This window comes from Borostomias antarcticus (genome assembly GCF_949987555.1).
Source record: "Borostomias antarcticus genome assembly, chromosome: 1".
NCBI lineage: Eukaryota > Metazoa > Chordata > Actinopteri > Stomiiformes > Stomiidae > Borostomias > Borostomias antarcticus.
Genome location: NC_140234.1, coordinates 56,403,568 through 56,547,746, shown reverse-complemented (window position 1 = coordinate 56,547,746; position 144,179 = coordinate 56,403,568). Strand labels below are relative to the sequence as shown.

General features: G+C 44.8%; 11 protein-coding genes and 1 pseudogene across 14 annotated transcripts; 8 read left to right on the top strand and 4 right to left on the bottom strand.

Annotated features, from left to right (window-relative positions):
* Window positions 1-3,205: 3,205 nt before the first annotated feature.
* On the top strand, window positions 3,206-6,511 carry lim2.1 (lens intrinsic membrane protein 2.1; the record flags this gene model as incomplete). The annotated part of the gene is made up of 4 exons (XM_084438818.1): window positions 3,206-3,380; window positions 3,945-4,094; window positions 5,442-5,576; window positions 6,450-6,511. The coding sequence occupies 4 exons, from the start codon at window positions 3,206-3,208 to the stop codon at window positions 6,509-6,511; spliced, it is 522 nt and encodes a 173-aa protein (XP_084294944.1).
* A 5,059-nt stretch (window positions 6,512-11,570) lies between these two features.
* Window positions 11,571-13,118, top strand: bsx (brain-specific homeobox; the record flags this gene model as incomplete). The annotated part of the gene is made up of 3 exons (XM_084442264.1): window positions 11,571-11,823; window positions 12,259-12,449; window positions 12,867-13,118. 3 exons carry the CDS (start codon window positions 11,571-11,573, stop codon window positions 13,116-13,118), a joined length of 696 nt encoding a protein of 231 aa, XP_084298390.1.
* Window positions 13,119-39,702: 26,584 nt separating this feature from the next.
* LOC311312569 (heat shock cognate 70 kDa protein-like) lies at window positions 39,703-43,918 on the bottom strand (annotated as a pseudogene). The gene is made up of 9 exons (XR_014631342.1): window positions 43,797-43,918; window positions 42,904-43,113; window positions 42,432-42,637; window positions 42,170-42,322; window positions 41,405-41,960; window positions 41,004-41,206; window positions 40,599-40,797; window positions 40,284-40,516; window positions 39,703-40,182 (listed from the first exon to the last, which is right to left on the bottom strand). The product of XR_014631342.1 is annotated as a heat shock cognate 70 kDa protein-like (transcript).
* Window positions 43,919-44,672: 754 nt separating this feature from the next.
* On the bottom strand, window positions 44,673-50,777 carry crtam (cytotoxic and regulatory T cell molecule; the record flags this gene model as incomplete). Its single annotated transcript, XM_084436912.1, has 8 exons — window positions 44,673-44,785; window positions 44,904-44,990; window positions 45,883-46,005; window positions 48,248-48,356; window positions 49,225-49,313; window positions 49,518-49,637; window positions 49,981-50,145; window positions 50,666-50,777. 8 exons carry the CDS (start codon window positions 50,775-50,777, stop codon window positions 44,673-44,675), a joined length of 918 nt encoding a protein of 305 aa, XP_084293038.1.
* A 4,542-nt stretch (window positions 50,778-55,319) lies between these two features.
* Window positions 55,320-59,806, top strand: LOC311312775 (heat shock cognate 70 kDa protein; the record flags this gene model as incomplete). Its single annotated transcript, XM_084442775.1, has 8 exons — window positions 55,320-55,524; window positions 56,526-56,731; window positions 56,839-56,991; window positions 57,476-58,031; window positions 58,229-58,431; window positions 58,640-58,838; window positions 58,921-59,153; window positions 59,570-59,806. 8 exons carry the CDS (start codon window positions 55,320-55,322, stop codon window positions 59,789-59,791), a joined length of 1,977 nt encoding a protein of 658 aa, XP_084298901.1. The 3' UTR covers window positions 59,792-59,806.
* A 6,683-nt stretch (window positions 59,807-66,489) lies between these two features.
* On the top strand, window positions 66,490-74,485 carry zpr1 (ZPR1 zinc finger). 2 transcript variants are annotated; one of them, XM_084444540.1, is made up of 14 exons: window positions 66,490-66,714; window positions 66,890-67,051; window positions 67,457-67,547; window positions 68,415-68,485; window positions 69,173-69,259; window positions 70,174-70,296; window positions 70,667-70,726; window positions 70,850-70,916; window positions 71,348-71,418; window positions 71,670-71,759; window positions 72,748-72,858; window positions 73,327-73,416; window positions 73,574-73,639; window positions 73,889-74,485. In XM_084444540.1, exons 1-14 carry the CDS (start codon window positions 66,595-66,597, stop codon window positions 74,006-74,008), a joined length of 1,329 nt encoding a protein of 442 aa, XP_084300666.1. In that variant the 5' UTR covers window positions 66,490-66,594; the 3' UTR covers window positions 74,009-74,485. The 2 variants fall into 2 exon arrangements, with proteins under 2 accessions (XP_084300666.1, XP_084300667.1); XM_084444541.1 differs by having other exon boundaries at window positions 73,579-73,639; window positions 73,889-74,015.
* A 630-nt stretch (window positions 74,486-75,115) lies between these two features.
* On the bottom strand, window positions 75,116-76,039 carry h2ax1 (H2A.X variant histone family member 1). The gene has a single exon (XM_084440907.1). The coding sequence runs from the start codon at window positions 75,975-75,977 to the stop codon at window positions 75,591-75,593; it is 387 nt and encodes a 128-aa protein (XP_084297033.1). The 5' UTR covers window positions 75,978-76,039; the 3' UTR covers window positions 75,116-75,590.
* A 23-nt stretch (window positions 76,040-76,062) lies between these two features.
* hist2h2l (histone 2, H2, like) lies at window positions 76,063-76,696 on the top strand (the record flags this gene model as incomplete). The annotated part of the gene is given in 3 exon segments (XM_084436902.1): window positions 76,063-76,083; window positions 76,312-76,431; window positions 76,433-76,696. Coding segments are annotated over 3 exon segments (405 nt in total).
* Window positions 76,697-83,352: 6,656 nt separating this feature from the next.
* Window positions 83,353-93,463, top strand: LOC311307985 (zona pellucida-like domain-containing protein 1; the record flags this gene model as incomplete). Its single annotated transcript, XM_084436890.1, has 10 exons — window positions 83,353-83,446; window positions 87,749-87,975; window positions 88,686-88,870; window positions 89,864-89,936; window positions 90,305-90,402; window positions 90,712-90,798; window positions 91,197-91,368; window positions 91,994-92,099; window positions 92,281-92,301; window positions 93,303-93,463. 10 exons carry the CDS (start codon window positions 83,353-83,355, stop codon window positions 93,461-93,463), a joined length of 1,224 nt encoding a protein of 407 aa, XP_084293016.1.
* A 1,297-nt stretch (window positions 93,464-94,760) lies between these two features.
* Window positions 94,761-112,885, bottom strand: hyou1 (hypoxia up-regulated 1). Its single transcript, XM_084440135.1, has 24 exons — window positions 112,672-112,885; window positions 111,129-111,201; window positions 110,775-110,868; window positions 110,257-110,335; window positions 109,597-109,751; window positions 109,214-109,290; window positions 108,937-109,118; window positions 108,127-108,242; window positions 107,098-107,284; window positions 106,213-106,347; window positions 105,967-106,049; window positions 105,176-105,308; window positions 104,487-104,674; window positions 103,798-103,936; window positions 103,639-103,696; window positions 103,453-103,529; window positions 103,079-103,249; window positions 102,259-102,440; window positions 102,066-102,153; window positions 100,648-100,904; window positions 100,321-100,405; window positions 99,916-100,177; window positions 96,480-96,593; window positions 94,761-96,224 (listed from the first exon to the last, which is right to left on the bottom strand). Exons 2-24 carry the CDS (start codon window positions 111,193-111,195, stop codon window positions 96,178-96,180), a joined length of 2,976 nt encoding a protein of 991 aa, XP_084296261.1. The 5' UTR covers window positions 111,196-111,201; window positions 112,672-112,885; the 3' UTR covers window positions 94,761-96,177.
* A 3,617-nt stretch (window positions 112,886-116,502) lies between these two features.
* On the top strand, window positions 116,503-129,223 carry vps11 (VPS11 core subunit of CORVET and HOPS complexes; the record flags this gene model as incomplete). Its single annotated transcript, XM_084439580.1, has 16 exons — window positions 116,503-116,665; window positions 117,407-117,558; window positions 118,264-118,399; window positions 118,507-118,670; window positions 118,880-119,127; window positions 120,115-120,316; window positions 120,681-120,832; window positions 121,724-121,910; window positions 122,081-122,224; window positions 122,592-122,789; window positions 123,290-123,451; window positions 123,880-124,013; window positions 124,749-124,951; window positions 125,153-125,324; window positions 126,691-126,913; window positions 128,570-129,223. 16 exons carry the CDS (start codon window positions 116,503-116,505, stop codon window positions 128,735-128,737), a joined length of 2,808 nt encoding a protein of 935 aa, XP_084295706.1. The 3' UTR covers window positions 128,738-129,223.
* Window positions 129,224-129,860: 637 nt separating this feature from the next.
* Window positions 129,861-140,375, top strand: ift46 (intraflagellar transport 46 homolog (Chlamydomonas)). 2 transcript variants are annotated; one of them, XM_084439745.1, is made up of 13 exons: window positions 129,861-129,909; window positions 130,201-130,297; window positions 130,929-130,996; window positions 131,157-131,296; window positions 134,408-134,452; window positions 134,883-134,957; window positions 136,301-136,394; window positions 136,792-136,920; window positions 137,315-137,433; window positions 138,004-138,070; window positions 138,218-138,278; window positions 139,489-139,574; window positions 139,996-140,375. In XM_084439745.1, the coding sequence occupies exons 1-13, from the start codon at window positions 129,886-129,888 to the stop codon at window positions 140,092-140,094; spliced, it is 1,104 nt and encodes a 367-aa protein (XP_084295871.1). In that variant the 5' UTR covers window positions 129,861-129,885; the 3' UTR covers window positions 140,095-140,375. The 2 variants fall into 2 exon arrangements, with proteins under 2 accessions (XP_084295871.1, XP_084295872.1); XM_084439746.1 differs by lacking the exon at window positions 134,408-134,452.
* Window positions 140,376-144,179: the final 3,804 nt, after the last annotated feature.

The following is a 144,179-nucleotide window of genomic DNA, read 5'->3' as shown; positions in this document are numbered from 1 at the left end:
ACCACTGTATATATGTATATGTGTGTGTTTGTGTGTGTGTACACAGTATGTACACACGCACAGACACTCACACATACTACTGTATATATGTAGGTGTGTGTGTTTGTGTGTTTACAGTATGTACATACTGTAGGCTACACACATAAACACACACACATACATACATACATACATACATACTGTACATACACCCATACAGTAGTGTGTGTGTGTGTGTGTGTGTTTGTGTGTGTGCTAGTGAGACGGGTGAAAACAAACCTATATTCAAATGATCAAATATAGCGTCCTACCCAACATCTCCACTGTAGAAGCTGCCTGTGTGTGTGTGTGTGTGTGTGTTTATGTAATATATCGGGACTTTGATAGTTAATGCAGTTTGTGTGCTTCTGGTTATGGAGACATTTGTCATTTAAAAAAAAAATGTGGAAAACCAGTGTTAGTGTACAGTAATGTGTGTTTTACTGCAATTTAAACGTTAAACACATTTTAATATATTATATTTTAAGATATAGGTATGTTTCAATGCCGCCTTCAATTATTTATGATAACAGTAGCCTACATCTAATACTTTAGTGTTTTTTTTATCTCATCTGTGTTTAGATTGGGGAGTATTGCAGGCCTGCTGTTAATTAACACACTATTGTTGAATAAATAAACTGTGAGCTAGTTCAGAACAGCAGCCGGTCGTGAAGCATAATAGCAAACGGGATAATCAGTTCCTTCAGCCTCCTCCTCTATCAGCACGGCATTCACAGTTGAAGGTTTAATTCAACACAGCTTGACCCTGTGACACTAAAGCTGTGTTCAGAATCTCTCCCTCGTTCCCTCACTCCCTATTCCCTATATAGGGTTCACCATGTAGTGAACTACCTAGGGAACGGAGAAAATGTAGGGTACATGCGCTGTTCCCTGCAAATCAAGGTGAATTGTGGGTAATAAATAGTGGACTATATAGGGAACAAAAATTCCGTGGAGAATTCGGACACTACAAACAAAATGGCTGACGCCCTATATAGTGCACTATATAGTGAATAGGGAGCGATTCCGAACACAGCTTAAATCTGGTTGTGAAAAAAGATGTCAGACATTACCAGATAGTGAGAAGGTTTCGACCCCTAGGTCTTCCTCAGGCAACTTCAAAAGGCAACTTTTCATGTGCTCCAAGATCCAGCACCTGGCCTACTAAGGTTGGATGTGCGCACAGCTCTTTTGCCTTTTAGACATTACCAGATATACAGGGGGGACAGACATACAATAGAACAGAACAGTATAACAAAACATCTAACAGAATAATGACTTGAAACGATGCGCAAAACCTGCTTCTAAAATCAAACAAATGGACTGGATTCATAAAACACTACAACAACCCCAATTTTCAGAGCCGACAAACTCCACAATATACACACGCATTTGTTGCATTATCTAAATAACCAAGAACATATCTCTTCGTTGCCTGTCTTGTTTTGAAATGGGGATAAGCAGTAGCTAGTGGTTGAGCTGGAGCTGATTTAGCGCCTGGCCTGCTCTCTACTATCGTCCTTTCAGCCCTCGCTTTCAATCAAAACCATCCAGTCATCAGTATCGCTTCAGACGAGCAGCTTTAGACATTTCTGTTTTTTCAGCAGATTCCCAACTGACAAAACTAGCCTCTGCTGATTGGCTGGGCCCCCCTCGACCGCCTTTGTCTCCGTGCCGTGTTTGTTCTGCCCCGGTTTCTCTATTGACGGGTCAAACGCTAGCGTCGCTAGCCTGCTGGAGATTTGCCTGGCTTGGCATTATAGGGGCCTTGCGTTTGGTCAGGCAGCTCAACTTTAATACAGAGTCACTTAGTCTTCATAAAAAGGGGATTGATTTGATCAAGGTAAGGCTGTGAGGTGTTTTTGGATTTGTGCAACAATTTGGGCAGGGATCTTTGTGTTGTTGTTTATTGGTGTGTCAAGTAAAGGTCAAAGCTCAAAATAGTTCCAAATGTAGTGAAAGAGAGGAAAGTGTCTAATTGTTAGTTAGTCATCACTGTGTTTAAAAAGCCTATCCATCCAACACCAGCCATAGCAATCCAGTTTCTTAACTTAAATGAGTCTTTAAATACCACTGAAACTGAATCACTACCATTGAATCTAAGGCTTTGAATGGTTCCAATAGCCAGTCAACTGTGTCACTGATGTCTAATTGAATTAGAACCTTCTGGCACTTGTATTAGAACACTTTTTTTTTGGGAGAGTGGATAAAATCGAAATGTTTTTACAGAATTAATCTATTCTGTAGCCTCTAGCTTCAGTTCTTGAGTGATTCTTTGTCTATGTCCTTACACAGTGGATTGTATGAGTGTCAAGACTTTGTGTGGCCAAATTTATTATGAACCAAGAACATCGCCCTCTTCTGGCCTGTGATTATGGATATGAAGTATATAGGGCCCTTCCTAAGTAACATGTATTGATGTATGTACCCACTGTAGAAACAGGGAACAAGGCATATATATCACTTATGTTTCATGCAAATGTTATAAGACAGTATTGGCCCTAATTTTGTTGTAATTCTAGCGTTAGAAAAGGGATTCCTGACTGATCATCCTTTCTGTAATGGAACAACAATGTGTGTACACTAACAGAATTTGGGGCAACACAATTTCTTCACAATCGAGCTTGACGCTTTGACAGCATAGATATGCCCCCCCCCCTTCCCCCCCACACACACACACTCACACACACACAAACAACTACTACAACAACAACAACATGAAAGCCCATGAGATGAGAGACAGGTTGGTTCTAGGGCATTGCTTTCAGGCAGAACAACGGCCAATACATGCGTTTCAAATATCAAAGTTGCCCCCGAGCCCGAGCCTGGGGGGGCAGCTCTGTCTCAGGAGAGAGGTGGGTGCGCTGGGCTCGTCAGCTCTGACTGACCTCCCAGAGAACAAAGTAGGAAATCATGTCTTCATTGCAATGTAATTACCAACACTTAGGCCCTCTCTCCCTGAAGAGTGTGTGTGTTGAGAGGGGGGTAGGTACTGACCCTCTGACGCTAGGTGACCTTGTGTGTGTGTGTGTGTGTGTCTTTGTGTGTGCGTGTGTGTGTGTGCGTGTGTGTGCGTGTGTGTGTGTTTGTGTGGGTATGTGTGTGTGTGTGTGTATATATCTATGTGTGTGTGTGTGTGTGTGTGCGCGTGCGTGCGTGTTCGTGTGTGTGTGTTGCAGGTGCCAGGATGTACAGCTTCATGGGCGGAGGGCTGTTCTGTGCGGGCGTGGGGAACGTCCTCCTCATCGTTTCCACAGCAACCGATTACTGGATGCAATACCGGCACTCCAACAATTACATGCACCAGGGGCTGTGGCGCTACTGCATGCCTGGGAAATGCTTCACGCACAACGACAGCATCGGTGAGGACCGGACAGACGCGCGCACGCCGTCCCCAAACGCCACTCTGACCGCCGTTCAACCCATCAGGACGGCGAGATCTTTTATCATGAAGTCAGAGCACTGCAGGGTATAACGCGTGACTAGCGTTGGGAATCGGGATTTTTTGAGACCGGTGCTAGGATTTCCTCTGGCAAATATTCTGAATTTTACCTCACATTTAGATTGCCATTTGAGTTGATGATTTCAGTGAGGGTCACACAGTAGCCATGACGTCCCATATCATCATGGAATCACCCATAACAGATATCAGATTTAAAACTCAAACTTTATTTATAAAGCACATTTAAAAGCAACCGTGGTTGACCAAAGTGCTGTACAGGGTAGGCACTACACAACAAAATACAACATAATAAATAGCAAATAACAAGACAATAAAAGAAAGAAAAAAGAAAAACCCATACATAAACTATCGGGGTGCTAAGCTCGTGATAAACGCCCCCTTTCCTCGTCTTGATTCATGTAATACTGGTTAATAGTCAGCCTTTGAATGACCCCTGGTGACCTTTGACCCCCCTCCCCCGTAGCCCACATGGACGCCACCCGCGCCCTCATGATCCTGTCCCTGCTGGCCTGTTTCATGGGAATCATCATGGGAATCATGGCCTTCATCCACTACTCATCCTTCGACAGGTTTGATAAAACCTTTGCTGCAGGCATATTCTTCTTCATCTCATGTAAGTTGGACCCCACATCGACCACTTCCTGTTTTTGTCATCTACACCTGTCCGTACGTTATCGATTGAAAACGACACGCAGGTGAATCTGCGTATAATCTTCGAATAATATTAATATCAAGGCAGAAGTCGATTTGTCTAGAGAACGTGAGACTTCAGGGTGAACATCTCTTCATTAGGCAATTGTGTGCATCTTAAAAACAGAAGCTGTAAACAGAAGCCTAACCCATCTTTATGTTGACAGAAGCCTAACAAATCTTTATGTTGATATCCGTGATGAGGTTCTTTATATTGATATCCGTGATGAGGTTCTTTATGTTGATATCCGTGATGAGGTTCTTTATGTTGATATCCGTGATGAGGTTCTTTATGTTGATATCCGTGATGAGGTTCATGTTGATATCCGTGATGAGGTTCTTTATGTTGATATCCGTGATGAGGTTCATGTTGATATCCGTGATGAGGTTCTTTATGTTGATATCTGTGGTGAGGTTCTTTATGTTGATATCCGTGATGAGGTTCTTTATGTTGATATCTGTGGTGAGGTTCATGTTGATATCCGTGATGAGGTTCTTTATGTTGATATCTGTGGTGAGGTACTATCACCTGATAACAGGAACTGAACACAAGGCTTCTATACTTCCTAATTGTTCTTCCATCTACTGTTACAGTAGTTAGTCCACTGCTCTCGGAATGTACCGGCGTTCACCAGGACTAATCAAAATATAACTGTGATTTACAATGACCCATTTCCACAACACCTGACGATCGGACCGCAGTAGAGGGAGTTTGGAGGTCACCGTGCCTAATAATCTCACTTTACTTTACATCTAAGACTCCGAGATTAGCTGCAGCTTCCCAAAGCAATGTTTAGGCATTAGATGCACTGGCTTTAACTCTTTCGTTACGACCACGTCACCGGAAACATTTAAAAAATATGTAACAAATATTTAATAATATTAAAAAAATATCTAACAAATCTAAAAAATTCCTCACTCCAACACTTGCTGAAAGCTGAGAAACTGCGCTTCCAAGTATTATAGGGAAAATCCAATTAATATTCGAAATCACTGTACTTTCAGGGTGAAAAGGGTTAATGGCCATGTGAGATGTGGCCAAGACATCCAGGTTTAAACCCTGTTGCTAGATTGGAAAAGTGTCGATAGATGCATTTTAGCTACAGTATGAGGCCATCGTCAGATGAAGCACACACACACACACACACACACACACAGACACACAGACTAATGTGTATAAATGACATGAATAACATTTAATTTTAGCAAGGAGCATCGCCGTGAAGGTCAAAGGTCGTGACGCTGAGCGATCTCTCCCTTCTGTCCGCAGGCTTCTTTGTGTTTCTAGCCATGGCGGTGTACACAGGTGTGACGATTAACTACTACGGCAAACGCTACGGGAACTGGCGTTTCTCCTGGTCGTACATCATCGGCTGGGTGTCGGTGGTGCTAACATTCTTTTCAGGTAAAAAACGGACGAAGCCGAGACGACGCGTCTCTCTTCCACCGCACCGCGGTCTCTATACTGACAGCTAGATCCCGCCTTCTCAGGGTCCCCGTCTAAAACCTCCCATGAAACCTTCAGAACTGCCGATAAGGCCCAGTAGACGCATCATGCGCTACTTGCGTGTCCTGTTAAGACTGACAAAGACATTATGAGTCCATGGACAATCAGAAAACTGCATTTGCTGGGGAGCCCTGGGTAAGGCGCGTCCCATATGAAGGCTAGTCCTTCGTGCGGCGGACCCGGGTTCGATTCCCGGCTCGGGTCCTGTGCTGCATGTCCTCCCCTCTCTCTCTCCCACGTTTCCTGTCTCTCTAAACTGTCCTGTCCCATTGAAAAGCCCCCCAAAAATATATCTTTAGAAAACTGCATTTGCTAATACACTGCATAAAGAATTGGCGTTTGTTGATAGACCTGTAGTGAAAATGTTATGCCCAAAAGAGCAAACTCACTAGAGCTCACACGCCAAACGTGCTCACACGCTTACAGCACAACGGTGACGACCAATGGACCCTTGCTCGTCTTTCACCATGCTCTTAAATAGGGTTTACACCACCGCCTACACCATAACACTAAAACAGTGGTGTTAATGAGTAAAGGCTGAATGTTCACCACTCACTCAACACCACACACGTATCTTTAAGGATGGTCTCTACAATACAGATCATAGTAGTAAACAGGATAATAGAAGTAAACTGTTGATTTATATTTGCCATATTGCTTTATGCTGAAGGGTGTGAGTGAATGACTATAACATGATTTATCTCTCTCTCTCTTTCTTTCTCTCTCTCTCTCTCTCTCTCTCTCTCCCTCTCTCTCTCTCTCTCTCTCCAGGTATATTCTATATGTGTGCCTATCGGATGCACGAATGTCCCAGAAACTCAAACTCTCACTAGAAGGCTTAAGTGTCACCATCATAAGAAATGCATCGTGATGTTGAGAGACAAGCAGAGTTGTTCCCTGAATATGAGAGTCAATATGGACCCACTGTATACTTCTGGAACAAAGACTATAGAATTTACAGTGATTCGAATTAAATCTGTTGGGGGAGAAATATGCCTTTTGGTTTTGTGATTTTATGAAATGCACACTCCCTATAGAACATTGTTTATTCACATATCCACATAACACCATACTCTAAATCGCTAGCTCTGGAATGGGGTTTTCCCAGTTGGAATAACGGTTGACAATCCACTTGGAATAATGGTTGATAATCCAGTTGGAATAATGGTTAATAATCCAGTTGGAATAATGGTTGATAATCCAGTTGGAATAATGGTTAATAATCCAGTTGGAATAATGGTTGATAATCCAGCTATTCATTTTCAGATGTTTGAGGTAAATGTGGACTATACCAGCAGAACCAGGATATTTGTTGAAATATCAAGTGGAATTTGTTTCAGTGTGATTAGAACATGTCATGGAATTTTAAGGTGACTATAATCACCTTAATAAAAATAAAAGTAATTTTTAATCGATTAAAGGACAATGCTCGTTTTTGACAACCTGGACCTTATTTACGACATATTATAAGATGTTTGACTCACCGAGATCACTTTGGTGTAGTTCGGAGGCCTGTAGAAGAAATTTAAAATCCAGCGCGAGCCAGTATATCCATGTAATGGCGGTGGTGGGGGCACTGAGAATGCAGTTTCTAAAAATCTATTTTCTGCCGCGAAACGGTTGTTTTCATCAATCTGTCTTGATGAATCGCTAGTTGTGCTTACATAGAGCATAACTGTTGTGGTTTTCACATGCCATGATCTTTAGAAACGTCTTTTGAAACGAAATAGCTTCCTCACTTGCTCCAGCACGCATTCGCACAGCGCGCAATCGTTGCTCCAGCACGCTGTGTGCATGCATGCTGGAGCAAGTGAGGAAGCTATTTCGTGTCTAAAGACGTTTCTAAAGATCATATTACAGAGGCATGTGAAATACCACAACAGGCCTATGCTCTCTATGTAAGCACAACTAGCGATTCATCAAGACAGATTGATGAAAACAACCGTTTCGCGGCATAAAATAGATTTTTAGAAAACTGCATTCTCAGTGCCCCCACCACCGCCATTACATGGATATACTGGCTCGCGCTGGATTTAAAATTTCTTCTACAGGCCTCCGAACTACACAAAAGTGATCTCGGTGAGTCAAACATCTTATAATATGTCGTAAATAAGGTCCAGGTTGTCAAAAACGAGCATTGTCCTTTAAATAGTTTGTCTTCAGTCACAAGATCAGTATATAGTATGCACAGTACTGTGCAAACGTTTTTAGACGGGGGTGAAAAAATGCTGTAAAGTAAAAATGCTTCCAAAAATAGTTTCTTTTTATCAATTAACAAAATGCAAAGTGAATGAAGAGAATTTTAAATCTAATCAATATTTGAAGTGACCACCCATTGCCTTCTAAACAGCATCAATACTTCTAGGTACACTTGCAGACAGTTTTTGAAGGAACTCAGCAGGTAGGTTATTCCAAACATCTTGGAGAACTAGCTACAGATCTTCTGTGGATGTAGGCTGCCTCAAATCCTTTCTCTTCATAATCTGTAATCTGTAATCCCAGACCCGATGATGTTGAGATCTGTGGAGGCCATTGCATCACTTCCAGGACTCCTTGTTCTTCTTCACGCTGACGATATTTCTTAATGACACTGGCTGTATGTTTGGGGTTGTTGTCCTGCTGCAGAATAGATTTGGGGCCAATCAGATGCCACCCTGATGGTGTTGCATGATGGATAAGTATCTGCCTGTATTTCCCAGTATTGAGGACATTATTAATCCTGATCAAATCCCCAACTCCATTTTTAGAAATGCAGCCCCAAACTTGCGAGGAACCTCCACCATGCTTCACTGTGGCCTGCAGACACTCATCTCTTCTCTCCAGCCCTTCGGCGAACAAACTTCCTTCTGCATCAGCTAGATATTTCACATGTTGACTCATCAGTCCAGATCACATGCTGCCATTTTTCCTCGCCCCAGTTCCTGTGTTTTCGTGCATAGTTGAGTCGCTTGGCCTTGTTTCCAAGTTGGATGTATGGCTTTTTGGGCGCAATTCTTCCATGAAGACCACTTCCAGCCAGACGTCTCCGTCCAGTAGATGGGTGTACTTGGTGCCCACTGGTCTCGGCCAGTTCTGAGCCGATGGCACTGCTGGACATGTTCTGATTTCGAAGGCAAGTAAACATGATGTGTCTTTCATTTGGTGCATTACGTTTCCTTGGCTGACCACTGCGTCTACGGTCCTCAGCATTACCCGTTTCTTTGGGCTTCTTCAAAAAGAGCTTGAACGGCACACCTTGAAACCCCAGTCTGCTTTGAGAGACCTTGCTGATGCAGTATGTCAACAAGACCAAGACCTATGTCTTGTTGTTATATAGTGCACTATATAGGGCGTCAGCCATTTTGTTTGTAGTATCCGAATTCTCCACGGAATTTTCGTTCCCTATATAGTCCACTATTTATTACCCACAATTCACCTTGATTTGCAGGGAACAGTGCATGTACCCTACATTTTCTCCGTTCCCTAGGTAGTCCACTACATGGTGAACCCTATATAGGGAATAGGAAGTGAGGGAACGAGGGAGCGATTCCAAACACATCTTATGTGTCTTGTTGCTGTGCTCAGACTTGGTGTATGACCTGTGACATCAAATCAAATCAAACTTTATTTATATAGCGCATTTCATACAGAGGCAACACAATGCGCTTTACAGAGAGCAATGGGAGGGTGGGCATAGGTCCCACCCCTACATATTCCAGAGGGAAGCAAAAAAAAAACAGTTTCCCCCGGGGGCCAGAAAAGTGAGCTGTAAAAATTCTTCCCTGACATCTCAAGACATGAAACTCTTCCACAACCTTACCTTGAAGTTTGTCTGTCCTTCACCAAGTTTTAAGCCTCCTACACAGCTATTTCTGTTTCAGTTAATGACTGTTTTTCAACCTACATATGAAATTGATTACCATCAGCACCTGTTTGGGTTAATTGGTTAATCATACACCTGACTATAATCCTACACAATCCCAAACTTTGTGCAAGTGTACCTTTAAGAATTTAAAGTGGTTTGAGGGCAAAGGGTAGTCACACCAAATATTGATTTGATTTAGATTTTTCTTCTGTTCACTCACTTTGCATTTTGTAAACTGATAAAAAAGAAACAATTATTATTTTATTTTTTTTAATCATTCTTACTTTACAGCATTTCTTCACACATGCCTAAAACTTTTGCTCAGTACTGTATCACCCAAACATGCCGGCTGCCTTGTTAGACGCTGTACCAAATACAATGCCGCGAGCCTCTTACAGAAATGTCCCTCTTAAGATTAACGCACTGTCCCCATGGCTCGCAATGTTACTTGATGAAATGGCTGTTAAAAGCCGCTTAACCCCACCTTAAGAAAGGATCCTATTGACTATCCACGCAAAGACGATTTCATCACCATTTGTTCATTTACTTTCTAATTTACCTCTAAAAGAAACTATTATCTCGATGCTCGCTGTAAGAGGGATTGGGTCGCAGGTGGATGCGACTCGAGGTCGTCTCAATTTAGCAAGTCAATCTTCCTGAGAAGACGGTTGCTTGACACGTTTTAAGCATTCTTATTTGCCCCTAGATAAAAGCAGCGTCCTTTATCACAAAATAGAAGATTAGCAGTGACTGCGTAGGCAAGGTATTGTGATCAAGCATCGTCCTGTCGTGTGCACAGATGCCCCAGGAATGGTGGATTCGGTGGAGAAAGTGAGGTGTGAGTGACAATACAGTCGCACTGTGCCGAGGCTGGAGCTGTCACGTTTCCAAGTTCATTAAACTAGTGATGAATTTCTCGGGGAGTCATTGCAAGGTGCACATTCATTTAACTTATACAAGCTCATGCGTATGGAGGACGCGGTTTAGATTTGGCGCAGTAATGTACTTTCGTGTATAATTTAATCTTGTAATTAATCTGTCCTGCCCACCTGATCAAATGGAAATCATGTCCTCGCGCCTAAGGATTACTACTTCCGCTCTAACATCTTCCCTAATTGCCTAATAGCATTGCAGCGAGAATGCTGCCTACATTAAGACACTTCCACGTTATCTGGAGTGATTGGAAATGTGATGACAACACGATATCAACAAATTACTTCTTCCGTCGCCTAAATGGAGCAGGAGTTGCCACTTGGACTCTCCCGGATTTTAATACCTACAATTACAGCCAATTTAGGGCGGAATTAGCAGATAGACGTGTCCGCGGCACAGCGATCCGTCCAAAATCTCAAACTAGGAAAAGACAGTCGAGGAAAACTGTCATTAAAGAAAAGGAAACTGTCCTATTCTAAGCAAACTTTCGAATGAAACAAAGGAGTATTTATTTGAGCAAAGGTGGTCATTGCAATTCAGTATTTTATTTTGTATTTATGAAGGTTCATATTTTTTGCAATATAGACTATTCCAAAATCATGCCAAAGCAACCAGTATGAGGTCATTGCTGCAGCACATTATGTAAACTGAGTGAGACATTATGTAGAATAGATGGTATTAGTAGAATAGATGGTATTAGTAGAATAGATAGTATTTCAAGGCAGCATCTGCTTCCATCCTCTCAACACCAAGGAGGGAATGGAGCAAGTTTGACGGAGGCGCAGTCTTGTGGGGACAGGCTTTGGGAAGGGCTTTTCAGCACCCTCCCTCACCCACCCTCCGTCACTCCAAATTCATCCTGACAACACTCATACTATTCCCCGCCCTGCTTTCCCGCTATTGGCTGATTACAAATCAATTTGACAACCTGCCAATGTCGCTCCCCTTGGATAAATAGTAATCTACCTCCCACTGAATTAATAGTAGCCTAATCTACCTGGCACTACACTGGCTGTCACAAGAATACCTTTTTTGTTTGAGAGCGAGACGGAGACATCACATTTGCTGACTTATATCAAAAACATTACGAACCCAAGTTGTTTCAGAAAGAGAACATGAATCTCAACTACACGTCTCCGGTGCCACAGGTACCAGCACAGAGGTCAACGTCGTTCTTCATCGAAGACATCTTACTACACAAGCCCAAGCCTCTGAGAGATGTGTTCCACTCGCCCTTCTCCGCCTCGCTCGCGTCCCGGATGCCCCTGCTAGAATACGGATACCCCCTGATGCCCACGCCGATGCTCGCACCTCACCACCACCACCCTCTACACAAGCCCGAGCATCACCAGTACTTCTTCACGTCTGGTAAGCAACGAGCGCTGAGCGTGCAGTGAATACAGTTCTGTGGTATTTTCAGGTCAGTATTATAAATCCAGCTCAGAAAAGTGTTAAACGCGTTTGTTCGGGCAGTTTGCAACAGGTGGATGGGCCTTGGAAAGTTGAAGCAAAGTAGCCTATAACAAAATGTTTACAACTAGACATCAAAATTATGTTAAGTAGACAACTTAATAATGAAACACTGGCAATCAAATCTGACCATAAACTAGTCTATATAATATAAACGAATTATTATTGCCATAGCCTACATTTCATGCGTAAAATAGCCTACTAGCGCAAAATGTATCAAGAATTGTTTTAGTTTAGGGCACTAGCAGTGACAACAATTAAAACAAAAAGCATGCTTTTCCGCGTTGTCATTAATGTTTTAAAATTCTGTGATTTTATTGTATTTTTTCATAGGAATGCAGATGCCAGCATTATTCCAGCATCATCCGGAGTTACCGGGAAAACACTGCAGACGCAGGAAGGCGAGAACTGTTTTCTCTGACTCCCAATTATCTGGCCTGGAAAAGAGATTTGAAATCCAACGGTACCTCTCTACACCCGAGCGCGTGGAGCTGGCAACAGCACTGAGTCTTTCAGAAACACAGGTAAGAAAGAATACTCGGTAGGCCTATCCGGTTTATCACTGTTTGGTTCCATTGATGGATCAAAAAAACGATGTGAAATGGTTCCTCTTAAAACCAACAAGCCGTCGACACAAACGGGTGCTATAGAACCACGTGTAACAATAGAAGAACCATCTGAAAAAGCTCCATAAAGAACCTTAAGGTTCCAGATTTGGAACCCTAAATTGGTCATTCTGAAATAAAAAGGGTTCTATGTGGAACCTTCCTGACCCGAGCAGGGTTATATGGAACCCTTTTTTTCTGAGGGTTCTTCTATTGTTACAAATAGTTCCACAGAAGCTATTTTGAGTGTAACTTGGTGACAATGACAAAACATTCCCAAATATTGCCCGCTATGTTTCGCACTGTGTCTGAAATATTCCACATTTTTTCACGCAGGTGAAAACATGGTTTCAAAACAGACGGATGAAGCATAAAAAACAGCTTAGGAAAACACAGGACGACCAGAAGAATTCGAATGATTTAGATTTAGACAGAACCGCGGGAAACTCAAGCGAGAGTGAGATCAACGATAAAAACACTGATGACATTAGCAAACGAGGAATCGAGCCGGACTCATACATGTTGGACGAAAACGAGGATGATGTTGATATTGAAGATGACATCTGTTCACCTGAGCATTTATTATAGTGCAAGAAAGGCACCCACTGTAAATGTAGATAATTAATTTTGTCTTTACCATATGAAATGTAAGTATATATAGCCTACTGTATATTGCCTTTTTAAACAGAACAATGACAATATTGCAAATATTTATTCAAGCGCATGTTATGCTTAGCCTGCTCATTTAAAGGCTTCGCCTGTTTGGATAGTTTCAAATCCATGTCCAACACAGAAAAGAAAAAACCTAGGCCTATTATTATTGTTATTCTTATTATTGTTATTCTTATTATTGTTATTATTATTATTATTATTACTACTAGCCTATCTAAATTAAGCTACCATATGAAGATATTAATCATACCGTGGTCTTGTCTATTTTTAACAACGAAGTTGTTTATTTTGACAATCTGTAAATTGGAGGCTATAGCATCAACAATTCTTCATAAATGTCTGATCCTTCGTTTTGCACTTTCGTTCAGGTAATGAAATATGTTGATATGCAGCCTACTTTGTGCATACTCTCCATTTGTAATGCAAAATTATTTACTATTAAAACTGCATGATATCCGTGGTGTTTTTTGCTTTTTATTAGCCTGTCCTACCGCTTAACTAAAGTGCCTGTCTGATTATTTTGATAATGTTATAATTAGCCCACCTATCCTGCTGTTTGACACGAGGCTTTGCAAATAATTTCCTTAACTTAGATGATTTTATTTCCTGTTAGTCGTCGTATTCTTCTCCCGTGCTGGAGGACAGCCCAATGGCTCGATCACATCACACATCAAAGCCACATTTCAAACATATTAAACCGGCCTAGAAATACTAATAATTATAATAAAAAATATTTATTTGCCTATAATACCAAATGATAGCTTAATACTATTAGCCTAATAGGCTACTACTACCATAGGCCTTCTACTAGTTATGATGACTAATAATAGGCCTAATTGATATTAATAACAGGCTATTTGAAAAAAAGAGACATTAATAGCCTAATAGGCTAACAATGACATGCTAATATATTGTTTTTCTTAGCCATGTTTCTGTATGGATTGTGGAGCTGTAGCCACCTTATATAGTCTTCAAAGGGTGCACTTAACCCAGATTTGTAACCTAAATATAGAAACTTAATGCTAAACATATCTTACGCTGTTGCAGATTTAGGTAAACAGGCCCTAACAGCGTGGGATGGAGATTTCAATAGCAGGCTGTCTGTTAACAAGCTGGTCATGCGGCGGTAGCTGGTCCCTGCTAGCGAGGAGGGATAAAAGGAGAAAGGAGACGATACAATACGTCCTGTTGTTTTAAATAAGCCCCTGGTAAATACACACTTCAACACACGACATGTGAATTCATAAATATGAATCAAAAATCTATGGGGAGATTGAAGGCCACTATTGTTAGATTATTATTAGTGTTCTAGGCCTACAATACAATACAAATTCGAGGGTCTGTTTATATGAAGATAAATCGACATGGCTATTACAAATCACAAATTGAACGACACTGGAATAGTCCACACTGCTCGTCTGCAACTGCAATTTCAGAAATGGATTATCTAAGCCGACTTGGAAGAGCTGAGCCTCACCTAGCCTACACAGAGGCCCATGTGGTCACTGTTCCCACAGTGTTTATGCAGCCTAGGCCTACTACGATACATACTAGGGTCAGGTTAGGTCTAGGTTAGGGTACCTTTATGACCTCTGACTCCTCTGCTTCAACCTTCTCCAGCCACACAGTGAGCAGGCCTATGGGCCTTAAAGGGACTCGTTTGGGCCTTAAAGGGACTCGTTTGGTAAGATAAGAAGATATACTTTAATAATACCCGCGGGGGAAATTTGTAGTTTCAGCAGTGGGAAGAGGTACAGCAGCAGTGGGAAAAGTCGAGCGGAATAGAGAGATACATATACATAGATCGATAATATACATAATAGATCAAATTAAATTACAATGAAAAAGAAAAATTACAAGAAAAGTAAGAAAAATATAAATTGTATAGCCTATATATAGGGTGTGTGTGTGTACAGTATGCCTATATGTAGGATACCTACATACACACATACAGTATAGTACAGTAGGCCTACATAGAGTCTGTATAGATATATGTATATTGTATTACAGCCTAATTTAGTATGCCGATAGATCCATTGTGTAGGCCTACTCAGCTGTGATATGAGCAATGAGCACTACTTGTCAACATTTTTATATAGACCGTTGTATATTACCGTAAATACCCTTATAACAGGGCTTGTTATCCTTAGAGCCCGGTTTCTTTAGCGAATCATTCCACACGAAAGACAGACTAGTGAACGTTCCCAAACCAGCACGTATAGGCTAGAGAATAAAAAAGATTATACGTAGGCTAGGCTAGGTTTAGGCTGCATTAGGCTACATCACGGTAGCTGTATTTCGCAAGCTGCTGAAAATGGCATGGAAATCGTAGCTGGAATCTAGATATTTAAACAATGTAGCCTATAGATTGTGTTAATCTAATATGTTTACAGGCTAAATGCTATAAGTCCCACAGAGAAAGTGATGAAAACAGGCCACGTGGGTATCCATGTAGGCATAGTGGGATCGACGAGTTGAGTGTCATCATCACCATCATCATCATTATTATTATTATTATTAGCCTATTATAATTATCATAAGGTCTAGGTTTGGGGGGGTTATTCTTTCATAGTGCCCGCAAGCGGCGCTCCTGTTCAGCTATTAGAAAACCAAGTTCAAAAACAGCCCCTTTGGCTGCTTTGACCATTTCGACTGTCCTAATGGACTTATAATGCCTCTCTGTACGCATCACACTGTGCGCGCTCAGTAGGGCCTCGTGACGTCATCGAGCTCAGGCAAATAAAAATGTTGAAAAACAGTTGAGGCTACCGGTTTAATTTAACAATCTCGTAATTCACTTGACTATTGCGCATCGCCGACAATACATAAGGCCTGCAACTATTAAATTTGCAGTCTAAAAAGGAGGAAATGGCGATTACAAGTTTCAGCCCTAAACGTCAAACCAGCTACTGTATATTGAACGGTGTGTTTCCATTCATTTGGAAGGTTTAGCCTACATTAACAGGCGAGCCCTTTCCAGTGCCAAACCGGATGTGTAGCTCTCCCTAGTCCAGCCCTTTGAAAGGCAATTCATGCAATTTTCAAAAAAGCGTGATTCTGATTTACTATGGGAAATGGAATGAAAAGCGTGGCGAGAGGTGATCAATTAAAAGATTAAGCGTTTCGCAACACACGGACGCATCTGCATTTGGGTCTAATAGCGGGCCGATCAGCTCATTTCCAGGGGCCTGCCGCCTACTGCCGCATCAAAGCGTGCGCGTCTGCCCCGGCTTTCCAATCTGCAGAAAGGGATGCTAATTCAGCCTCCTTCATGTGTGGTAGTGGGAGACCCCTTCAATTAACTGGATTTCTATGGCAAGAGAGGAGGGCGTAGATGCAAAGAGACTTGGTCATGATAGGCGTTCCTCATTAAATCAAAAGGTCCAGTATTCATTACCGTCCGCATCTGAGGCAGTAACACTAACCACGGGGTATCCAAGATGCCACGATGGGTTAAATAGACTATAATTTAATTAAAATATTAGATAGGAGTAAATAGCTCTTTGATAATGATCTGAGGGTTATATTAAAGAGCGTGAGGTTGTGCAAATTACCACTTTAGAATACAGACAGAAAACAAGTGCGCGAGGACCAAACCAGGCGATGTTCAACTTTAATTGACCCGTTTGTGTCTCTGAGGTGATGCGAATACAGAAAGGAAACAAACGCTCATTCTCCATTAACAGCCGCACCGCAGGCCGTTAACAGACATGGCGTCCACAGGTCATTGACAGCCATACCAGGTGTGTCAGCGGGTGAGCGGCCACAAATGGAAAATGTGAATCAAATGCCCACGTGTAAATTACACATAAAATAACACAAAAAGACAACATATTTACCCTGGAGAAGGCCTATCATAGGTTCATGGTTTAATTATGTTTTGCTGAAACCACAAGAAAGTTTAAATAGCCTATTGGGTATCAAAACATTAAAAGTTTCAAAGGGTAGCCTATCATATCATTTTAACGAATATTTAACCATTAGCTCTTCAGTGATTTAGTTTACAGGTACTGTATAAGGGGTGTGGCCAAGTTGGATAGGTTAAACTCTTTCCTCAGTCTAGATACCGTCTATCTCCCCTACTGAATAGCTAGTTTTTCGGTGGCGTCGCTAAAGCGGCGTTTATGAGAGGTGGTCATGTGCATTAAGTCAGAGGAAACAAGATCAAAGCCAGCGTGGGCAAGTGACACTGACGAGCAACGCAGTGACACCTGTTACAGGTGCATATAGCAGTGACACCTGTTACAGGTGCATAGAGCAGTGCCACAGTGACACCTGTTACATGTGCATAGAGCAGTGACACAGTGACACCTGTTACATGTGCATAGAGCAGTGACACAGTGACACCTGTTACAGGTGCATAGAGCAGTGACACAGTGACACCTATTACATGTGCATAGAGCAGTGACACAGTGACACCTGTTACAGGTGCATATAGCAGTGACACAGTGACACCTGTTACAGGTGCATAGATCAGTGACACAGTGACACCTGTTACATGTGCATAGAGCAGTGACACAGTGACACCTGTTACAGGTGCAGAGCAGTGACACAGTGACACCTGTTACATGTACATATAACACAGTGACACTTGTTACAGGTGAATAAATCAGTGACACCTGTTACAGGTGCATCGAGAAGTCAAATCAAATCAAATCAAACTTTATTTGTATAGCACATTTCATACACAGAGGCAACACAATGCACTTTACAGAGAGCCGTGACAGTGTCACCTGTTACATGTGCATAGAGCAGTGACACAGTGACACCTGTTACATGTGCATAGAGCAGTGACACAGTGACACCTGTTACAGGTGCATGGAGCCATGACAAAGTGACACCTGTTACAGGTGCATAGAGCAGTGACACAGTCTACCTGTATGCTGTCTCATGTTGCATTTGGCTTTTCCAGAATAGCTGTGCCCTGATTAAACAACATCTATAATATTGAAAAGGTCCACAAGATAAAGGTAAATCCTAGGCTATGCACAGCTGGGGTTGGAAGACTTCTCCATCCAGCCAGACCCCCACGGCAGAGTTCACACTGGTCACTCTTTCTCTGTGGTCGATAGACCAGGCTTTGGGTTCTGTAATAGCGTGGATTCGTCCCGTTTTCAGAAGATTAAACCGAGATACTGCTTGAGGCAGGTCTGACTGAATACCAGCGGCAAAGAAATCCAACAACATGAGGAATCATTACCACAAGGCCCACTTGTATTTGAGAGATTCACCCACAGTACAAATCATTACTAAACATTTGATACATTCGTATTTATTAATCAAGTGCAAGTTCAAACATCTATGAGAGTACAATGTTTACCTACAGTGAGAGTGCATTGTATAAATAAACATGTAAGCGCTACTTAACATGTTAATTTGCTGGAGAAAAGCATGAGAACAACGTGACAAATCCCTGTCAACAGCTTCAGACAGACCCAGGCGTCGCAGTGACGTTAACAGGCTAATCTGCAGAAATTGACACAAATTAACAAATGGAACGAGAAGGTCAAAGGGCACTGTTAACTCCTTCGGCCTATTGGAGATCCTCTGTACGACTGTGAGTGTTTGCATCGTCAGGTGGGGTCGTTTGGCTCTATTCTATTGGTCTATTGGCCCACAGTGGGTTCTAACAGGCATGATCAACCAATCACAGATAAAGTATTTCAAAGGATATCAAATATTTGATTCTGTGTGTACTGAGAATGAAGTCGGTTATATTGTGCTTTGCAATGCCTTGGAAGGCCTATAGCTGAGTGCCAGTTCTCTGGGGAGGGGGTGCTGTTGTTGTGTTGTCAACGATCCTAAAACTAACAGCGCTGTTTCAGACGGCGTGTAGCGCTTTGAAGCTAGCCACGGCCTGTTTTTCCTCCTCGTGGCGTTTCCTCAGGAACTCCAGCGTGGCGAGCTGGGAGAGGTCGAGGCCGTCTAGGTAGCCCGCTGGCTGGCTGACGACCCCCTCGGACCCCTGGTGACCCCGGGGTTTGGGCGGCGGCTTGGCTGGTGCCACGGGCCGGGCGATGGTCCTGGCGTACTCCAGCGCCTTCGAACAACAAACAATCACTTTGGTTTCATTTGTTGGAAAATAGTTTATTTTATTTTACTGTAGAATAAAGAGTGCTTTCAAGGGGCTGAGTGCTTTTGGTAGTCCAACTCGGTGCCATGTTCAGTGGTATATCTGGTGACACTTTTGATCAAGTGAATGGGGACGAATGGGGATCCAAAACATTTCTATAAATCATCATTAAATAAAAACACAGCAATCGGCACCTGGATTTTTGATCAATCTTGGCACAAAATGTCCTACACTTGGGTACGGTAGAGCTAATGGCTTTGCTATCCGACGCACAGAGAAACGTTCTCAGAGTGTGTGAGAAGAAGACGTCACATTGATCGTGTGACGGATCGGCCAGACGATGGACAAATCGAGAGAGGACATGGGTAGGAGTGGCTGTAGCTCAGTTGGTAGAGCGGGTCGTTCAATGATCGAAGGGTCACTGGATCGAATCCCAGCTCCGAGAGGCGCTGCGGTCTGTGAGGTGAATCATCCCTGTCTCTCAATCCTAATCACGCCCCCCCCCTCTCACAGTCTCTCTTACACTTTCCTCCTTGCTACTCTCTTCTTATGCTAATGCTAACTCTGTTGCTAACTTATGCTAAGGCTAACTCTGTTGCTAACTTATGCTAATGCTGACTCTGTTGATAACTTATGCTAATGCTAACTCTGTTGCTAACTTATGCTAAGGCTAACTCTGTTGCGAACTTATGCTAATGCTAACTCTGTTGCTAACTTATGCTAATGCTAACTAATGCTACTCTGTCTCTCTCTCTCTCTCTCTCTCACACACACACACACAATATCTCTCCCTGTGTGTCTCACCTTCTCTCTGGAAACCTGGTCCTTCCTGTCATCCCCTGCTGGGTTGCTTGCCGGCAGGACGGGCGTCCTCTTCTTGTTCTGCTGGCGAATCACATCTGAATACAGCCTCCGTCTCCTCATCTTCTCAACCTGGCGGCCGTGAACGACAGCGAGGGGGGGGGTTAATTAACTCAGACATTTCTCCCTTAGGGCCTTGTCTCTTTGTGCATCCCACACTGCAGCCTCTCCACGCGGCTCTGACAAAAACCAAATACAACAAACCATTCAGCGGCCCCATCAACGTTTACACATATCATTCACCGAACGGGGGCCCGGCCCTAGACGCAGACGGGCCCCCCAATCTCCGTGCAAATTGGCCATACATGCTCACCTTTTACTCTGGGGGATTAACAAAAGATACATCGGAGCCAAATAACACTCAAATTCCCGGGGCAGCTCTCATTTGCTTTGTAATTCCAATTTAATCTGTTCAGAATGTTGCAAGGCTTTAATGAGAGGGAGGAGGGAGGAGGGAGGAGGGAGGAGGGAGGAGGGGGGAGTAATGGAAGCACAAAGAGAGCGTTGAAGGGCTTCAGCGGGACGGGATGGACTTGGACGAGGCTTCTAATCACAGCTTATCGTGCTCTGAAGAAGAGTACTTACACGATGTGAAATACGACTGCATCACATAGTGTGTTGTTTCCATATTTTTGTACGGGAGGCCGGCCCTCGTCACGAGCAGAGAGAGACTTCGTAGATGCCGAGTTACTTACTGTTATATCGCTGGCCGTGTTATCAGGACCCAGGCCTCCAAGATTCACATCCTGCTTCAGGCGCTTATAGTCTTTCAGAGTGTAGGCCTGGGACAAAACACACACACACACACACACACACACACACACGGTAATAATAAATAACAATTACTAATTAATTATTAAACAATAACTCTTGTTCATGATATCACGTAAATAAAATAACTGCAACACATATCACAGATGAGATCACCGCTCTTTCGCTCTATCACTTAACAAAACACTACATCATAACATTCCCATCACTTAACAAAACGCTACGTCATAATATTCCCATCACATAACAAAACGCTACGTCATAATATTCCCATCACATAACAAAACACTACATCATAACATTCACATCACATAACAAAACGCTACGTCATAATATTCCCATCACATAACAAAACACTACGTCATAACATTCACATCACTTAACAAAACGCTACGTCATAACATTCACATCACTTAACAAAACGCTACGTCATAATATTCACATCACATAACAAAACGCTACGTCATAACATTCCCATCACTTAACAAAATGCTACGTCATAACATTCCCATCACATAACAATACGCTACGTCATAATATTCCCATCACAAAACAAAACGCTACGTCATAACATTCCCATCACATAACAAAACGCTACGTCATAATATTCCCATCACATAACAAAACGCTACGTCATAACATTCCCATCACATAACAAACCGCTACGTCATAATATTCCCATCACATAACAAAACGCTACGTCATAACATTCCCATCACATAACAAAACGCTACGTCATAACATTCCCATCACATAACAAAACGCTATGTCATAACATTCCCATCACATAACAAAACGCTACGTCATAATATTCCCATCACATAACAAAACGCTACGTCATAATATTCCCATCACATAACAAAACGCTACGTCATAACATTCCCATCACATAACAAAACGCTACGTCATAATATTCCCATCACATAACAAAACGCTACGTCATAATATTCCCATCACATAACAAAACACTACGTCATAACATTCCCATCACATAACAAAACGCTACGTCATAACATTCCCATCACATAACAAAACGCTACGTCATAATATTCCCATCACATAACAAAACACTACGTCATAACATTCCCATGACATAACAAAATGCTACATCATAACATTCCCATCACATAACGAAACGCTACGCCGCTGAACTCGTCTCCGAAGACGCTTGTTTGTTGCCGCGGCAGAGGGCATGTGGGGGCGTCGCCCCCAGGGGGAGGAGGATCCCAGCGGTCGAGACGTAGCCCCGCCCTCCCGCTCAGAGCTCTGATCCCCGCTGGCACATCTGAGGGCCACTCAGGGAGCAATCCACAAGCTGCCCTCGGACAAAAGACCGCTAATCATTCCAGATCGGACTGGCTCCTTTTAAAGAGCTCAGGTCACTTCAGAATTAGCCATTGGGCATGGACACTACAGGGAAGCCTTTTGGACAGGGTTTTTTTGGCCGCTAACCCCCCCCCACCCCCCCCGCCCCCCCCGCCCCCCCCGCCCCCCCCACTGGGCTCATCCCTTGTCCGTCACTCTCATCCGCCTTCATGGCCAGGCCGCCGGGCTCGCCAGACGCTTTTGACTAATCTTAGTTTCGGTAATCTTGTCAGACGTGACGGCTAACATGGCGACGCCGGGGAGACTGGGGAGGATGTGTGGCCACTTTGTCCTTAACTGATGTTGGGACAAACACAGGAAGAAAGGCATGCTGGGAAATGGCTCGGCGTCCTGGTCGGAAATACACTGGGAGTTTAGATTTCTAGAGCTAATTGGATCTCAGTTCCGTTATTATGTGACTTTCTCATTAAACTCTCTTCCCCTCCTTATTCCCCCCATAAATTAAGATAATTAATTTTTAATTAATTAATTAACAGTACTTTTGTGCGTAAAGACTATAAACATCGGTTTCAGTCGTCTCAGTCTGTACATTGCCATTGGCAGAATTTAAACGGAATAAGTAAATAACCCAAATGAATAAGTTAATAAATGGTCTGCTTTTGGTTTATATTCTGACCTAAATCGTCCGTCCGGTGTCGTGACGTTGACGTCCGACCCTCTCTACTCCTCGCTGGGGCACACCTGCGGGGCCCGGGCTGGCGAATCACAAAAGAGGCCAAATCATTAAATGCAAATTGGCATCTTAAGCAGCGTCCGCACCTCACAGATGGGCTTCTCTCTCTCCTCTGCTTTAATCACATGATCCTCTAACATGTCTCAAAATGGCTGTCGGGGGCCCTGTTTCACATCGCCGACTCATTGCAATTAAGTGTATCTTAAAGGAGTTAGACAATTAACCTGATGTCTTGCGCCTTATCCGGGGAGGAGCCCTGTCTCTCGGTCTCTTTGTAAAGGACCGTATAAAGAGATTATGTCTGACATCAAAGGACGGCCTGTTTGCGTAACGTGTGCCCCCCCCCGGCCCACCCCCCCCCCCCCCCCCACCACCCCCGCGGACTTACCGATTAAGCGGAATGGCTGTGTAATTATCAAAGTAGCATCGGACAGCCTGGTCGAGCTAGTTAAGAGTGGTTAGTTAGCATTCAGGATATCAAAATAACACACACACACACACACACACCTTGTAAGAGATCTTCTCCTTCAGCTGCTTCTGTTTCTCCAGCTGCGCCAGGTATCCGTCCGAGCTGCTTCTCTGCATGGGGTTCCTCTCCCGGGTGCTGCTTGTCCCCTGGCTCCGCCCGTGGCGTCCCGTCATGGACGTCCCTATAGGGGGCAGCGTCACGTAGGAGCCCGGGCGCGGAGGCCGGGGCGTGGCGGCGGCGGCGGGCATGTAGCTGCGGCTCTCCTCGTCGCTGCGTTCCTCCTCCTCCTCACGGGAACGCTGGTCGTGGCGGCTGGGGTCGGGCGAGCGCTGTCGGGTAGCGGCGAGCCTGGCGCAGAAATGAAACCGACGCTTCTTATTCCCGGTTCAGAATTTGAACGTCGGTACGATGAGATGTGATTTGTTTATTTCGCGGGTGAAAGCCGCGCTGCTAGTCGTTAACGGGTGTTCGTTAACGGCACGGCGTGAGCCGGGAGATCACCTGACACGGAGAACGCCACGGGGGGCGCGGGGTGCGAGGACGCGCCCGACTCACCTGGGGCTTGTGTGGTTCTGCCAGCTCGCCGGTGTGCTCTGATGCCAGACGAGCGGCAGGGGGTCCGTCACCCCCCGGCGTCCCTGGGACGGACCGGGCCTCCCCGGACCCCCTAGCCTGGAGAGGTCAGAGGTCAGCGCAGGCTGCCGGGCGACCAGCACCACCGTCTGGCCCTGACGGCCGTAGGGGATGGGGACGCGGGGGTCGTCGGCGAAGAGCGAGTCGGAGTAGTCGGGTGGCCCGGGTTCGAGCGTCGGAGGGCCCCGTGGCGAGGTCAGGGTGATGACGGCGTCCTGTCTGCTCAGGAAGGCCTGGGGGTCGGACGCGGCGTTGAGGTTGATGTTGAGGTGGATGGTGGAGGGAGCGGGGTGCGTTGTGGCGCCGCGTTGGGGGGTACCGGAGGAGCGAGAGTCGCCGTCTCCGAGCGGCACAGGGGGCGGGGGCGGAGGGTGGCGTGGAGGTCGGGGGTCAGGCTGGGGGTCAGGATGGGGCCCGGCCGCGGGTCTGGGGGCCAGGGGGCTCAGACAGGCTCTCTGCCCGGCTTTGGGCCTTTTCTCCGGGGGATTCCCTCTGTGCCGGCCTCTCTTCTCCCTGGAGGACTGGGTGACCTGGAGTCGGGGTGGGATTAAGACAATAACACACCTGTCTTTACATCTGGGATGACCAATCAGCAGCTAAACCAAACGAGACGATGCATTTTCCATCGCAGTGACTTGGTGGAAGAGGACACCATTTCGGCAGGTAGGTCAACCAAAATAGTATCAGTAGGAAAAAAGGCATTAGGTGATTTTTTTTTCTTGACGGTGTAAAATTCTTCATCCCATAATTTGCTTTCTATGGTAATCTGTTTCCCGGGTATTTCACCAGGCAGAATACAGCAGCCTAACTCTGATGAACCCAGATCAAATACGGAGGTAACCTTGGCTGTTCGGCCCCTCCCTCCAGAACTGTTTCCGAGTGCTCGCCCACTGCAGCACATGGCGTTGGGGCGGTCAGGATCTCATCAGCAGCAGGTGCTTCTGGGTAATGACATACCTGAAGAGCCGGACCGTCGGCGCGCAGGTTAGCGGCTACTCTTTGATGTCCCTCACTTTAGGAGTCGATTGACAACCTGACATTTTATATCGCGCGGTTGGGAAACGCACAATTTTCGCCCTTCAAAGGAAAGACATTTCAGGGGAGAGGATAGAGAGAGGGGGGCGAGCAAGGTTAGCTTTGTCCTCGACGGGTAAAGTTATTTGTTATTCTACTGATGTTATTGTTTTGATGTTTGTTGCTCTATATATTACTTGCTGTTTAATATTCTCCGCCGTTTGTAGTCTGTGATGAGTGAATCCCAAGTATTCAGTATATTGACCGTTGGTTTGCTCCTCTGATCGTGTGGATTCTCATTTTGGAGATTCAATTGCACTGGACAGGCGCATCCAAAGCTTTTCAAAAAGATTTTGGCCAAATACTAGACGTTATATATTTGTATAATTGCTTTGTGTTGGAGATGAGGTCACATTAATGCAAGGTTAAGAATATTCCAATAACCATGTCATCTGTAGGAAATTGACAAAAGATATTTGGAAACGGGTAACCTCAAGATGCACTTCACATGCATAAGAGACAATCACACAGGGACACTTAAAAATGTCAAATGCTACATCTAAGAGAGCGTCATCTGTTCCTGCTTCGACAGACCAGAGAACGGAGGCTGATGAGTCCATCCCCATGATGAGAGATCTAACTATGCAAGTGCTGTTTTAAGGCTGTAGTCATGGCTGGGCTCAGTGCAGGGAGGGCCTTCATGTGACCCCTGCACCATGCCCCTCTTCCCCTCACCCCTCTCCCCCACACTCCCCCATGCCCCTCTTCCCCTCACCTCTCTCCCCCTCACCCCTCTCCCCCACACCCCCCCTCACCCCTCTCCTCCAGCCATCGCCGGCGGTTAAGGCGACACAACAAACACACACACGCACACACACACACAACACACACACGCAAACACAAAGGACTGGTGTGGGGTGAGTGAGGTCAATAAAGTGTAAAGGAGTGGAGGGGTGGTCCCACCTTCAGTTGTTGTGTTTTTTGAAGCCACCTCATCTCCGGGTCTGAGTGGTCCTCTAAGCTCTCGTCATGGCCGCCGTCAGCGGTGATCTCCTCTGTTGCGTCTGTCACCTTTAGGGGGGGGGGGGGGAGAGAGAGCAGATTACAGATAAAAGATGTGTGACAGAGAAACAGAGGGGTGGGGACGAAGTGTCGTTGAATAAGTGAAAGCAAGCGCTCTTCACAGGATTGATTGATTGATTGATTTTATTGATTTTTAAGACAGGGACAATGTACAGTAGACATTTACCCTATAGAATAGGGAGAGATGCACTGTACAAGGTTATAGCTAAACAGCTCATTTCCACCCACAGTCCCTGGGCAAATAAATATACAGTCGAATTCAAAACTGTTGACCGATTCGTACACGTTTTGATGGCCAAAATTGTCGATTCAAAATCACGCAAGAGTAATTGTACGCCGGGCGGGAAAGAGAGCAAATTAGGGGTAAACAAATGTTTAAACCAGTCCGTGATTATTCAACCGGGTGCACAAGTAGCACTGCTCTCAAAATGGTTCTGCGCATAATGACAACACATCCAAGTAAACAAGTAAACAAGTCTGTAGGCTTCTCTGTGAACACAACAGTCAATTCCCCTTCCGCTTGGTGGGTTAACTTTCACACTCCCCCTCGGCTTCCATCAATTCCTCCTTTCAATTTTTCCTAATGCACTCGTAGTTGTCGAGAAAATATCTTCGGCTAATGCCATAATGAAAATCCTTTTGTTAACTTCGGTCTACCCCCCTTAGCTGCTGAGGACAATCTGAGGGGATCGATGATATTGACGCCCTGAGGACTTCCTCGCTGAATGTGGCTAATTCTGCGAGCGTGAATAGGCGAAGGTCACGTAGAGGGAGTGGATGGAGTTGTAATATATCCATCAATAAGCGTTCGGCCGCGCTGTTCTCTGTCTGATGAAAGGCCTGGCATGGGGGAGGCGGAGAGCGCTCGGTGTCCTCTCGGTCTACACTAGAGGGCGCACACACACGCGCGCACACACATACACACACACACACACACACACACAGACAGACACAGACACACACACACACAAACACACACACACACAGACAGACACAGACAGACAGACAGACAGACAGACAGACAGACAGACAGACAGACACACACACATACACACACATACACACACAGACACAAACACACACACACAAACATACACACACACACATATGATAATATCAGTGCAGCAAATTCTTGGAATCTCTTACAACGTGACATAAATCGGAATACTTTTGTACCTCTTGGACATTTTAGGAGCGTAAAATGCTGGAGATTGCCTGCCTGTAATTGTTTTAACTGATTTTATCAGTTGATCTGTATGATTTGAAGCTATTTTAATTACTGACCTATTCTAGTTACTGTTTTTGATTTTGTTGTTTGGTCTGATTTTATTTACAATGCTAGTTATTTTAACTTATTTTTGTTTGTTGATATCTCTGCATCATTTTAAATGAAGGTCACCTTTAATGATTCTCTGAGAATCCGAGGCTAAATAAAGGTTGAATGAATGAATGGTACTGTAAATGGACTGCACTTATACAGCGCTTTTATCCAAAGCACTTTACAATGGCCTCTCATTCACCCGTTCACACACACATACACACACCGATGGCGGCCAGCTGCCATGCAAGGCGCTAGCCTGCTCGTTGGGAGCAATTTGGGGTTCAGTGTCTTTGCCCAAGTCATGTCATTCATTCATACCTAAATGGACACAAAAGCAGATACTTCTCATGTTAAAAAGAACATGGAAAATGTGAGACTCTTGAGTCCTGGGTCATGTTAAAAGGAAGATGGAAAATGTAACTACATAAAATGCAATTTTGACCTGAAATCGTGCGCCAGCAATGTTCCGTACAAATAGGGATAAGGAGCAGATGTTTCAATGCGAATATCATGATCAGATTACTCGCATGCGGAATTTAATATATTGTACTGGTAAAGGTCTTTCATCCACAAAAACAACGTAATGAAAAAGGAATTTCTCGAAGCTCTGAAAATTGATAATAGCTGTTACAAGCTCCATGGTTTGTGACGTCAGGAAACTCAGGAGACCGAGAGAGGGCTCAGTATGAGAATATGGGCTCCTACTAAATAACAAAACGGTCTCTAAAACTAATTCCGCAAGCGGTATCAACAAGAAACGGTATCTGAAAAAAGGCGCTATTCACAGCGAGGTGGGGTTCATATTGCATGATCTCTCCTGCTGATGGGTTTTGAACAGGCAGCTGGCTTTACTCACCTCCATCTACCGTCAATATGTCCAATTAATATTAAAAATAAATAAATAAATAAATAAATAAAACTATTCCAGAAGTGAAGGGGAGTGCGTTCAATCACATCGCTAACTAAGCCAGCCATTGTTGGGTTTGTCTCACAGTATGACTGGTCCGGGCCTCCAGGTGCAGTCCTCCAGGTAGGTAGTCAGGCCTGGCCGTGTTGGGGCAGCTGTGTTCAGCGCAGCAACAGGTGTCGGTGACTCTGCCGCGGTCAACACACACTTCCCTCCCGCTACCAGGGGCAGGACCTTGCTGCCGGCTGCGCCCGTGCCCCCCCCCCACCCCCCACCCCCCCCGGCGTCGCCTTTTGTCACCCGTTCTAAAAAATCCCAATCAATCGGAGCAAATGATCAAGCATTTGGAGCATCGTAAGCTGTGTAATATCTATTCTGTTAAATTGGGGCCCGTAATTGCCTTTCGCTGGAGACTTTGCCACAACAAAGTCGGAGCGATCGCGGCGAAGCAAACCCCCCCCCCCCCCCCCCCCGCCCCCCACCCCCCGGGAAACATCAGCTTTTCACAATGAGGACTTCAAAGGGCCCGCGGATGTTGAATTGCATTTGGTTGCTATTGTGGCCAGCCCAGGCAATCTTGATTAGGTGTTTACACTGAGGTAGGGTATACAGTGGCAGAGAGGCTCCAGGGGGCTTTGGTCTAAAGCTATTAAGAGATTGTACATGATGTCCCCCGGCTTTGAAGTGAGGGGCTGAGAGATGAGCTGGGACTCGGCCTGAGTGCAATGACAGAAGATTGCGGCGCTACTCCTGTCTTTATCAAAGGGGGGTCCTGCTTCCGCACACCGTCTCTGACACCACTGTGCCGCTACACGAGGGCTCGAAAGTCGCCGTGTTAGGAGATTGTGTACATTTAATAGCACGGCTAATTATCACAAGTCTGTTTCGAAACGACTTAGCTGGGGTTTGGATAATGATGGTAAAAACCGGCGGAAAATTGTTCTCTTTTTTAAAGGGGCGTTGTGGACAAAGAAGAAAGCCAGGAAAGCACAATGCCGAACTGGAGCATTCAAACGTGAAATGTGATCAGGAAAATGTGTGGTTATTATGTGGGCTGCCGAGGGTGCCCACATCCTAATATCGACACTATTTTTTTAGGTAACACTTTATATGAAGAGCTCCTACTAAGCATTAGTCAATAGGTAATAAGGTCCTCATAAGATGCCTATTAACAGTAATGTGTTTTAATAAGACATTTATAAGTCTTAATAATAGCTGTTTGTTAGATTATAAGACATTTATAAGAAACTTAAGTTTAGAAACTGCTTAAAAACGTTAATAAAAGCTTTATTAGTTTCTTATACATACTTATTAGCCATTAATTCTACACGTATTGATATTCATAAGAAACTTCTTAACAGTTTATAAACTGCTTACGAACATTAATAAAAGGCGTATTACTTTCTTATACATACTTATTAGCCGTTAATTCTCCACTTATTATGCATGTTACTATGCATTTTGCAGCTACTGGAACTAGTGAGAGCAGTTAATAAGGTTAATAATTATTATGCAATTAGGGATGAGACGGTATGGGTTTTTGCATTACGGTACAGTACGGTATCTAGTTACACGGTACGGTTTACGGTATTTCACGGTATACGGCATTTCACCTCCCCAACACACATTAAAAAAAAAATTATTTTAATTTGAAGGAAATTACGCCCTGCAAAACCACGCCCACCCCCCCTGCTACGCCCTGCAAAACCACGCCCACCCCCCCTGCTACGCCCTGCTAAACCACGCCCATCCCCCCTGCTACGCCCTGCAAAACCACGCCCACCCCCCCTGCTACGCCCTGCTAAACCACGCCCATCCCCCCTGCTACGCCCTGCAAAACCACGCCCACCCCCCCTGCTACGCCCTGCAAAACCACGCCTGTCCCCTCCACCACGCCCTGCAAAACCACGCCCACCCCCCCTGCTACGCCCTGCAAAACCACACCCTTCTGGGTGATCTACATAAAGGGGTGAAAATTAACTTTTTGGCTCACAGTGAGTCACCTGTACTGTAGATGAAAAAATCTACCGGCCAAGTTTTTTTTTTTTTCAGATAACCTTCCCAAATCTAGTCGCCAAATGGATATTTTACTCTCATTTGGCCGGTGGCACGTGTTTATTTTCAGCCCTGCCTACATAGTTGTGATTACATGTATGCGTGATCTGTGGAGCTGCTCCTTTAAGAATGTACAGATCCCCACTCTTCAACAACATCCCATCCTTCGCTACAAAGACCCTAAATATACTGTAGCTACACACAAATATGGTGTGTAAGACCTCGGAAAGATTTCAGGTTCGATGGATAAATTCTTACTCCCAACATCCAGGCCTTCTGTGCAGATAACGAGGCAACGCTACAAGCACACAAGCGCTCTCAGACAGGACTCCGTGCGACCGGACCGGTGGGTTAATGCATGTCTTTAAGTACGACGTGTGTGTGTGAGGAAGACGGCGGCGTTGACGGGAGGCTGATACGCCGGGTCGGGGGGGTAACAGGAAACAGAAGGTCGTAGGGGAGGGGGAGGAAGGCCTGGCGCTGTTTACTACCCCACAATACTAACGGCCCTTGACTATGCAAATCTGAATGACATGGGACACTGAGGCCGGCCCTGGGCTCAGATGGACTGTGTGTGTGTGTGTGGGGGGGGGGGGGGGGGGGGGGGGGGGTATTATACCTACCAACCAGAAAACAGATATGCCCCAGAGACAGAGAGAAGGAGAATACAGGCTACCTCGGCCAATTATGCCCCTGTGCCAGGTGCAGGGATCTATAAGAGGCTATTGGTAACCATGCCCCTCTGATGTTCTTAATAGCTGCTGTTGTACAGATCAACTCATAATAGGCTCTACATAGCCAGACATGGCTGTCTTTCACTTCTTGGAGGGGACGGCCAATTGAAAATGAGATTGCTCCTCTGCCAAATTAATTTGCCAGACTGGGTCTGCGCGCTGTGGATGTATTCTGTTGTCACGGTCACAGTCAACAGGAAAGAGAAATATTTCCTGCTAAAAGCACATGGGTGAGGTCGTGTCGATATTAATGTTGAAGCACATGATCTCATGTTTTCCATTGAGAATGACCTTTTAGTTTATGGGCCTGCTACCTCGGTGTGGACGGATATTTGAAAACTATCTGAAAAAAGACTTTGAATGATACTTAAACAAATATAAGAAAAACATCTTTAATAATCTAGTCGGAGAAGATAAATATGAATGTCAATACAGTGGCCTGTCAAAAATAGCCACTTCTGTGAATCATTATCATGGATGTAGGGTACGGTAGCAGCAGCTCAGAATTTACTTTTAGAATTTGCATCGTGGTCTTGACTCTGCTTTCTCGTGTCTGTAGTGTCTAAAACAGATTTCTAAACTTCAACGTGGAAAATATAGAAATGTCATTACGCTAGCCTAGCCCTGAAACACTACAACACTTCCTACGCTAGCCTAGGAACACCACAACACTTCCTACGCTAGCCTAGCCCTGAAACACTACAACACTTCCTACGCTAGCCTAGTCCTGAAACACCACAACACTTCCTACGCTAGCCTAGGAACACCACAACACTTCCTACGCTAGCCTAGTCCTGAAACACCACAACACTTCCTACGCTAGCCTAGGAACACCACAACACTTCCTACGCTAGCCTAGGAACACCACAACACTTCCTACGCTAGCCTAGGAACACCACAACACTTCCTACGCTAGCCTAGGCCTGAAACACCACAACACTTCCTACGCTAGCCTAGGAACACCACAACACTTCCTACGCTAGCCTAGGCCTGAAACAACACAACACTTCCTACGCTAGCCTAGTCCTGAAACACCACAACACTTCCTACGCTAGCCTAGGCCTGAAACACCACAACACTTCCTACGCTAGCCTAGGAACACCACAACACTTCCTACGCTAGCCTAGGCCTGAAACAACACAACACTTCCTACGCTAGCCTAGTCCTGAAACACCACAACACTTCCTACGCTAGCCTAGGCCTGAAACACCACAACACTTCCTACGCTAGCCTAGCCCTGAAACACCACAACACTTCCTACGCTAGCCTAGACCTGAAACACCACAACACTTCCTACGCTAGCCTAGGAACACCACAACACTTCCTACGCTAGCCTAGTCCTGAAACACTACAACACTTCCTACGCTAGCCTAGGAACACCACAACACTTCCTACGCTAGCCTAGGAACACCACAACACTTCCTACGCTAGCCTAGACCTGAAACACTACAACACTTCCTACGCTAGCCTAGTCCTGAAACACTACAACACTTCCTACGCTAGCCTAGACCTGAAACACCACAACACTTCCTACGCTAGCCTAGGAACACCACAACACTTCCTACGCTAGCCTAGTCCTGAAACAACACAACACTTCCTACGCTAGCCTAGTCCTGAAACACCACAACACTTCCTACGCTAGCCTAGTCCTGAAACACCACAACACTTCCTACGCTAGCCTAGGAACACCACAACACTTCCTACGCTAGCCTAGGAACACCACAACACTTCCTACGCTAGCCTAGTCCTGAAACAACACAACACTTCCTACGCTAGCCTAGTCCTGAAACAACACAACACTTCCTACGCTAGCCTAGACCTGAAACACTACAACACTTCCTACGCTAGCCTAGGAACACCACAACACTTCCTACGCTAGCCTAGACCTGAAACACTACAACACTTCCTACGCTAGCCTAGGAACACCACAACACTTCCTACGCTAGCCTAGGAACACCACAACACTTCCTACGCTAGCCTAGTCCTGAAACACCACAACACTTCCTACGCTAGCCTAGTCCTGAAACACCACAACACTTCCTACGCTAGCCTAGTCCTGAAACACCACAACACTTCCTACGCTAGCCTAGGAACACCACAACACTTCCTACGCTAGCCTAGTCCTGAAACACTACAACACTTCCTACGCTAGCCTAGACCTGAAACAACACAACACTTCCTACGCTAGCCTAGGAACACCACAACACTTCCTACGCTAGCCTAGCCCTGAAACACTACAACACTTCCTACGCTAGCCTAGCCCTGAAACACTACAACACTTCCTACGCTAGCCTAGGAACACCACAACACTTCCTACGCTAGCCTAGGAACACCACAACACTTCCTACGCTAGCCTAGGAACACCACAACACTTCCTACGCTAGCCTAGGAACACCACAACACTTCCTACGCTAGCCTAGTCCTGAAACACCACAACACTTCCTACGCTAGCCTAGTCCTGAAACACCACAACACTTCCTACGCTAGCCTAGACCTGAAACACCACAACACTTCCTACGCTAGCCTAGGAACACCACAACACTTCCTACGCTAGCCTAGCCCTGAAACACTACAACACTTCCTACGCTAGCCTAGGAACACCACAACACTTCCTACGCTAGCCTAGGAACACCACAACACTTCCTACGCTAGCCTAGTCCTGAAACAACACAACACTTCCTACGCTAGCCTAGACCTGAAACAACACAACACTTCCTACGCTAGCCTAGGAACACCACAACACTTCCTACGCTAGCCTAGGAACACCACAACACTTCCTACGCTAGCCTAGGAACACCACAACACTTCCTACGCTAGCCTAGGAACACCACAACACTTCCTACGCTAGCCTAGGAACACCACAACACTTCCTACGCTAGCCTAGGCCTGAAACACGACCATACTCCAGCAAAACTGGATTATTAAAGATATGCTACATTTTTGACTCCAAACCTCAATACACAGAACAAATCTTTCAATGCGATGAACACCTTTTTTTATAGGTCTTTGTGCAAATATTAAACTGTTCTTAACGGATCTCGCTGATTATGCTCTTGTTGCCAAGTCTTTGTTGGACAAGAGATGAATATAATATAATACTCAAATTAATCACGGAAAGTCCCCCACTGTCTGAACCTGAGCAGAAGTAGTCGTTAAATCTTATCTTATATAAAAAATAAAAACATAATCCGATAGACAGCGTAAACCTCCTATATTCTATCATCCCTAGGCCCAGTTCAAATAACAATCTCTCAAAAGACCATGGAAGGTATAGCAGTGAAGATAAAGGATTTGAGTTTATACTATGTTTGTGCAGCCCCTAGTGGCTCATTCTTAAACTGCAACCTGTTGGACTTTGGGAAAACGGATGGACTAGTAGAGGAGTTGAATGGACAGCAGGAGCGTTTGAATCAATGTAAACTGCAAAGGCGTGTAAACGTGGGAAACGGTTGATAAAACACATACCTGGTGTGAGGTTTCAGAGGTTTCCCCTTTGTGTGAGTGTGTCTTCAAATAAGACCCTCCTTGCTTGACCGAATTGATTCCGAGCGTCATTCTGTTGCGTTCTATAATGTCCTCTCTGGGTTTCTCTGACTTTCTCCTGGACCGGCTCTTAGCTTTAGAGGAACCCTCTGACCGTCTCTCGTTCGCGCTCTCACAAGTCTGTCCCTCCTCGTCCTCACAGACGGTCCGACCCTCTCTGACCCGTCGGTCGCGTGTCTCTCCGTAACTGTCGTCCGCCTCGGACGAACTGCTTGGGTTTTGGTCGGCGTACGTCAGGTTTGGTTCAACTCGCTCTGCTTGGACTTTCCTGTGTGAAGTCACGGCCGGGCCTCTTTCTGAGGGCGCGTTGGTTCTCGGGGGCGTGGCCTCTGCCGGCCCGCGTCCGGCGGCGAGGTCATGAAGACGCCGGGGAGATACCAGCGACACGTCTCTGCGCTGCTGGTCCTCTTCTATGTGCAGGTGGTAAGACTCTAACGGGTGTGGAGACTCAAACCGGTCACCCTCCGTATCCGGCAGCGTGTTCTCGGCGAGCGCCGGACTCTTGGTGAGGACGTATCCGTATCGTCCTCTGGAGGAATCCGCCTCTCTCTCGCCGCCGCGCCCCCCGGACGTCTCATCCGCCTCCTCCACGCCACGGGGGCCTTCCTCGGGGGAGAGGGGCGCACGCCGCCCGGCCGACCGCCAGCCTCCCGTCAGGTTGGTCCTCCAGTCGGGGTCGTAGCGCAGGTCGGCGTAGGAGTCGTCGGAGGTCGCCACTCTGCGAGGGCGACAAAGGATACGAGTCGTAAGATGAACCGTGTGAGTCACACAACCACATGAAGCTCCGCCCAATAGGCAGGCTAAAAAAATATGGAAATGGTGATGTATAGTTGTTGTGTTAGTAAATTAATAACACAATACTAACAATAAAAAGGCTCTGCTGAACTAAAGAACCAGGCCATACATTCAGGAAAAAACGGTGTACAACATACTAAGACACGTCCAACCAGTGTCCAGCACACTCAAGACAGGTAAGTAAGTAAGCTAGTAAGTAAGCTTTATTTATAGCGCTCTTCACAGCACGGATGCATAGAGTGCTTTACAGTAATAAATTAAAATGTCAATACAACACGAGACAAAATTAAAACGACACAGAACAGAAAAAAACAGGTCAAACCAGTGTCCAACACACTCAAGACAGGTCAAACCAGTGTCCAACATACTCCGACAGGTCAAAAGGACAAGAGGCATCATTCCACCTGACTGAAACTGATGATGTCCTCCAACAATAAAGAGCTACAACCTTATTTGGACACCACAAGCCGTCCTTCAAAACCGAGTCGGGCAACGCGCGTTACGAGTCCCGCATTTACCTATAATCTCGCTATTTTCGCCTCCTCATTCGCTAATGAGGGGTGTCAGAGGACTACTACTGGAGAATGGTTCACAAATGGCAATTTTCGGCTTATAAAATGACCCGAAATTGCCGTCTAATGTGCTCCTTCTGAGAGTGATGAAAAGATCTCATTAAAATAATTATCCCGGCGCTTCTTTGTTGAGGCTGTGAGGAGGATGCGGGGAGCGTACTTCTCCTGTCCTGATGCCTACTAGGAGCAGGGTACTTCACTCAATGAGGGCAGGAGGGTAAGGGATGGCTCTGTAATGACTGGAGCTGAAACAAGCTGTAGGACGCATTATGGTCGCACAGCTGGCCTCAGGAGCCTGGTAGGCAAAACCCCCGGTGGGCTGTTCGACCGAGCCGGGAGGGACACAGACGCACACACTCGAGATGAGGTGTTTTCACGGAAATGTGCCTGAAAACAAAATAAAGAAGTTGCAAACTGGATTTATGGAGAATGCTCAATACTTCACGTACAATTCATCAGCAGGGTTTTTTGCGAATTAAGCGGGGGGGGGGCAGAAATGTTGCACAGAGTGATGAATAGAAATGTAGGCTATTCTTCTGTGTGAATGAGGGGTGTCCGTGAGGGTGAGTTGTGAAATAACCCACTGTTGTGAAAGGGACATGTCCAGCTTTGTAGGGTGTTGTCAATAGTAAGGGCTACTATGAAAATAGATGCTGGGAAAGGACTGTTTTCACAACGGACTCTGAAATAGAGCCCTTTGTGAAGATGTGCAATGGTCATTTTCACTGAAACAATGTGGGTGTGAAGTGGACGCTCACTCTGAGCGTATCAATCTGGCCGGGGCGGCGACAATAGGAGAACGGCCCTCTCTTTTTCGGGGGGAGATGGGTATCGGGGACTGGTGAGGACCCACGACGCTGGGAGTAGAGAGAACGCTCACACAGATGTGGGGCAAGCCGCTCTTCAGATTCCTACCTTTGCCTCTCCAGAGATAAAGAGAGGCCTCTGTTGCATCGGCCATCACGGCGGGTTAATGGACTTCGGAGTGACCGCTTATTGTGATAAGCCCAAACAAAACAAAAAATCTAATTTCCCTGAAATGAGAGCAGTTATTCTGGAAGTACCAAAATTATACACCCTCTCCTCCACTGTGAATAGCCTGCATCATATTCAATGACTGGCATTGTTCCTTTGTTGAGCGATGGATGAAAGCTATTAATCTTTTATCTTTCACGGACGGGGAAAAAGGCTTGATTGTTGCAGGAGTTTATCATATTATGCTCCACATTAGCTTAATTTTAGCCTAATTAATTCAGCAATAAAACACGGTGATATCTAAATGCAAGGGGTAGATAACCAGTGAGACACTTGTTAGACTATTGTAAATGATGCAATAATGGTACAATTGAACATCTAGCACTATTCTATACTTCCTCTACATTTACAGATAATATTTTTCGGATAATCATTGACGATAACAGTGTAAACTAGTTGTGAAATATCTATATTTTCACATAACAGAGTTCAGGTTATGTACTAAGCAGAAAAGCCGAAGCAGATGCCTATTGACTTAGTGTGATCTTGCTGCCATCTACTGGCCAAACTAAATATCAACACGATGTTTGTTGCTGCTGATCACATTAGGAGGGACGGGTATACAAAGGAGGCATCTAAAAGGCACTTAGAACTGGCTATGAAAAGGACCCACAAGGATTCATAAAGGGTAGGGTTTCAGAATAATAAATGTAAGTAAAAAGTAGCCTTTACGGCACCTAAGGGGATTTTCACCTAATGGTTCCACTTAATTTATAAAAATGTAGTCCTGTGAGAGTGCACTGTATGTATGGAGGCAACTGAAAACAAATCATCTTTGTTTAACTTTCATGTGATGCTTGAAAGGAAAATAATCGATTAGTTTGACATTTGCTTGGGAGGTTAATTACTCTGTGTGTGTGTGTGTGTGTGTGTGTGTGTGTGTGTGTGTGTGTGTGTGTGTGTGTGTGTGTGTGTGTGTGTGTGTGTTCTTCAGTGCAAGGGGACAAGGCCATTTATGTTGCTCTAGCCTACATTCGCATTCGGTTAATTTACCTGCACACTTTGTTGCCATTCATCTGGTGTGCATGGTGGACTTCCATGGAGGACTGGCTAGAGTTCCTCTGGCCTAATCTGTGTGCCGCCGTCACCTCGAGACTATCATAGACACACAGACCTTCCTCGTCCTGCTCATCCTCCTCTTCATCCTGCTGTAAGCTATACATGTCCTCCTCTTTAGGCTGTACTATCATGGTGTCTGTGTTGCAGTCAAGTCGGTCCTGGAGATCTTGTTGGTAGGCCCTTTCCTGGGCCAAGCTCTCGGTGTCGGACTCAGGGGAGTCCCACAGGGTGTGGCTGGAATCCAGTTTGAAGGAAGAGGCCTTCCTTTGTTTTTCCTTCAAACTCACACAGATCTTCCTGTGCCCAAGCCCTTCATCTCTGGCCATCCAGGTGCTGTTGAGTTGACAAAGGACAAAAAAAAAAACACAACAGAAAGGACATGTCGTATTTATTTATCTGTGGTGTTCTGCCTCTTCTGAACACAAACAGGGAGAGATACAATTATCTGTTAAAGATCGGGAGGAGCAACATAGGTTTTGTCTCTTGAGAAGTGGTTGCTTTCGTTATCTGAACCGTTACAGTTCTTACATGCATTTCTATTCCAACTTGAACACTTCTTCACACCTATCCATTTGCTTCAACAAACACAATGCGTGGTGGGCTGTGCCAGAGGTCCAGGGGCTGGCCACCTGCCATCCTCTCTGAGGTCCAGGGGCTGGCCACCTGCCATCCTCTCTGAACACAAGCAAGGAAAACAGGATTGCATTCTAGCCAACGTTGGCTTGCTAACGATAGCAGCCATATATGGTACCGTCATGCCAAATAGTGTCCAAGCTGCCAAAATGTGTCCGGGGTAAGAAGTCTGATAACTAATAACATTGTGACTTTTGCTAGCTCGCTTGTCTGGTGTCAGTAAACTGTGAACTCTTAAAAGACATAGCGCTCAACTCTTTCCTGTTAGTGCCAGCTAGCCACCTGCTAGCTAAACCAAGCTTTCGCATTGAATGCTTTCAAAAACTAACGAATTCACTTGAACCGACATTTACCTGTTAGCCACGGTATCGTAATCACGGTAAACCATGTAAAAAACAATAAATACCCAAGTGTAGTATAGCAATAGCTGGTTTAGCGATATTACCTGCTATTAAAGATATTCGGCCATGTCTCGAGGAACGCTAGTGTGGACCACTTTCCTGCAACCATGGAAACTAGAACGCACACATGCGCAGTCGGGTTTCCTCCAGGCGGTGACATGCGCAGTCGGGTTTCCTCCAGGCTGTGACATGGGACATTCGGGCTGGTGGGAAACCGTTACGAGGAATAGTGTCTATAAAGTTAGAATAAGACTGTTTGCTTAGCCATTTTAATTACTTTCAAGCCCCGACATTTGACCTATAGGATACAAATGCACGCACGCCATTAATCAAAGTCAAAGTTCGCAGGTGACCTACATGCCCCGTTTGTAACTTAAATTACACCTACATTTGTCTTAGGCATTCTTGATACACTTAAGCAGAATGGCACTTAAGCAGAATGGCTAAGACTTATAGCAAACAAACAATGAACCAGTCAACTGTGTAGGGATGTAAGGACAGATTTTTATTTTGCCGTCAAGGCATTGTGACAAAGGCAAGTCTGTCAAACTTTGAAAATATAAAATATTCCAAACATGTGAACAGCTTAGTTGTGCAAACAATGTTCCCCCTCCTGTAACAAAGTGCCAGTTAACGCATGTGATCCCTTGAACCCTTTTTTTAAACATTTTCTATCACTCTGCAGACTGCAAGAGGGTAAAACTTCAGACGTTTCAGGGTAGAGGTAGTCGCTGATGCAATGGAATGGCTTAGTCAACCTCCTCGATGGTTGGTCCAGATGAACCGCCGCCGCTGGGCGCCGCACCTCCGGCTCCAGGGAAGCCGCCAGGCATGCCGCCAGGCATGCCTTCTGGCATCCCCCCTGGCATGCCACCCGCACTCTGGTACAGCTTGGTGATGATGGGGTTGCACACCTTCTCCAGCTCCTTCTGCTGGTGCTCGTACTCCTCCTTCTCCGCGGTCTGCAAAGGTAGAGAAATGTTAAGCTCTGGACAGTTAAGTCCTTTGGCTCCCGTGGGAAGTCATTGGGGTTAAGGCATCGTGTGACCAGTTAGTAACATACCTGGTTCTTATCCAGCCAGCTGATGACTTCGTTGCACTTCTCCAGGATCTTGGTCTTGTCATCGTCGCTGATCTTTCCGGCCAGCTTCTCGTCCTCCACAGTGGACTTCATGTTGAAAGCGTAGGACTCCAGGGAGTTCTTGGAGGAGACCTTGTCACGCTGGACGTCGTCCTCAGCCTTGTACTTCTCAGCTTCCTGGACCATGCGCTCAATGTCCTCCTTGGAGAGACGACCTGGTGGAAAGAAGCGCCAGTCAAGTCTTCTGCCGAACAGTTTCAAATCTTGAAATATTACACGAGCAAGTGTAGAACTTACCCTTGTCGTTGGTGATGGTGATCTTGTTCTCCTTGCCAGTGCTCTTGTCAACAGCAGACACATTCATGATGCCGTTGGCATCGATGTCAAACGTGACTTCGATCTGAGGAACGCCACGAGGAGCAGGGGGGATACCGGTCAGCTCAAACTTGCCCAGCAGGTTGTTGTCCTTGGTCATGGCTCGCTCCCCCTCATACACCTGTAGACAGATGGTCAACATTAGCAAAACATACAAGGCTCACATGGAAAACACTCATTGGTCTGAATCTCGCTCAGACATCCAAGGAAGGTTTGGGCCATCTTCGGTTTTTCAACCTCTGGTGGAAACTACGAATGGCAGGATAACAACTTCATCACAGCGAAGGGCCAAGGGGTTGATGTGACGCTACCCAAGCCCCTTCTCACCTGGATGAGCACACCGGGCTGGTTGTCCGAGTACGTGGTGAAGGTCTGTGTCTGCTTGGTTGGAATGGTGGTGTTACGCTTGATCAGGACAGTCATGACGCCTCCGGCGGTCTCGATACCCAGGGACAGGGGGGTGACATCCAGCAGTAGCAGGTCCTGGACGTTCTCAGATTTGTCACCAGACAGGATGGCAGCCTGGACAGCTGTGAACATCAACAGAATTGGTTACAATCCACATCAGCCAAGAACGGTAATATACCTTGGTTATCGTCGCTCAGACATCCAAGGAAGGTTTGGGCCATCTTTGGTCTTTCAACCTCTGGTGGAAACTACGAATGGCAGGATAAAACTTCATCACAGCGGATTCTGAGAAAACTGAGCTCAGGTCATCAGTGACTCACCTGCTCCGTAGGCCACTGCCTCGTCAGGGTTGATGCTCTTGTTGAGCTCTTTGCCGTTGAAGAAATCTTGCAGCAGCTTCTGGATCTTGGGGATACGAGTGGAGCCGCCCACCAGCACGATGTCATGGACCTGCCCCTTGTCCATCTTGGCGTCACGGAGCGATTTCTCGACGGGGTCCAGGGTTCCACGGAAGAGGTCGGCGTTGAGCTCCTCGAAGCGGGCCCTGGTGATGGAGGTGTAGAAGTCGACGCCCTCGTACAGGGAGTCGATCTCAATGCTGGCCTGAGTGCTGGAAGACAGGGTGCGCTTCGCCCTCTCACAGGCGGTGCGGAGGCGGCGGACGGCCCTCTTGTTGTCGCTGATGTCCTTCTTGTACTTGCGCTTGAACTCCGCGATGAAGTGGTTGACCATGCGGTTGTCAAAGTCTTCTCCGCCCAGATGAGTGTCTCCAGCGGTGGACTTAACTTCAAAGATTCCATCCTCGATGGTCAGGATCGAGACGTCAAAAGTACCACCGCCAAGGTCGAAGATGAGGACGTTCCTTTCAGCGCCGACCTGTAACAAAGGATGGGGCTCACTGTTAAAAACAAGTTTCTCATCAAGGAGACGGCATGAGCCTCAGCTACTAGTCGCTCAGACATCCAAGGAAGGTGTTGGGCCATCTTCGGTTTTTCAACCTCTGGTGGAAACTACGAATGGCAGGAATAAACTTCATCACAGCGAATGGGAACCCAGTATTAAAACATTCAGGGTAAGCATCTTGCCTTCTTGTCCAAGCCGTACGCGATGGCTGCAGCAGTAGGCTCATTGATGATTCGCAGAACGTTCAGACCCGAGATGGTTCCGGCATCCTTGGTGGCCTGGCGCTGCGAGTCGTTGAAGTAGGCAGGTACTGTGACGACGGCATTGTTAACCGTCTAGGGAACAGAGACAGAAAGACAGTCAGCACATCAACTGGAAAAAGTCACAACTCTTCAGAAATCGTTTAAATCTTAAAATCCCAACTGAAATCAGACATAATCTCACCTTGCCGAGGTAGGCTTCAGCGATCTCCTTCATCTTTACCAAAACCATAGAGGAGATCTCTTCAGGGTAGAAGGACTTGGTTTCGCCTTTGTACTCAACCTGGACCTTGATGCGGGTGTTGTCATTGATGACATCGAACGGCCAGTGCTTCATGTCCGACTGAACAACTGAGTCATCAAACCTACGGCCAATCAGTCTTTTTGCATCTATAAAGTAAGGGAAAAAATAGTTATGACATTCTGCAATCACAGACTCAAAAGCAGGTACGATTTCACTGGTCACTCAGACATCCAAGGAAGGTTTGGGCCATCTTCGGTTTTTCAACCTCTGGTGGAAACTACGAATGGCAGGATAACAACTTCATCACAGTGAACCAGGATAAGGGTTTAGCACTATTCTATTGCAATGTATACTAACCACACAGTGTAGTTGTGTTAGGGTTAGTTTGTGTGTGTGAATAGAGCATACTTACCAAATACAGTGTTGGTTGGGTTCATGGCCACTTGATTCTTGGCTGCGTCTCCTATAAGCCTCTCAGAATCAGTGAAGGCAACATAGCTTGGAGTGGTCCTGTTGCCCTGGTCGTTGGCAATGATTTCAACTTTGCCATGCTGGAACACACCTACACAGGAGTAGGTGGTGCCCAGGTCGATGCCAACTGCTGGTCCCTTAGACATTGTGTCTGAAAGAAAAAAAAATACACAATCCGTTAAATGTAATTAAAATTAAAGTAAATTACTAAGAGTTAAAATAACCTAAAGAAGCCGAACTCTAACGAATTAAGCCATTGACTGCATTCCCACTTCCTTTACAATGAGTCAGACCACGTGGGCGGCAGGAGGCTTCTAGAACATTCTACCGCCAGGCCGGAAATAACGAGCATGCGCATCGAATGCGGGTAGGCCGTCTGTTACGAAACACCAAATAACCGTCAATAATTATACATTTTAACATGTAGCTATAAGCAATAAACGACCAACACTTATGTAGTCAAATTAACGTTGATAACTACGTGGATAGTCCCAAGTAATTAACCATCTTAATGTATTTAAAGTGAGATAGCCAATTTCACTAGCTAGCCTTGGCTAACTAACAAAAGGTAATACTAGCGTTTGCTAACGTTAGCACTAGCGCCCAGGACGGTCTCAGGCACGATTAGACACGAACGAACCAAAGCACTGCTTCTGTTACATCACCGAATGTCTAAAGAATTTTCTAGAACAATTCAACATGACCGCGTTGGCTAGGGTAACGTAAAGTAGACCGATGCTGATACGATGGACTCGGATAAATGTGATCCTAGCTGACTGACATTCACGTTACAACGGATGCTTGGTTATATTTAACTAAACAAGATACACTTACCGATTTGACCGAAGTTTGATGACGATGGTAGTTCAAGTTGTACAGCGGCGAAGGCTGATTATCTTCGCCTTTGTGAGAGAAAGAAAGGAGAGACGAGCCGGACCGGTTTTATCGTCGGCAAGCCAACCAATGAGAAGTCAGCCTGTCCGGAGGGACCAATGAGAAGTCAGCCTGTCCGGAGGGACCAATGAGCACTCAGGACCTCCCACTGAATTAGCTTGTGGTTTCACGATAGGCCCTTTTAACATTTACGTCAGTTCTGCAACTTTTTTTTTTTTGTCTTTACATTACATTACATTCATTTAGCAGACGCTTTTATCCAAAGCGACTAACAATAATTGCATTTAACGTAGGAAAAGCCAATGTACTACTACTTGCCAGAACTCACAAGTGCATCTTCTCTCTAAAACAAGTGACTAAGAGCATAATCTAGTGCTGAATGCAAAGTGCAAGAATAGCAATCTAATATTTTTATCTACAAAGAGTAGCCTTATGGAATATGGATTACAGTAGCCAAAGAGTATAAGCTTTGAACATTATTTTTATTTTGACTTATCACACAGAACATTTTTCAGTCTATATTGTCCTCAAACAAACCACTTCTGTTTTTAAAGATATGTACAAAGTTGTCTTTTGGAGCTATATAAAATCATTGACATCAGACTGAGAAACACTTAACAGTGGACCTGTGTGGGATACTGCAAAGTCTCTGTAACTGACAATATCAAAACAACAAAAAGTAAGCATATTTGTTGCATAGCAACAACAGTAGGCTACATTTAATGCATCAAAACATTATTTAGATACAGTACCATATAAAAATAAGCTAATAAAAAGTATTATATCAAAAAAATATACAATAGTGCCAGCTTCTGTCTATAACTCAGTCTCTCTGGCCTGAAAAGCTTTTCTTGTTTCAGGTGCTTCTTCTGTTTTGGTGTCTTTGGGGTCCTCGATGACATACTTTGTGAATCCAAAGTTGAAAGGTCCTTGAAAGATGGAACAATACCAGAGTTTTAACACATTACTTTATTTGTTCATTTGCTCTTGTGTAGTTTTATGTTTGCATTATGCATCATTTATTTCATTGTTTCATAAGAGTTTTACCTCTGCGTAATCGTTCTTGGGCGTGCGTGTCTTCATGGTTGGATTTTGATCTGCTGCTCTCTACAGATTGATCTGAGTCTTCATTTTCTGTAATGAAGAAAACTATTTTAATTTTCTCATATTTTATTATCACTGAACAACAACGCTAAACCGCCTGAGAACAGGAACAGGGCGATCCAAAGCTGCCATGGCCAGATGGGGCTATGAAACTGGCCAAACCACCTGTGAATGTGGACAAGAGGAGCAGACAATGCAGCACTGCCTCGTCTGCCCTCTACTACCCAACCAGTGCAGCTCAAAGGACCTCGCAGTGTTCAATAAAAATGCAAAGGACTGTGTAAAGACATGGGAAACTGTCATATAACCAACCAGCTTCAAAGACACGAAAGAAATAGAGAGACTGAACAACAAGAATACCATAAGCCCCAAAGAGCCCCAAAAGGTGTGATTATAAATACACTATACTATATGCTACACACTATACACTACACACTATACAATATACACTACACACTGCACGCTATACACTACACTATACACTACATAAATATAATATACAATGCAATATACAGACATGTAAATATATACAGATGATCTATACAATTATGGAGTGCATACAATATACAAGAAATGCAAATATACAGATGAACGGTACAATCATCCTACAGAAAAACAGGTGTTTAACAAGGGGAGGAGATTAATTGGGATGTTTAGGTTGCGCAAACAATGTGCAAGATTGAAGATACAAGATTCCAGTGTCAAGTATTGCTTCACTTGGGATTCTCAGTCAGCTAGTAAGTAGCTTGGGTGCTGATGCTCCTGGAATGGACACTACCTACTAACTGGCAGATGTCAAAATCAAAAAACTTTTATTTTTTTTAAGAATGTCAAAATCTAAGAATAAGACGTGACTTGAACAAGCTTGAACAAACAAGCAACCAAGACCCACGAAGTGAGAAGGGATGAGGTCTGTATTCACCTTTCTTCCAGATGATGTGTGCTCTTCTGAGTTTGATTGCAAAGAAAACCACCACCACCAGCAGACCGAAGATCAGACATGTGACCAGGAAGACCAGCAATGGTGCGTTCCTCTCCTCCCTTCCTGTAAATGACACAATTCACTTAAACATCTTCTTCTCTATATCATCATTAGCATTCAAATCAGTCTGGCCACAGATCTGTGTGTGATTCAGGCCATTCAAATCAGTCTGGCCACAGATCTGTGTGTGATGCAGGTTATTCAAATCAGTCTGGCCACAGATCTGTGTGTGATTCAAGCCATTCAAATCAGTCTGGCCACAGATCTGTGTGTGATTCAAGCCATTCCAATCAGTCTGGCCATAGATCTGAGTGTGATTCAGGCCATTCAAATCAGCCCGTTCACAGATGACCTGCATGTGATTCGGGCTGTGTTGAAACTTTTTACAACAACATCGTTTCTCAATCCCTTCCCTGAAGAAATCACTTACTGTATCTATCATTACGTAACATGCTGTAACATGCGGAGTCATATCAGTGACCTTTCAAGGAAGGAGAGAGTAGCCTATACCCAAACAGGACTCCTTCACCACTGCTTATCACTGGCTGTCAGACAGTCAGAACGGCTTGCTACAGTGTTAGAGACCAATCGTGACGCCTGAACAGGGTCAATATGGGTCTTATGTTGATCAAAATGATGTTGGTTTTACCTTCCGTATGGGTTGAGTTCCCTGCTGTCTCATTGTGAAATGTGTTTTCTATCGTCTCTGAGGCTGGCAACCAATCTGCAAGGAATTAGACAGATTTAATACCTCATATCGATCTGTTTTTCACCCACAATATTACTATGACTACTATTACTACTACTACTACTACTATTACTACTGCTACTACTACTACTACTACTACTACTACTACTACTACTACTACTACTATTACTACTACTACTACTGCTGCTGCTACTACTGCTACAACTACTACTACTATTACTACTACTACTACTACTACTACTACTACTACTACTACTACTACTACTACTAGCCTACTACTACTACTAGCCTACTACTACTACTACTACTATTACTACTACTACTACTACTACTACTACTACTACTACTGCTGCTGCTGCTGCTGCTGCTGCTGCTACTGCTGCTGCTGTTCAACTATGTATAGGCAGTATACATTCACTGCATGGAGGTAGATCAATCTGTTGTGCCTTTGCTGATGTTGGGAACAAGGTGGAAACATTTTGACCTCTCCCTACCTCCTCTCTTCAATAATTACTACCAGGATCCTCCCTCTTAAGCACCTATTATATTTATATTTTACTGCTCTTGAACTTTGGCTTTAACACTAGATTATGCTCTTAGTTACTTGTTTAGAAAGTGTGCGTTCTGGCGAGTAGAAGCACACTGACTACCTATGTTAAATGCAACTATTGTAAGTTGCTTTGGATAAAAGCATCTGCTAAATGACTGTAATATAATGCAATGTTTCCAAATTGCCAGGACATGACATTTGAATGAATGTTAGCGTAAACTTGTTTGAATCGCCACTAGATGGAGAAGCAGTTCAACTTATTTCCAGGAAATGGGAGTTGTTGCAAAGATAGAGTAAAGATAGTGAAACAACCACCAACCCTATCTCTCTGGTTTTCAGGTCACGTATGTGTTTGTCTGTGTATGGTGGTCATGTTTGTTGAACTCGTTGGGTTTGAATGTTAGAATACTGTGTCCACAGAAAACGTACCGCTAGTGGTTGTAGAATTGCTGATATCATTCTGAGATGTATTCTCTGTTGGGTCAGACGCTGTGGTATCTGGATGATCTGAAACATATGAAGCCAAAATTAAACTCCAGTGGTGTATTCCACCCTATTTTAAAAGACAAACAATTGTTTAGATTTGACAATGTTTTGATATTAAAACATTTGAACACATTGAGGACATTTGATTGAGGATGTTTATATGATAGAAATGTAAACTTAGACTATGAACTCAACTCAACTTCAAGCTGCTGTCAGAAAGGTTTGTCTCGACAAGCCTACTCTGTGCTAATTTTGCTAACCACTTCCGCTTCGGGACATAGATGAGTGGTATGAGAACAGTACTGTGGTTAAGCACCTGAGCGACTGCCTGCGAACTAACTGAAAGGCAGCCTACACACAAAATATCAGTACATTCAGCCCCCTTTGCCACGGACATGAAATCCTCCTGGATCTCGTCTTGCTATGCCTACAGAGCCTAGTGTTGTCTGTCACATCGTTTTCATATGTCAGGAAATGAATAGCACAACTTACTTAGTGTGGTCAGATATGAGCCTGTAGTTGTGGGAGACTCTTCGGTTCTAGGCCGGTCTCTCTCTGACCTCTGTGTACTAGGCGGTACGAGGTATGGAGCTGTTGATGTTTCTGTTGATCTCTGCGTTGTGGGCCTTGGTATCTCTGTTGGTGTCTCTGCTGGTGGGTCTCCATTGGCTGTAGGATAGGGGGGAGTTTTGGTTAGATCATCCAAAAGGTGCAGCGGTTCACACTGTATGAGGAACAAATGTTTTGTCATGATTACACTCCATCGATCACATGCTGTGACATCTTATTTCACACTATGATAGAATCTCATGATAGAATCTAAACACACCGTTTGATGGCTGCTACACTTAGTCAGTTGTGTGTCTCAATGTGATCACCTCTATAAATAACAGACAAAGGACAACTTCACTACATAGAGAGCATTTTAATTAGCCTCTGTGCCAGCTTCAGAAAAGCAATGATTTAGTGTTTTTGACTTATTGTAAAAAGAAGAAGTCACAGTTCTGTTGTGAGGAAAATCTGTATGTCAAGTCTGAGACATTTGATCTGTGGGAAAATCACAGCTTGACCGGACTTTCCCTTTCCAATGACGCTACAGAACTTTCTCCATGACCAGGCTGACAAAATTGTTTTTGAAAACACTGTCAACTAAACAATGAATGACTCTGCGTTATCACTCACTGCAGTGTAATTGTGTATAGGTCACACTTTACAATAAGATTAGTTAACTGTTAACTAATGCTTATTTAGGGTTAGGTTAGGTTACTAATGTTAATTAATACCTTAGTTAGGGTTAGGGTTAGGTGAGTTAACCTTAGTTAACATAAATAACATTAGTAAATGGTTAATAGAGACATTAGTTAACTGTTACTTGCATTAACTAACGCTTATTAATGTACCCTTATTGTAAAGTGTTACCTGTCTATATCTGTAATTTCAACAGAGTGCTGATGAATTAATACTCACGATCCAGTCGGATTTCAACCCCTGAGTCCATGGGGCCATCCAGAGCTGGGTGGTGGACAAGGCATCTCACCGTCACCGTCTCCTTCCAGGACTGGATATGAAGAGCGCTCTCTGACGAGTATTTACTTGTTTCTTTGTCGAATGTGAAATTGGTTGGAGCTGAAAAAAATGAAAAAGAGTTTAGGTAAATGATTCGACGGAAAAAGAGACACAACATCAACAACAACAGATTCAGCTCCTTTGACCTTTTTGCAATTTTCAGTTCTCAGCTGAGATTGAATGTAGGGGGAGAATCTTTAGGGAAGTGGTGTTAAAAAAAGATTTCAGGACTCTCCCTACTTTCTGGTTTCATATACATCATACCTGTGATTTCTAACCCATTTCCCAAGTGCCAGGAGAGTTTGGGAGCGTGGCCGTTTCCCTCAGCAGAACACTTGATAGCAGGTCTTCCATTGTATTTTGTTACTTCAAGTTTAGGAGTGCCTGAAAAAAATATTTTGTGTTTAATTTGTGTAATTTTTTAAATTTTTGTAATTTCTCTCCAACTACCTTTAATGAGTGGCAAAACAGGACACTGGTTCTGATACCAATAGAATGTTATGTAATATTATAATGGAGTTAGATAGAAATGTCTCAAACCTGTATTACTTGAGAGACAAGCACATTGCCAGCACTATGCCAAAAGTATAAAACTTACTCAACAGAATAGGCTTATATTTGGCACGATTACTCATATAACAAATACATAACATATTATTCACAATAAAACCATCATAACACCATTATAGGACAATGTCATGAACAGAGCTTGGCAGCTTGCACTTACCTAATACTGTCACTTTAACCCTCTTGGTTGTGACGCTGTTGTGTCTGTGATGGTAATGTAAGCACGTGTAGATGCCTCCATCTTTGAAGTTGACATCAGACACCTGGACAGTAAATTCTCTTTTGGCCAACTTCACGATGCTGTAACGCCTGTCCTTAACGACCGCTAGGCAAGAGGATGGAGGGGAAAGACAGTTTCACACACATACTCGGACGATTCTGGGCCATATATGGGCCGGAACTAAGCCACAAGGGCCAGATCTGGTCTGTATATGGCCCAGATCCGCTTGCTATCTGGGAGTAGACCATGACACTACAGAGTAAGCGTAATTAGAGCAGGTTTGCTTGTCTCATCATAATTAATACAAGTGTCCTATACCAAGTAACTAGTTTAGTAACCAATCACATTTCACACACAATTCAATCAGATAATGACTCAAGAGGCAAGTGGCGATCTAACATCCAGTCCCAACCACGGATAGTCTCTAGAGCTCTTCCATATGTACAGTAGTACCTGTACACACACTCGACAAAAACTAGACAATTTGTTGTGTGTGTGTGTGTGTGTACTATGTGCTTATATATACTATATGCTTATACATTATATCAAAATGTAATGCTTATATGTAAAGTTATCTGAAGACTTGAGGTTAGACCATGAACGGTTCATGTTGTAATATCCTCACCTTGATGGTTGAAGAACATCACGTATTCGCTGGGATTCTTCCACTCCACATCACTCCTGTGGCCGTTCCTGATTGGACAGTTTAATGTCAGCGTGTCCCCCTCTATCACCATCTTATTCTGCCACATTCCCAAGGACTCTGCAATGCCTAAAAACAAAGAGCCATTATGGTACATTTATTTAAAAAAACTAACAAACAAAAAACAACAACAACAACATTTTGACAGAGGACACAGACAAGATTAAATAAATGCATGTTTACTTGTGTATACATGATAACGGCACCACGTACAATGAAATGCTCAGCTGTGCCCAATCCTCAAACCTTCAATCCTAAGATTTAGTCTCTTTTCAACCCTTATCTCTTTAACTGTCCCTTCTGATGTCAGTCTAACACGGCGTTCATCACGAAGCCAGAGAGGAACGGACTGACGGGCCCACAATTCCCCCCAATGGGGAAGGTTAAAGGTCACTGGGGAAGGTTAAAGGTCACTGATGATGGGAACCTTAAGTTGGTTTAGCTGTACCCTCACCTACACGGGTCTTTCTCAGAGATCATCTGAGTCATTGCTGTGCTTTTTCTGCCCCCTCCTAACTGCGCCCCCCCGCCCCCCCTGCAGGAGAAACTGAAGGCGGGTTGAGCCAGCATGTTGGGGGGGATCGAGGTTAGGTTAAGGTTAAGGGGGGGGGGTGTCGTAACGTGATAAGTGGGGGCTGCGTTAGTCACTAGACTATGAGTGTAAGCTTGTTCCAACACCTTGCTTCCCCCCCAACCTCCCATGCTTTCACACATCTGACTACAGCACACAGAGGCTGACAGGAAATCAAACGCTGCGCGGTCAGTCTGAGATCACATGACAAGAGTGAAAGAAAAACAAGAGGCGGGCAGTTCTTACTGAAAAATCCACACACACACACACACACACATACACACACACACACACACACACACACACACACACACACACACACACACGCTGTATGAATTGTTTGTGTGTTTCCAACAGTACAATGATGACTAGTGATACAGTGTCTGGAAAGTGGGGGGGCTTCCTACACCCCTGGTGGTGGGCTTGAAAGGGTTTTAAAAAGATGTAACGTGTAGGAAGATTATCACCTTCCGATTCCACTGCGATGCCTTTAGAATGTATTGTAACATGAGCAAATTTGATTAAAACTGGTCAAGTGCTGCATCTAAAATCTAAAATTAGTAATGAATATACATTTGTTGAGTTACAACGTGTGTAAACCATTTTTGGGTTGTATTGTGTGAGTGTGTGACAGAAAGGTACTTGTATCACCACTGGTGAAAGTTGTGGTGAACGGTTATGTTTAGTCTGATATGCCCGTGACAAATCCTCTGAGCGAAGCCAGAGTAGCACTGCTGAATTGATGTCTTCTCTTACAAGTAAAGCCACAAGATACCAGACACAATGTTGAACCTCCACTTCACCAGACATGGTATTTACAGTAGCAAATGTGTTGAAAATGTCGATGGAAGGATCAATAATACCTATAATGCTACTAAATATCCAACACATTTCTTTTAAATGGCTCCTTCTTGTCTAGTTTAGATTTTTGTATTAATGCATCACTATTAATGTAACATCACACCAGCTCTGTCAAGAAGGACTGTCAACTGTCCTATACACAGTCATCCCAGGACGTTATGACAAATAATAAAAAAAGCATCCACATTAATAACGTATTTAACACTCAGTACGTTTACAACAGTCCGAGTACTGAATAAGAACCACCAGAATCACGAGTTAAATCACCTCATCTTAAATCTTAGATTTACACTATGAGATTTCATTGTCATTTCAAGCATTCATGAATTATTAATAATTATTTAAATATTAATGAATTCATGAATTTATGAATAATTATTAATTAATAATAATTCATGAATCATGAATTCATGAATTAAATTGTCAGTTTGAGCATATTACTTAATTGTCATTTCAAGTACAGTGTTAGGCTACTCACCATTCGCAAACAAAACAAGGCAGCAAACTTGCAGCTTAAAAGCCATCTCAACTCTTCAAACATAACCTAGTCTGAACTGCACTTCCTCTCAACCTCGCTTATATGCAAAGGCAAGGGGCCTTCCGTGACATCACACACTGTAGTTTCCACATCACTTCTTGTTTCGAGGAGAGTCCTTGTGGTAAATTTAGAAATTTATAACAAGTAGGCCTATTGAAAACCCCTGTTGTATGATGAGGGAACTCTCATTTGTCACATCTCAACTGACGTTTTCTAGACAGAGGTGTAAAAATGCAGCCATTGGTACATGTGGCCTATTGCTTTTCAAAAACAAGTCTAAGTTCCAAAATTGTTTCTCTTTGGGAAGTATGGAAATGTAGTTTTTATGTATATAAAGAACAGTAGGCCAGTAGGCTCAGTGGGCTCCCAATGACCAGGCTAGCACCTTGCATGGCAGCTGCCACCATTAGTGTGTGTGTGTGTGTGTGTGTGTGTGTGTGTGTGTGTGTGTGTGTGTGTGTGTGTGTGTGTGTGTGTGAATGGGTGAATGAGAGGCCTTCATTGTAAAGCACTTTGGAGAAAAGCAAAATATAGGCCTATGTGTAGTCCATTTACCAATATATTATTCTTGATGATATGATTGTTTATTTATAACGACATCTAGTGGACTAACTCAGGTAGAGGATTTTCTCTCTGTCTTCCTCGTCTCAACCTTCAGCTCAGCATTGAAATGGAGATTACTGGTTTCATAATGGGTTTTACAATTAGCCTACAAGGTTTCAATCAATGGGAGATTCAAGCAATCAATGTATCACAGGCTGTAGTTCTCATTTTAAAAGATACTTTTTATCTTGATTAAATTGTACGTAGGCCTACATGTTGTGAATTAAGTAGGTCATAGGCTACAGATTACAAAAATGTAACCTGAAGTGTACAATGAAGTATGGGGCAATGGGGCCGCCGAGACGACTTCGAATTTATCTATATGGACATTTTTCTAAGGATTTCACAAGCACGAGTTTAGATATCAACCAATCAGAATCCAATGCGTTCACGGGGTTTGGGTGACGTAGAATCTGCTTTTAGACCGATTTCACACTGAGCGAATGTGCTCGAATGTACTCGAAGCTTCGGCTCTGGACGCTGATTGGTTTAGAACATAATCAGAAGGCACCACGAGAGCATCGCCGGCAGATCTCGCTCGATTCAGCTGCGCGTGGGGGAGACTGCGGAGTACCATTCCAGCTCACACACAGACACAGGTAAACACAGTGCGATTATTTGCTCCTAATATGTTGTGTGATGTAATAAATATGTAAATAGGTAGATACCAAAATGATCCCCCTAGAGGGAATTTTTGCGTTTCGTCAGTGGACATTTATAGCAAATGTTGGAAATGCAGATAGGCCGACATAATATTGTAGCAATAAGCATAAAAAGAAGAACAATGACTATATACATCCAAACGTAAAGCGTGAGTAGAGTGTAGAATAGAATAGAATAGAATACAATAGAATAGAATACAATAGAATATGTACATACATAGGCTACCTAGCCTACATCTAGTCTGTATAAATAGATATGTCTAGGAATACACATATACATGCACACTTCCACAATTCTCAGGAACGCTCAGGCACTGTTATAGAGTCTGATGGCCGTAAATTGATGATAGGGCATTGATGATACAGGGCCGCAAGTTCTATAAGATAAGATGCGGAACAGGATCGCTACTGCAGTGCCGTGCCATGCCCTTCACCAGAAAGCCGATTGGGAGAGGGAGTAGGCTAAGCATATGTCGTCACCCCCAGATGGTCAGGGATCATCCGAGATAAATCGTACAAGAATGCAGCATAATGCTGGACAGAGCATCGGCTTTATATGATGCTGAATTGCTTCATAATAGTAGACAATTTTCTTTTCAGATGGTTGATTTTTCATCGTCATCTTTTCAGCTGTAGCCGTCTAGTCTTTAGGCTATTTTATCACCTATCACAAGTGTGTGCGTAATTACACATAGCCCATCCAAATGCCACGAATGCTATTGGAAAGTCACAAATGATGTCAGCTTAGTGCTAAGGGAGTTACGCGAGCGCTACACGTCAGTCAGACTGCAGTGGTACTCAGCAGGAGGGGGGCACGCGCAGTGGCTATTCTCCTACCGCAGTTCAAGATGGCTGCGTTGACCTGGTGTTAATACTCAGGATGGCCATCCCAGAATAAAACGCTTGCCTTGCAATGGACACTAAACCTACTAAGCAATCTCATTACACACATGTCAATAGTATTTGAATGTGCAGTTTAATGTACATCTTTGATTTATTTGATAACCCTAACGACTATATTACTGATGTATGGAGTATGTCTGGTACTGTATAAGGTTATAAGGTTTAATAAGGTTTGACAATTGTTTGGGGATTGAATATTACCTGCCTCTATTATTTCTCTCATGTATTAAGAGTGGATAAAAAGTCAGAATGTCACCCATTAAATTAATTTCAACAGAATGAGTGGGGAATTTTCAACAGAGGCGGTAGATAATCTATGCCATGGCTCAGATGCATTTGAAATACAATACAGGAGTTAATCCTGCATGATCGTGACTTGACTGCTCCCTATTGGGAATGTGTTCTCATGAACTCTTTTTGTCTCCTCTCATAGCGATCATGTCTAAGGGACCAGCAGTTGGCATCGACCTGGGCACCACCTACTCCTGTGTAGGTGTGTTCCAGCATGGCAAAGTTGAAATCATTGCCAACGACCAGGGCAACAGGACCACTCCAAGCTATGTTGCCTTCACTGATTCTGAGAGGCTTATAGGAGACGCAGCCAAGAATCAAGTGGCCATGAACCCAACCAACACTGTATTTGGTAAGTATGCTATATTCACACTCACACACTAACCTTAACCCAACCATACTGTATTTAGTAAGTATACATGATATGTACTAACCTTAATCCAACCATACTGTATTTGGTAAGTATGCTATATTCACACTCACACTTACCTTAACCCAACCATACTGTATGGTCAGTATACATGATATATACTAACCCTAACCCAACCAACACTGTATTTGGTAAGTATACATGATATATACTAACATGATATATACTAACCTTAACCCAACCATACTGTATTTGTTAAGTATACATGACATATACTAACCCTAACCCAACCAACACTGTATTTGGTAAGTTGATATTCTTCAGAGGTGACTGATCTACAGTATCTCTTATGATAATGTCATGATACAAATATAACCGTAACGTATGTCACAGGTTCTATTTTTATATTGTAGTTTATTTCATTATTATGTATTTATAATATTGTATTACATTATACTATTTTACTGTTAACTATGAATGTTTGTTCATGCTGAATGCCTCTCCCTTGAATAAGAGTCCCTAGTCTCAATGGGAGCTCCCTGAATAAATTAAGGTTAAGTAAAACATTCACTCTGTAAATATTTAATGTGTAGGACAGGTTTCAGGTTTTAAAGACTGTTTAAGTTGACTCTTATGAGCTCTGACTGAGACTAACATGGTTGTCAACAAACACTGCCGAACGAACAGTCTCCCGCTACAAATTCGGTCTGCCCAGACCCTAGACATTTTTAAATCACAGCTTAAGACTCATCTGTTTTCACTGGCTTTCTGAGGCTAGTAAGCCATACATCCCTGGCCCTGGTATGACTGTGTAGTTTTAAATGGTGCACTTTTATATTCAGTATTGTTTCTTTGTATTGTCTGTTTTTATTTATTTGTATATACTCTAAAGCACTTTGGTGCAACTTCGGTTGATTTTAAATGTGCTATATAAATAAAGTTGACCATGACCTTGACCTTGACCAACGACCTATGTGTTACAGACGCCAAGCGTTTGATTGGCAGGAGATTCGAGGACACTGTGGTCCAGTCAGACATGAAGCACTGGCCCTTTAATGTGGTCAGTGACAGTGGCAGGCCCAAAGTCGAGGTGGAATACAAGGGAGAGACCAAGAGCTTCTACCCTGAGGAAATCTCTTCCATGGTGCTGGTCAAGATGAAGGAGATCGCCGAGGCCTACCTCGGAAAAGTGAGTTTACAATATGTCTGCTTAGCTAGTGGTAATATACTGTACAGCTCAGTTATACTCAATTTAAGATTGTGCCACTAACATGATTTTCTCTTCCGTATTCGCAGTCTGTGTCGAATGCCGTCGTCACAGTACCTGCGTATTTCAACGACTCGCAGCGTCAAGCAACCAAGGATGCCGGAACCATCTCTGGTCTCAATGTCCTGCGAATCATCAACGAGCCGACTGCTGCTGCTATCGCTTACGGCTTGGACAAGAAGGTGAGACCACACACACCTGAATGAATGAATGAATGAATGAAACTTTTATTTAATATGGACATCATAATTACATCGGAACAGTCAGTGGACAGACCAGATGCATTGCTTAAGTGTTTGTAGCACAAGTGCTTATTTTCAACACCAGTCCATAGGAGGCTTTTCTAAAAGATAATAAATAGAATAAAATATGCAGTACGAAACCAAACAGTACGCATACAAAAGACTGACAGGTCAATATTATATTTTGTTTTGACTCGAGAGACTAATCTCCTTTGCAATTGGGCTTTGATGTCTCACAAAACCTTTAAGTCAGTCAAAACATGAAAATATAATATATTTATGAATTATATAATCAACATCTGTGGTTGATTCCATTGGTTGTTATTCTCAGTGGTTTATAGACTAATAATAATAACATTCATTGAAAATCAATGCATCACATGACCCATAACGTGCAGTATGCTAAAAGTGAACCTCTTTACAGGTCGGCGCTGAAAGGAACGTCCTCATCTTCGACCTTGGCGGTGGTACTTTCGATGTCTCCATCCTGACCATCGAGGATGGAATCTTTGAAGTCAAGTCCACCGCTGGAGACACTCATCTGGGCGGAGAAGACTTTGACAACCGCATGGTCAACCACTTCATCGCGGAGTTCAAGCGCAAGTACAAGAAGGACATCAGCGACAACAAGAGGGCCGTCCGCCGCCTCCGCACCGCCTGTGAGAGGGCGAAGCGCACCCTGTCTTCCAGCACTCAGGCCAGCATTGAGATCGACTCCCTGTACGAGGGCGTCGACTTCTACACCTCCATCACCAGGGCCCGCTTCGAGGAGCTCAACGCCGACCTCTTCCGTGGAACCCTGGACCCCGTCGAGAAATCGCTCCGTGACGCCAAGATGGACAAGGGGCAGGTCCATGACATCGTGCTGGTGGGCGGCTCAACTCGTATCCCCAAGATCCAGAAGCTGCTGCAAGATTTCTTCAACGGCAAAGAGCTCAACAAGAGCATCAACCCTGACGAGGCAGTGGCCTACGGAGCAGGTGAGTCACTGATGACCTGAGCTCAGTTTTCTCAGAATCCGCTGTGATGAAGTTTTATTCCTGCCATTCGTAGTTTCCACCAGAGGTTGAAAGACCAAAGATGGCCCAAACCTTCCTTGGATGTCTGAGCGACGATAACCAAGGTATATTACCATTCTTGGCTGATGTGGATTGTAACCAATTCTGTATTTTCACAGCTGTCCAGGCTGCCATCCTGTCTGGTGACAAATCTGAGAACGTCCAGGACCTGCTACTGCTGGATGTCACCCCCCTGTCCCTGGGTATCGAGACCGCCGGAGGCGTCATGACTGTCCTGATCAAGCGTAACACCACCATTCCAACCAAGCAGACACAGACCTTCACCACGTACTCGGACAACCAGCCCGGTGTGCTCATTCAGGTGAGAAGGGGCTTGGGTAGCGTCACATCAACCCCTTGGCCCTTCGCTGTGATGAAGTTGTTATCCTGCCATTCGTAGTTTCCACCAGAGGTTGAAAAACCGAAGATGGCCCAAACCTTCCTTGGATGTCTGAGCGAGATTCAGACCAATGAAAGTCTTTTCCATGTGAGCCATGTATGTTTTGCTAATGTTGACCATCTGTCTACAGGTGTATGAGGGGGAGCGAGCCATGACCAAGGACAACAACCTGCTGGGCAAGTTTGAGCTGACCGGTATCCCCCCTGCTCCTCGTGGCGTTCCTCAGATCGAAGTCACGTTTGACATCGATGCCAACGGCATCATGAATGTGTCTGCTGTTGACAAGAGCACTGGCAAGGAGAACAAGATCACCATCACCAACGACAAGGGTAAGTTCTACACTTGCTTGTGTAATATTTCAAGATTTGAAACTGTTCGGCAGAAGACTTGACTGGCGCTTCTTTCCACCAGGTCGTCTCTCCAAGGAGGACATTGAGCGCATGGTCCAGGAAGCTGAGAAGTACAAGTCCGAGGATGATGTCCAGCGTGACAAGGTCTCCTCCAAGAACTCCCTGGAGTCCTACGCTTTCAACATGAAGTCCACCGTGGAGGACGAGAAGCTGGCCGGAAAGATCAGCGACGAGGACAAGACCAAGATCCTGGAGAAGTGCAACGAGATCATCGGCTGGCTGGACAAGAACCAGGTATACCGGTATACTTTCATTCACGAAACCAGGTGAAACTAGAATTGGTGCTCAGAGAGCACACACCACCAACCTGAATGAAAATCAGTCAGGTAGTTTTGCTTTATCCGGTCTAAAAAATTAATGGAGGTGAATGGCCGGCCGTGTTTGGGCGGTTCGTGAACCCGCCCCGTAATTCGGATCTGTTCCCAAATGTAACAGGTTCTAAGTCGGACCATGCGCGGACCATGCCCCTTCCATTGAGTTTCATAACAATCGGTCCATTAGTTTTTTGCGTAATCCCGCTGACGGATGTACAGACGTCCACACGCCACTGAAAACATTACCTCTCGCCCTGCGCTGGGGCGGAGGTAATAACAACGTAAACATCGTGTAAAAAGTGTCCATGGCTAATCTCAACATGTCTTTGTTTTTAGACGGCAGAGAGGGAAGAGTACGAGCACCAGCAGCAGGAGCTGGAGAAGGTGTGCAACCCCATCATCACCAAGCTGTACCAGAGTGCAGGTGGCATGCCAGGCGGGATGCCTGGGGGGATGCCGGGGGGGATGCCGGGGGGGATGCCCGGTGGTTTCCCAGGGACCGGTGGGGCTCCGACCGGGGGGGGCTCCTCTGGCCCCACCATCGAGGAAGTTGATTAAACACAACGCCCACCCACTTCACATAAAGCACGTAGTATAACCCTAAAGGTCCAATCTGTAAGCCGAGGCTGGTCATTGGCTGATAACATAAGCTGATTATAGCTGCTATGTATGTTTGGAAATACTTGAAGAATCACTTCATCATCTCCATCTCCACACAGAGAGTGAGAAGCACTGTAAGCAAATAATAAAGGTCTGTACATAGTGAGTCCTCTGTGAATAAATTCTTAATTATATGTTATGTCTGGTTTCACCTCCGACCCCCCACCCCCACATCGGCCGAATCAAATCAAATCTAATCAAACTTTATTTGTATAGCGCATTTCATACACAGAGGCAACACAATGCGCTTTACAAAGAGCAATAGGTCCCACCCCTACATATTCCAGAGGGAAGAAAAAAAAAAGTTTCACCCGGGGGCCAATAACACACACATCACTTCACTTATTGCTAATGGAAGGGAAGTTCAATTATATTTTACATTTAACATGCAGTTTCTCATCACCTGTTAATAGAAAACCTGCAAACTAGCATTCTGCTCTTCCAACAGCCTTCTTCACATTAATTATGACTTCATAATGATTATTCTCAGTTTCATCACAGTGATGTGGCTTTGAGGAAGCCAGCACTTAACCAAAAACTATCTACTAGCACCAAGGGGCTCTGCTAATGCTGGCTGGTGCTGGCTCCAGTGTGTAGCCCGATGTGGAGGATTCAATGCAGAAGACCATGTGGGTGTTGGCTAAACTCCCTCCCCCAGTATAAACACCGTCCACCCGCCCCGATAAAGAGCTAGCTTTTCATCAGCTTGGTTGTTGTGCGGGAGAACCAGATCTCGAATTTCCACCCCTGGGCAAGCAGAAACATATGGGTTACATACAAGCATAATCCGTAGACGTTTAAAAGTGACAGTAAGAGCAGACGGGTTGCTACTGTCGTGCCGGGAGACTTGGGAGTGAAGCCATGGGCTTTTCTGCCGCCAACTCTCCATCGAGGGCGTCGATCACCACGCAGACAAGAGAGGAAGAGATCAACTGGAAGGCCCTTAAACAGACGTAAGGCGACCCCCCCCCCCCCCCCCCCCCCCATGTTAAATACTTACCACTTACAGTACCTGTTACAGTAATCCCTGCAAAATAATTTAATTGAGCGCTTTGGATATCCAGGAAAGTAAAACTGAAAAGAGAATTCAGAATGTGTGATTATGGGATGTTGAATAAGTTGTCAATGACATTTGCATGATTCTTGTTATTATATTAGTTACAGTATATTTGGTTATGATGTGAAATAATAAAGGTAGTACAAGGTAGAAATGACGAATAGTAGCCTAGTCCTCAGTATGTGATGAGTGAAGCACGAGACAGACCTTCTGACAGAAAGGGCATTTTCCTATTCCAAAAGTGAGCTATGCCTAATTCCTGCCTGTGTAACATTAGCTTCACAAATTGCAGTAAAATTGTGCAGTACTGCATTCGGCCTGCAGGTGCAGTAGCTGCACCGAATAATACATTGTACAGCTTCCGGCTGCAACTACAAAAGTAGTGCTTGCCTCCTAGACAACGCAAACTCTTTTCAAAATAAGAGCACATGCTGGAAGGCCCTCTGTCCACATTGTTGCATAAAACTGATGGAGATTATCTTGGATGGCCACACTGCCCCTGCAGACTAGTGTAACCCCCACACCTCTAAACTCACTCCACACCACTGGACATCCGGGTCACGGCACCAATGTAACCCACGTTACCTTGTTACCAACCTAACGCTTGTGAGACGGACACGCTGACAGTTGCACCGGTAGGGACGTCCCTCTTGGAGGGACTGTCAGCGCTCCTTTGAGGAGTGAATTTCACTAGCTACTCTCACTCGGTTCCACTGGCGTTCCACACAGAGAACATTGACTGTGGTGGTCCGTGATGTGGCCATGTTTGCTCTGTTTATGTCAAAAGAGAGCATGGCAAAGAGCCAACAGCCCTGCAGTGGAATGATAACCCTATCATTGTGAAATGTCTCTCCATTCCTCCACTGGAGCTTCACTTTGCCTGCTGGATACTTTTCCCAGGGCAGTTACACTGTAGTCCGTTTACTAGGCATTTCTCTGTTTATTTACTGTTGCTTACAATTTACAGTTTGTAAACAATTTACAGTTGTTTATAGTTTTTACAGATACAGCATTGCACTATTGTATCAGAGTCTGATGGTGACCAGTCACCAAAAAGATTCAAGTCTGTGGAGGCACACACATTTATTATTGCCCAATATTCTGAATCAACCTCTTGCCACCTCCTAACCATGTCTTTAAAACATAGAAGATATGACCTGTGAGATGTTGCAGTGTATTTCAAAAGCATAATCTTCGTGTGGAACAGAACTTCAAGGAGGCCAAAATCAGCAATTTATTGAGCATGCCTAACACAGGGACCAGAACTTCGGCAATACTGAATTCTCATGGAGGTGCCAAGCTTTTATCCTGGCTTCAGGCCCGGAATCACATGACAAACTAATTTGCATACAAGGAATGTTAATTTAACATAGATATGATCAACTAGTCTTCTGACTGGTCAATGGGTCAGATGAGCTCTGCCCCCCCTCCGGACACGGGGGCTGCTTGGGTCCTTCCTGGGATCACGTTAAAACTGTAGGCAACTGGGCGGCTGTAGCTCAGTTGGTAGAGCGGGTCGTTCAATGATCGAAGGGTCAGTGGTTCGAATCCCATCTGCAACTGTCCACATGTCGAAGTGTTCTTGAGCAAGACACCTAACCCCAAATTGCTCCCAATGAGCAGGTTAGCACCTTGCATGGCAGCTACCGCCATTGGTGTGTGAATGGGTGAATGAGAGGCCATTGTAAAGCGCTTTGAGTGCCGCTAAGGTGGAAAAGCGCTATATAAGTGCAGTCCATTTATCATTTACTTTTAGAGGCGACCATTTGCCATCTTATTGACTCAGGGACAAAGGACATCTGTTTTAACTCACATGTTAAACTCCTTATATTAACACAGTTCCAACTAAAGTGAAGTTTATTCATTATTCTAATAAAATGATTACTACATGAGAGTAATACAGATGTGATTGATGTAATACAGTATAATACAGTATAAAAATATACTACAATGTCATGTCTCCTATCAGAGGAGAAGAGGCATAACAGAAGAGGACCCTTGACTACATCAAAGATCTAGAAAGAGCTCTGACAGAAAGCAATCACATTTATTCAGACAAGGATACACACACACACACACACACATTGACATGAGCTGATGATGGAGGCAGGAGGCAGGTCTGAGCTGAGAGCTTTGCTAATGAGGTCATGTGATGGTAAGAGCCCTCGTCAGGAGAACAAGCAGACAAGATGGGACATGATCTGATGATTGGCTCCGTTTGAACAGCATACAGGGAAGAATACTTTCCATTCCCTCAAACGGAGCAATGGGACTGTTTTAATTATGTTGAAAGTTATGTGTTTGTATGCTACAGGTGTATCTCAAAAAAATCAGAATATTGTGGAAAAGTTACTTATTTTCCGTAATTTAATTCAAAAAGTGAAACTTTATGCCAGTCAAAACCCTGTGTCTCTGTTACCTTCCCATATGGCCATTTCAATTCCCCCCATTGACAATCAGATCATGACAACCGGAACAAGTCCAAAAAATGAATGGAGGTGAATGGGCGGCCATGTTTGGGCGGCCATGTTTGGGCGGCTTGTGGACCCACGCTGTGATTTGGAACTGCTCCAAAATGTAATGGCTTCTAAAGTTTCGTGAAAATTGGTCTGGTAGTTTTGGCGTAATCCTGCTAATGGATGGATGGACAAACAAAAACACACCCCACCCAAAAACAATACCTCTCGCCTTGCGCTGTCACTGTGACGGAGGTAAAAAGAACATGCTATCATTACATTTTCTCTCATAGAAAGAGAAGAGAGAGGGATTTCGAATTAAATTGATGAAATGAAACCCAAATTTGTTTTGCAAGCCTATTTAGTTGTGTAACCTAACTGAGGATGGCAGGTGCCAGTGGCACACCTTGTGTAAATGTTTAAAATGACCTAATCTGAACAAAACAGCAGACTGAGTGCTCTAGTGGGTTGAGGCAGGTGAACCAAGAAGGTGCTCTTTAGCAGGGAGATCTTCCCTGACGAAGGCCTCTTGGCCGAAACATGTAGACATTTTTATATGTTCATCATGAACTAGCCCAAGAAGAAAGGCTTTTTAATTTTGGACTAGAAGAGCTGCCTTAGTGTTTTCTTTTCCATGGACCTAATCTGAAGTTGAGGCTTTGCAAAGCTCAAAGGTGCAATTTGAAGACTCCCAAGACTCGTGTTTCTAGCGTCCCCTGCTTTCCTGTTCGTAATGAGCACAGCCAATCAGCAATTTGGGTTCAGTCGCCTTTGAAGGCATGACAACAAAGGGTTATGGGTCACTGAAGCAGAAAAGTAGAGAGAGGTGTAGCAGCCTCATCAACAGCAAGCTCTCATACACACAAACAGCTGGTGTGGATTGAGAGACGGTGCTTTTATGCTACATTACATTAGTCATTTAGCAGACACTTTTATCTGAAGTGAATTGCAATAATTGCATTTGACATAGGAAGTTAGTCTGACTAGTGAACCAAGATTTTAAGATATTCTTTCTTCAGACCAATGCAGGAATTTGGTGCAGTGATGCTGGGCCTCAGGGTGGTCTTCTCCATCATAGGCACCGTGGGTAATGTAGTACTTATCCTGTCCATCATTCAGAACCCCGTCCGCCGGCTTAAAACCTTCGAAGTGTTTCTACTTGGTCTGGCTTCCGCCAACTTGGAGTTGATCCTCATTGTGGATATCTATGATGCTGTGATGCTCTCTACTTCCGATATTGACAAATTAACGTGCCGGACGCTGAAGTTTCTGACGTTGTTTGGTGAGGTGACCAGCATCTTCTTTACAGTCCTCATCAGCATCTACCGCTGCCAAAAGCTCAGAGGTGCAAATACCCGGGGAAACCTGCCCATCTTCCTGGACAACATAAATTCTGCCTGGGCCACGAGTGGGCTGTGTGTGATCATGTCCATGCTCCTCGTCTTTCCCACCTACCTGATCAAGCTGGATGTACATATATTAAACATCACCGGTGAGAGCATCTGCCCGCCTGACTTCTACCTGTGCGACAGGCACAGCTGCCCATTGGTGAACCGCTTATACAAATACATATCCCTCCTGATCTGTAACCTGGTGCCCCTCCTCATCATCACTGTCAGCAGCTGCCTCATCATCAAGGTTCTTCTGGGACAGAGGAGGGTGAGGGCCACGCTGGCGGCTGGAGCTCCGGGACAGCCCTCCGGCAAGAAGGAAAACGGGATTTACCGGAGTACGGTGGCCGTCCTGGCAGGCATGGCGGTGTTCCAGGTGGACTGGACCATGTACCTGATACTACACCTCTACTTCTGCCCCGCGGACTTCCCCGCATGGTCCGAGGTGGAGTTCTTCATCACCACGGTCTATACCACGTTGAGTCCTTATGTGTACGGGATAGGGTATAACTTCTTCTCTTTGAAGAATTTAAGGAAATGGCGCGTCTTTTATTAACAAGGAAGAGATAATGACCTCTTACCTTTGTAGCGGAAATGTGATGCCTTTTACGTGTAGAGGTTATCAATAGCACATTTAGTAAGCAATGCATTGTATGGTTCATTTATTACAAGACTCACTTTATAGAATGTGTTCTTGTAGTAGGCTAGCTATACAGTGAAAGCAGAATGAAGATTCAAGATTTATTTATTTGTCATGTGTAATGTCACGTGTACAGTTACAGTGAAATGTTGCTGCCTGCTCCAAGATTATGCTTGTGAATATTTTCAATATTCCATATCTATTGGAAATGTGTATCTAGTCTGGACTGTGTTACTTTGTAGCTGAAACAGTGCAATTTCCCTCCCTGGAATCAATAAAGAACCTAGCCTACTACGACTATGACTACTACTACTACTACTACTACTATTAATAATTACTACTACTACTACTACTACTACTACTACTACTACTATTACTACTACTACTATTACTATTACTACTACTACTACTACTACTACTACTACTACTATTACTACTACTACTACTACTACTACTACTACTACTACTATTACTACTACTACTACTACTACTACTACTACTACTACTACTACTATTACTATTACTACTACTACTACTACTACTACTACTACTACTACTATTACTACTACTACAGTACCAATAGATGTAGCTTGCAACATGCTTCCTGATAAATTAAACCCTGCCTGAAAATGATGACGTCAGGGGACTAAGTCTACTGGTAGACATGTGAGTTAGTGTGTATTCAAATTGATTATTTATCAACCCTTTATCAACCCTACCCCCCCCCCCCCCTCACACACACACATACACACACACACACACCTCACTCTACCTCATCCAGGCTTCTCTTCAGATAACTCCTTTTTCCCTCACAGTCTGTCTTCCCAGCTCCTTCCTTTCTCTCAATGTTTCGGTTTTAATTGATTATTTAAGTCACTTTCTGTTATATCGTTTGTGTGAGTGGTTTTTATTTTAATCGTAGCCTATTTGGAACCGAAAGTGTTCTCTTGACTTTTTTTGTTTTGCGTGACCTTTATTTTGAAATTCCTGACAAGAACGCTACCGGATATGAGTTTCTTTTTGAGCTGCGACAGAAAGGCAGAAACGTGTGAATCTCTTAAGACCGACGCGCATGTTCTGGTAGAAAGTTCTAGCTTGCTCGGTTGCGGAAAAGGAGCAATATTTATCGGAACTGCTGTGTTGTATGTTGTTGAATAATGTCAGTCATAGCCGAGGAAAACGTGCGAGGCGATAGTGTCTTCAAAGAGATCAATGCCGATGACGAGGATGCACAACCGACTGAAATCGAGAGTTTGTGTATGAATTGTTTTGAAAACGTAAGTACAGAGCTAACGTTAACTAAACAGCACTAGCAAGCCGAACAAGTATTGAATAATCCTGACATGGCATTATCATTTATAGCCTTAGCTACGCATTTGGTAGCTAGCATCAAGCTTGCATAATCTCGCACAATTAGAATAAACTCCTTCACCTTCCATTGCTCGACTACAGGGAACCACACGTCTGCTTCTGACCAAGATCCCCTTCTTCAAAGAAATCATCATCAGTTCATTCGCATGTCCGAGCTGTGCCTGGTCAAACACTGAGATCCAGTCAGCAGGTCGCATACAGGATCAAGGCGTTATTTACACACTCAAAGTCAACTCAAAACAGGTAAGGATACTTTGGGTGTATTAGTTGCCAACCAATATTCATATTTCAGATGGTGACATCCTTATGTGTCTGTGGTTGACCATATTAATGGTCACTCAACAAATACAGGGGCGCCCGTAGCTCAGGAGGTAGAGTGAATTGTACAATGATCGTACGGTTCGAATCCCTGCTCCTCCTGTCCACATGTCAAAGTGAACTTGGGCAAGACACTGAACCCCAAATTGCTCCCAATGAGCAGGCTAGCGACTTGCATGGCAGCTGCCGCCTTTGTTGTGTGTGTGTGAATGGGTGAATGAGAGGCCATCATTGGAAAACACTTTGGATAAAAGTGCAATATAAGCGCAGTCCATTTACCATTTACCAAATAAAAAGATTTAATTTGTCTGTGTTGTATATGGTTTACAGGATATGAACCGGGAAGTGGTCAAAGCGGACAGTGCAACCACCAGAATCCCTGAATTGGATTTTGAAATCCCTGCATACACACAGAAGGGAGGTTAGTATCCATAAACCCTATGTATACAGTAGCTTATGTAACCGAGTTAAATTTCTTAAACTCACTCCTCAGTAAGTATGAATACCACCCAGTCGCGCCATGGAAGAGCTTGCTTTTCGGCGGCGCAACTGGTAGGGATGTTAATGAGACGGGGTCATGTGGGCATTCGCAAGTCACAGGACCGGGGCAAGTCAGAGGGCCTGGGCAAGTCAGAGGGCCTGGGCAAGTCAGAGGACTGGGGGCAAGTCAGAGGACTGGGGGCAAGTCAGAGGGCCGGGGGCAAGTCAGAGGGCCGGGGGCAAGTCAGAGGGCCGGGGGCAAGTCAGAGGGCCGGGGCAAGTCACAGGACCAGGGTTCGATCCTAGTGTAGGCAAGTTGTGGGAGGAAGCAATACTGACGAGCAACACACCTGACTGGCACCTGTTAGATTTACATGAGTTGATGTCGTTACAGCTTTTACCAGCCTGTAGCCTGCACACGTTAGTCCACGCTTTTACCAGCCTGTAGCCTGCACACGTTAGTCCACGCTTTTACCAGCCTGTAGCCTGCACACGTTAGTCCACGCTTTTACCAGCCTGTAGCCTGCACACGTTAGTCCACGCTTTTACCAGCCTGTAGCCTGCACACGTTAGTCCACGCTTTTACCAGCCTGTAGCCTGCACACGTTAGTCCAAGCTTTTTAACACAGATCTAGAATTTCAACATCGAGCACATGGCCGAAACAGCATTTACCAAGCACTTAAACTGTGATAGTCCATCGTCCTGTTAACTGTGTCTGCTAAACACATGAGAGATGAGAATTGTGTTCTTGCATCGTTAGATAAAAACTTCACCAGCCATATATGAACACTTTTCAATCCTTTCCAGCCCTCAGTACCATTGAAGGTCTTTTAGACCGAGCTGTCGCGGGGTTGGAGCAAGACCAGCCAATCAGAAGGGTATGTATGTTGTTTACAATGATGTCATCAACCCATAGATGAGTAACCATATACGTGCGTTTGGATGTTTTGGGGAGAGCTTTATCAGTAACAGATGTACAGACAATCCTAATAATATTTTGTGTGAATGATATACATCACATGCAAGTACACAATGTTTTCTTGGGCTGGGTATCGAGTCGAATTTCAAGAATCGATTAGATTCCGATTGACAAGGTTCAGAATCAATTATCACGATTCGGTTCAATATCGATTCGGTTAGTGTTACTAAAACCTGTTTGTTTTTTTAGCTGTAACCTTAATTACATGACTGCCAAGTTATGCAACACATCAATACTAGGGCTGGGTATCAATACTGAATGAATCATTGAATGAATGAATGAATTAATGAACAATTCATTCCTTCATTTATTCATTCATTCATTAAATAAAAGATCGATTTTGGGATTCATGAATCGATTCTGAATCATTTGATTCAGAATCGATTCAGAATCAATGAATCGATTTTTTAAACCCAGCCCTACTTTTAACCCTCTTCTGATGTAAAAGTCATTTGACACAGATTACAAAACGGTAACAACTGTAAATGTAAATGGCACATACTGTATATGGTTATTCGTCTGTAGGCGTAATATATACGCTCGCGTGTTATTGGTCAAACCGTGCTCTTTCTTCTTCTTCTTTAAGGAAACTGCTCCTGAAGTTGCGGAGAAAATCGCTGACTTCATTGAGAAAGTAAAGAAGCTGAAAGATGCTGAAAGCCAATTCACGTTGGTGAGTCCGATTCTGTCACTCAAACCACCAGCGAGAACGAAGAGAGAAACCAGACTGAAACTAGGCGGTTCTACGATGTATACGTCACTGTGACTACATCAATGAGGCGGTTCTACGACGTATACGTCACTGTGACTACATCAATGAGGCGGTTCTACGATGTAAACGTCATTATGACTACATCAATGAGGCGGTTCTACGATGTAAACCTCACTGTGACTACATCAATGAGGCGGTTCTACGATGTAAACGTCACTGTGACTACATCAATGAGGCGGTTCTACGATGTAAACGTCATTATGACTACATCAATGAGGCGGTTCTACGATGTAAACGTCACTGACTACATCGATGAGGCGGTTCTACGATGTAAACGTCATTATGACTACATCAATGAGGCGGTTCTACGATGTTAACCTCATTATGACTACATCAATTAGGCTGTTCTACGATGTAAACCTCATTATGACTACATCAATGAGGCGGTTCTACGATGTAAACCTCATTATGACTACATCAATGAGGCGGTTCTACGATGTAAACCTCATTATGACTACATCAGTGCCTACGGAGACGAGCGCTATTTCCTTCCCTGTTTTAGGCAGGATTTTCCTTTGATTCCTTTCGGAATCGCTCCCTATTCACTATATAGTGCACTATATAGGGCGTCAGCCATTTTGTTTGTAGTGTCCGAATTCTCCACGGAATTTTCGTTCCCTATATAGTCCACTATTTACCCACAATTCACCTTGATTTGCAGGGAACAGTGCATGTACCCTACATTTTCTCCGTTCCCTAGGTAGTTCACTACATGGTGAACCCTATATAGGGAATAGGGAGTGAGGGAACGAGGGAGCGATTCTGAACACAGCTTGTATGTGCGTGTTTTGCTGACTGTGCTTTGCTGTGTGTAGGTGATTGATGACCCATCCGGGAACAGCTTTGTGGAAAACCCCGTGGCTCCCCAGCAGGACGAGGCCCTCACCATCACCCACTACAAGAGGACATCCCAGCAGGACATCCAGCTGGGTATAAAGGTGAAAATCAAATCAAGCTTTATTTGTATAGCACATTTCATACACAGAGGCAACACAATGCGCTTTACAGAGAGCAATGGGAGGGTGGGCATATGACCCACCCCTACATATTCCAGAGGGAAGCAAAAAAACAGTATCACCCCGGAGCCAGATAAGTGAGCTGTAAAAATTCTTCCCTAAGAGCGTTTACTTAAGAGGGCAACCATTACTTTGCTGTGTTTCAATGTCAGCAATGAGGTCTTAGGCATTTGGGAGAAGGAGGGGGGGCATTCTTATCTGCGAGGCCAGCGTGAATTTTTATCTTTGAATGTAATCAATAATAGTAATATTAACAATACTAACAACAATAATAATAAATAATAATTAATAGGCTGATGAAGAGCAAGAGGAGGAGAAGCCTTCTCGTGATTTGGACAGTATGAGAAATGAGGTGAGGTCTATGACTTGTTTTTTTTGTGATTTCAAGAGCGTTTGTTTAGTGGTTCTTCTGGATTCAGAGTGGTCTGAATATGTGGGATACGTGCACTTTTTAACTGTTAACCTGTTCCCTCAGGTTTTGATGTTTAATACCAACTGCCCAGAATGCAATGCGCCAGCCTCGACAAACATGAAGCTGGTTCGTATCCTTCTGCAGTTGACTTCAGAAGCGTTTAGAATTTTGTTTGTGGTTACTATACATTTATTTATCAACAAGAACAACATTTTGTTTGTGGGTACTATACATTTATTTATCAACAAGAACAACATTTAGTTTTTGGGTATTATACTTTTATCAACAAGAACAACATTTTGTCTGGGCTTTTATCAATCAAGGCTTAATAAAGACAGCTGATTACCAGCCACCCTGATGGAGGCTGGTATGTGATATGATATAAAATGCTGGTATTTAATGTATAGGAAGTGTCTATAGGAATGGTCTTGTCAGCGTCAAGTACAATGTATGTTTCAAAACGCTTCTGTAAGCTATTTTCACCACAGTGGTATGAGAGACAGATTTTATGATTGAGTCTATGGTGCCAAGTAGTGGAATATCCCTTTAACATTCAATTAGAAATCCCTCACTTCAAAGAGGTCATCATCATGGCAACCAACTGTGATGCCTGTGGACATCGCACCAATGAGGTAAACGATATGTTTTATATTGTTTATTTATATTACCTGATTTTCACTTGGAACACACTGAAGTCATTTGCTTTAGTCTGGTCATTAGGCAATCATTGTTTACGTCTACTGTTGTGTCCTTGAGAACGGTTCTTAATCAAGGTAATCCAAGTCGCTTTGGATAACAGTGTCTGCTAAATGACCAAATTGTAAAGCCACACCGATAACAAATGTGAATGTAGTGAAAGTTTTTTTCCTGTATGGTCTCCAAGGTTAAATCAGGAGGAGCTACAGAAGAGCAGGGCACCAAGATAACACTCCACATCACGGACGTCTCAGACATGAGCAGAGACTTGCTTAAGGTGCGATTCTACCCTCTGACCCCCAGTATGATCTGACCCCCAGTATGATCTGACCCCCACTATGATCTGACCCCCAGTATGACCTGACCCCCAGTATGACCTGACCCCAGTATGACCTGACCCCCACTATGATCTGACCCCCACTATGATCTGACCCCCACTATGATCTGACCCCCACTATGATCTGACCCCCAGTATGACCTGACCCCCAGTATGACCTGACCCCCACTATGATCTGACCCCCAGTATGATTTTGGCTTGTCGCAGAGTTCCAGAAGCATCGTTTCTCCAGCAGATGTATTTATTTATACTGTACATCAGCAGTCCCCAACCACCGGACTTTCCCTCACGAAAAAGAGAAACCGCGTGCTTGGAAACTCTGCGAAGCGCCATCATGCCCACGACGATGGGACTCGCCAGTTTTCATAATAGCCACTCATCATTTCGCCATTTCACAGCACAAACGCCCATTTGCTTAGCTGTGGGGCTTACAGTAACGGAACATATTACCCAGAATCCACCAAATGGCTTAACTCTGACATAGCATCAAACTGAATCAGTATTCCAGGATACACTCGTTATAGGAAAGACAGAGAAACGAGGAGAGGGGGAGGAGTTATGATTTACATTAGGGAGAATTTGAGATGTAGAAATGCAACTGTGATCTCGAATGTGTAGGACTGAATATCGCTTTCACCTCAGATGAATTTCAATATTGTTTGTTTTGTACACGTGTAGTAATGAGCGCCACAGGGAACACACTAATCCAACAACACAAACACTAAGGGCTGAAAAACACCTGCCACCGGCCAAATGCAGGTACAATTTCCAATTGGCGACTAGATTTCGGAAGGCTATCTGAAAAAAATATATACTTGGCCGGTAGATTTTTTCATCTACAGTCCCCTTGGCAGGTGACTCACCATGAGACAAAAAGTTAATTTTCACCCCTGCCAACACCTAACTGTGTGCCGTTTATTATTTGCAGTCTGATACGTGCGGTGTCCTGATCCCTGAGCTGGAGTTTGAGTTGGGGATGGCAGCTGTTGGTGGGAAATTCACTACTGTAGAGGGACTCATTAGTAACATCAAAGACCTGGTGAGCACTTCTGAACTGGCTGATCCCTGTGTGACAATGATCAATCAATCAAAGCTTTATTTTATTTTATCAATCAATCAAAGCTTTATTTGTACGGCGCGTTTCATACCCAGAAGCAACACAATGCGCTTTACAGAGAACAAGGGAGGTGGGCGTACGACCCACCCCTACATATTCCAGAGGGAAGCAAAAAAACAGTAATCACCCGGGGGCCAGATAAGTGAGCTGTAAAAATTCCTCCCTGACCCCTCTCAACAAGGAAATCGAGCAAGCTCCAGGAGTGTGTTTGTCTACCGGCTAAGAACATTTATAAAGCAATAAATTACATTTTCAGAGTAAGAGAGGCTAAAAACATCATAGGAGAGACATGGCAAATATACAATGATATACACTCTACGTACATTAGCTGTTCATATCTGCAGTATGATGTCTCATGTTCATAGCTACTTTTGTCACTTTTACAACCAGATCGTTTCCAAAAATCCCTTCTTGTGCGGGGATAGCTCCTCTTCAGACCGGATGGAGAAACTGAAGCAGTTTGGTGAAAAGCTTGACAAGGTTTGTGTCTTCTGGGATGCTAACAGGGAACAGTCTGTACCCATCACACAGGGAGACCCAGACCGAGGGGCGTCGCTCATAGCAACGCATTTCTGTTTATGTTGTCTTGTTTATGTTGTCTTGTTTATGTTGTCTCGTCTCTTTTCAAATTACTAAGATCAGCTCAGGAGAAATGGATGTCCACCTAATCCTGGATGATCCGGCAGGGAACAGCTATATCCAGGTGGGCAGTCCACTAGCTACCATGTATAGTACTTCAGAAGAAGTTACATTTCACTATAGAACTTCCTGAACTACCACATACCAAGTTATAGGCAAATAAAAAATGTTGTTTATTTTAAGTAGGTAGCTAGTAAATATTGTTAATTGCAATTAAGTACATGCCTAAAATCATAGCTTTGTTAGGCTTGTATGTGAACATATCTCTTGGTCCGGGTAAGTGACACACGTTATCAAACTCTGTTTTCTACAGAACGTCTATGCGCCGGACCCAGACCCGGAGTTGAGGATTGAGAAATACACCCGGACGTTTGAGCAGAATGAAGATCTGGGTTTGAATGACATGAAGACAGAGGGATACCAGCAGGAGTAGAGACCGCTGTAGTCATTTAAACTAAATATGAGGTGTGAGGTCAGTTAGTTTTGCAGTTGCTCTCATTGGCACTCATTTGAATATTCAGACAGCTTGGTGTGGATATCTTGCTAAAATTATAATTGACCATGTACTTAAAAAAACAAAAGCTATATATATTTTTATTTGAAGTGTAGTAATAGGTGGGTAAGATTTAATTTAAACTTTATGTATGTTTTATGTCAATGTATTTACTCATGGCCTATTTAGTCTAATTTAAATAATTACTGGATACATTTGTTGGCATCTCAAATTGAACATGCAACTCAAGAGTGATGTACATTGTTTTCTCCCCAAGTGGTCCAAATGTTTTCTTGAGGGGAATAAACCTATATATAGACACACTACTGCTATATGAAATTTTGTTGCTACAATGTGCACTGTCCTCCTTTGTTCACGCTCTTTGGAAGCAGTATCGTCAATACTACTTCCGGTAGCGTTCTTTCAATGAAGTTCAAAATAAAAGTCACGCAAAAAACACTTATTTTACTGTGGAAACTAGTAAAATAAACTTTCTGCACAACTATGGCAGAGAAACATTTGTTACCAATTGTTGATTATAGCCATTTAAATCTGTCTAGTTCAATTAGTGTGGCTCGATAAACTACTGATTGTGTCCCTTCCATATGGGTGTGAAAAGGATTCAGGAAGGTGAGAGGAATCCAAATATCTCATACTATTGGTGCCTTTATCGTCCACATAGGTGCATTTATACCCTCCATATCTACTGTGGTCCGAAATACTGCTGTTTAAATGTCAATTGCTTAATTCGATTGTTGGTGTTGATGTTATTTGACATTGATCTCTACTTTTATTCAGCTAATTGCATGTCATTGTATCACAGTCATTCCATAGGCCTACATCTGGTACAGGTCTTCTACTCATCAACCGAGATTGAACATGGGTACTGCTACTGAATACACACATTGACTCGTGCTCTTATTTTGAAAAGTAATCGCATTGACTAGACTTGTGTTCAGTGGCAAAACCGGAAATTCCATTAAGGACTGACGCTCATGGCACTCTTCGTGATTAAAGTTCCCGGATAATGAAAACAGAACAAACTGGTGACCTTTTGTGCGTGTTGTGCACCAGTACTTAACATTTATTGAAATAAAACACAAATGACATCACACTGCTTTGCACAAAACGCCATGATACATCACGACCAAAGAAGAAATCCAAAATTGGTCCATACACTCATCTTCGTGGCCACCCCACCCTCAAATGGGCCACCATTTTTAGTCCAGATCCAGGAATAGGCGAGTGGCGAATGTGATGTTCTACGAATGTCACCACAAGAATCGACGAGTACATCTAAAACGAATTGTCCAAACATAAGTCGAAAAATAAAATGAATTGTCCAAATACCATAGTAAACAATTGCGTATTCGTTACAGAACCCAATAACATGAAGCATTGTTCATTTGCAAGCTACCCATTATCAGAGAGTGCGTTGGGAAAAAAAAGAAAAGCTCTTTATACAGAAGTGAAAGGCAGAAGGAGCCTTTTGTTTTCATGTGTCGGGTCTCTGGTGGTTAGGCTACTTGCTCTTAGCTGGCTTTTCAGTCTTCTTGGGCAGGAGTACGGCCTGAATGTTAGGCAGCACGCCACCTTGAGCGATGGTGACACCACCTAAAAGCTTGTTTAGTTCCTCGTCGTTGCGGACTGCCAGCTGGAGGTGACGGGGGATGATCCTCGTCTTCTTGTTGTCCCTGGCTGCGTTGCCTGCCAACTCCAGGATTTCAGCGGTCAGATACTCCAGTACCGCGGCCAGATAGACCGGAGCTCCGGCTCCGACGCGCTCGGCGTAGTTGCCTTTGCGCAGTAACCTATGGACACGACCGACCGGGAACTGCAGGCCAGCCCGCGATGAACGGGACTTGGCCTTCGCTCTGGCTTTCCCTCCGGTCTTCCCTCTTCCTGACATTGTTTAACAACTTTAATGGTGTGCCACCAAAAACTGTCTCCTGGGTAGATACAGAAGCTCACTTTGATGTCGTTTTTACGTAATCATGGCGTCTGAAATTGTATTTGTACCTCGAGGTGTCCTCTGATTGGATGGGTAGGATAGAAACGCATTAACCAATGATGAAAGCGCACAAGCGCGTCATAGCATCTGGGTGACCAATAGTATTCACGGCCTATTGCCTCTGTATTTGCATTGCGATATCATAAATAGAAGACAGAAACAGTCGGAGTATGCTGATCCCCCCCCCCCCATTTAGAAACGGTGATTTGATATATCTGGAACGACGCCTGAGCCCGCAAAATCAGCCCCTGCCCCGAAGAAAGGCTCTAAAAAGGCCGTGACTAAAACTCAGAAGAAAGGAGACAAAAAGCGTCGCAAGACCAGGAAAGAGAGCTATGCCATTTATGTCTATTTATGTCTATTTATGTCTACTGAAGCAGGTGCATCCTGATACGGGGATCTCATCTAAAGCAATGGGCATCATGAATTCGTTTGTGAATGACATTTTCGAGCGTATAGCAGGCGAGGCTTCGCGTCTCACACACTACAACAAGCGCTCCACCATATCGTCCCGAGAGATCCAGACCGCCGTGCGCTTGCTCCTGCCGGGAGAGCTCGCCAAGCACGCTGTTTCCGAGGGTACTAAGGCCGTGACCAAGTACACCAGCTCCAAATAGACTCGTGTTCGTAAGGGGCCTCAGCCAGGACGAGGTCTGACTGGCGGAACCTCATCACCACCACCAATCTGGGGGGAAATATGATTTAAACAACGCACATTGTTACATTGGACATTGTGTTGATCTGGGAACCGCATAGATTATGACGCAAGGCTCGTCCACAGTGGGAGTGAATGCTCTAGCAAGTCAAGCATCTTGTTAAAACGACTTCATCATCACTTGACATGCTTTACTAACGAAGTGTGACATTTTAGCTTTAAAATCTATTTTTCAAGTTGTTTACAACGTGCAGCTGATATAATCATATCATCGCTAATGACTGCTCTTGAGCTAGACTACCTACATTACAATTATTACTCATGGGATACACTTATGACAAGAAGCCTGCTGTACTAAATCTAAAAAGCCTGTTGAGTTCTGAGAAACCTAAATATAAGCCTATGCCTTTAATGGCTCTTTTGCCTTGACTGGTTGTTGGCAGTAACCTAATGTGGTCTAAAGCACCTGGGTCTAATTAGATGTTAGCAGTACGTCTATTTTATGAAGTGATTTGCTCAAAATTATTAAACTACTTGACTCACCATAATGACTTGTCCAATTGGTGTGTGTGTTTTTTCAAGAGTGTAAGGTTGATTTTGGCCCCTTTTCCAATAGTTGTCATCCTTTCCTCATCCGCTGTCATCCCTATCCTCATCTTTCTTTCAGTAGCCTACATGCCGCTACCTGGAGGAAGTTGAAAAATGACAGTAGTATAATAGCAGCTTGTCCCGCAATTGTTCCTATCATTAACTGTCAGAAAATACAGTTGTAATCCAAATTATTCAACCCCCATTGCATATTAGGTTTATTAGCAAAATTCAAAATTCCTCAGCTGTTTGAAGTAAACAAAGTAGACTAGAACAGTTGAAATAGTTAAATGAAACTAATATTACAATGGTTTTTATCCAATATCAGCACACAATTCTACTTTTAATCACTACTGTAGTCTCGAAATTATTCAACCCCCTATCTCAAGCACACCTGGTCCAACTAATTAGTTCAAGTGTGCTTGAGATAGGACACAAATACGTGGACTGGGTAGGGTTTGATTAAGAGTGATGTCAAAAGAATTGTTCAAAAAGTTCAGAGAAGAGATCATTGCCTTGCACAAACAAGGAAAATGATACAAAAAGATAGCAAAAGCACTGAATGTTCCTAGAGATACAGTTGGAAGCGTACTGTAGTTCACAAGTTTAAAGTTAAAGGAACAGTGGCTACACTACCTGGTCATGGCAGAATGAGGAACTATCAGCGGCTGCCACCAGATTCCTGAGGAGGCAAGAGGTCAAACACCCTAGACCAGGCATTCCCAAACTGTGAGGCGGGCCTCCCCTGGGGGGCCCCAAAGAAATTCAGGGGAGGCGCGGAGGGATGGTTAGAAAAAAAGGAAAAACCTGTTTTTATTTTTAAAATGTCTATGGTTTTTATGAATGAAACGCGATTTTAAAGGTCATAAGATCGAAATAAATAATGGGAGAGATGTATACTAAATTTGTGGATAGTGCAGAGAGAGCCTCCCTCCGCAGGCATGAATGTATTGTGCGAAAACGTCATAACGTTAACTAGCAGCAGGTGCCACCAAGCTAACTTAGCTGTAATGTTATGGGCTAGCTAACACTGCCTTGCATAATGGACACATTTGGGGGGTTGGGGAGGCCCAGGTATGTCACTGTTTTCAGAGGGGAGGCCCACATTGATGGAGTTGGGGAACCCATGCCCTAGAGAGACTGCAAAACACCTGCCTCAGGACCTGGTGGCAGCAGCACTGAGGGTTCAGTTTGCACAGTAAGGAGCATAATGAACACTGAAGGCCTCCATGCCCGGACTCCAAGACGTACAGTACACCACTACTGACCCAAAAGCACAAGAAAAATCTGCTGCAATATACTCCAAACCATATAAATAGTCCACAGAAGTTTTGGAATTCTGTTCTGTGGAGCGATGAAACAAAACTGGCACTTTTGTTGCTGAAAAGAGCCCCCTGCCTACAGTGAAGCATGGCGGTGGCTCAGTGAAGCATGAAGAACCCCCTGCCTACAGTGAAGCATGGCGGTGGCTCAGTGAAGCATAAAGAGCCCCCTGCCTACAGTGAAGCATGGCGGTGGCTCAGTGAAGCATGAAGAACCCCCTGCCTACAGTGAAGCATGGCGGTGGCTCAGTGAAGCATAAAGAACCCCCTGCCTACAGTGAAGCATGGCGGTGGCTCAGTGAAGCATAAAGAACCCCCTGCCTACAGTGAAGCATGGCGGTGGCTCAGTGAAGCATAAAGAACCCCCTGCCTACAGTGAAGCATGGCGGTGGCTCAGTGAAGCTTAAAGAACCCCCTGCCTACAGTGAAGCATGGCGGTGGCTCAGTGAAGCATGGCGGTGGCTCAGTGAAGCATGGCGGTGGCTCAGTGATGCTCTGGGGCTGCTTCGCTGCCTCTGGTACTGGAAACCTGCAGCGTGTGGAGGAGACGATGGATTCAGTCAAGTTCTGGATCTGGACATCTTAGTCAAAAACATCATGCCGTCTGTGGTGAAGCTGAAGCTTGGGCGTCGTTGGACCTTCCAACAGGACAATCATCCCAAGCATACCTCAAAGTCCACCAAGGCCTGATTTCAGAAGAAGAAATGGAAGATTCTAGAGTGGCCGTCACAGTCGCCTGACTTGAACCCCATAGAAAATCTCTGGTGGGATTTAAAGAAGGCGGTTGCAAAACGCACACCCAAGAATATGACTGAACTGGCGGTCATTGTCCATGAGGAATGGGCTAAGACGCTGTCAGAAGCTGGTGTCTGGCTGTGCATCATGTTTGCAGCAGGTCATAACAGCAAAAGGGTGCTCTACTGAGTACTGAAGATACTTGTCATGAAGGGGTTGAATAATGTTCGACTGCAGTAGTCATTAAAAGTAGCATTTTGTGTTGAATTTGGATAAAACCCTTGTAATATTAGTTTTATTGAACTACTTAAACAGTTCTTGTGTAAATTATTTATTGCAAAAAGATGAGAAAATGTATATTTTGCCAATAAACCTAATGTGCAATGGGGGTTGAGTTATTTTGATTGCAACTCTAGTTTACACCATTGCGTGAGGCTACTACAACACAGGTAAGCCTAACCCTTGGTCACGTGGGCTCAAATGGAGAATCATTGGTATTTGTGTCCTATGTGTCATTGGTATTTTCTTACCTCAGACATCCATGGAATTAGGACAGCCACTGCAACCAAGGAACAAGCTGTTCTGTGTGATTTCATCCATATTGTGTTACTGAAGGACCCAAAGCTAGGCCATGGTTTAGTCATTAGCTACACATGAAGGGTCCAATTAGCTCTGCCCGTAGGTGCTGGAAATGAAGCCATGCTGGGATATTCTTGAGGCACATGAAACTCATATTATGTTTACAGTCTATGTTTGACCTCAACAGTGTATTGTGTTAGTAGGCTTATTATCTTATTAGGCTAAAGTAGCTTATTGTATTTTATTGTATTGTGTTGTATTGTACTGTATTTTAGATTTATATTCTTGCACTTTGCCTTCAGCACTAGATTATGCTCTTAGTCACTTGTTTTAGAAAGAAGATGCACTTGTGAGTTCTGGCAAGTAGTAGTACATTGGCTTTTCCTACGTTAAATTCAATTATTGTTAGTTGCTTTGGATGAAAGTGTCTGCTAAATGACTGTAATGTAATGTAATGTAGGCAAGTCAACCACTTGGTCCAAAACATCTGTCCTCAGTGAGCCGGTTATCATGAAGGACACTGTCTCGAACTGGACATTTATAAAGCAACTGTCCGAGGTGTGTGAGATATGAACATATTCAATTAGAGTTTACCTTTAAGTCATTCTCTGGATTACCCTAATAATCTGACGCGCCAGATAGTTTTCCACGCTTAAAGTCGCACTGAAATGAAAAAAGCATTCTGTCCCATTTTGGTTCACATAATTGGTCATAGTGTTCACCTATTCAACGAAATATGCCAAAAGAATTACTTTTGTTGTAATCTTATATCAAAGTATATAATTTCTTACTTCCTGGAAAACGGTAGGTCACGTGCAATGACGACAACAGGTACCTTAGATTTTAGGCCAATAATCTCACGACATCCACCCGTCAGTCAACGCTATCCTCTAAACATATGTCCCACCCTCATAGCTTGTTTGCGTCGGAAATACGTCAAACTACGGAAGTTAGATGATCTCAAACGTCCGTTTCAGTGCGACTTTAAAGGAACTGGAAACAACTTGGAAAAGGGCGGGCACTTTCAAAAATACTTGGCAGGTGATTGGATGAATCAGCATCTATCATGCGCTAACTTCAACCGCTCCTTCCTGTCACGCGCCCAATGGGCTCTAGCTGTTTTTTTTATTTCAAATTCCTCAGAAGCAACGCTGATTGGCCAGATCGTTTTCTGATCTGGCACAAACGGATCTCTATGGAGAGCATCCAGACTGATTTCCAAGAGAAACAGGATGGTCTCACGAGGCTACCTGATTAAGTCACAAACCCCTTATTTTCAGAGGCTTGCTGATGAGAAAGTTTGGATACTTTTTTTTTTTTTCAATACTGGCGGATAGGCCACATGCTGCATGACTAGACATCCCGATTCATGCTGATAGAGCCGTATGAGTCACTGTACGCATTCATGCGACACACAGATCTATGCCAATGTAAAGTTTATTTACCGTTTATTCTCCCTCAGCACCGGCAGCCCGATCAAGAAAAGGAAGCATTCATTATCGGGCCAAAGCTATTAGTATACGTACACACAGGGTCTCAGAAAGATCACACTGTATAGCAGTCCATTGTTACAACCAGCCCCCAAGGGTCGTAAAGGGGATGGTTGCACCGCAATTGTTTAGACGATGCTGCCTGTTTTTTGTTTGGATGGGTGTGTCGTTCTCCGAGTCGGCAAATGTGTCAGAGACCTAATTTCGACACAAGAGGTTTGAGGTCTGCCCCCGGGGCAAAAACCACGGGCATCATTTGTGTAGCTCGGTCTGTGAGGTGTTCCACAAGGTCTTGCATAAAAGTGCCTCCAACAATGGTGCCCCTTTTTCGGTGAGCATGGTGTGCTACTTTTAAGTTGGTCATGCTGTTAAGTATTATGCAAGTCTTTATAGTAGATGAGACAATACCGCAGACCTGTTGAAGTCTCTGTGGGTTTCTCTATTAACTTGTTGAGTCATCTTGTCCCCATGGAGTTGAAACACTGACAGTGGACCATCTGAATGACTTTACCACAAGCAGAATTTTTCACTGACTGGGGATTTTATAGTAGCCTTTATCTTGGTTCAAGCTAATTGGATCGATTTAATTCAACAAAATCTAACATATGGTCATGATTCTTAGGGATGGACATCTGGACATCCCTGTTTGTCCAGGGACATCTCTTGTCTCGTCTCGTCTCTTGTCCGGGATGCTCTGCGTCTGTCTCAGATTCCCCAGAACTGGAAACCTACAACGTACATTCACCATTGGTATCTAATGGTGATCATTACACTTGCACACAACCGTATGCACTGTAGTGCCTTGAGAACATCAGTAGAGTACAACACTTTCTACAACCAACCAAATGTAATATTAGACTTCACTGTGGCATGTCAAAGCTTTCTTGACAGTTGGAACATGGTGTTGTACTTTTGTGGTGAATTTACCTCTTTTAAAGACATATAATGTATTGTGCACGTGTTATACAGTAAGCACGTGTCATCTATAGGGTACATTGGATTTTATTTGGGCTAAGATAAGGTCTACTGTACGTAAACAGCTTGCTTCTCCTTCAGTAATAATTGAACCCATACATTGACCAGTGTAGCGAAACTGCGGTGATAGACCTGGTTTAAAGACAATAGGTTGGACTAGTGTTCCAGGCTTTCAGGCGAGCCTGGGGCCATGACCACAGCGTTTAGGCTGCTCACATTGCTCTCTACCTTTTCTTCTCTACGAGTTTCCGGCTTCCTCCTTCACACCCATTCGCTGGAAAAGAGGCCAGTATAAAGAGATGAAATGATGATGGAAAGAGGAGATTATGAACAACAGGTAGGAAGACAGAGAAGACAGACAGAACATCCACCTAAGGTAAAGACACGCTGGTTATTTTGAATTAATGTATACATACTTCGATTTTATTATGTCTTTTTTAATTTTTGTTATTTGCTATGACTAAAATGTTTAAAATTTGTTAAGCAACAATTAAAAGTATAATTGGATCATATCTAGTTTGTACTTAATTGTATTAATTGTAAACAAACTTAGCTGAAGGATATTGTATAGCTTTGAGTTTCTATTGATTTGACACCGCAACTATTGTATACCACTCAGGATACAGTGATTTTGTACTGTAAATTATTTTCTTTAATTAAATGTAATTTATGATACATACATGATTTTAACCTCTCCAGGTTTCTCTGCGTACAGTACAGTATGTTGACATCAAAGTAAATATGATTTATTTTAACTTATTTTACTTTATCTTAACTTAAGAAACTTTAACGATTTTCTAATTGTAACATTGTTGACTCACAGCATGTGTTTAACCTGTGAGAGGTTTCTTGTGCATTGAGGTCAGAGAGAGAACAGTGATACACGTCTCTCTTACACGTCTCTCTCCGTTCCTTCCAGTGTGAGGACAATGTGGCTGCCTCTCCTCGTGTGTCAGCTGGCCTGGTGTGTCCTCGCCCAGGCCCAGAAAATCTGCAGCTCACACTCCACATACAGAGAGCCCAGTAAGTGAAATCTGCTGCCCTACGTAGGGGGCCCTAACGTAGACTCCCCTAACATAGACCCTGCTAACATAGACCCTGCTAACGTAGACTCCCCTAACATAGACCCTGCTAACGTAGACCCTGCTAACATAGACCCCGCTAACGTAGACCCTGCTAATGTAGACTCCCCTAACATAGACTCCCCTAACATAGACCCTGCTAAGGTAGACCCCGCTAACGTACACTCCCCTAATGTAGACTCCCCTAACATAGACCCTGCTAATGTAGACTCCCCTAACGTAGACCCTGCTAACGTAGACCCCGCTAACGTAGACCCTGCTAACGTAGACCACCCTAACGTAGACCACCCTAACGTAGACCACCCTAACATAGACCACCCTAACGTAGACCACCCTAACGTAGACCCCGCTAACGTAGACCCCGCTATCGTACACTCCTCTAACGTAGACTCCACTCCCCTATCGTAGACTCCTAACATACAACCCCCTAGCGTACACTCCCCTAATGTAGACTCCCAAAACGTAGACCCCCTAGCGTACACTCCCCTAATGTAGACCCCCCTAACGTAGACCCCTAATGTACACTCCCATAATGTAGAACACCCTAATATACACTCCCCTAATGTAGACCCCCTAGCATACACTTCCCTAACGTAGACCCCCTAACGTACACTCCCCTAATGTAGACCACCATAACGTACACGTAATGTAGACCCCCCTAACATAGACTCCCATAACATACACTCCCCTAACATAGACCCCCTAACGTACACTCCACTAATGTAGACCACCCCAACATACACTCCCATAATGTAGACTACCCTAACGTACACTCCCATAATGTAGACTACCCTCATGTAGACCCCCATACGTAGACCCCCTAGACTCCTCCATGTTATGTGGCAGTCCGTTTCCTTGCTTCCTACTCAAATTCCTCACCTTCTGCCCCATTGGGAATCTACAGTGAGAAGGGCTGTGAATATACAGTGAGAAGGGCTGTGAATCTACAGTGAGAAGGGCTGTGAATCTACAGTGAGAGGGCTGTGAATATACAGTGAGAAGGGCTGTGAATATACAGTGAGAATATACAGTGAGAATATACAGTGAGAATATACAGTAAGAATATACAGTGAGAATATACAGTAAGAATATACAGTGAGAATATACAGTGAGAATATACAGTGAGAATATACAGTGAGAAGGGCTGTGGGATTACGTTTGTTTTCTGTGTGAGGTGTGGGTAAATGGTGGGTGTGAGCTCTGGGAAATATGCTGACGTTAAATCTAATTGTTTGAGACACATTTTCCCCATAGACATTCATTGTAGAAGCAGCTTGCAGCTCCAACCCATGTTTGTTTGCATGCATTGACTAATAATGGGAAGGTAGCATGTGACGTCATTGTAGGCAAAAGAATGTCTTTTCATGTGTTGCGTGGTTTAGAGTTTCAGATCCCTGTTGTATTTAGAGGTTTGGGGAGGTTTGCAAGAAAATTAGGTATTAAACAAACAAACAAACATACATACATAAACAAACACATGTCCACATGAAGAGTGGAGGAGTTGTGGCTATGTAGCCTACAGATTTTTATAGGGTACTTGGCTCAAAGAAATAGTAGCCCTCACAAGTCAACCACAGAGCAGACTTCTATAGCTACTTCTATCTACTTATTTCTTTATTTCATTTCAAGCCTTTATTTTCACTCGTGATGAGGTTTCTCTCATCTACGGTGACGTAGAGGTTACAGCGGTAGAAGTCACGCGCAACATAAGACAAGCAAAACTAGAAACAGTTACAAATCGCTATACAATGGTTCACCGTCTTACACTCTACAGAAGAAGGAAGAATCTCAATTTTAAAAGTGCGTTGGAGGACATTCCAAGAGTCAGAGGCGTTGAAGGAAAAGGAGGGTTTGCTCAGGGACCCTATAGCAGCTCAGGGACCCTATAGCAGCTCAGGGACCCTATAGCAGCTCAGGGACCCTATAGCAGCTCAGGGACCCTATAGCAGCTCAGGGACCCTATAGCAGCTCAGGGACCCTATAGCAGCTCAGGGACCCTATAGCAGCTCAAGGACCCTATAGCAGCTCAGGGACCCTATAGCAGCTCAGGGACCCTATAGCAGCTCAGGGACCCTATAGCAGCTCAGGGACCCTATAGCAGCTCAAGGACCCTATAGCAGCTCAGGGACCCTATAGCAGCTCAGGGACCCTATAGCAGCTCAGGGACCCTATAGCAGCTCAGGGACCCTATAGCAGCTCAGGGACCCTATAGCAGACAGACAGTCTTTCCATCTAGTCATGACGGTCCCATGTTTCCACATCAACAACGTTGTCATGTAAGAAGTAATCTTTAAGGGCTTGACAGATAAACATACCAGTGCTTGTTGTGCCAACCAACCATATTATACAGCACACAATGGTGAGGATCGTATTGACTGTAGCACCAGTGATGAATCTAAGGGCAGAGAGTGATAGACCGAGTCCAGAGGCCTAAGGATTGAACATTCACCATAGTCCAAAACTGATAAGAAAACTGCCTCAATCCTTTTCCTACTAATTAACAGAAAGCTGGTTCTGTTTCTCAGAGAATGTTTTGGTCTTTAGTTGGTTTCTAGAATGGGTTGGAAGAAGGATCAGAAAGGCTCATTAGTCAGGAGGTGCTATTGAGTGGGTTTCATTTCTTAAACGCATGCTCACATTTTTCATTCTTTCAAGCCCATTAGAGTGGTCAAAGTGATCAATCAGCTGAACCTCTCCCATCCTCTCTATCTCTCTTGTTTTCGTGAAGCACTCTGTTGTAAAACACTGATTTCTTTATTGTAAAGCACTTTGAGCTGCATTTGAAAGGTGCTATACAAATAACATTTATTATTATTATTATTATTATTGTTGTTGTTGTTGTTGTTATTATTATTATTATTATTATTATTAATAATATGTTTTAATTATAAGGTTTCTAGTGGTGAGGTCCTGGGTCAATGTAGAACTACTGGCATAATTTCATATTCCTATAATGCACTTAACCAGTGTCATCTATAGATTAGTAAATGTAGGATTGTTATACCATGGCCTGGGTTAATACTCTTTTCTGATTGGCCAGCAGGTGTGCGTTACCGTATAACGCACACTTGTTGATTATTCCTTACTGCCCATGTAGGTAAATGCACATGCCCAAATTTTTTTTTTTTAATTGGTTAAACAGGCATGAGACAAAGGCCCAGTGAACCTGAGAAATGAATACCTGGTTACTACTGTGTGACAGATATTCTGTGTGTGTGTGTGTGTGTGTGTGTGTGTGTGTGTGTGTGTGTGTGTGTGTGTGTGTGTGTGTGTGTGTGTGTGTGTGTGTGTGTATGTGTGCGTGTGTGTATGTATGTATGTATGTATGTATGTATGTATGTATGTATGTATATGTTACTACTGTCTGACAGATATTGTGTGTGTGTGTGTGTGTGTGTGTGTGTGTGTGTGTGTGTGTGTGTGTGCGTGCGTGCGTGCGTGCGTGTGTGTGTGAGTGTATGTATGTATGTATGTATGTATGTATGTATGTATGTATATGTAGCAAGGTTATTATAGTTAACGAAAACTAACTAAAAAACGAAAACTAGGTGTGAAAAAACATTTTAGTTAACTGAAATAAAAATAAAAACTAGGCTTTACAAAAAAACGATAACTAACTAAAACTGTATTGTGTGTTTACAAAACTAACTAAAATAAACTAAAATTGTAGAGAAAATGTCCTTAGTTTTAGTCTTTTTCATTTCATACATAAGCCTAGTATTTTGGGTGGATATTAAATCTATCCTCCATTATTTCTTTAGCTGTGCCCCTGCGCAGAAGTAACCTGACGTGCGCCAGATGGTTTGTTTTGCACAGAGTGAAACAACATGAGCTCACGAGATCAGGATGGTCTCACGAGGCTAGCGCAGAAGAAAAAAACTAAAACTAATACTGAAACTAATAAAAACTAAACTAAAACTAAGCATTATCAAAAAATAAAAAATAAACTAAACTTGCAAATCTGCTTTAAAAACTAATTTAAACTAAACTGAAATTGAACACAAAAAGTTAAAACGATATAAAAATAAAAACTAATGAAAAAAGCAAAACTATTATAACCCTGATATGTAGTAGTACAGTATGTATGTATATATTCATTGTTCTCTATATGTTTATTCGCTACTATGTATATTCCGCATTTCCAACCTTTGCTGTAATTTCCCAGTGCTGAAACACCCAAATGTCCACCTACAGGGATGATTAAAGTTCATACGCATCATATCTCTCATATCTGTCTCCTCAGCCAACTCGGACATCATGGTATCCTGTGGCACCCAGAGCCTGCAGCTCCAGATCCTCCTGTGTCCCGTCTACTACGGGGGATACAACGAATCACTGATGTCTCTCAATGGTCAACACTCCAAAGAAGAGTGCAAGGGGACCCCTGATTGGACAGTCGATCCGCCTGTCTTGAAATTCAACTTCTCACTCACAGAGGACGCGGTGTCTGCCTGCTCCAACACCCTGAAGGTAACAAGCAGACCACGACCCAAACAAGGAAGATGGAGGAGAAACTATGTGTCAGATGGAATTAGCACACTTACTCTTTCTCTCTCTGTCTCTCTCTCTCTGTGTCTCTCTCTCTCTCTCTGTATCTTTCTCTGTCTCTCTCTGTCTTCTCTGTCTCTCCTTCTGTCTCTCTGTCTTTCTCTCTCCATCTCTCTCTCTCTCTGTCTTTCTCTCTCTCTCTCTCTCTCTCTCTTCTCTGTCTCTCTCTCTGTCTTCTCTGTCTTCTCTGTCTCTCTGTCTCTCTGTCTTCTCTGTCTCTATCTCTCTCTCTCTGTCTTCTCTGTCTCTCTCTCTCTCTCTCTCTCTCTCTGTCTTCTCTCTCTCTCTGTCTCTCTCTCTCTCTCTCTCTCTGTCTCTCTCTCTCTGTCTCTGTCTTCTCTGTCTTCTCTCTCTCTGTCTTCTCTGTCTCTCTCTCTCTCTGTCTTCTCTGTCTCTCTTTCTCTCTCTCTCTCTTTCTGTCTCTGTCTTCTCTGTCTCTCTCTCTCCGTCTTCTCTCTCTCTCTCTGTCTTCTCTCTCTCTCTCTTTCTTTCTTTCTCTCTCTCTCTCTGTCTTCTCTCTCTCTCTCTCTCTGTGTCTCTCTCTCTGTCTCTCTCTCTCTCTCTCTGTCTCTCTCTCTCTCTCTCTGTCTTCTCTGTCTCTCTCTCTCTCTCTGTCTCTCTCTCTCTCTCAGGTCACTCAAGAAGCGGGTACTGGAGTCTTCTCTGACTTCTCCAGCGTTCAGTTTGTCAACATATCCGGCAAGATCCGTTCCCTGGATCCCGAACCTGGTACCATCACCTACCGGTCAGATATGGTGTACAAATTCTCCTGTCGCTATCCGCTGCAGTACCTGGTGAACCACACAGAGATAAGCGTGTGAGTGACCCAACCATGTCTGTTTTCTTTGATTGCCAACGGGAGAGACAAGCGACTTGTATCTCGTGCTGTACTCAGCTGGTGTTACCCAACCCCTGTTACCAACTCCTGGTTCTCACCTCCTGTGGTCCAAGTCCAAGAGTCTAGTGGAATGAAAAAAGGTGATCCAAGGCACTCTAGTTAGAAAAATTAAAAAGCCTTGATTGGATGGCTAATGCATGGGGAAATTATTTTTTTAAAACGCACCTACGCGTTGCGGCAGCTTGTGCCTTCATCAGGGTGACTAGGGTGACTAGTCATGGTTCTACTCACCCTGATGAAGGCACAAGCAGCCGCAATGCGTAGGTGCATTTTTTAATAATTTTGCCATGCATTAGCCATCTAATAAAGGCTTTTTAATCTTTCTAACTAGAGGGCCTTGGATCACCTTTTTTCATTCCATTATTTGCCCCTGTTCCAATGAGCACCTAGTTTTTTGACCTAGTACACCAGATGCGCTCCACTAGCCTACTTTGTTTTTCCAAGAGTCTAGTCTTTTATCTTGGACGGTTGAACCACCAGCCCACCTCTGATGTGTGTACTTGGCCTAATACTAAAACATTGTTTCTGGTAATTGGAAATTCAATTTGTGATTTGGAGGTTTGGTATCAATCGTGAGTCATAGTACATGTTCATTAGTCATACATGTCACAGAAAAGTCTTCCATGAGAAATTAAAGTGCACAACTGCTCTTAGTTTCAATTGACCCCATCGTTGGAATTGACCCCTATTCTGACAATAAGGTGACGCGTTAAAACGTATGGAATTACCTACCGACTAGTTATTGCGTGCCATTAGTCTTAAAGCTTGTATTACCCAATGTTTCAAGTTTCAAGCCAGAATGGAATGACCTGTTCATGCTACATTGTGTATCAAATGATGACCTGGTTGGTGTTCAGTTATGTTTTCGAAAAATGCAAATAACCGACATACGGGCATTTTGATTCGCTATAGATCCGGGGTGAGCCTGGCAGTCAGAGACAAGAACGGGAGTTTCATCAGCACGCTGAACATGCAGCTGTACTCGGTAAGGATGGCTTTCTAGTACGCTCTTCATTTTCTATCAAAAATGGAAAGAAAGTGTGTTGGCTGCATTTTAGAAAGAACCCAAGCACCCAAAGTGCTTTCCAAAATAGTTTGCATCAAAATGTTGGGGGCCAGTGTACAGTAAGCAGTAAACTACCACATTAATCTAACACCCAGATTCCAAAATTAACTATATTTACTAGCCAATGTCTGATAAAAAAAAAAAAAAAAAATCTGTCTGGATGTTAATTTTTTTTGTTCAAAAAATTAATGGAACACTTAAATCATACTACTTTTAAGTGGCCAGTGATCAAACGATGATTAAAATACCCCAAATGACTTTCTGTGTTTCTTCTGATGGGTCTCAAGGACAAGTCGTACACCTCTTTCTTGGATGTCCCTTCCGGGGGCCTGGAGCTGAAGACCAGGATATTCGTGCAGGTCAAAGCCACCAACCTCACAGATAGGTACTGACATCTACATCATCATTACATACGGGGTTTCTGTCAATTACATAAGATGGATCGCCGCAAACAACAGCCATGCAGATTGAGGGTGAAAGTTCACTCATCATGTTTACTTCCTGGGAAATGGCAATCCAGCCCTAAATCTCACCCTTGAATGATCAAATCATCACACAGTTCATAGTTCATAGTTCAGCAGCCTTTGGGGATAATTCAGGATGAGAGGTACAGTAGGTTGTCATATTTGTCAGTACTGTATAACAATCCTTACCAAGACAAACGTGTTTCCTATAACAACGATCTCCTTGACAGATTCAACGTCCTGCTGGACAGATGCTATGCCTCAGCTGAGCCCTACCCTCGCGACCGCAACAGCGTCTTCTACGATCTCTTCGTAGGGTAAGTGAGAATGCCCTGAAACAAAGAGACAGTACATCATACCCCCCACACTCATGGGCGCTCCGGCGGGGAGGGGGGGGGGGACTGACTACCCAGGGCCCCAGTAGGGAGGGGGCCCTTGAATCCTGTAATTTGTTAGGATTGACAGGACTGACAAGTGTCACGCATTGAGCGGGGGGGGGGGGGGGGGGGGGAGAGGGGGGGCTTTTGACTAAGAAGGGCGATTGTTAATGTATATCTGAATTTTAATGTGATCAGAATTTTGTGGGACGCCCCCGCCCACACTCTACAGTACAGGACGCCGTGAGGAAAAGCGATGGGAACTGTCTAAAACAGATTGTGATCCCCGTGTGTCCAGTGGTCCAGTGTGGTGATAGAAGTCTGTTCCCACGTCTCAGGTGTAACCGCGACGGTCAGACGGTGATGGGGGTGAACGGGAAGCAGCAGCAGGCCCAGTTCTCCTTCGAGACGTTCCGCTGGCTCCAGCACAAGAGCAAGACGCTGTCTGTCTTCTTCCTGCACTGTGTCACCAGGCTGTGCGAACGCTCGGTCTGCAGCGCCCTGCGCAAGGTCAGTCAGGGGTCACGGCGTCCCTACAGACTCTTCGTATGTGACGTCTAGCCGTCCGGGCGCGTCTACGCGTTTCGCAACCCAGTTTAGCGATAGCAGCATTGAGTTTAGGGTTAAGGAAGACCCTAACCCTAACCCTAACCCTAACCCTAACCCTACACCTGACCCTCACCCTAACCCTAACCTTAACTCTATGGTATTCTTGCTAAACGTAATCTCGCCGTCCAGCCAGTTCTATTGTTTATACTTGAACCACGGCGGACTTTATCACCGTCATGTGACGTTCATCACAGACCATCTTCAAGATGTGTGTGAAAATGTTTTTGTCTGAAACAATTTTTTCTACCCTTAATAATTGTATTATTACTCGCAAATCTTTCATCTTCTAGATGTGTGTGAAAATGTTTTTGTCTAGAACAATTTTTGCTACCCTTAATACTTTTATTATTACTCGCAAATATTCCATCTTCTAGATGTGTGTGTGAAAATGTTTTTGTCTGAAACAACTTTTTCTACCCTTAATACTTTTACTATTAATCGCAAAGATAGAACATAAAAAGGCTGTATGATTCCAAGATGGGGTAAAGTTGCTCACGCTAAAAAACCTCCCCAATCTTTCGCTCAGGACTGCCGGAGACGCAGGCGCGACGTCCAGTCCGACCAGGGCGCTGCAGACAGCGAGAGCGCCACGGTCAGCTCCGGACCCCTCCTCATGAACATGGACGACAAGGGTGAGAAACTCAGCCCTCATCAGTCACTGGCGTCTCTGCATTCAATGAATCTTCAGCAACAAAATGAAGGCACAGTAACACTTTGCAATATACACACTTCCTGGTCACTTTCTAGCGCAGTTTTGATTGGAGGATTTGGGTGGTGTGAATGAATGGTGTGTTTTCACTCTTTCTTTTACAGATGATCTTGTAGAGTCTCAAGGTAGGTAGATATACTATTTTCAGTCCAGACCTGTAATATCACCTGCATGTTGTAGATAAACTAAAATAAATGCTGTGTTTTGAGGGGCCCTTTGTGGATGTTGTGTAGAATAAACATTCAACTAGCCCCTGATTAACCCCAATCAGTACAGTAGGCTATATCAACATGGTTGAGCTTGATATTTTGTTGATATAGCAGGATGTAGTTGTTAAGGGGGTTTAGACTATTGATAGCGCCCCTCAAAATAAAGTGCGACCGAAACAGAAGTATTAAAATTATATTCTATATGTTAATTTACACAATGTGGGACACTCAAAGAATATTCATCAATTTGCCTTTAATTTCAGTATATAGAATCAGTGAGCAGCACTCAGAAATGAAGGTTCTATGTGATTCTTTTGTCACCACAATGGAACTCTCTGAAAAAACGTTCCACATTAGGACCATGTCAGGTTAGGTAGAGAACGTTCTACATTAGGACCATGTCAGGTTAGGTAGAGAACGTTCTACATTAGGACCATGTCAGGTTAGGTAGACATTTTTGTCTAGCTAGAACCGTTCTCCAGTGGGTCCAGCTCAGGTGACAGATAGTAAAAATGTTCTATTCTGATAGGGATGGGAAATTAACCCTGTCCAGATATTCCCCGTCTAGAACCGTGTCCTCTGTCTAGATGTTCTCTGTCTATAACCGTGTTCTCTGTCTAGATGTTCTCTGTCTATAACCGTGTTCTCTGTCTAGATGTTCTCTGTCTATAACCGTGTTCTCTGTCTAGATGTTCTCTGTCTATAACTGTGTTCTCTGTCTAGATGTTCTGTCTATAACCGTGTCGTCTGTCTAGATATTCTCTGTCTATAACCGTGTTCTCTGTCTAGATGTTCTCTGTCTATAACCGTGTTCTCTGTCTAGATGTTCTGTCTATAACCGTGTCCTCTGTCCAGATGTCTATAACCGTGTCCTCAGTCCAGATGTTGTCTGTAACCCTGCCCTCTCGTCTCCACAGTTGCTGCGCTAACCCACACAGACGAAGCGGTGGTGGGCGTCGCCATAGCGGCGGGGGTCATAGGCGCGTCCTGCCTGTCCTTGCTAGCGTTCGTGACGTTCCGGATCTACACGGCGAAGCAGAGCTTCATGGAAACGAGATCCTTCTATCCGCCAGAGTGAGGGTGGGTGTCGCCTCGGGCCTCGAGGTCACATCACCAGGCGACCCCGTCTTTTGTCTCAGGTTTCTAAGCTCACCTGAAAGGCTTTGGAAACGATGTTGTTCCATTATCAACTGTCACCTACCGGTTTCCCACACTGATCGACCTTCATGAGAAATGAGGCCCTTTCAGTCAAGAATTGTCCTTTTCAGTCAAGAAACGTCCCTTTCAGTCAAGAAACGTATTCCGGGCCTTGTTTTCGTGTGTCCAGAGGACACAAATGTCTCAGTCCACTTTTCATATCCAAATTCTCCAGGTTCTATTCATCCAGGCCCACATTTTTAGCCATGGTCTGAATGGAGCTCATGGATTCATTTGGCTTTTATTCACTGATCTAGGACAGCAACACGGGACACATAGACATTAGACGAGGATGTCACATTACGGGGATGGAACTAGAGGCTGTCCAAATATCTGTCAATGTCCAGCGATGGTCAGACAACTCTAAAGCACTTCTCATTATGCATGAATAACTGTGTAGTCTACTTCTCCAGTTAAAGTATTGTATATTGTACTAGCTAGTTATTTGGAATGAAGGGCTATGGTTGTTTCTTGTTCGTCCATTGAAATGAATATTGTCACCACAAGGTTGAGTGTAGCAATAATTCATTTAGAGCTGATGTATTATATTCACGTTTGAGTTGTAAGTGACTTTGTTTTATGGGGAACTATAAAGGGGTCATTTTTAATACAGTCAGCGTACCATCTTAATGTGATGAATCTATTGTACAGCATACTCTGTATATTTATTCTTTTTACGGGTGTATATAACCACATGGATAACAAAGCAAAGAAAATGTTTGTAATAAAAGTATTATATATTTGAAAAGACATGTCTTTAGTGTCTTAAATTGCTCTGCTACACTGTGTAACATTCTTATAATTAGTCTTACGAGTCTGGGACCATATTACATATTCATTTAACTGTAATCTTCTCTGCCAGTTTTAGACAAAAGCCTCACGTAGGCCTCTTCGAGAGTTGAATACCTGTAGTTGAATTCATTTGAAACTCAGATCTCGAAATTTATAAAATCAAATACAAATTCTTAGAATTTAATTTTAAAAAAATATCCCAAGCAGATCAAATAAAATGGAACCAAACTTGGTAAAGAGATGAAAATATTCTACAGTTCAACAGACGACTGCCTCGGTTTACTGAAGAAAGCAGAGCTAAAAACCCAAAACTTTATTAACAACTTAGAAAGGAAACATTGATCAGCATCTTCCACTCTGACAATTTATTACTTCAGTTCTACCCACAGCCAGTCATCTTAGTCGATGCACACACAGGACAAATTAACCCCCAAGACACCGGCCACTTTCCGGGGAACAGTAATAGTGGCCCAACTTTAGCCAGGTATTGATGTATCATGTGATGCATGTTGCTTCTGTACACATTTGGGGAAGGTCTGGCAGTAAAGACAACCTGCAACAGACCTCTAAGTCAGTCTTCCATTTTCTGTGGGTGGTTATGGTCTGTATTTGATGTTACGTCTGATGATCTGACCCTAGATCTGTGCCAAAGGGCAGCTGTTGCCATCAGAGGTAAAGAGCAGCGGTCAAACCAAACACAGGTCAGTGTATTAGGCAGAAAACATCCTTACTTTCCTGTCAGGGCAGCTGTCAGTCAAGCAGCTGACAATCCAATCTCTGAACCATCCCAGAGATGACTGAAGCTGAAGCTAACCAATCACATATCCAGTACAAACACGGGGAATCGGAACAAACCAACTGGAGATGGAGGGGTGTCATAGCTAGCACATTATCTTTCTGATTCAGTGGTACATTCAAGCTTGATAAGTTTAGTAATTTGGCAGTATTAATTATCTTTCATACCAAAACATGGTACAACATCGTCATTGTATATCCAATCTAAAGGGCTTTGGTCATTCTTGTCCTCTCAGTGAGAATCATTGCATTGTATTAATCCCATAAATTACTGTATGCACTTGTACTTAGACAACTCACAACTCAATCATTCCTCTGGGTGTCATTAAAAGCTCCCTTCCAATAATCTTGTTTGTCACTTTTCCCCAAGATCTTCATGTTTATCAGGACAAATAAACTGGCTTTAAATTCCTTAAATTCCACATAAGATAGATTCCCCCCCCCCCCCCCCTTGCAAAAAAAACAAACATGTTTGAGGATAACGGAACAAAGCAACCCTTCTGGTCAGAACATGAAATGGTGACATTGGACATGGTTTTAGTGGTTCGGCTGCTTTCTGTTGGCGTCGGTCCCTCCTTGCCCATACTGCAACATGCAGCGGCATCAGACGTACACAATCTGTTGTAGGCGCCACAACGCGTGCTCAAAATACAACCAATAGCACTTGAGATGCTGTGAATCTTTTCAGACAGGATAGAACAATAAAAAAAAAAAAGAGGTCTAAGGGTAGATTTCATTCGCTGGTTCCCCAAGGTTCTTAAGTGCTCTTCGCTTACAGCATCACGAGGACAGAGAGACGGGAGAGGAGGGGGAGGAGAGACATAAGACGGTTCAAAGGGTATTCAAGTAGATACGATGACTTCCTGGTTTTTAACAAAGAGGTGGTGATGTGGGGGGGTGTGGGGTGGGGGGGCCCAAAGCAGAACAAAAGGAAAACGGGTGACGGAAACCTTTACAATTAAACATTGTCAATAAATATACACAATGAAACATTCAGAGTTCCAGCTGTTATAATTCGTCTCCCACGTGGTTTTCTGACTGTTTTTTCTCAGTTTCTGTAAATGAAAGGAGAGACCAGGGTAAATACTGTGTTGTACTGAAGATGCGTTACAATAAAAAGGATTTTATCAAGAGAAATCAACGAAGAGAAAAGACAAGTGCTTTCAAACAGACAGTAGCTGAATAGTAAATGATATTCCTTTACATCCAACACATATTGCTGTTGAGATATGGCAAAGAATATTCTCTGTACCAATTCACACATGCGGAGGTAGTTACTATGGCAAAGCCTGTTGCTATGGCAGATGTACCTGTACTTGCTGTTTCATCTAAAGGCTGTGATTGGCTGGCTGGCTCTGGCTCCTGTCCAGTGGTCTCTTCGGTGGGCGGTGCCTCGCCCGGTGGTACCTCCTCTGAGCTTTCTGCTGGACAGGAAAAACGTCACCGTTAAAGGGCATGGAAACAAGCCACGCCCCCAGGAACTGCTCTGGGCCGCGTTTCCCAGAGTCGCCGAACTTCTCCGCGCTACGACGCTTCTCAAGGTATACCTTGGCGAAGGGACAGTTTTTCCTACGAGTGTTTCCCAGACTATCCCTTAGTGGGCGCCTGAAGATACATCGTTAGGTCCATCCCAAGATGCATCGTTAGAGGAGCTGTCCCTGGGCGCAGTGCTGAAAAAAGAATGAATCGATGCCGCACACATCGATGGCCATTCGTAAAGTCACAGAAATGACGTGCCAATATAATACGTGCTGTCTTAATTATTTTATTTCAGTCTAAATATTACCAAAAAGGAAGCTATGCCTCCGAAAGCTCATCTGCCAATGTATTTAAGAGTCAAAGCGAGACCTCGTGATAGTCCCAATTCATACATCAAATTACATTGCATCAAATAAAATATCCAAGAAAGAGCATGGATCGGATCGGGACATATAAGCCCCGTCGAGGATGTCTTGAAAGGCCAGGAAAAAATACTTTAATGATGATAGGCAATGATGATAGCAAAATGACCACTGATTTAGTTATCATACAAACAAAGGTATAATGCCCATATAAATTGCCCCTGTGGCAGTAGCATTCCCACGTTAGAATTCGCGCGGATACGATGACTAATTGAATCTATCAGGCACCGGTGTTGGCGCATGTGGCCTATAAATAAAACAAGGGTAACTGCACACATTGAGCGACATGGCAGATATGAAGAGGAAGCGTGTGATAGCGTTCACCAAAGAATAACTAGTGATCATGCTGGACGAGGTGGAGCAACCGAAGGCCGTCCTGTTTGGCGGCTACCAGTAGGGCCTATGCACAACTCCAGTAGGCTACTTCCTGAAATTAGACATGCTTCTCTATTTCCTGTCCTACACTTTGGATGAAATGATTATTCAGGAATTCCTGAATAATCATTTCATCCAATAGTGTAAGACAGGAAATAAAGAAGCATGTCTAATTTCAGGAAGTAGCCTACTGGAGTTGTGCATATAGCCCATTGAAGAAGGCTGCATGGGTGAGCATTGCAGCGCGGATGGCTGCTTCCACTCCCGGGCCACCCAGGGAGTGGACAGTCGTCAGCAAGAAATGGCAGGACTTCGCCAGTCAGGCCAAAAGCCGGAGGGCGGCAGTGCGCCGAGAGTCAGAGCACCGTGCCTCCCCTCACCCCGGAGGAGGAGAAGGCCCTATCGATCATCGGCCTCACTTCCCAAAGCATCACTGGTGGCCTTGATTTGGAGTCTGGAGAGGGCCCCTCCATCATCCAGCCCTCAGCTGAGTCACCCCAAGCCTCCCAGTCCTCTGGAGAGGAGACCCCAGCGCGGTCAGACTGCTCCACCCCATCGACGCACTCTCCTCCCACACACCCCATGACGCCCCCCCCCCGTGAGAGGCAGCTGAACACCATGGATGTGAGGTGCGACTGCAGCGAGGACCTCCTGGAGGTGGGGAGGCAGAGGCTGGGTGTGCAGCGTGAGAGGCTGGACCTCCAGAACAGGCAGAACAGGCAGCAGGCCCTAGCGGAGGCACAGTTTGTGTGGCCCTCCATATCAGTGCCCATCATTCTGCCAACTCCAGGTAGGCTAAGTGTGTATTTTGGATACTCTGTCTATTCCCACACTGCATGCATTCCATTCAATGTCGCTAATTGAATTTTCCTCCCTTGCAGATGATGCAGATGCCTGAGACACACTGCACACACTCACCACACACACTACATACACTTACCACACACACTACACACACTCACCACACACACTACACACACTACACACACTCACCACACACACTGCACACACACACCACACACACTACATACACTTACCACACACTGCCCACCCACTACAGTACACTGCGCACACACACTACATACACTCACCACACCACTCATCCTTCCTACGTGTTGCTACCTTGTCGTGGTGGGAAGGCTTGTGTGCCTCCATGACCATGAAGGCTATACTGGCGGGGGGACACACCCCCCAGCAGGTTCAACCATGCCGGGCAGGTTCAGGGTAGAGGCCAGACGAAAAGCAACAACTGGCCCTCCAGGTTGGGGGTTGGGCATGGGTCTAACAACCCCACCCCGGAAAAAGACAGCCTGTTACAGGACAAAAGTCTGAAGAACAAACCTGCCCATGTTTTTTCCCAACCAATATTAAACAAGTTCCCTTTATCCTGTATATTTGTCGTTTCTTGCCACATTACAGTAGAGGTTTTGAAGGCACACAATATAACAAACAGCCTTTGTAAGATCACTAAATACTGTGAATCTGTTAGCAAAGTACACTATAAGGACAACAGTATTGGGCCACCTACACATTACAACTTTCATGACATCCCATTCTAAATGAATAGGCATCATATGTACTTGGTCCCCCCTGTGCAGCTATAACAGCCTCCACTGTTCTGGGAAGGCTTTCTACAATATTCTGGAGCGTGTGTGAGGATTTTTGACTATTCATCTAGATGGCCTCATTGGATTAATCAATTCGCCAGGATATCTGTTAGCTCTAATCGCTCTTTGCTCTAATCGAGCTAAAACTATAATGGGATGAATGGAGCGCATCGCCAAGGGACAGCTTACGATGGGGTCCGACTGCCCTTCGTAACGTATCCCTTGGCTGTGGTATACCTTGGCTAAGAAGGCTCTGGGAAACAGCGCTTCGGCTCCAAGGAAGGCTAACGATGTATCTTCGGAAGGTACATCGTAAGGGCGATTTACGATGTACCTTGGGTGGAGCTGTTTCCCAGAGCCTTCATAGCCAAGGTATACCTTGGCTTAAGAAGGTTCTGGGAAACGAATCGCCACCTAGAGGTGGACCTAACGACGTTCTTAAGAAGCACGTAGCGCTACGATGCCTTAACGATGCCTCTGGGAAACGCGGCCCTGGACAGTGAGGCCATTTTGGTGTAGTGGCCAAGCTCTGTATTGCAAATCAAATGACGCCATGGGTGCCAACCCCCCCCACCCCCCCAAGCCAGAGTTTCACAGCTGTTTCTGTCCCTGTGTTTGTCTGTGGGGAGAGCGATGGGCGGGGCCAAGAAAACACTACCGCACATGTGCTGTGGACCTCAGACGTAGGATTCACAGTAACTTTTTCAGTGTGCGCGCTGGTCCAGCAACTTTCATTGGAACGAATGGGGCCGCCATCTTTAAAACGCCTTACCCAGTTCTCTTAACACATGCGTGTTTCAAATCAGCAAAGGCATGAATAACTCAATGGCTTCACTAGAGAACCAGAGTCCGCCCTCGCCTACCTTTTTCTACATTCTCCTCCTTGGGAGGAATGACCTTCTCCTCGGCGGTGCTGTTGGTTTTGCTTGACTTGGCGCCGTCGGCGCTGGTGCTGTTCTTGGCCTTGGGCCTGGCCTTGGGCTTGGCGAACTTGGCCTTGTTGAGTAAGTAGTTGACCTCGCGGTCCAGAAGGCCCAGTTTGGACTCCAGGTCTTTGGACAGCAGGACGGGCCTCTCGGTGGGGGAGCGCTTCTCTTGTTCAGCTACGGTGTCGTTCTTCCATGTCTGTGGGGGGGGGGGAGGGAGGGAGGGAGGGGTTATAAATAGCAGGCCTGCGGTTTCTAGGAGATTGAATAACACCACGGCGTCGGAGCTGGAGGGAAGGGATCAACAGGGGGATGGAAACCTTCCGGACCGCGTCGTCGTACCGTGGTCTCGTTGATGACTTTCTCCAAAGCCTTCAGCTCCACTTCAGAGAAGATTTGGTCGTCCTCTGGGATGAGTTTAGCACTCCTAGAAAAAAAAGTCAAATATCTCAAACATTTCTTAACTTATAGATTTAAGGATTTTTTTTTGTTAATAGAAAAATCCTTTAAAAAAGTTTCTTAACTTATAGATTTCTTAAGGATTTCTTAACTTAAGGATTCCTTAACTCGAGCGACATTAAACGCTACCCGTTTGCCTCATTCCAACTCTGGTCAAATCAAAATGGCGGCGAATTCACAACCGGCGAATGGGGCGGGAGGGTTCTTCACCTGAGGAAGTAGGAGGAGGTGTTCAGCATGCTCTCCAGGGCCGCCAGGCGGTCAGGCCACTTCCTGCGCTCGTCCACCCGGAAGAACATGCCCTTGCAGGCCTTCCTGAGCTCGGACAGCTGGTCCCGGAGCTCCCGTGTGGTGGCGGCGTAGCCGTGCTCGTCCATCCACTCCGACGCCTGGCTCAGCTTGGAGGAGACCTGCTCCTTCTCCTCCTCCGCCAGCACCAACAGGAACTCGTCCTGGTACAGCTTGTCCTGCGGGAAAGGGAGAGAGGATGGTTCAGTACCGCTGGAATAGAACACAGCCGAGAGAGGATGGTTCAGTACCGCTGGAATAGAACACAGCCGAGAGAGGATGGTTCAGTACCGCTGGAATAGAACACAGCCGAGAGAGGATGGTTCAATACCACTGGAATAGAACACAGCCCTGAGAGAGGATGGTTCAATACCACTGGAATAGAACACAGCCAAGAGAGGATGGTTCAGTACCACGGGAATAGAACACAGCCGAGAGAGGATGGTTCAGTACCGTTGGAAAAAAACACAGCCGAGAGAGGATGGTTCAGTACTGCTGGAATAGAACACAGCCGAGAGAGGATGGTTCAGTACAACTGGAATAGAACACAGCCGAGAGAGGATGGTTCAGTACCGCTGGAATAGAACACAGCCAAGAGAGGATGGTTCAGTACCACGGGAATAGAACACAGCCGAGAGAGGATGGTTCAGTACCGTTGGAAAAAAACACAGCCGAGAGAGGATGGTTCAGTACTGCTGGAATAGAACACAGCCGAGAGAGGATGGTTCAGTACAACTGGAATAGAACACAGCCGAGAGAGGATGGTTCAGTACCGCTGGAATAGAACACAGCCCCAGGAGGAAAAGTTTGGATCAAAATGGGGGAAATGGGTCTAGTATAAAAGAAAAGAGAACGACACCGTTAATTAGGAGGGTTGGAACCAAAACAGGATGTTGTATTAAAACAAGGGGGAAGCTGACATGTCACCTGATTATTTTATGTTTTGTTTTTCCTTTACTTTTTGCTACATGCTTGTTTGATGCGGCGTAAGTCTTCTGTGGGATTTTGATTTAAAATGTATTCTCTAGCATGTGTTTTTGTAATTGTGGAACTGTCAATAAAGATTTCTTGCACAAACTGTGTTTCTGAATCCAAACACTGACACACCCAAACCTACTAGCTTATAACGGATGTAGTACATTTAGATTAGATAAAACCTACTAGTTTATAATAGACTTACTAGTTTATAATAGATATAATAATAATATAATATAATAGTTTTAATAGATGTAGCACATTTAGACTGGACCAAGATTAAACAGTGGCTGCCTGTGTTAAAGGAATGTACTAGAAACATGATTTCAGACGGAAGCACGGTGAACATGAGATGCTTGTTTTACCTGCGTCTCGAATATAAACGCCTCCAGGCTGTTGAGCGACTTCTCCCTCTCCAGCTTCTCCAGGTCGCGGTCCGTCAGGTCTTGTAGCCTGAGTGACGAGCAGAATGATCATATTCAACTTTTAAAAACACACACAAACACACGTTCCTGGAATAAAGGTCTAGTTCTGTGAGAGAGCAGAGCAGGAGCGTACTTCTTCTTGGAGGAGGCGATCTGGTCAACGCTGGGGTCCACGATGTCGTTGACCAGCAGCTCCACGGCGACGTCCTCGGAGATCTTGGCCTTCTTCTGGGGTTTGACTTTCTTCTCCTCCGCCTCCTTCTCCGCCGTTTTCTCCTCTTCCGTTTTCTCCGTTTTGCCACCTTCCTTCTCCTCCTGCCCAAAACAGTGCTTTCAAAGTTTGTCTTCCTTCCTTCTCCTCCTGCCCAAAACAGTGCTTTCAAAGTTTGTCTTCCTTCCTTCTCCTCCTGCCCAAAACAGTGCTTTCAAAGTTTGTCTTGCGTTTCACTAATTAGTGTGCTTTCCAAAAGCAGTGTCACTAGAGTTCTCCTCAGGGATGTAACGATAACCGGTATAATCCTAAACCGTGATTAAATTTGATTACATTTATCGTGATAATTGTATCATTAAAACCGTGCTTGATTGCCCCGCTTTTGAAAAACTCACTGTAAATACTGTCCAACATCCACCAAAGCTAGCAACCGTCTCAAAGACGCATTATTTTAATGTTAATGCAAAAAAAAAGTGCATCGTGCTGCTAATTTTATTTGTGGTTTTCAATATAAAACTTGGTGAAATTATTACAGTGTGTGTATCGGTAGTTTTAGAAAATTTTAAGCACATTTTACAATACCGCGATAATACTGATAACCGTGATAATTTTGGTCATTATAATCGTGATATGAAATTTTTCACACCGTTCCATCTCTAGTTCTCCTCCATACTTTCTGAAACCCACTGGGACTGCGTTGTACATTTCAGCTGCAGCGCCGCAGTGTGAAGACAGAGCTCACCTGAGGAACATCCTTCCCGTCGGCTCCTCCTCCCTCCGTCTTGTCTGGCTCCGGGGCCTCCTCCTCAGGCTTCTCCCCCCCCGCCTCCGGGCTCTCCTCCTGGGGAGCCTCCTCCTGCTGCGGCGCCTCCTCCTGCTCCTTCCCCGCCTCCGGAGGCACCTCCTCCTCGTCCTGGGACATAGTTTGGAGGAATGAAGGATGAAAGACAATGGTGTGTGTGTGTGTTTGTGTGTGTCCGATCACGATTGGAAATACTACAGGGAATTGGAGGAACCCTGCTGTACATACAGTACACTGTACTCGTATCTTGCAGCGTGAACAGAACTTGCCGTTATGAAACATGAGATTTTCACTCAAGAAAGGAAAACGGTTACCTGAACTGGTTCGGTCACGTTTGGGCTGGGTTCTGCGGATCCGCCTCCAAACAGGCTGGAGATCGTGTTCCCAAGTTCTGTCCCGACAAAAAAAGAAGAAAGAACTAAGAAATGGAAAAACATCTGTGTGAAATAAGAGGTGATGTTGGTGTGTTGGGATTCATTTTATGCGAGCGCTAAACTCACTCGTCAAAGTTGATTCTTCTTCTTTCTCCTCTAGAATGGTCTCAAAGACCGACTCCACCTGAATACGGCAACCAACACTTAAAGTAAAAGTTCCTTCTTCAGAATTTTTAACATGCTCCAAAAGTCAAATTCAGCAGCTGGAGAAAGCGCAGTACCCACCCTGTCCAGCAGGAGCAGCCCGCTCTCATCCATGTTGAAGTGGGCCTTGATGCCCTTGGACTCTGCGTCGGCGTGCCTCTGGAAGCTGCTGCCCACCCCGGACAGCTTCACCGTGGTCAAGTTGAGAGAGCCGAACACACTGCCGGACCACGGAAGACAAACACGGGCCGTTGACTTAAGATCAAAACGTAAGATAAAAGTTAAGCTTAAGTTAAGCTAAAAGTTAAGCTTAAGTTAAGCTAAAAGTTCAGCTAAAAGTTAAGCTAAAAATTTCAGACAAATATTTATTCCTAAAACAGAACGGGATGGACCCCGGATCGATTGTAGCTCTTATAACAATTGAGACAAACTGCAGTGCATGCATATTGCACACCATACTGACTTTATGGATCGGTCCTGTATTTCCTAGATTACACTTAAGCGTATTTGCCGAAAAAAGCATCCATTTTCCTCCGTCTGTGCCTAGCAGTTACACTACCCCGGCGAAAATCCCCCGCGAATCCAGAAGCCTCGGAGGTACACCCCAGGGCTGCGTATTGGGCCCCGCTGCGTTGTGAGTCACGTACGTCGTCGTAGTCGCCCGTGGAAAACGCGGATCGTTTTCGCGGCTCAAACGCGTCGCCGTTGCAAAACGCGCATTCGTGTAACCCGGCCCTCAGACCCGAGACCCGAGGCGCCGGCTGTCGCACCTGAGGTCTTCCTGGCTCAGGAAGCTGAGGTCTCCGTAGTTGATGAAGAAGGAGAAGTCGTCGGTGTAGCGGTTGAAGGTGATGACCTTGCGCTGGGGGTAGGGCGCCATCCGCTGGAACAGGACGCGCTTGTTGTGCTTCAGGCTCCGGCTGCCGTCCTCCTCCTCGGCCTCGCGGGTGAATTCCACCTGGGGGAGGGGGGAGGGAGAGACGCGCTCAGAGCCGACGCTAAGGGGGGGGGGGGGGTGAACTCCACCTGGGGGAGGGGGGAGGGAGAGACGCGCTCAGAGCCGACGCTAAGGGGGGGGGGGTGAACTCCACCTGGGGGAGAGGGGAAGGAGAGACGCGCTCAGAGCCGACGCTAAGGGGGGGGGGGGGGGGTGAACTCCACCTGGGGGAGGGAGAGACGCGCTCAGGGCCGACGCTAAGGGGGGGGGGGTGAACTCCACCTGGGGGAGGGAGAGATGCGCTCAGAGCCGACGCTAAGGGGGGGGGGGTGAACTCCACCTGGGGGAGGGGGGAGGGAGAGACGCGCTCAGAGCCGACGCTAAGGGGGGGGGGGGGTGAACTCCACCTGGGGGAGGGGGGAGGGAGAGACGCGCTCAGGGCCGCCGCTGGGGGGTGGGGGGGACAGGACAGCTTGTGTGTGTGTGTGTGTGTGTGTGTGTCAGGGTCCCAGCTGGTCCTACCTGGATGGGGAACACGGCGGCGTCTCTGACCAGGAAGGGTTTGACCTTGAAGGCCTTGCTGAGGGCGGCGGCCTGGTACACCGCCCCCATGGCCGCCGCCTCGTCCGCGTTGATGTTCTTCCCCAGCTCCTCCCTGAGACCAGAGACACAGTCAACACTAGACTGAACACCACACGGTCAACACTAGTCTAAACACACGGTCAACACTAGACTGAACATCACATGGTCAACATTAGACTGAACACACACGGTCAACACTAGACAACACCACACAGTCAACACTAGTCTGAACTCCACACGGTCAACATTAGTCTGAACACATGGTCAACACTAGTCTAGACACATGGTTAACACTAGTCTGAACACACGGTCAACACTAGTCTGAACACACGGTCAACACTAGTCTGAACACACGGTCAACACTAGTCTGAACACACGGTCAACACTAGTCTGAACACACGGTCAACACTAGTCTGAACAAACACAGTCAACACCAGACTGAACACATGGTCAGTACCAGACTAAACACAGTCAACACCAGACTGAACAGTCAAAATCAGACTGAACACAGTCAAAATCAGACTGAACAGTCAGCACCAAACTGAACACAGTCAAAATCAGACTGAACACACAAGTCAACACCAGACTGAACACACAGTCAACACCAGACGGAAGCATGAGTGAAATGAGAAGGCTATTGATGTCACCCAAAAGAGCCTTTACTACACTAGCTTTCCCTGCAGACTTGAGATCCTGGTGCTCTTCTGCTATTCGGGGTGAACCTCACTTACTTCCCCACAGCTTTGAGCAGGACCTCCTGGACTTTAGGGACTCTGGTGGCGCCGCCGATCAAGATGACCTGCTCGATCTCATCCTGTTGGGAGACGGACCAGTTCGTACATCAAACAAAACCACCGCGTCAGGGACTGGAACGTTATGGCAACACTGACTGATGCGATCTTCAGAGAATTTATTGCATGGATGATGATGAAGAGGATGATTATGACGATGAAGAGGACGATGACGGTGGGACTGACCAGGGACATCTCGGCAGAGCGGAGGGCCTCTTCCACGGGGCCGGGGACCCTCTCAAACAGGTCGGAGCACAGGCCCTCAAACTCCACGCGGGACACCTTGGCCTTGAAGTCTATGTCGTCCATCAGTCCCTCCACCTGATGAGACACACAGGTATGGAGAGCACGGCCATCTTTGAGTGCACAACACACAGGTACCAGAAGAGAAGATACATCCTTCACCCATTTCACCCATTTCTCTTAATGACAGACAGGTGTGTGTGTGTGTGTGTGTGTGTGTGTGTGTGTGTGTGCGTGTGTGATATCACAGTATTTCTTTCCTCAACACGAGACAAATGTAAGTATTATGTAATAACAACGTAGTTGTTTTGCTGACTGGATTTGTTCGCATTCCACACTGACTAAAGTACCAGAAGCTAGAGAACCAGAAGCTAGAGAACCAGAAGCTAGAGAACCAGAAGCTAAAGTACCAGAAGCTAGAGAACCAGAAGCTAGAGAACCAGAAGCTACAGAACCAGAAGCTAAAGTACCAGAAGCTACAGAACCAGAAGCTAGAGAACCAGAAGCTACAGAACCAGAAGCTAAAGTACCAGAAGCTACAGAACCAGAAGCTAAAGTACCAGAAGCTAGAGAACCAGAAGCTAGAGAACCAGAAGCTAGAGAACCAGAAGCTAGAGAACCAGAAGCTAAAGTACCAGAAGCTAGAGAACCAGAAGCTAAAGTACCAGAAGCTACAGAACCAGAAGCTACAGAACCAGAAGCTACAGAACCAGAAGCTACAGAACTAAACCCCAACGGCCAACGAAACCAGGAAAGTAAGCTGGAGGGAGGGGAAACCCAGAAGAGAAGAGGTCAACGCTCGAGGTCGCGCCGGCCTTGACGGCTCACCTGGGCCATGAACTCTGCGTTGGCGCTGAGCACGGTCTTCAGCCTCTGCGCCTCTTTGAGCAGCTTGGCCATGGCGCGGTGGTTCTGCCTCACGTCGTTCTTGCTCTTCTTCTGCTCGTTGAACAGCTTGGCCAGGTGGTCTCTCAGCCTCAGCTCCATCTCGAAGCCCCCCAGCGAGCGGTCGAACCTGGGGGTGAAAGGTCAACACGGCGCCCTTTAGACTGCCTTTTTATTTTGATATTGATTCCTAATGTTCAATCGTATTCTGAAAGACGGTTACGACAGGCTCACAATGGATGACGATTGAATGGACATTGATTACTCGCTCATTGATTTTATATTTCTGGGTCGCAAACAACGCACACTTCTGGACTTTAGTTTTCAGAAAATGGGAAAGGAATCTCTTTTTACTTGTTTTTTTGCACTGTATTATCCTGCTTTTCCCAAATAAAGATATTTAAAAAAAAATAAAATAATAGACAGCATTTTTAGGTTTTACAACGTCTGAGAGATGTAGTTACCAATCTGTTAACTATTCTGAATTCTGATTCTGATTAATTGAGCTAGCTGTCCGAGGCCTGATTTTTTTTTTACGCATTCAAGTTTCATCACTTGTGTAATTTTACATTGCTCTAAATTGTAGTTACAGTAAGTGGGGGCTCTTTATGGCTAGGAGCAAGCGTATTGTACGTTACGGCTGTGCTGAGTACTGTGTTGGCCGACTAAATGGTAAATGGTAAATGGACTGCACTTATATAGCGCTTTTCCACCTTAGCGGCACTCAAAGCGCTTTACAATTGCCTCTCATTCACCCATTCACACACACATTCACACACCAATGGCGGCAGCTGCCATGCAAGGTGCTAACCTGCTCATTGGGAGCAATTTGGGGTTAGGTGTCTTGCTCAAGGACACTTCGACATGTGGACAGTCGGAGCTGGGATTCGAACCGCTAACCCTTCGATCATTGAACGACCCGCTCTACCTACTGAGCTACAGCCGCCCCAGACTAGCGCTCTCTGGACTCACCCAACACCTCTGATCTGCAGCTGTGGCTGGACACCCGTCTCTTTGGTCTTCACCGTCTGGTACGTGACGATGGTCGCCACGGTGTTACCAGACCCCATGTCATAGAACATCACGTTCTACAGTGGGCAGAAATAACAACACTTGGGTCAACTGTGAGGATCAGAATATTTGTCCCGGGTTTAAATTGTCGATTTTTATCACGACTATTTTCACCTGCGATATTTTCAGGAGTGAGGAGTTTTCCAATGAACTAACTCAACATGCTATACAAAAAGTAAGAGTAGTAGTGCAGTTTTGAGCATCTTTAGATTGAAATTCTACTCTGTTTTTAAAGAATCAATCAATCAATCAAAGCTTTATTTGTATAGCGCATTTCATACCCAGAGGCAACACAATGCGCTTTACAGAGAACTAGGGAGGTGGGCATACGACCCACCCCTACATATTCCAGAGGGAACCAAAAAAACAGTATCACCCGGGGGCCAGATAAGTGAGCTGTAAAAATTCTTCCCTGACCCCTCTCAACAAGGCGATCGAGCAAGCTCCTGGATTATGTTTGTCTACCAGCTAAGAACATTTATAAAGCAATAAATAACATAAAATTACATTTACATAAATTACATTTACATTACAAATAACATTAAATTACATAAGAGAGGCTAAAAACATCATAGGAGAGACATGGCAAACACTGGTGTATGTCTGTGTGTGTGTGAATGTGCCTGGGCCCAGATAGAGGCAGGGGTTGGGGTAGGGAGGATACGGACCCGGGTGAGGGGGAGGGGGAGGGGTTAACGAGTGACAGGTTACCTGTGCTGTGCTGTTGATGTCTTTCCTCCTGAAGACCCCGTAGTTCAGGGCCACGGCCGTGTTGTCGTTGATGAGCTGAAGGACCTTCAGACCGGCCATCTGGGCCGCCTGCAGGACTGCCCTGCGCTCTGCCTGATTGAAAAACACCGGCACGGTGATCACCACGTCTTTGACGGGCTGCTCTGTGGGCGGATGGGAGACAAAACAGCACCGTCAACGTGGGAGAATAGTTTTTGGTTTTGTTTTTCACACAATAACGAACCTGTAAAGAACAAACCTGCGAATTCCTGAGCGAGTTCACTTGAGTAGTTCAGAACCATTCCCAGCAGCTCCTCTGGCGCGTAGCGCATGTCTCTGTAACACACACACACACACACACACACACACGTTTTTGTTGCCTCTTTTTAACTGCCCTGCGATACAATTTCTATATATGATATGTTAAACACACATATCCTATACAGTAAATGATACTGAGCCCACAAGCACATTTCTGAAACACCCTCATCTCATTACTGACCCACAAACATCCTTGAATGCTCGCATGCTTGACCCTCTTCCTCAAACAACAAGGGGATACCCTACTGTATATTAAACCTGAGAATTAAACGACAGACGGATGATGTTCAATGAGGAAAAAGCACCTCAGGACAAACTTACTGTGAGTTCTGGAAGTAAACGGTGCCGCGCTGCTCGTCCTCAGCGAGCTGGTGCTCGGAGAAGCGCTTCTGGTACAGCGCCACCTGGGGGTTGTCGTACTTCTTACCCAGGAGGGAGCGCAGGTGCCGGTAAACAAACTTGGGGTTCTTCACAGACTGAGGAGGAGAGAGAGAGAGACAATACAAGACTGAGGAGGAGAGAGAGACAATACAACAGCAATTATCTATCTATCCAGCCATCCATCCATAGTACCTACTTATCTATCTATAGTACCTACTTATCTACCTATCTATCCATCTATAGTACCTACTTATCTACCTATCTATCTATCTATAGTACCTACTTATCTACCCATCTATCTATCTATCTATAGCACCTACCTACGTACCTATCTATCTATCTATGGTGCCATTTAATTAGTGGCTGACATGCACACTTTGTATCCTTGGATGGATGGATAATAATCTATCTATAGATATCCATCCATCAATCCATCCATCCATCCATCCCTCCATCCCTCCATCCATCCCTCCATCCATCTCTGACTGTCAAGATACCAAAAAAACGTATACCGATTACTTCATTCTCAAAGAGATTTCTGAGCACACGTGTAGCGATATTCAAAGACGTGTGAGTATGATGTCACAGAAGGGCTCTCACCACTCCTAACGCGCCGTCTCCAAACAGGCGCTCGTTCTCTTTCAAACACACGGCCACCGGGGTTTTCCTCCTGGACTCCCTGAGACAAACAACAACAGCATGAATCAGCACTCTGTTACTGTACACTTCTGAACACGTTTGCACACTTCTCAACACATTTGCACACTTCTCAACACATTTGCACACTACTCAACACATTTGCACATTTCTCAACACATTTGCACACACTTGCATACCAGCACTTGCATACAAGCAGCAATTCAGACTTATATTCAAATATTATCAAGGGTGGACCAGATAAAACAACTCACACTTAAATGGTCATACGAGAATGCTTCCAACACAGTTATTAATTAATATCTAGGCCTACGGTATAAATCAAAGCTTTATTTGTATAGCGCATTTCATACCCAGAGGCAACACAATGCGCTTTACAGAGAACAAGGGAGGCGAGCATATGACCCACCTCTACATATTCCAGATACGGTAGTGACAGTTAAAGATACAGTAGCACTCACTTGTTCAGCACGATCTCCATTGGCACACCAGGTTTAACTATCGCTATTTTCATCCATTCACTGCCAAAGTCGACTGACATGACTGCTACGGAGGCTGCAACAAGTCACAAAACGATATGAGATGGGCAACGCACAGGGCTTCACGAGATGTTTAAGAGGATTTATCATATACAATAAAAATGATTGTGAAAGTGTGAGCTAATTACATTAAAACGTAACACTACAATCAGTAGCAACCTCTTCATCTGTGATATACATCTTTAGGAACGAGTAGAATATTATGTGACGTGGGCTATAAGCTCCATAATTATCCGTCAGTGGACTTCTAATGCCGTGTATTATGCCGTGTCTTACCCGTGGACGTGGGCATGAGAGCCACGACCAGGCAGAGGAGAGCACACGTTGTCGGCAGGCTCCTCATAGTGACCTGAAAAAAAGCCAGAGAAACGCTGATACAAATCCTCTCTGCTGAGACAGACAAACCAAGTGTTTTCAATGTCATTTTGTGGGTTTCGTTTTTAAATGAGTTCATCAATCATATCGCATTACAATCTCATTTTCATAAGACGACCGGGCTCAACGTCCTTTCGCACGCATCAGCAGTTAGGAAGTGAATGTTTCAGGAAGGAAAGAGAAGAGCGACAGGCAGTGTGGGCTGTGAAGTCAGTCACACTCTCCATCCCCTCTTATGCACTGACAGTTGAAACAGAGGGACTTACCTACCTAGACATGCCAAACATTGCTTTTTAATTGTCTTTTTTAATCACTACACTCAGTGTGGAGGAGAGATCCCCCCCTATCGAAGAACGTTGATGTCAGGACAGCTTTTGAGCCATCTTTCGTCGCAGGCTCAAAACTCATCTCTTCAAGAAGTACTACAACAATCCTCCCACCTAAGCACTTATTGTATTATATTATATTGCACTGTACTTTAGATTGTGATTCTTGCACTTTGCCTTCAGCACTAGATTATGCTCTTAGTCACTTGTTTTAGAAAGAAGATGCACTTGTGAGTTCTGGCAAGTAGTAGTACATTGGCTCTTCCTACGTTAAATGCAATTATTGTTAGTCGCTTTGGATAAAAGCGTCTGCTTAATGACTGTAATGTAATGTAAATGTAACGTGGTATGAGTTCATCTATTGGTTAAAGAATATTTCCGTTATCATCACCACAACACGTGTAACTGTTGATGGGGACAGTGTGTGATAATGCACTTCAGGTGTCATTCCTCCTGATAGTGAACCTGCAATACATCTAATTGGCCAGTCCACACGTGGCAACTCGTAACCACCTGGGCTCTTCACCTGGGCTGATTGCATCTGTCTGTTGAAACACCGGCCATAAGAGCAAACATGATGACATCTGGTGGAGCTAATGCTAGCAGCTATGGCTACATGTTCTGCTTACACAGGGCCCATCCAGCCAGCTATAGTATTACTCAGTTAAATGGGACTATTAGGCCCGTGGTATGTCTCGTTCAAGAGTAGAGTACAACAAAGGCAGGCCACTTTGCCAGGCAAGAGCGTGGAAAGTTCTAGTCTCACTGAAGCATGAATGGTATGGAAACGTGCGGTCTCGCCATTCAAAACAGACTGAGCAGTCCTGAGTTGGGTTCTGGAAACGAGTTGAGAGAGCTGGTGAGGGTTAGATGCTCTATCTAGAATGCTGGATAGGGGATACCTGTCCGGATGGATGGGAAACCAGCAATGGCTTCAAAACATACCTGTCATTTCAATAGACTTCACAACGTTTGCTGGCAATTGTTTGCCAATAAACTTGTAGCCATCTAAGCTGCTTGCATGTAGCAGATTGCTCAAAATCTAGCTATTAAAAGACAAATTAAACAAAGCTATGCTGTCAATTAAAATGCATGAATGGCAATCAACATCAACTTACCTTTTAGCCTGCTAATAGAGCAATTAGCCAACTAGCCTGCTAGTTCACACTTGATTAAAGGGAGGATACCATACAAATGTCGCAGCGAATCCTTCCAGATGATTTGCGTGGTACACTTTTGTTTTTCCGTTCGATCCAAAAATGACACCGGAGCCACACTGATAGAGGTCTCCTCTGGACTCCCCCGTTATCACCGGCTTGCTCGCGACACCGGGCCCAGGACGCGGCGTGATCTCATTGGACCCACCGGAGCTGAGGTTTGGCGGAGGCAGAGCTGTGACCTTCGACCCCACAGACCCCGCCCCCCCCCGCTCCATGCGCACGGCGCCGATTGGTCCACGTGCAGCGTCAGCGTGGAACATAACTCTTTGTCCTCATGTGATTGGTCCACGTTGAATTCATGGGCGTGGAAGGTATGACTAAATTGACGCCTATTTCCAGCGATTGCTTCATTTGTAGTCCAAATGCTTGTCATCTTGTACCAAAATGCACATGTTAATAATAATAATAATAATAATAATAATAATTATTATTATTATTATTATTATTATTATTATTATTATTATATCAAAAAATACAACTTTATTTGTATAGCATTACAACAGGAAAATTACATGCACAGAGTGCTTCACATAAAATGAACATAAAAGCAGGGTAAATAAGATGGAAAATAAAACAAAAAGATGAAGATAAGAAATCAAGTAAAGTGCAACATTTTATAAAGATCGGATCATAGGATGGAAAATAAGACCCAGTGAAACTCGCGCCTAATCAGAAATTCCTCTGTCTCTAGTGTAGCCTGATGTGTCTATTCTGCTGTGAATAGTGTTTTAAGCTTCTGAAGGCTGACTTCCATGAGCAGTCATTGGCCCTGTCCTCGTTGACAGGTAAGATGACCGATGTATATACATTTTGTCTATTCCTCTGCGAACAGTGTGCTACCATGTTATCTAAAAGACAGTACAGGAACCTTCCTGTATAATCTCTGATACTGTATCATCCAGAGCAGCATCCATATTCTCTACAATCATCACCACTGTCTTGAGGGCGTTGAGCTCCAGGTTGTTTTGGCTGTACCAGGACAGCAGCTTGTTGATCTCCCACCTGTAGGCACACATGTCACCATCGGAGATGAGACCGATGAGGTGTCATCTGCAAACTTCAGGAGCTTGACAGACCGGTGGCTGGAGGTGCAGCTGTTCGTGTACAGGGAGAAGAGTAGAGGGGAAAGGACGCAGCCTTGGGGGGAGCCTGTGCTGATTGGTCCTAGAGTCAGAGACAGGCTTGCCCAGTTTCACATCCAGCTTCCTGTCAGACAGGAAGTCTGTGATTCACCTGACAGTGGGGTCGGGCACACGCATCTGGGAGAGCACGCCCTCCAGAGTGAGCAGGAGGATGGTGTTGAGAGCAGAGCTGAAGTCCACAAACAGGATCCTGGCGTAGGTGCCTGCGGACTCCAGGTGCTGGAGAATGTTGAACGGCCATAATGTTCCAAAGGGCCATGTGATCAGGATGGTGGCGCCAGGCTACAAAAACCTACCTGGCAAAAATAAATTGGATTCTGATGCATAGCTCAGGAGGTAGACTAGGTAGGCTGGGGGTCGCAAGGTCACCGATTTACTCCCAGAGTGTGCTGAAGTGTCCTTAAGCAAGGCACTGACACATAGTACCATATTTTGTTGCATACAAGTGATCTGCATTTCATTCCATTACGTTGCTCCCTAATGCCTTCTTCTTTGCAGGTCTGAGATCGACACATAGCTTTGTGAGAGAGAATGAACAGGTGTTTCTTGGGTAGAAGTCAAAACCCCAAATCGTGTTCTCTCCTATATCCTCTGCTTTGCAAAGGAGGGACAAGCACAATAAATTGAACAGAGAACCAAGAACATGTTGACTGATGGAAGATCTAATAGATTTCTTCTGGCATTGACTATTGTAACTCGCTTTTCCCTGCTTTGAGTCAGTCTGCCCTTGGTGGTCTGCAGGTAATTCAAAGTGCTGCTGCAAGACTCCTCAGTAGGTCTAATAAACGGTCTCATATCAAGAAAACGAAACTGGCCCCACTTACTTCTGCTAACGCTGAGACACAGATGTTCATACTACTCAGATCCCTCCACTGTCTTCCTGTTGCCTATAGGATCCAGTTTAAGATCCTTACGATGGTCCGGCCCTTGTGTATGTGACTGAACTACATCCACACTGTTTACTTTTTTGTTGTGTTGTTTTTGGGGGGTAATGTTTTATGCTCTGCTGCTTTGTACCTTTGTTTTTATCTTCTCTGTGAAGCAATTTGTGACCATGTCTGAGAAAAGTGCTTTATAAATAAACGTTACTTACTTACTTACTTACTTACTTACTTACTCACTCACTCACTCACTCACTCACTCACTCACTCACTTACTCACTCACTTACTTACTTACTAGATTCAGCCTGCCAAACAGGGGCGGTTAATGTGGAGGTGCTCCACTTTCCTGCCTCCTGTGTCTTTAAAACCTATAACATCTCATTTGGAAAAATTACAGTCCATGTTTGCTGTTTTTGAGTGAAGGGTCTCTTTAACATAGGGTGAGTTCAATCTGAAAATGATGCGCACAGTTTTGCTATGGTTTCCAGGTTGAACGGCATGTATCCTGTTTCTTTGGTGTCTTATCAGATGGCCAACTCAGTGTCGTGCAACTATGCCCTCGTCTCTGGACCAATAGCTCCATGCTCCAGACCTACAACGAAGAGGCTTCTGGTTCTGGAGGTGGTCTGTACGAGCTTCTGAAGGTGGTCTGTATAGGGGGTTTCTGAAGGTGGTCTGTATAGGTGTGCAACAGGCTTTGAAGAAGGTTTTCTCTCGTTTGGTGGCTGTTTTAGAGGTGTTACCCAATCAGCAGTCTCATATATAAACCCCGCCGTATCTTCTTAGCTTCCAGGCAAGGCAAGGCAAGTTTATTTATATAGCACATTTCAGCCACAGGGCAATTCAAGGTGCTTTACATGAGACATTAAAAGCATTAAAACAAAAAGCAAGACATTATAGACATTTAAAACAAAAGGCAGGACAAATTAAAAGCATTAAAAAAAAGCAAGTCATTATAGACATTTAAAACAAAAAGCAGGACAAATAGAATACAGGAATAAAAGTTACAGTGCAGTATACTGATAAACAAAACTGCTCTTAGAAAGCAGTGGCAAAAAGAAAAGTCTTCAGGCTTGTTTTAAAAGAACCAAGAGTTGCAGCAGACCTGCAGTTTTCTGGAAGTTTGTTCCAGATATGTGGGGCATAAAAACTGAACACTGCTTCTCCATGTTTTGTTTTAACTCTGGGGACAGAAAGCAGACCTGTGCCAGACGACCTGAGGGGTCTGGATGGTTCATAGCATATGAGCAGATCAGAAATATATTTTGGCCCTAGACCATTCAGTGCTTTATAAACCAACAGTAGTATTTTAAAGTCAATTCTTTGACAGACAGGAAGCCAGTGTAAGCTGTCTGATCGTTTTTTTAGAGAGACCTGTATACATGCCGTTACAGTAGTCGAGTCTACTGAAGATAAACGCATGGACAAGTTTTTCCAAATCCTTCTGGGACATAAATCCTTTGATCCTTGATATATTCTTCAGGTGCAACGCTTGTGTAACACACAAGGTGTTCAACGCACCACCGTTTCCTTCTCGATGGATGTTTTGTGGCGGCTGAATATACATCCATGGGCTGAACTCACCCATAGTAAGGGGGGGGGGTCTCACGTGACTGTGAGTATCACGTGACTGTGAGTATCACGTGACTATCACATGATTTCCGAACGAACCAAGGCAGAGCAGAGCAGAACACAAACTGGAAAAATGGCTGCATTTTTACAGTGGAGACGATTTGTATTTTTTGATAAAGAGACAGTGAAAGACGCTGGAGATAATGGGAAAAGCTTCGCACTCCCCGTTGGGATCACAGCTTGTGATTCTGGCCGGGGACACATCGTTCTGGGAGATATCCTTTCTTTCAATGCTTGTAGCTAGCGAGCTGTAGCTAACGTTATCCAGCTAGAAAGCTAGTTAGCTAGTTGTTGTTGTTGTGGTTAGCTTAGCTTATGCTAGCCAGGAAAGTACCTCGCTAATTAGCTGAGTTAGCAACATTATAGATAGGCTACAGCTAGTCAGTGTAATAAATGTCGATGCCCATGATCGTGCAACGTGACATTTGCTGTGTTTGCATTCAAAGGGTACATTCACTGTTATGACATGCAGAGAATCAACACTTAATACTCTCTATGATGGTGTATTTATACCGTTGTTTGCTCAATATCTGTTTATAAACGAACATAGCCTACATGTAGGTATGGGTAGCCATTAGCCAAGAGGGGAAGGAGATTGGATGACGCTGGTTCGATACCTGGACAGGTAGAAGTAGAGAACTACTAACGAGACCAATGTGCCCTTGTGCAAGACACTTAACTTCAGTTCAGTTGAATTGCTTTTCATAACTTACTCTCTTTAGAACTGTGTTTTTCGTTCCATAGTCAAAGTTTATAGTTTAAATAGCCCACTTTCCACTGTGGGCTAAACTTAGTGCTTGAACTTCCAGGGCCTCTGCACCCTTTCCGCTGTGCTTGGCTGGGCTGAAACAAGGCTTCGTCAGAAACACAAGCCCTCTCTAACAGGCAGGGCCTGTAATCTTCTTTGGGGCTATTGTAAGCCAAAGCATGTGATTTTAATATCCGTATCCAGTGCTGTACGAGCCTTGACCCGGAAGTACATATGGACGGTCAGATTTGGTTTTTGACCCGATCCCTGCAGCTGACTTCCTTCCAGGCGTACAAGCTGCGGGTCACACACCTCTACCAGCTGAAACAGCACAGCATTCTGGTCTCCGTTGGCCAGGATGAACAAGGAATCAACCCCCTGGCAAGTGTCATATTCCCAAAACGTTTTGGAGAACCACAGAGTACTGTTTGTGTAATTTGTTCATTAGTTTCAGTTTTTCATGTTTTCATTCAATACTCATCAACTTTATTCAACTCATGGCAGCTGGCTGAGAACTGAAATGCATGAACATTTACAATATACACAATATATGCAATAAACACATATACACAATAAACACACATACACAATAAACAAACACACATACACAATAAACAAACACACATACACTCCAACCTACACAAACAACAACATTGCACACTGAGCATTATATCAGTGTGGAGAGTGTCCTGGTAGCAGGATGCCTTGCCTATTATGATCCAGCAGGTGCACTTTGGGGCGCTTTCAATCTGGTGGGACATGGTCTCTGTTAGGTTTCCATGCCACACTGGGCAGGTGTACACCAGTGTGGGGCAGACATACCCAGAATGCATTGTCACCATGTCCAAGATGGCCACACCAGACCTCCTTAGCCTCCTCAGAAAGTGCAGCTTGTTGTTGGCTTTCTTGACAATAGCAGCGACTTGATGGTTCCACTGTAGGTCTGACTGGATTAGGAGTCCAAGCACTTCTACAGTCACAGGACTGGCACGTTACAACAGGTTTTGACCCTTTGTCTGGGTGGTTTTGGGGTGATTTGAATCTGTGTTGGGTCTGATGTACAGAGGAATGGTATTTGTCTCGCAGGTAAAAGTATGGAACCTGGACAAGCGAGACAGTGGGAATCCCCTGTGTACCAGGATATTCCCAGCCATTCCTGGGAACAAGCCAACAGAAGTGTCCTGTCTAAGTGTTCATGAGAACCTCAACTTCATGGCCATTGGTGAGCAGCATTTCAGTTGTACGCTCCCAACTAACAACTGTTCATTTCTGTTTCATGCATTTGCTCCTTGTCATAAATTGATAATTGTTGACCGATTGTGATTGCAGGGTTCACGGATGGCAGTGTGGTGTTGACCAAGGGTGACATCACCAGGGACAGACATAGTAAGACCTTAACCCTGCACGAAGGCACCTGTCCAATCACGGGCCTCGCTTTCCGTCAGGCCGGCAAGGTCACTAACCTCTTTGTTGCCACTCTGGAAAAAGTTCACGTAAGTTCTCACTTCATCTTTGGAGTTCTATGATCTAAAGGGAATTCAAGTCCTAACCTCCTGAACTAAGGTTCATTTCATTTCAACACACTCAATTCATGCAGAGAAGTGCAAAGCCAAAGAAATAACGATTCATCGAAACTCCAATTGAACTCCGAACTAAACTCATGCAGTGAACTGACTTTTTAACCCCCCCTCCCCCCTCTCAGTGCTACACTCTTTCGGTCAAGGAGTACCCCAAACTGGAGCTGGACACCCACGGCTGCGCGCTGCGCTGCTCCTCCCTCACTGACCCCTCCCAGGACTCCCAGTTCATCGTGGCGGGGGACGAGTGTGTGTACCTGTACCAGCCCGACGAGAGGGGGCCCTGCTTCGCCTTCGACGGCCACAAGCTGCTGGCCCACTGGCACCGGGGCTATCTGCTGCTGCTCACCAGGGACACCAAGTCACCCAACAAGTGAGGGGAACGATGACACAGGCTTGCACACGGGGCTGGGCGATGGGGACAAAATGTGACATCTCTTTTTTTTTTTTCAGTGTTATGGACGATTTGTGATTTTAGTTGTTTTTGTTTCTGTTTACATGGACGCAAGAGAACATGATTCGAAAATAGTTTTCTTCATAAGACTGACCTTTTTGTCTGAGAGAATAAACTGTGGAAACACTTAGTGGCATTCAAATAGGCCTCATTTAAGTAGGCCTCATTCAAATAGGCCTCATTCAAATAGGCCTCATTCAAATAGGCCTCATTCAAGTAGGCCTGTGTCATTCAAATAGGCCTCATTCAAGAAGGCCTGTGTCATTCAAGTAGGTGTACGGCCTACGGCACCTGAAGTTGCATGTGTGTGTTGTGTGCCATGTCACTGTCACTGTGGCCACCGTCACTGTTTTGTTTTTTAGTCTTATGATGGTCTTGAGTTTCAATCACAAAACATGCTCCAAGGCACTCTCTTTAAAAAAGTGAAAATGCCTTTATTGTCATGGCATGGTCATAATAGACTTACAAACCACCTCCCATGCATCTGACTCCCCGAGGAAAGCTTGGTGCCTTATGACCATGCGATGATAATAAAGGCATTTTAATTCTCTTAAAGAGAGTGCCCTGGAGACATTTTTACTGATGTTTATCCTTTTCCAAAGGGCACCTCTAACAAACCTCTATTGAGGAAGGAAGCGCTCCTAGCCAAACATGTTTTTTAAGTCTTCGGTTTAAGTTTGAAGACATGCTATCCTATGAATATCTGCCCTTTTGCAAGTGTTCTTAGAAATTAGATTCGTCCTTATAGGATGATTCAAGATTCATTTATTTGTCCTGAGGGAAATTTGTCTCGGACATACATGGTGATGATGGTCTTGATAGTAATGCCCATTTTGAACTGTAATTGAATAGCACTCGTGTAAAGGCCAGAGTAATTGAATGCCTATTGTGGGTACCTGTCTTCAGACCTGGATTTGGGAGCAGAGAGACTTCTCCGTCTGAGAAACAGGTCCTGACCATCTACGACCTGGACAACAAGTTCATCGCCTACAGCGCCTCTTTCGATGACATCGTCGACGTGCTGGCGGAGTGGGGGTCCTTCTACATCCTGACTAGAGACGGCAAGATGTTTGTCCTGCAGGAGAAAGACACTCAGACCAAGCTAGAGGTGAGCGGCTCGAAGGGTTTTATAATAGTTCCTTGAGAACTGGTTCTGGAGCCAGTGGCCCATAGGGCAGGAGCCTATCTCCTGATTCCTTAGCGTGAGGCAGCTTGTTCACCCCCTGGACATGACGCTAGTATGACACAGGGACTCACCCCCCCAATCCAACTCTTGATGCTGAGTGGCAAGCAGGGAGGCATTGGGTACCATTTTTTTTTATAGTCTTTGGTATGACTCGGCCGGGGATCGAACTCATGACCTCCCAGTCTCAGGGCGGACACTCTAACCACAAGGCCACTGAGCTGGTATTATAATAGTTGAACCCGTCATAAATGTGCAAGGCTCTTAATCACTCTGTCTCTGCCGCTAGATGCTTTTCAAGAAGAACCTGTTTGTGATGGCCATCAACCTGGCCAAGAGCCAACACCTGGACAGTGACGGCTTGTCGGAGATCTTCAGGCAGTACGGCGACCACCTCTACGTGAAGGGGGACCACGACGGAGCCATCCAGCAGTACATCCGGTACGACACTAACAGACCACACCGCTTTAGAGGTGTCGCAGCCGGAGATACAGCAGACTTCCACCAACTCGCAGTTACATTCGCCAAAAAACGGACTTAATGGTGCTTCAAAAATCATCCTGGAGCTCATTTAATTTATATTTTCATTTTCATTTTCATTTTCATTTTCATTTTCATTTTCATTTTCATTTTCATTTTCATTTTCATTTTCATTTTCATTTCATTTCAAACCTTAATTTAAACTTGTGGGGCAGTTAAGGTTTCCCTCATTTCCAATGCCGACGAGCTCACAAGCAAACACAAACGTCAACGAAACGTGAGCAATTTACAACAATAATCCAATCAAGATCCAAAACAGTGACAAGTTGATGAACGAATGTCTAGAGCCACGGCTCTGAACTCCGTATGGGAGGGAAGCAGCTCTAGCTTCAATGTCTGTTGGAGAGAGTTCCAGGTATACGGAGCATTAGGGCTGGGTATCGATTCAAATTTCAAGAATCGATTCGATTCCGATTCACAAGGTTCAGAATCAATTATCACGATTCGATTCGGTTAGTGTTACTAAAACCTGTTTTTTTTTTTAGCTGTAACCTTAATTACATGACTGCCAAGTTATGCAACACATCAATACTAGGGCTGGGTATCGATACTGATTTCCATAAATGAATGAATCATTGAATGAATTAATGAACTATTAATTCCTTCATTTATTCATTCATTCATTAAATAGATCCATTAAAGATCCATTTTGGGATTCATGAATCGATTCTGAATCATTTGATTCAAAATCGATTCAGAATCGATGAATCGATTTTTTATTAAACCCAGCCCTACGGAGCATCATCATCATTGAGCTCAGCATTGACACCCGATTCTCCATCTCCCTCTCAGCACCATCGGGAAACTGGAGCCCTCCTACGTCATCAGGAAGTTCCTGGATGCCCAGAGGATCCACAACCTGACGGCCTACCTGCAGGCCCTCCACCGGCAGTCCCTGGCCAACGCCGACCACACCACGCTGCTACTCAACTGCTACACCAAGCTGAAGGACAGCTCCAAGCTGGAAGAGTTCATCAAGGTGAGCGCACGACTCGGAAACATCCAGAAGATGCATGAGAAATGTTTTAAACGGGGCGAATACGAAGCTCACGATGGACTTGGGATGTTTGGTTGTCATTCTTGCTGGGAGTAGATGGCTGTTTGATGTGCAGCGTTCCGCGGTTCTCACTGATCTCGTCCTCCTCACAGAGCAGTGAGAGCGAGGTCCATTTCGACGTGGAGATCGCCATCAAGGTTCTGCGGCAGGCCGGGTACCACAGCCACGCCGTGTTCCTGGCCGAGCAGCACATGCACCACGAGTGGTACCTGAAGATCCAGCTGGAGGACCTCAAGGTTGGGAACTCAACCTTCAGCTGGCGGAGGAAGTGTTTTAAGATGAGCCGTCAGAGCTAGATCTTCTAGACCAGCCCCCCCCCCTATTGGCCAGATCTCTTGTCCGTCATAAAATGGCCTCGGATAAAATCACAGGCTAAACTCAGTATTGAATTGAGGCTGGGATGGGAGATGGTGGTCAGAGATGCTATCTTTGCCCGCGTGCATTTTTGAACCCCGCCCTCTTTATCGCACACTGCTTGTAAACGATCGTAATGGTTAAGATCGCAATTAAAGCGTCGGTTAACAAAACGGCGCCCGCATCGTTAAGAGTGGGCCGCCGGAAAAAAAGTATCGACTCCCAACGCTCTCGTTTCCCGCGTTCCAGAACTACCAGCAGGCCCTGCACTACATCGGGCGGCTGCCCTTCGAGCAGGCGGAGAGCAACATGAAGCGCTACGGGAAGACACTGATGCACCACGTCCCCGAGGCCACCACGCTGCTGCTCAAGGGACTGTGCACCGACTACCAGCCCAACCAGGACACCACCGACAGGGACAGCCTGGACAAAGGCCCCGCTAACAAGGTCCGCCATCCACACCGGCTCCAAAAAGCTTCCATAATGCCACTTGTGCTATTTTTAATAGCAATTAACAGTTGGAGCCTACAGACGAATAATCATATATGTGGCGTTTACATTCATAGTTGTGTTAGTGTTTTGTAGTCTGTGTCTTATGCCTTTTACATCAAAAAGTTAGATGTTATACATCAAAAGTTAGAAAAGGTTAAATAGATGTATTGATCCCCCAGGGTGAAATTTGGCATAGCACTACATAGACAAGACATTGTGCTCTTGCAAGTGATGTATAACATTTACACAAAATATGATTAGAAGTGTCTGTACATCAGCTACTGATCAAGCAGTCAAAACATGTATGTTTATACATATATGGTTACTCATCTATAGGCCTCAGTTCAAGATTTGTTTATTTGTCTGACCATAATGGTGATCGTTGTTAACGCCGCTTACGAGGTAACAATACTTCTCTACTACCTCCCCTTCTGTCTGTCTCCTCGCTCACACAGGCCAACTCCGAAGAGTTCATTCCCATCTTCGCCAACAACCCTGGCGAGCTCAGGGCGTTCCTGGAGCACATGATCAAGGTGGAGCCCAGGTCCACCCAGGGCGTGTACGACACCGTGCTGGAACTACGACTGCAGGACTGGGCTCACGAGCAGGATCCTGAGGTTGTCTTACACGCACGCACGCACGCACCCCATACATAACTTCTAATCACTTTGTATCTTAAAAAAACAAAACAAGGCTTGAATTCATTTACTCTAGGACACACCTCAACCTTTTCTCACTCCTAGGGCCCTATTTTCAGGACTAAGGGCTACGTTTTGTCCGTCGCAAACTCAACTATTTCTCAGATGAGTTCGGTGCTCAATGAAGACGTTTTTCAAATTGCGAGTTTAGCGCATCTTCATTGCACACCAAACTCGGCGGAGCCAAGAATAGTTTGCGACGGACAAAACTTAAAATAGCAAAATAGAGCCCCAGCCGTAGTTCCTCACGTCAGCTCATACAGTAGTTCTTTTGTCAAGTGCAGCCACCATTTTGTTTTGTTTGTATTTTGGCTGCTTTGTGACCTTGGTTTTGTTTCGTCCGTCAGAGGAAGAAGGTCCTCCAGGGGGCTGCTCTGTCTCTTTTGAGGAGTGACAACACGGTGTTTGACAAGGCGCTAGTCCTCTGCCAGATGCACAACTTCAAAGAAGGGGTCCTGTACCTCTACGAGAAGGGCAAGCTGTAAGTCCGTCTGCAAACACACAACGTCCTGTGAGCTTGTCTGTTTTGTTGCTGTATTGTGTTGTATTGTGTTGTATTCATTGTATTTACTGTTATTGTCTAATTGTATTTAATGTCACACACCAATGGCGGCAGCTGCCATGCAAGGTGCTAACCTGCTCATTGGGAGCAATTTGGGGTTAGGTGTCTTGCTCAAGGACACTTCGACATGTGGACAGTCGGAGCTGGGATTCGAACCGCTGACCCTTCGATCATTGAACGACCCGCTCTACCAACTGTTTTGTTTTGTCCTGTGAGCTTGTTTGTTTGGTTGTTGTATTGTCTTGTATTGTTAATTGTATTTAATGTTATTATTGTCTTAAGTTATGTGTAACTGGGCCGGCTGTAGCTCAGTTGGTAGAGCGGGTCGTTCAGTGATCGAAGGGTCAGCGGTTCGAATCCCAGCTCCGACTGTCCACATGTCGAAGTGTCCTTGAGCAAGACACCTAACCCCAAAATTGCTCCCAATGAGCAGGTTAGCACTTTGCATGGCAGCTACCGCCATTGGTGTGTGAATGTGTGTGTGAATGGGTGAATGAGAGGCCATTGTAAAGCGCTTTGAGTGCCGCTAAGATGGAAAAGCGCTATATAAGTGCAGTCCATTTACCATGTGAAGGACCCCCTCGAAAACGAGTTGGGACAACTCAAGTGGTTTTATCCTACTAATAAAACGAACATAAAATTGAATGATCTCAGGTACCAGCAGATCATGCACTACCACATGCAGAACGAGGAGTACAGCAAAGTAGTGGAAGCCTGCAAGCGCTTCGGGGACAAGGAGGTGTGCCTGTGGGAGCAGGCGCTCGGCTACTTCGCCCGCAAGGAGGAGGACTGCAAGGAGTACATCAGCCAAGTCCTGCTGCACATCGACCAGAAAAACCTGATGCCTCCCCTGCTGGGTGAGCCGGCGGCCATCTTTGTCGTTCCCACCGCGTTCTCTAAACGTGTTAAGATGCCCGAGCTTGAAAGCACATCGTCTCGACAGGAGAGGTCGGGAAAGCTGTTTATTGTGACCCGCTGGGCGTCGCTCGGTGACTTATCTGTGTGTGTGCGTGTGCGTGTGCGTGTGTGTGTGTTTGTGTGTGTGTGTGTCCCCACAGTGGTCCAAACGCTGGCGCATAACTCCACGGCCACGCTGTCGGTCATTAAGGAGTACCTGATCACCAAGCTGCAGAGAGAGGGCCAGCAGATCGAGGACGACGAACGCAAGATCCACCAGTACCGCGAGGAGACGGCCCACCTCCGCGCAGAGATACAGGAGCTCCGGAGCAGGTAACAGACCCCATCTGCCCTAGCATAGACCTGCCCTACCGACCTGCCCTAGTACCGACCTGCCCTACCGACCTGCCCTGCCCTAGTACCGACCTGCCCTAGCACTGACCTGCCCTAGTACCCACCTGCCCTAGCACTGACCTGCCCTAGTACCAACCTGCCCTAGCACTGACCTGCCCTAGCATAGACCTGCCCTAGTACCAACCTGCCCTAGCATAGACCTGCCCTAGTACCAACCTGCCCTAGTACTGACCTGCCCTGCCCTAGTACCGACCTGTCCTGGTACCGACCTGTCCTGGTACCGACCTGCCCTAGTACCGACCTGCCCTAGTACCGACCTTCCCTAGCACCGACCTGCCCTAGTACCGACCTGCCCTAGTACCGACCTGCCCTAGTACCGACCTGCCCTAGCACTGACCAGCCCTAGTACCGACCTGCCCTAGTACCGACCTGCCCTAGCACTGACCTGCCCTAGTACCGACCTGCCCTAGTACCGACCTGCCCTAGTACCGACCTGCCCTAGCACTGACCTGCCCTAGTACCGACCTGACATGCCCTAGTACCAACCTGCCCTAGTACCGACCTGACCTAGCACCGACCTGCCCTAGTACCGACCTGCCCTAGCACTGACCTGCCCTAGTACTGACCTGCCCTAGTACCGACCTGCCCTAGCATAGACCTGCCCTAGTACCAACCTGCCCTAGTACCAACCTGCCCTAGCATAGACCTGCCCTAGTACCGACCTGCCCTAGTACCAACCTGCCCTAGCATAGACCTGCCCTAGTACCAACCTGCCCTAGTACCAACCTGCCCTAGCATAGACCTGCCCTAGTACCAAGGCCTGCCCTAGCATAGACCTGCCCTAGTACCGACCTGCCCTAGCATAGACCTGCCCTAGTACCGACCTGCCCTAGCATAGACCTGCCCTAGTACCAAGGCCTGCCCTAGCATAGACCTGCCCTAGTACCGACCTGCCCTAGCATAGACCTGCCCTAGTACCGACCTGCCCTAGCATAGACTTGCCCTAGTACCGACCTGCCCTAGTACCGACCTGCCCTAGCATAGACCTGCGCTAGAACCGACCTGCCCTAGTACCGACCTGCCCTAGTGCCAAAGCCTGCAAAAGAGACCACTCTATCCACGGCCCTCTTCTCCTAGATGCCTCCTGTTTGATTGAAGATGGCCTTCATAGCTTCCTGTATCATGTATGGATTAACGCAGAAAAAGCGGCAGTAGCTCTTGGAAACCCCCAAACCTCGATTCAACCTGCAAAGGAAGAGACCACTCTAGTTCCCCGGTTTACTGATCTATCTCTCTCTCTCTCTCACACACACACACACACACACACACACACACACCCTCTTAGCGCAAAGATCTTCCAGAAGACCAAGTGCAGCATGTGCAACAGCCCCTTGGAGCTGCCGTCGGTGCACTTCCTGTGCAGCCACTCGTTCCACCAGCACTGCTTCGACAGCTACGCAGAGAGCGAGGCGGAGTGCCCCACCTGCACGCCGGAGAACCGCAAGGTCATGGACATGCTGCGCGCCCAAGACCAGAAACGAGACCTGCACGACCACTTCACCAGACAGGTAAACACCCCCCACACAGACCTCCACGACCACTTCACCAGACAGACAGGTAACCACCCCCCCCACAGACCTCCACGACCACTTCACCAGACAGACAGGTAACCACCCCCCACACAGACCTGCACGACCACTTCACCAGACAGACAGGTAACCACCCCCCCCACAGACCTCCACGACCACTTCACCAGACAGACAGGTAACCACTCCCACACAGACCTCCACGACCACTTCACCAGACAGACAGGTAACCACTCCCACACAGACCTCCACGACCACTTCACCAGACAGACAGGTAACCACCCCCCACACAGACCTCCACGACCACTTCACCAGACAGACAGGTAAACATCCCCCCACACAGACCTCCACGACCACTTCACCAGACAGACAGGTAAACACCCCCCACACAGACCTGCACGACCACTTCACCAGACAGACAGGTAAACACCCCCCCCACAGACCTGCACGACCACTTCACCAGACAGGTAAACACCCCCCCCACAGACCTCCACGACCACTTCACCAGACGGACAGGTAAACACCCCCCACACAGACCTCCACGACCACTTCACCAGACAGACAGGTAAACACCCCCCACACAGACCTCCACGACCACTTCACCAGACAGACAGGTAACCAGTCCCACACAGACCTGCACGACCGAGAGTTTAACATGTTTTTGAATGATTTTTCACGGTGCCCATCCACATCCATTGTATGACCTAAACGGTGTTAGAGCAATTATCACACTTTCTCAAAAGTGCTAGTTTTGTCAACGTTTTGATCTGAACCATTGTATATGATCATAAGTAACCTTAAAACAGAGCTAAACATGATTTTTCCCTTTACTACTCCTTTAACACCCCCCACACATAATAACACATGTAATAACACAGAAACAAGACGTGCACGACCACTTCAACACACAGATAACCACACATAATAACACAGAAACACCCATTCTGGGCACACTCTGGGTGAGATAGACATAATGCATAGCTTAGAGGACTAGTTGGGTATTTAGCATCATAAGATTATTTACAATGATAAACAACTGTCCATATTCAAATTCTGACAGACTTCACTCTTGGGATATTAGTGCTTATTGCTCATGTTACAGCTAAGTACACAATGAATCTGTATGGGCACTGTTGTAAATTATGGTAAATAACCTTATAAGAGGGCTTATGATGCTAAATACCAAACTAGTCCTTTAAAGTCGCACTGAAACGGACGTTTGAGATCATCTAACTTCTGTAGTTTGAAGTATTTCTGACGCAAACAAGCTATGAGGGTGGGACATATGTTTAGAGGAATTTGATTGGAACATTGACAAGTGGACAGGTTTTAAGAACTTTAGACAGATTCGATAGAAGGATAGCATTGATTGACGGGTGGATGTCGTGAGATTATTGGCCTAAAATCTAAGGTACCTGTTGTCGTCATTGCACGTGACCTACCGTTTTCCAGGAAGTAAGAAATTATATACTTTGATATAAGATTACAACAAAAGTAGAATTTTGTAATTTTTTGGACATCGTTAAATAGGTGAACACTATGACCAATTATGTGAACCAAAATGGGACAGAATGCTTTTTTCATTTCTGTGCGACTTTAATGTTCACTCCTCCTCTCTGTATACCTCTCTCTGTGCAGCTTTTCTGCTCCAACGATGGTTTCTCCGTAGTGGCTGACTATTTCGGCCGCGGGGTGTTCAACAAGCTGACCCTGGTGACGGACCCCCCCGGCAGCAGGGCGGGGCCTGGGGGTCTGGAGGCCGACCTCCAGAGAGACCTCCTCATCCACACTAAGAGGAACACCTGAAGCTACAAGCGTCGCCTACTGAATTCTGCTCACTACCAACGACGGCAGCCATATAATCCTATATAATCGATTTGCAGAAATGCAATTTTCTGCTCTTGTTGATAAGGAACTCTGTGCCAAGCTGCAACCCATGCTCTGCTAACGGGAGGTCCTGGCTCTAGCCTGGAGTTGACATGCAGGAGCCTAATTTGCAGTGTCAGCCAGATGCCATCTGTCTGCCCAGTTATCAACTGTTTGCACTGTTGTCGTAGAGGTCAGCGGGGCCGCTGTGTTGTTAAGCTTACGTCCTGCGACAAGTCTGTATGCTCTCTCCCGCAAATTATGTTTGGAACAATTTGTCTGTTATATGTGGTTAATTTCTTAATGTAATATTGTACGTGTATGTTTTGAGCACTTTCTGTGACGGTTTTACTACTAATATGGGTAGTTATGTCATATTTATTCCATTTTAAAACTCCACTGTCATGCTAACCAGTCAAGAATAAAGAAATGTGGCTTACTCATGCATCCTAAACAATGTTTTTTGTGTGTTTTTATAACGTTTCCAATGAGATAGATAGACAGACAGACAGACAGACAGATAGATGCTTTAATAATCCCCATCGGGGGTGTTTCAGCAGTGGAAAAGTACAGCAGCAGTGGGGGAAACAGTCCAGCAGAATAAAGAATATACATTCAATTACAATAAATATATATAGGCTTATACAGGGTGGCAGTGGCTCAGGAGATAGATTGGGTCATCCAGTGAGCGTAGGGTCGACGGTTCGAATCCCGATTCCTCTCCACATGTTGGAGTGTCCTTGTGCAAGACACTGAACCCCAAATTGCTCCCAATGAGCAGGTTAGCAGCTGCCATGAGAGGTCATTGAGGCAATTGGAAAGTGCTTTGGATAAAAGTGCTATATAGTGCCATCCATTTACTATATATACATGTAGACATAAAGTCAATAAATATGGATACTACTGAAATATACATACATACTATAATAGGCTACATGAAAGAAGCCACCTTGTGCACCGACCAAGATTGATTTTCAAGGGCAAGGATCAAACAGTCTTTTTTTTTTCAACAAACAAAAAAAGTTGTACCTAAGTGATCTCGCGAGATGACAGTATCCCTTGACGACGGCTGAAGCTGTTTGGTTTTCATGGAGCAGGCTGGGAGCCCGAAGGTCAGCAAATACTCTCACAAATATCCACCCTAGTATTCGGATATGTAGTATTTCCCACTCTGTTTATGAACGTTATTGTACTTGTGCTTGAGACATGTAAATACTCGCAATTGACTTTGTGTTTTGCCTGCTCAAAGTTATGTAGCTAGCATTAGCTAGCTAGCTCACGTTAGCTTAGCTAGCTAGCTACATTATGTTTGACGTTGGCTAGCTAACAAGCTAACTTGGTGCTAGCTAAGCAAGTCCTAGCTAGCCCAAGTTAGCTTTAGTCTTTGAATATTTGATTTCTAGGCCGAGGTCATAACTAACCAGCCTTACGACGAGAGCCTGGAAGTGACCGACCCGGAGGAGGTCGCCAGCGTGTACACCCCAACACCCCGACTAACAGGTCAATCAATCAATCAATCAATCAATCAAAGCTTTATTTATATAGCGCATTTCATACCCAGAGGCAACACAATGCGCTTTACAGAGAACAAGGGAGGTGGGCATACGACCCACTCTACATATTCCAGAGGGAAGCAAAAAAACAGTAATCACCTGGAGGCCAGATAAGTGAGCTGTAAAGATTCTTCCCTGACCCCTCTCAACAAGGCGATCGAGCAAGCTCCTGGAGTATGTTTGTCTACCGGCTAAGAACATTTATGAAGCAATACATTTCATTGAATTACATTTCAGAGTGAGAGAGGCTAAAAACATCATAGGGGAGAGAATATTCTACGGACATGCTACATCATCCACAGTAGACACATGGGTATCTATCGGACTTCGTGAGGTCTGCTGGTGACAGTGGGGCATCCACTGGACCTGGTTAGAAGATAGGAGGGAGAGAGAGAGGCACCAGGGAGAGGGAAGGCAGAGGGAAGGCAGAGCAGGGTTAAACAGGTGCCTCTGGTTGCTACGCTGCAGTAAAGTTACATTCTCAGTGGCATTTTCATCTGCAGGCAGCTAAGTTAGCTAGCTAACGTAAGACAGACAGACTCTAGAGTGATGCTTTTTCCATCGTCTCGTCCTACTAGCGTCGAGGAAGAAGAGCAGGCACCTTGATATGTCGAACAGCAGTGAAGAATTCGACGACGATGGAAAGGTAATGTTGAATTGTTAGTCTGATAAATCAAACGCTGCAAAAGGATCCTCATGATGCTATATAGCAGCTATAGCTTGTAGGTGAACACAGAGTATTTTAAATTGGCACTATATGCAATGCACTACTATGAATTGACATGTTTTTGTTGTGTGTTGTTTAGCCTAACAAGAAAGAGCAGTTGAACGGTCACCCTGGCCTGAGTAAGAACCAGGAACACGAGGATGATGACTTCAAAGAGGATTCGGATGAGACGGAGTCGGATGATGACGAAGAAACAGAACCAGAGTCTGCTCCCGAGGGGTGAACAGCCAACGCACACGCGCACGCACGCACACACACACACACACACACACGCACCGTGTAGTTCACACGCACTAGTTCACACACACACACACACACACACACACACACACACACACACACTGCGTAGTTCACACGCACACATACTCACACACGCACCGTGTAGTTCACACGCACTCACTCACTCACACACACACACCACGTAGTTCACACACACACACACACACACACACACACACAAAGAGTTCCATGACTCAACTACCAATACACACATACGCTCTTCAAAGATCATTACAGCATGAGAGCACACTTAAGCACTGAGAGCAATACAACCGTTCTGACATATAAATTCCAGACAATCTGTGGAGAATCAGGTCGGGACATTCTCCGGAGTTTCCCTTTCGCACACAACAGAAGATTGTCCGTGTCAAACTTGCCTCAGCGCGAGACCCATGATGCACTACGTCAGCTGCACTAACTATGTTAACACCTACTGCAGATCTCTCTGTGGGTCTGGGACACTTCTAGCTACAAACTGGTTTTCGAATCCTGGCCAGTGATTGGTAGCCCCGAAATTCCGTAACCAGAATCAGAACACATTCTCTGAGCGTTCAGTAATCAGAACCAGAACACGCTTTCTGAGCGTTCAGTAACCAGGACCAGAACACGCTCTCTGAGCATTCAGTAACCAGGACCAGAACACGCTCTCTGAGCGTTCAGTAACCAGGACCAGTCTCTGAGCATTCAGTAACCAGGACCAGAACACGCTCTCTGAGCGTTCAGTAACCAGGACCAGAACACGCTCTCTGAGCGTTCAGTAACCAGGACCAGTCTCTGAGCGTTCAGTAACCAGGACCAGTCTCTGAGCGTTCAGTAACCAGGACCAGTCTCTGAGCGTTCAGTAACCAGGACCAGTCTCTGAGCGTTCAGTAACCAGGACCAGTCTCTGAGCGTTCAGTAACCACAACCAGAGCACGTTCTCTGAGCGTTCAGACCAGGACCAGAACACTCTCTCTGACATTCAGTAACCAGGACCAGAACACGCTCTGAACGTTCAGTAACCAGAACCAGAACACACACTCTGACCGTTCAGTAACCAGGACCAGAACACGCTCTCTGACCGTTACCGTTCAGTAACCTCACGCCAGTGTTCCAGATATACATGTGTCTGCCGTTGGTCCGCTTCACCAAACAAATAGTGCATTCTATTGTCCACCTACTTCTGATTTCCATTCTATTGTCCACCTACTTCTGATTTCCATTCTATTGTCCACCCTACTTCTGATTTTCAGCTGTCTGTATTCTTCCGGTTTATCAACACACCCACTCGCTCACTGCGAATGAATTCTTTGGACAGTGACCTGCTCAATTGGTCATCAGACAGAATTGTTACCAGCAAGCTGGGAGGGTAGACTCCGGTGTGACCGATTCAGACATTTGCGTTCTCACATACAATTCCACCGGTAATATAAAGATACGTTCGGGGGTTCAGTGCGTGTGTGTGAAAGGCTGGAGAGACTCATGATTCTGGAGAGACTCCGGCTGGAGGAGCAGAAGAGGGCAGAAGCTCTGGAAAAGAGAGAGAGAGAGACAAGAAGGACAGAGAGACCACCAGGTATTTTCTAATAGATTTTGACCCTCCAGTCCAAACCAGATGACGAGGTTTTGCGTAGCCATGTTTTTGGTGCGGACATCTGGACGTGAAATGCAAAGCCACGGTGCATCATCCTGTCATCACGTTTGCTTCCATTAAAACGTCCGACTAACAGTCCTACAGTTGGAGCTTCTGACCATGGGCGATATATGTCCTCGTGCACCAGCCCCCCAAGGCCATGAAAGAATCCACACCACAGATTCAGGTTTTATTTGTCACATGTAACGGTACAGTGTACAATCACAGTGAAATGTTGCTGCCGGCTATGTGATGTGCTCTTTACAGATAATGCTGAGATACACACAGAGGTGTGTGTGTGTGTGTGTGTGAGTGTGTGTGTGTGTGTGTGTGTGTGTGTGTGTGTGTCTCATGTACTCTACTGTGAGTTCAGTCAACAAATTTACTAAGTTCAGGCAATCGACTCTGGAGGCACTGGCTGCCTTCAGATACAAACACATACACTCACACTCAGGCGTGGTCCAATCACATACACTCACACTCAGGCGTGGTCCAATCACATACACTCACACTCAGGCGTGGTCCAATCACATACACTCACACTCAGGCGTGGTCCAATCACATACACTCACACTCAGGCGTGGTCCAATCACATACACTCACACTCAGGCGTGGTCCAATCACATACACTCGCACTCAGGCGTGGTCCAATCACATGCACTCGCACTCAGGCGTGGTCCAATCACATACACTCACACTCAGGCGTGGTCCAATCACATACACTCACACTCAGGCGTGGTCCAATCACATGCACTCACACTCAGGCATGGTCCAATCACATGCACTCACACTCAGGCGTGGTCCAATCACATACACTCACACTCAGGCGTGGTCCAATCACATACACTCACACTCAGGCGTGGTCCAATCACATACACTCACACTCAGGCGTGGTCCAATCACATACACTCACACTCAGGCGTGGTCCAATCACATACACTCACACTCAGGCGTGGTCCAATCACATACACTCGCACTCAGGCGTGGTCCAATCACATGCACTCGCACTCAGGCGTGGTCCAATCACATACACTCGCACTCAGGCGTGGTCCAATCACATACACTCACACTCAGGCGTGGTCCAATCACATGCACTCACACTCAGGCGTGGTCCAATCACATGCACTCGCACTCAGGCGTGGTCCAATCACATACACTCACACTCAGGCGTGGTCCAATCACATACACTCACACTCAGGCGTGGTCCAATCACATACACTCACACTCAGGCGTGGTCCAATCACATACACTCACACTCAGGCGTGGTCCAATCACATACACTCACACTCAGGCGTGGTCCAATCACGTACTCACTCATAAGGCGGGCTATTTAAATGGATAACCTGGGACACGCAGACACACGGCTGCTAGTGATGCACATCAAAGTTTTGCTTGTCGTTTTCCTTCTCCCTCCCCCACCCCATCCTCCCTCATCCCAGGCTCCCTCATCCCATCCTCCCTCATCCCAACCTCCGCCTCTGCATGTAAGTTTTAGAGCGGAGGAGTACCAGGGCCATGTCCAGGACATTTATGGGAGTAGCCGCACGTTTAAGCATCGAGATGATAACGTTATTCTCCAACATGCCTCCGCTTTACAGAATCTCTTGGGTTCATAATGTGATTCCAGATCCATCTAGCCTAACTAGGGAGAGAGGATTCTGGGAGATTAACAGGAAGATTCAACAAACCAAATTTGCCATGACCGACTTAATTGAGTCTTAAGATAAGGTGAAGTTGTAATAATCTCCGGGGTGAAATGTGGGCACTATTAAAGTTTATCTTGTCTTATTTTAAGACTCAAGACGTTCTATGTTGGGTCAGATGGCAGTGTAAATCAAACTGATGGAGATGTCAGAATCAGCGTTGGGGAGGTTGTGGTCAGATTTGTGTCCTCTAACAGATGTTTACTTTCAGGGCTTATGACCCGGCGGACTACGATCACCTTTCTGTTACGCCCGAGATCAAGGAGCTGTTCCAGTACATCACAAGGTGAGTGGACGCCTCAACGGTTGCAGAAAAAAAAAAAGAAGTTTTTCCAACTGTCACATCATGAAATCATTGTTTTCAGAGAAACAATTTCGTACGCCAGTTCTTAAGGATATTTTGTCGTGTGCGGCTCGTTGACTGAATGCCAAAACGCACCAACCCGACAGTCAAACAAACGCTTCTGTATGCTCCTGACCACTCGTTGGCCGAGTCGGATGGATATTAATGTGAAGTCATGAACGTAATGAGATGATGTTCACTATGCCCTGGCGGTCATTCACACTTCCTCTGAGCCTGCGTTAGAGTGACCCAGTGAAGCCAGAGGCCACGTCGTGCTTCTAAACCATCTCTAAACGCCTTCGACAAGAGCATTCCCACTCAAAATTAAAGTGCAGTTCCAGTTCAGTTCACTTTCTGCGTACCTGTAGGTAGATTTGGTTTGCAGCAGAGTCATCCATACAACAAACAGACAATAGGCAGACAGTAAAAACATAGTGGGAGATAAAAAAGTAGAAATAGAATCACTAAAACCCTTAAAAGCCAAGAGATAACAATACAAAATAATCACGCTCATAATGTAACTACTGCTGGGACGAAGCTCGTTTTATGACGTTTTTGTTCTGCACTTCGGGACCATAAACCTTCGCCCAGAAGGAAGAAGCTGGGATTCACTGTGCAGAGAGGGAGACTCATTTAAAATGGAGCCAGTTACTCTCTGTAACTGCCTTGTGTCCAGAGATGCTGGGTCACGCTGTGGCTCACCAACCAGCCTACTAGGCCATTCATAATAATAATAATAATAATCTTCATTTATAGAGCACATGTGTCTCAATTTAATAATTTGACTCTTTTTCTGTTCTTTATGGATAGTTTTCCAAACCATGACACTCAAAGAAAAGGATAGTTGTCATTATTCGTAACTCATTAACTAATACTCGACAACATGTATCACATCTTTATGAGTCTTTTAATAGCCTACACAAATATCCTGCTGTTTACTGCTCCACTGTCCAGACAGGTTATTGGCCTGTCTGGACCGAGGGGCGCACACAATCAAGAATGATCTAGGCTACTTGTTAGCTTAGTAAGCACTGTTCATGATTCAGCTACAGTACTTCAACTGCGCTCTGATTAGCTCAAGCGTATCTGACGGCTAAAGCCAACTCAACATATATTGAATTGGGCCAGAGAGTGAGTTTGACCTCTGACCTGACCCGACGAGATATTCACTCCAAACTGAGGTGGCCCACCGCTCGGATCACCACTGTTTACAGCTGACCATCGGGCTAGTGTGCTTTGGGCTTATTATGACATTTTGAATGGCTAATACTTGTTTCCTTATGTAGGTATACTCCTCAGAATATTGAGCTGGACCATAAACTGAAACCCTTCATACCAGACTTCATTCCAGCTGTGGGAGACATCGATGCTTTCCTTAAAGTGAGTCCTGTTTTTGTTCCTATGAAATACTTCATTACCTTATCACTACTAGATCAGACCAGAAAACTACCATCTTCAAATACAAGCATCTCCCTGTTCCGTCTGCTGAGTTTGACTCATATTCACTAATATGTATCAGCCTAGAAAGACTTGACTCATATTCACTAATATGTAGCAAGCCTAGAAAGATTTGACTCGTATTCACTAATATGTAGCAGAACTAGAAAGATTTGACTCATATTCACTAATATGTAGCAGGCCTAGAAAGATTTGACTCGTATTCACTAATATGTAGCAGCCTAGGAAGAATTCCAGAGACTGATGTATAGTTCTGACATTTTTGAGGAGCAGATGGATTTGGATGTACTTTAGTGACCAGGCTATTTTGAATGTCCAGGTCCCGAGGCCTGATGGGAAACCAGACGACCTGGGTCTCCTGGTTCTGGACGAGCCGTGCACCAAGCAGTCTGACCCCACCGTGCTGTCTCTGTGGCTGTCCGAAAACAGCAAGCAGCACAACATCGCCGTGAGTTAAAACATCAACATCAACCACACAACCCTACGCGCTTGATAAACAGTGCACGTCATTTCTGACGGACACGCCCACAAAACGAGGCGAGCTTGGAGAGCGGGAAATTTGGGCATATAAGGAGTTTTATAGTACTTAAAAATGACGGAATAACAACATTTATGGACATATTCACTTTGATTTTTAAATCAAGATAACTGGCATGTGTCATGTTCAACCACTGTGTTATTCCTTTAAGAACCCTAACCCTAACACACACACACACACACACACACACACACACACACACCAGTGTGACAGTACAGGCACTGCTTAGCCCAAACACACACACACACACACACACACACACCAGTGTGACAGTATTAATCCTCAGTGTGTCTGCTGTGTTCAGGAGGTGAAAGTGAAGAGCATAGAGAACCCGGAGACGAATCCCAAAGCCATCGAGAGCTGGATCGAGAGCATCAGCGAGCTTCACCGCTCCAAAGCCCCCGCCACCGTCCACTACACCAGGCAAGAGCTCCGCTCAACAACAACAACAACGACAGCTGATACCGTGGGGGTGGAACACTACCTGTCTCTAACTCAGTGATTGGTGTTTATTTGAATTTGTGGTTTAATGGTGCGTTCGTTGATCACTGGGAGGTGGCAAATTGCGACTCGCTACTAGGAATGATTAAATAAAACGCTGCATGAACTCGCACTTCCTCGTCGCAAATTCGGATATGTTTCTCAGCCCCCAGTTGCTGGCTGACGTCAATATCATATCATAATCATATCATTCGCTATAGCTCGAATGCACACAGGTCGGAGGTAGGTATTTTGCCACTTGCGTCTTGCCAGCTCTGACCACAAACGAACGCACCATAATGGTGGAGCCTGTTAGAAGCACAGCCGTATGTCATGGCTCTTATTTTCCCGCCGAGGGATCAGACAGGCACACTTTGACACTTTGAGACGGCCGCTAAGACGTTTCCACATCTCAGCTGTTTAGCGTAATAGCTGAGAGTGCCACTCCGAGACTGAGGCGGTCAGGAATGTTGTTTATTTTAGATAAGTGAATAACGCGGCTCTTTTGTCCAGGCCGATGCCAGATATCGACACCCTGATGCAGGAATGGCCTTCGGAGTTTGAGGAGCTGCTAGGGAAGGTAAAATATCCATTCTGTTTTTCCTTTATTTAAAGGGGTAGTTCATGTAAAATACTAACATATTACTATGGATTTATGTCCCCCGACCTTGGTTGTAAAGGGCCTACCTGTGGTGCCCTCGTCTTAAACCTCTCACATTTGTTTTAGGTCAGCTTACCAACCGCCGATATCAACTGTGACCTGGCGGAATACACCGACATGATCTGTGGTGAGTCTCAGTCTCTTATTCATTACTTTATTCCTTGGCGGTCATCATGGCCGACAGCTTGAAGTGGTGATCTGTACTGTACATTGGGCCGACTTTCCCAATAATGCCATCAAACTTGGGATGATCGGCGATCAACCAATAGATATCCGAACTGGAATCATACGTCGATAAAACAATCAAAGATTTGGAAGCCTACATTGATGCTCGGTTCCACAATATGTCAGTTAGGGCTGCACGATTATGACAAAAGATAATAATTGCGATTATTTGCTTAAAAATGGTAATTGCGATTAATATATAATATTAATATATAATAACCAAAATGCTCCAAAATCACGGACGTTGATCCCTTTCTTGTTACTAACTCACTGACCGCTCATTTTTTCACTACTCACGGCTGCAGGTACTCTTGTGACACTTGTCTTGACCTACTGCTATCTGTCTTCTCAGTGAAATTGCTACGCACAGCGCAATCAGCGGGAACGCATGTGATTGGTCAGACAGCATAAGCGCCTGTGATTCGTCCGTGTAGTCCTAGCACACTCAATTCAAAGCAAAATTTATTAATCACATTAATTGCAGCCTTTTGCGATTAGTTAATTGCGGAGGTCATAATCGTGATTTCGATTAATTCACGATTAATTGTGCAGCCCTAATGTCAGTAAAACCCTAGAGAACAAAGGCGCCCGGGATCAGTTGAACTCAACCTCTCTTCATGACATTCACGTCCTGCCCTTAACATCTATGAAACAGCAGCTGCGGAAGCTTGATCTACTGGATAAGCTGACAAACGAAGTCTTGAGATCTTTAATGGTTGCGTTCATGCACTTTTATGTTATTATTTTGTTGTGAATTTTGTGGTTATCTGTCGTTTGTCTCTTTTATGGTACATGTGCTGTGCGACCTGTTATTGATTTGTTTGTACTTCTTCTGATATTGTTGTAAAACTTTGGTGATTGTTTTCTCATTTTGTAATGTTTTCTGGTACACTAGGGCCCCCTCAAAAACGAGGTGATTCACCTCCAGGGGCGTATTCTAATAAATAAATGTATCATCATATTTGGATTGTAGCAAACCACTCTAATCATTCCCATCATGCAGCGCGTACAGATACAATTATACTGTATGAGATGTTATTAGGTCACTCTGACTTTGCTCAAAATGGCTGCCCTTATACCACGTTTCCTGCTCCTCGTCCCTCTCCCAAAAGGCATCCTGGATATCCCTGTCTACAAGAGCCGGATCCAGTCACTCCACGTGCTGTTCACACTATACTCCGAGTTCAAAAACTCACAGGTACGCAATGCAGCTAACTACTGTACATAGCGAGCCACTAGTTCTCAAGGCTATTTACTTACTTACTGTACATAATGCTTTGTTATTTTTAGTGGTCACTGCCCAACACACAGGGCCGGATTAGGGCCCTGACCGTACAGTAACTGCTCAACAAGCTGCCTCATGCTACAGAAACGGGAGATTGTTGCTCCTGACGGCCAACAATAACTTGCTGTATCACTCAACAGGTCTTCCGATATTTGTCCCAAATGGAAAGAGGTTTTAATCGAGTTGTCAGTTAAGAAAGCAGGTCCTCGTCGGTATAATCAGTACATGATGCAATAGTGAAATTAAACATCACTGTTTTCTACATGTTATCTGCCTGTTGTGATCCTGTTGGGTCGTTTCATGTGGGAGTAACCTTCTTCTCTCCTGGTCTCAGCACTTCAAGGAGTTAGCAGAGGGTCAGAAGTCAGAGCCGGCCTCGGCTCCCGGCTCGACCGCCGGACCAGGAGAGCCAGAGACGCTGACCTTCCAGTGACGGCCACCTCGATGACGGCCACCTCGATGACGGCCACCCCGATGAGAGCCACACCGACGGACACGTCTCTCCCCTTGCCTTTCAACAGCTCTCCGTTTTGAGCTTTGCCTAATTAGCAACATCCTAGCGTGAATGTGGTTGAATGCTCCCAGAGTTGCCCGTCCTTGGAAGTAAGTTGATCGGCTTGTGGAGCTAACGAGGCCCATCGTGTTCTCTGTTTGTAAATATATGAAAGGACATTCAGGCATTACTTGATAGCCTTGAAATGTGTAAATACAACATTGCTACTGTTTTTGACATCTTTTTGCTAATACACATATTTTTTTTAATCCTATTAGGCTGTGAACTTAATATTTAATAAACTGGGTGTTCCCCAAATTGAAGAACATGTATGTTCAAACAAATCTGGATGAATAGCTAGGCATATTTCAATTTCAAAGACGGAATAATCTAGGCAAGTGGACTTTTTATGTATTTGTGTGGACTAACCCATGAACAACCTATCATTTTTATTTACTATTTGAGTGGTTACAGTACATTACCCCGGTTACATCGCTTATCTTATTTTAATATTTAAAGTATGTCTTCCTGTGGGGTCAACATTTTGAGAACGCTTTTGAAATGTTTCATTGTGGTTGAAGAACAGGCTTCAGAGGAACAAAGTTTCAATATAGGTTACTTTAATAGTTGTTCAAGGAATAATAGTTAAGTCAGCAGACAGTGTTAAAGGAATAATAGTTGCATCAGCAGACAGTGTTATGACATAGGAGTCGGTGAAAGGGGGTTTGAGGGCGATGGCTAAAGGATCCCTCACTAAGCAGGGGCCTCTGTAAGGCAAGGCTGCATCAAACAACTAGGTTGTAACAATCAAAACCAAACATGTCATGATACAGTACTATTAACATGAATTAGAATCGAGCACACGTTGTACAAACTACCAGAGGAAATATACTTCTAGAGATCTGGCATAACCTCTTCACAAAACCAAAAGATCTGGCATAACCTCGTCACAAAAGCAAAAGGAGCCATGATCAACAGTCCGATAAAGGGAAGAGAGAAAGTTATGATATAGTAATTTTCGTATGGGTGCATATTCAGTTACATATTTTCTTTGACTAAAATGAGCAACTATAAAAAAGAGGATGTAATAAATAATGTGAGGTGAATCGAGAGTGTTTGGCAATCGTCCTGTAATTGCAGCAGTGTCCCTGGTTTCACCGTCGTGAAGTGAGCCTCATTTCACTGCAAAGAAAAAGGGTAAATAACAGACCAGGAAAAGTATCGTCCCTCCGCTGGAAAAGGAAAAAAAAAAAAACTAAAACAAATCGTTCATAGGTCATAGGTCAGTCTAGCAGACGTTTACACATCTCCACTGAGTTCCCAGCGTAGCAGCTGTCTCCTAACGAGGGCTCACTAGAGAGACCGCCTACCATCCACACATGTACAGTACAATCAAGACTTAACTGGAATTAGAAAAATACAGGTACAAAAATTGATTACATTCAAGAGACAGTACTAGCACAAAAGGGTATTTGTCTATATAATTTCGATAACTTTATAGAGGCATCTTCTAGATAGAAAAGTTGGGAGGGGATAAATTATAGCTGTTTCGGAAGATCTGGGTTTGTATTCGACTTCATTCTGGATTGATCAAATTAGTCAAAACACTCATGTATAATTTCATAGAATAGAATAATAGCTTAACACCTGCACAATTGGTAAATTTTATTTCATGATATGGAGGAAGGCTTAAAGCTCTTGAGATGGGATTGGCGAAATGGGAGGGTGGTAAAAATTACATTTTCAAAATCATATCATCATTTTGGTTGGGTTGTAAGGTGCAAATATTGTCTATTAAAAGAGGCATTGAAATGTGCCAGTACAATTGTACACCATTTCTACTCTGGGTTTAGACCAAGAAAACCCATAAAAGACAGGATTAGTTGTGCTGCTATAATACATTTGTTACCTGAAGATCTAAACACAGAAAATGCAGTGCAACTGCTATGCCAACTTTCTTTTCCAATATAATTTTCAACTTTCCCTTTTCTTTGGCAAACGTCTGTGAAATCACTTGTTACAAGCACATACACATCCACCCTTTTTGGGAGTGGGGAGAGGGGGGGGGGGGCGATAGCTTCTCTGTTAATAACTCCATCGGTGGAAGAACTATACGTAGTAATCCTATAATTTCTCATATCTGGAAAAAATATATAGCTAATATTTGAAGTCTATCTTTTTTTTTTTTTTTTAAAGCTTTGTTTTAGTTTACTTTTAGCTTTGAGTAATTTGTTTTTGTTCTTCACTTTGTTCAGCTCAACGAACACATTGTGAGGAAGTTTGGGATCGTCGTATCCCTGCAAACGATGCACTTGTGCCTGTGCACACAAGACCAACAAAGGCAAAAAGCCAGTGTTCAAAATCTTGCCAGCCATAATCGCAATGAAAAGGGTCACCAATAATAGGATTACGTTATTGGTTCACACGAGGGGGCCGTTGAGCGGTCACCCCAGTGGGATATCTCATGAAAGTTTTGCGTAGGAACTGGGTATAGCTAGCCAACCATGCAGGCCTACCTGGAACTCAAGAATGCAACGCACTAACTAGATAGTGGTCATTATATAGTTCATTTACAACAGCCTTAGTTGTTCTATCTAATCAAACATCTGCTGGTATGATATTATTTTACATGACGACACTGGCTGCCTGTATATCAAACACTACCTATGCAAATTATTTCAACATGGAGCATCACAGCCCCATGGCTAAGACTTCCATTAGACTGACGGGAGGGAAGGAGCAGATACAGCAGAGCCTTTCTTACGTTATATTGAGGGCTGGGAAAGCGCACGACACCCAGAAATGACAACGCAGTCACGTTAGGAACATATTCCCAGATTTGTACAACTACAACGTATCTAGAAGCGCTGCGTTTAATCTCAGTGCCTATTCGCTTAACAGGTAGGCATAGGCGCACCCTTTTTGTAGGAGCTTTTTTTTTTTTTTTACAACAACAGTCTTAATCCAGTAAACTTGACCTCAGGAAAGACCACTGACATGGGAGACAAAGCAGATAAACAGCTTCATAAAGCACACGACTTCTTAAGAGAAGGAGAATTAAATACAGCAACTCAATGAAGGAAGGAGGAAAGCATGATTGAATTCAAAGGTCTACAAAAACGATTAAGCATGTCTACCAAAAGAAACACTACTTCTAGTATGATGGCAACTTCATAAGAGGACTAACTAGACACTGGCTTCTTGTGAGTTTGTCTTCCAGGAAGTGAGTCTGTGGAAGCTCTCTGTCGGCTCATCCCCCCTCCACTACAGCTTAAACTGTAAACAGGTGAATGGCCACAACCTCTCCTTCCATCTGAACATGGAATGAATGCAAGCCTGTTCCATCTTAGTTAGAAGAACACGCAATGGAAAACAAAAAAACAAACATTTTTTTAAAAACTTTAACAGACTTTCATATTGTAATTTGAATAATTTCAAATCGCAAACATTGATTTATCTGATAAGACTGGACCATTACTTGACCTAAGAGTGGACCGTTACTTGGTTTGAGAATCTCAAAGGCCGCCAAGAAATTAAGCAAAAGGGAAACATGATTACCTTATTGAGGGAAAAGGAATTACATCTAAAAAGCCTCTCCTCCTACTCAAGCTAAAAATTAGTGCAGTGTCTGTGTTAAAAAAAATGACTTATCTAAGGAAAACTAGTAGCACACATTTGACTTAGCCTTACAGATGCTACGCAGACTGCGATAAGATCAAGTATTGACACAAAAATGCATTTCATCATTCAAGTATATTCAAGCTGATGGAGCCGTGGGGGGTGGTGGGTGGGGTGTGGCGACTGTCTGGAGGTCGGTAAAGGGAAGATTGCAGTGTGGCGGTGTTGGTGGGAAGGTTAAGGCTATAGCGACCCATCGACGCTGTCAGCGACCAGAACGGTTCTCTGACCCTGCCACGCTTAAGTGGAACTGACGGGTGAAGACGGACGATGGAATTTCAGAGATGGCGTCGGAAACCACTGCTAGGAAATGGGAAATTAAACTAACCCTGTGCCAACTGAAGGCC

Coding starts and splice junctions, on each gene's coding strand:
- zpr1 (XM_084444540.1), top strand. CDS start 66,595: ATGTCAGTCATAGCCGAGGAAAACGTGCGAGGCGATAGTGTCTTCAAA. Junction 66,715..66,889: donor GTATGAATTGTTTTGAAAAC/GTAAGTACAGAG, acceptor GCTCGACTACAG/GGAACCACACGTCTGCTTCT. Junction 73,640..73,888: donor CAGGGAACAGCTATATCCAG/GTGGGCAGTCCA, acceptor TGTTTTCTACAG/AACGTCTATGCGCCGGACCC.
- h2ax1 (XM_084440907.1), bottom strand. CDS start 75,977: ATGTCAGGAAGAGGGAAGACCGGAGGGAAAGCCAGAGCGAAGGCCAAG.
- hyou1 (XM_084440135.1), bottom strand. CDS start 111,195: ATGAGGAGCCTGCCGACAACGTGTGCTCTCCTCTGCCTGGTCGTGGCT. Junction 106,050..106,212: donor GCTCTGCCGAGATGTCCCTG/GTCAGTCCCACC, acceptor GTCTCCCAACAG/GATGAGATCGAGCAGGTCAT. Junction 105,309..105,966: donor CTGCTCAAAGCTGTGGGGAA/GTAAGTGAGGTT, acceptor CTCTGGTCTCAG/GGAGGAGCTGGGGAAGAACA.
- ift46 (XM_084439745.1), top strand. CDS start 129,886: ATGGAGCAGGCTGGGAGCCCGAAG. Junction 130,997..131,156: donor AATTCGACGACGATGGAAAG/GTAATGTTGAAT, acceptor TGTGTTGTTTAG/CCTAACAAGAAAGAGCAGTT. Junction 139,575..139,995: donor CCGAGTTCAAAAACTCACAG/GTACGCAATGCA, acceptor TCCTGGTCTCAG/CACTTCAAGGAGTTAGCAGA.